We start from the raw sequence: 108,218 nt of genomic DNA on the forward strand, positions 1-108,218 counted from the left end.
CTCGCCTCCTGTGCACTGACCACTAAAGGCTACTCGATGGCCCAAATTACTCCACTGTGTGCTAAAAGATGTCATAACAGAAATTGAATGTAATTTTGCAGGGACACTGAACTGTTTCAAACTTGCTGGATATGGGGAGAGGGAGCTGTGAAGACAGAGATTGGAGGCAGGAGCAGATAGGGGGGTGGGGTGGAATGTACTAAACACTACTAATCCGAACAATTCTAATTATCTCTGCAATGTAACATTGAGGTGCTTGGCACACTTTTGTCCTACAGCGATAAGGTAACCTCATCAGTTGGATTCCTAAATAGTCCAGCACCGCCCAACCACCCAAGGCATCACCCTGGAGAGAAGCAGCAATTATAGATCTCCTAACTACAGTGGTTTCTTTTTCGATTTATAGAATACAGCTTGTTCAGTTAAGTATATTTGTTAGAACCAGCATTTTTTTTATTACTGCGCAACAGCCAGAACTCAACAGAAACATTTAGGGCAGAGACGGGGAACCTTCAGCTCTCCAGCTGTCATGGATCTACGCATCTCAACCTGCCCCGCTACAGTTTTGATATTTGGCCATGCTGGGATGTGTAATTCAACAACAGCTGGAGGGCTGGAGGGGGGGCTGAACTGTCTTATTATAATTGGGAATCAGAAATGTAAATTTGACATAAGCAACTAATAATGCAGATACAGTTCTGGTATAAAGAAGATAATGAAGTGTGGTGTAACAAACCCATATGAACACTTCCTTCACATAACCGGGAATCGCTGAATAAATCATTGACTCGCAGCGACACCCAATCACTGCAAACCTTTATTAAGAATAGGTGATATACAAATTATGGAAGCAATGGTATAAAAAGCTGACAATTTTAACTTTAAAGGTCGTGTGTTCATTGTAACCATCCACAAATAACTACACGAGGCACTTGTGGGATATTTTAGTATGAAAGGGGTGACATACCGGTAACGCACATGTAACAACTGAAAATAAATTATCCTTCTCATGTATAAGCTGTGACATGTGACCTATTACAGTTACCGTGCGCTCATTTGTCAGGACGCTGGCAATGTGACACAGTGTGCGTAACACTGGGTACAAGGTGGGCTGGGTTTGTGATCTCTAAAACAGAGGTGGCGACCCTGTCCTCAAGATCTTCCAACAGGTCATGTATCTCAGGCCATCTGTGGATCTATAGTAGGAATGAATGCAGTATGTTTGACAATGTGACAGTTAGTAATGGCTACAGCTGTGCACCAGCTAGGTGGTCTGGCAAATCTCGAGGACCTGTTGGGCCACCCCTGCTATGAAGTCCGGGCTGTGCAGAGGCCTGATTCAGAGATGGCGCAGTAGTGATCCGGGCTGTGTCTTCCGGCTTGCAGTAGATATGGGACAGTGTGTAAATGATGCTGGGGCTGCCTTTTGAAATGAGAAGCCCAACGCTGGCTTCTCCGATCCCCTGTCTGCATCTGAAGGCAGAGCATCGGATCATCAGCGGGAACATTGGATGTTTGAATAATGCCAGGGTCACACAATACAATACGTTCATGGCATCTAAGCTGCTGTGACCAGTCAATCTGCAGCAGAAGCCACAGTCAGTGGCTTTGGCATGCCTCAAAATTGGGGCAAGTGCCTTCATTTACTAAAACACTCCCCACCCCCAAAAAACATCTAAATAAACTCACTACAGATCAAACCAACCCAAACAGCTGACACCTCCCCCCCCAACACCTATTCCTACACAATGCAATAGTGACATCCTCATTCACGTGTACATTATATCCCACATTATAATCACAGATGGGCGAGAACCCGGGTACATAATGGAATAGATTATGATTTTTTGTCACATGACTCAGTTTGAAATGATTGCATTTCTGACATCCTATATAATAAAAGGCCAACACTGCTCCTCGTCTCTATGGGAGGATTTCAAATGTTGTGCGCTGACATTACTGTTATGTTCTGTCATTTTGACGGGCTGGTGACTAGTTGAGGTATAAAACTCCACGGCAGATGCATGGATGTTATCATCCTAGACCTAGTTTACTGTATTTGCAAAGACTCTGATAGCTGTGCGTGTGCGGTTGTCTGACCAAACAGGGCAGGGACTAGTATGTGCACCATGTTACTGGGTCTAACCATATTTTTGTCTCTGGGCAAAACCGCCTCCACATAGCATTCCTCACGACACTTCTGTATCCTGAGCTGCGCTACCTAGGTGGTCCATACATAAGATAAGAGCCCAGTAAGTATACAAGAGCTGGGGGTATGGGTAATTCCATAGCCTTTACAGGCCTGTAGGGGGCATCCTACTTACCTACACATGCCCTTTCCTTACCGCGTGCACCAATGGCAGATACTATACAGATCAGCGGTGTACAGGAGATTCCGCCTAACTTTCCGGTATGATCAGAACAACGCTGGTGTGGGTCAGAACCCTGATATTGGGACTGCCCAGCCTAAGTCAAAGCTGAAGTATCATGTCAAAGTATTTTAGGAGAAAGTATTGTAGTATAGTATGAGGTGGACATAGGATAAAATATATACTAGTTACCAGCCACCATAACAGTAATCTCAGCGCCATCGTCTGTGTGTGGCCTTGAATTGCTCCATTGGATGCTATTTAGTGGCCACCGACATGCACAACACTTGAATTCCCCCGTAGAGGTGAGGAACAGTGTTAGCCTTTATATATTATAATGAAAGTGACAAAAACTGGTGACAGATCATAATAAAACATCAATAAAATGACAAATATGAAAAATTAAAAAAGAAACATCTTCCAAGTAATAAGTCTTACACATTGACATGCCCAATTCAAGGACATCTCATCAATAATTAGATCACTGTTGTATCTCTACCAACATTCTAGGCCTGTCCGCGTCATGGCCATGAGCCCAAATTTAGATTTTTCTCTGCTCCTGAGATTTCCATGGAGGGACAAACCTGAGAAGACCATCCCCTCCATTCTGACCACAGCTTTGAATTGGAGACTGGTGCGATGTTGATATTCAAACAGCAGAGGACTGATAAAGTTTCTTGATGACTGAAGATACCGCTGTTTAATATTGGAACCTATGGTGACACAGATGTCTTCTCCGCGTGTCATGCAGTGCCTGGTACTCCCTATACTTACAGTACTACCAGGACAGCACTGTTCTGGAACAGGACCAAGTAGAACGTAGACAGAGAAAAGGTTCCATGTAAGATCTCAAACAAATCCATTATGAGACTGTTCTTTAGATCTTGAAACTCTTCAAAATTTCAGAAGATTCTACCCCCCTCCCCTCCTTGCTTATATTTTACAACAGCAGCAAACGTCTCCAGTGTTGCAAACCACGTGCTCCGATAATAGCTCACAAGAGTCTTTGTTTACGATGAACCTGGCCGCGTTGGTGACAAACCCCAAATTTCCAGGAGTGACGAGAGACTGTGCATATGTATCACGCCACCGTTAGGAATAAAATCTGCTGTTACTTACACGTTTTACTTCTAACCTTAAAAGAAAGGAAAAGAAATTATGAATGCAGATAAAACAACCCCCAAGAGAGAGCCTATAACCCCACTTTATGGTAGACCCAGAGTGTGACCTAGGACAGGAGAACACAGATTAGGCTGCGGCGTCCAGAATGTGGTGCAAATAAAATCTACATGGTGGTACTTCTACTGTAGAAATGGATTCTCCCTGGCAGAATGGGTACATACGGTGTATTCCGCATAGAACTCAACCAGAAGGACCTACAGTATGCCTGCTACAAGAACATACCTCCCAACATGGCCCTCTCCACGAGGGACACATTGCTCTGTTCCTGCACTTCCTGCTTCATTTATAATTGCCATCACCTGTGGTGAAACTCCTTAATTAGCAATTAGCAATCATACATGAAGAGGCAAGTGCAGGAGCAGAACATTGTGTCTCTCCTGGAGAGGGTCATGTTGGGAGGTATGCAAGAAGGTCTGAGCAATTGTCTGTGTGGAGCTTACATGGCACTGCGCATAGCTAATGCTTATTACCAAGGGATGTGCAATAACACATAACTATGAATATGACCCTAGGGACAGAAATACCCCAGGGGTATGGCCAAACTGATAAGGAATATTATAAAGTATAATATTCTTATGTCAGAGTACCCCAAACTCTGCCATTACAGCCCAGATTGTAAGGATATCCATGCCTGAATTCAGGTGGTTAAATCAGATTGACAGGTATGAATTAGGATTCAGTAAAGCAAAAATGCAAGTCATTTTGTGTCAGGAACAAACCACGCGGCCATGCTGGAAGAGCAAATACATTTATATTGTTTCTCTGCAGGGTAAATACTGGCTGCTTTTGCATGTAGCCCACATATATATTAGACAGCTTTATTTTTACTCTGCAATTTAGATTTCAGATTGAACACATCCACCCAAATTTACCTCTCTCTGTGCATGTTACATCGGCCCCCCTTCAGTGCAGCTTGGTTTTGCCCATTTATGTGCTTTTTTTGCTTTGATAACAAAGCTGAATCAGGCCCTAAGTCACCTGTGCAGGTGGAGTTTGGGAACCTGCCTTATGTTGTAGCCTGTGGCTGCAGGAACCAGAGGCGACAACATGAGAATACAGTGATTTAGCCCATAGACTGTAAGCAGCAAAAACTAAACTTACATAATGAAGAGTACCGGTCTCATATCAGATTTAATTAGGTTTTTACACATTCATTAGAGGAATGACATATGGTGCAGTGGTGTTAAACCATGTACATAAGGGAGAACCTTTATTAAAGAGATCGAGTTTGCATTGCACGGCTGAACTTGTACATATATAATAATAATTATTTAAAAAATGCACATAGCAAAAGGAAAGCAAAAAAGAGCAAGGGCTTAATATAACACAATGCGATAATCTTGTGTTTATTCCTGTTTGGTGCCCGAGGCTTCAGTTCTCAATAACTCAGAGGCATCTGCTTTAGAACTAATTAAGGTTGTTGTTTTATTTAACGTATAATATTCCCTTGGCTAATCATAGTTACAGTGATAGGGCTCCCAGGTTCTGAAACTATTTCTGCAATATTTCTATTCCTTCTTCCTCCATCCACTAATCCCAAGCATCGGCTTCCAGGGCTACACCCTATCCTAAACATGGGGCTTCCTGGGCTATACCCTATTCTAAACATCAGGCTTCCCGCACTATACCCGATCCAAGCATTGGTCTTCCTGTGCTTCCTGCCCTATCCCAAACATTGGGCTTCCTGGGCTATACCCTATCCCAAGCATCGGGCTTCCTGTGCTTCCTGCCCTATCCCAAACATTGGGCTTCCTGCGCTATACCCTATCCTAAACATGGGGCTTCCTGGGCTATACCCTATCCTTAACATGGGGCATCCTGGGCTATACCCTATCCTTAATATGGAGCTTCCTGGGCTATACCCTATAATAAACATAAGGCTTCCTGGGCTATATCCTATCCTAAACATTGGGCTTCCTGGGCTATACCCTATAATAAACAAACATCGGGCTTCCTGGGCTATACCCTATCCTTACCATTGGGCTTCCTGGGCGATACACTATCCTAAACATTGGGCTTCCTGCGCTATACCCTATCCCAAGCATCAGGCTTCCTGCGCTACACCCTATCCCAAGCATCGGGCTTCCTGCGCTATACCCTATTCTAAACATTGGGCTTCCCAGGCTACACCCTATCCTAAACATCGGGCTTCCCAGGCAACACCCTATCCTAAACATCGGGCTTCCCGGGCTACACCCTATCCTAAACATCGGACTTCCTGGGCTACACCCTACCCTAAACACCTGGCTTCCTTGGTTACACCCTATCCTAAACATCGGACTTCCTTTGCTACACCCTATCCTAAACATTGGGCGTCCTGGGCTACACCATATCCTAAACATTGGCTTCCTGGGCTACACCCTATCCTAAACACCTGGCTTCCTGGGCTACACCCTATCCTAAACATCGGGCTTCCTGGGCTACACCCTATCCTAAACATCGGCTTCCTGGCTACACCCTATCCTAACCATCAGGCTTCCTTGGCTACACCCTATCCTAAACCCCTGGCTTCCTCGGCTAGCCACTAATACCAAGCATTGCGCTTCCTAGGACTTTTATACATCATACATTTCCCACATGCGCCATCTACATTTTAATTATTGTGGTTACAGCTCAGATTTTACCAAAAATTCAATTTTTCCCGATATAATTACCATACAATGATATCGGAGGGCTTGTTAAGAAGAACTGATCTAGACCATCTCTTATCTTCACAGCTCATGTCCATACTGTTAGTTTTGTTCCCCACAATAAACCTTTGAAATTTGCACTTGGAACTCATAAGAAAGTAGCTGTCAGTCATGTTCTGCCTCTAATGCTCAGGTCCATAGGAACAACCCTCAACATCTACAAGTTACATGATGATCATCATATACGTTATGTCCTATCCCAAACATTGGGCTTCCTGGGCTATACCCTATCCCAAGCATCGGGCTTCCTGCGCTATACCCTATACCCTATCCCAAGCATCGGGCTTCCTGCGCTATACCCTATCCTAAACATGGGGCTTCCTGGGCTATACCCTATCCTTAACATGGGGCATCCTGGGCTATACCCTATCCTTAATATGGGGCTTCCTGGGCTATACCCTATAATAAACATAAGGCTTCCTGGGCTATATCCTATCCTAAACATTGGGCTTCCTGGGCTATACCCTATAATAAACAAACATCGGGCTTCCTGGGCTATACCCTATCTTTACCATTGGGCTTCCTGGGCGATACACTATCCTAAACATTGGGCTTCCTGCGCTATACCCTATCCCAGTGGTTCCCAAACTTTTTGAATCACGGCACCCTTAAGTATCAGAATATTTTTCACGGCACCCCTAGGCCAAAAGTTGGCTACTAATTTCACGAAAGAATAGTTGTGATTTAAATGTTTTCCTTGGGTCCAGTTATGCGGTGAGAAACATGATTCACTTTTGTTTACCCACATATTCTTAATTGGAAGCCACAAGCACTGATTTTGCCTATTTCATTGGCCATAAATAATTTGAATTGGTTCTAGACCACCAACCTGAGGCACCCCTGCAAGTGCTCCGAGGCACCCCAGGGAGCCTAGGCGCACAGTTTGGGAACCACTGCCCTATCCCAAGCATCAGGCTTCCTGCGCTACACCCTATCCCAAGCATCGGGCTTCCTGCGCTATACCCTATTCTAAACATTGGGCTTCCCAGGCTACACCCTATCCTAAACATCGGGTTTCACGGGCTACACCCTATCCTAAACATCGGGCTTCCCAGGCTACACCCTATCCTAAACATCGGGTTTCCCGGGCTACACCCTATCCTAAACATCGGGCTTCTCAGGCTACACCCTATCCTAAACATCGGGCTTCCCGGGCTACACCCTATCCTAAACATTGGGCGTCCTGGGCTACACCATATCCTAAACATCGGCTTCCTGGGCTACACCCTATCCTAAACACCTGGCTTCCTGGGCTACACCCTATCCTAAACACCTGGCTTCCTGGGCTACACCCTATCCTAAACATCGGGCTTCCTGGGCTACACCCTATCCTAAACATCGGGCTTCCTGGGCTACACCCTATCCTAAACATCGGCTTCCTGGCTACACCCTATCCTAACCATCGGGCTTCCTTGGCTACACCCTATCCTAAACCCCTGGCTTCCTCGGCTAGCCACTAATACCAAGCATTGCGCTTCCTAGGACTTTTATACATCATACATTTCCCACATGCGCCATCTACATTTTAATTATTGTGGTTACAGCTCAGATTTGACCAAAAATTCAATTTTTCCCGATATAATTACCATACAATGATATCGGAGGGCTTGTTAAGAAGAACCGATCTAGACCATCTCTTATCTTCACAGCTCATGTCCATACTGTTAGTTTTGTTCCCCACAATAAACCTTTGAAATTTGCACTTGGAACTCATAAGAAAGTAGCTGTCAGTCATGTTCTGCCTCTAATGCTCAGGTCCATAGGAACAACCCTCAACATCTACAAGTTACATGATGATCATCATATGCGTTTTGTTGTGGAATAGTCTACAACTTCATCTTATTATAGCTTCCCAAGGTCTAGACCTGCTAAGCAGCCTTGTGCCAGCAGCTCACAGTGGGGAATGCACTGACAGACTACTGCCACTAAGCTGCCCATATATGCAGACATTTGGGTGGCCCCAAGGTCTGCCAGATGTCTATTGGGACTGCCAGAAGACCAGGCGTTGCCTCATTGGCCAGCAGCGCTAATTCCCAACCAGAGATTACAGCCCATCAAAATATGTGCCAACTGGTTGGGTCTGTATGAATTGGCTGCACTCTTCCATGAAGAGCTTCAGTCGTAGAAATATAGCAGCATTCTGAATAATAAACCTGATCACTGTAAAAAAGATTATAACACAGTGAAGTGTATAATGCAGCAAACTAAAAAGAGTTTCATTAGGTTCTGGTGAAACTCTGGATTGCTTATGATATTTATCTACCAGAGCACAAATCTTTCTATAGGCATGTTACCTTAGAAATCAGGCTGACCTTGAGGACTGAACTTGCGGTGCCCTGGTCTGCTGTAATAAGAGAGAGATAAGGGATAATGCTGAGAAGTATTATTATATACCGAATGTATGGCGGTCTCTTCTAAACCGGTTTGTAGAAAACATCTAGTATATAAGTACAAATGGCTGAATAATGATACAGGATGTGGGGGATTGGCTGTCACCAGAGAAAGATCACAGTTTATGATATAATCACCCTATTTTTGCACATGCCATGAGTTCCGCAGGGGTGGGGCTTTTGGACGAGCCTGCCTATTTTGCAGCAATCATCTACAAGCTAAAAACAACCTGGTATTTGCCTTATAGATGATTTCTACTTTAACAAAATGGACAGGCTCGTCCAAAAGCCATGCACCTGCGGAACTCAGGAGATAACTACATTAAGCCCCACGTATCAAAATATTTAGCACTTGCCCAACAAGTGGCTCTTTGGCCAGGAACCCTGTTTGGGGAGACAGGGGCATGCTCTTCTTCACTACCACTCTTATTGTTATATATATATTGCTAGCACCTCCATCCATCAATATGAAGCAGTGGTCCACCCTGAAGATCACTGGATGGGGGACGAGAGGGGAGACATTTTATTTACGAGAGTTAGAGCATTGGTTCCCGAACTGGGTGCCTCAGGGCACTTGCAGGGTTACCCTGGTTTGGTGGTCTAGGACCAACTCAAATTATTGTATGGGGCGCAGTTATTCCAGAATGTTTTGCAACCACAGGTGTTAGACCTTCGCAGCTTTGGTGTACTATGGCTGGTCCCTGTAAAGGTGCCAACAGCCCAGAGCGGCCTAGCCTCTCATACTAATATGGAGATAAGAAGTAACTGTACGGGGATGGGGGTAAGGAAATAAAATGTACGGGTACCTGAATGACCTTGCATTATATATGACACAAGATAAAATAGTTTTCCTTAGTTATCTTTTCATTGAAATAACAATAAAATATTGAAATTAAAAACATATTAAACAAATGCATGTGAGGAAACATCCCACAGATCACAAAGGAGGCACAAATTCTTCTGAGTACCAAGTGCAAAAGGACAGCTGTTATACAGAGTGCCCGCCACCAAGAGGGGTATGCTGTCACTGGGCCCCATGGTGCATGTCACCAACCAGAGATGGTGTGATAGATCACCCCTCCACCCAGGCCTTTCTCTTTTCTAGACATGGCATGGGCCTAGGAGGGGAATAGATCAAGCACCTTAGAAGGGATAATTCCGGCATTGCTGGACCTCACCTCCGAGTCCCATCACATCATCACTCGTCTGTAGTACAGTCTCTGTACTACATCTACCTGTAGCTCTACTACCTGCCAAACACAAGGGACCATAAGGGACAGACACCAGCCCTTCTGAGTAGTAACCAGTGCAAGAGCACAGCTCTCAGACTGTGAATGAACTGCAAGTGTCAGCATGCACAAAGCAGCGTACCCAGTGCAACATACAATGTGGTACTGGACTCCTGTGGTCAGTTCTGAATGTTAAACAAAGTGGCAGTTTGAAAGATATCTATATCAAATGGATTTTAAACCTGACATCATCCCTGCCCCCACTTATCAGATCTCGCCACCACCTCCACCCCCAGCTAAGAGAAGAAATTCAATGATATGTCAGCGTCTCATGCTGGCGAGGACTGGGCAGAGCTGCAACCAATATACCTATAGCATCACACGCTCTAATGTGACATACAGTATATACAAAGGATGACAGCAGATGGCCCATCTGGTGTAGTGGTTAGCATTACTGCCTCACAGACCTGAGGTCTTGGATTCATTTCCCACCAGGGCACTATCTGTGTGGAGTTTGTGTATTCTCCCATACTTGCCTGGGTTAAGCTTGGTGCTCCACCCAGGGAAGTGAACCCCCAAAGTATTTCTGTTGGGGACTGAGATTATGTAGTAAAATGTGGGGGGGTTAGTTGGTGTAAGGGACAGAGGAAGAGGAGATAAATAAAAGAGATAGGCAGATGCACAGAGCAAGGAGGCACAAGGCACTAAGCACACCTCCTGGGATCCGATGCTGCAGCTCCCCTGCTGTCGCTCACAGGCTGTCTCACCATCGCTTCTCTGCTCGGAACTCTTACGTTGTCATGTGTGTCGTACAAGGACACCTCATTATTATGGCTTATGTGCCTCCGCAGGTTCCCCGATGACGAGTATATGTCTTCTCCATTACCCTTAACCAACAATAAAAACAAGTCATTTACTATTACAAGACAAATACTGAACGGTGATGAGCAGTAATCACACCAGCCTATACATATATATATATATATATATATATATAGAGAGCAGAACAGACAGGAGAGCACTCCACACCGACACAGCTTGCCCGGTGCCTTCCTAGATCCCCCAATCTGGAGGTCTACAATAATAGACTGAAGGGCGGCACTCTGAAAATAAACTTTAAAAGTTTATTTTCCGAGAGCTGCCCTTCTGTCTAATCAGGGCCGGTGCAAGGCACCGGAGCGCCCCAGGCTAGTCGGGGTGGGGGCGCCCCGGTGCCGGGGGGTGGAGGCGGGGGGTACCTGTTGCGCCATCTGGGGAGTCCGTGCTGGCGTCTGACAGGAGCCTGCAGTGGTGTCCTTGCCGCGCGGGTACCTGCGGCGCTGTGTATAAAGCTGGCGGCGGCGGGGGGGGTCCCTGCAGTGAATAAGAAATAACTAGCGCTATGCTGTGGTGCAGGAAGCGCTTCTGTTTTGAAAACACTGGCCGCACGCTGATTAGCTGAATCTCAGCCAATCAGCGTGCAGCCAGTGTTTTCAAACCCGGCAGCGCTTCCCGCACCGCTGCATAGCCCGGCGGATAGCGCTAGTTATATCTTATTCACTGCAGGGACCCCCCACCGCCACCAGCTTTATAAAGAGTGCCACAGGTACCCGCGCGGCAAGGACACCACTGCAGGCTCCTGTCAGAAGCCGGCATGGACCCCCCTGCCCGCTCCCCAGACGGCGCAGCAGGTACCCCCTTTGCACGTTGGGCGAGGGGCGAACTGCCGCCCTCCAGTGGCCGGCGCCCTAGGTAAATGCCTAGTGGTGGCTCCGGCCCTGTGGAGAGACCAGATGCCTCCTTGGAGTTCTTTTACCATATCCCGGATGATTGACCTACCATTCACATTATAGGTATAATTAATTTGTGGGAGAGGAGGCCAACTGGATTACTTTTATCCTTTAATCTTTTAGGCATCATATTGCCAAATTTTTAATTGCACAGTAAGAATTGGACACATTAATTAGGACATATCAAGCCTCAAACAGATAGAGGCACTGGAGAAAAATAAGGAGCTAATCACTTCACCCAGTCGCTTTAATCTTACTCAAAAAGATTTATGTTTTCCCTGATGAAGTCTCTATGAGACGAAACGCGTTGGAAACTGTCTACTCGTTGATTTTACTCAGATAATTCTCTGAAGACCAATAAATAAGTGCTGGAAGATTCCTCTTATGTGCTTCATTGGATACGATTGTGTTATTTGGACATTTGCATTCTAATTGTTGGCGCCATACCACTATTGGGTAAAAGTGTTGTGGTCTGTTTGTTCCCTACCCCTCAGGGAGCATAGTGGTGAGGCTGCCTAATATATATTAATAAGTGTGTTAAACAGGCTATTAGCGCGATTTAAAATCTTGGGGATACATATATCATATATATATATAGTGTTGGTTACTTGTCCCCAGTTGTTGCGTCCCCAGCAATGTACATATTCATGATTGTTTTATTTGAATTCACCATGTGCCACAGGATTTTGCTATTTAATTGAAGGAGAGTCATTTCTATAAAAATCTTTTTTTTTCTCACACCCCCAGAGCAAGTCTAAGTTATCCTAAAATCATTAATTTTAGGAAAAATCAGCAGGACTTGTTCTGGGACCCCTGCAGCAAAAAAGGACAGATTTAGCAATTGCTAGTTTCCAATTAGCTTAATTAGTCCTCAATTACTCTTCTTCGGTGTCTTCTTCCTTACGCCTGCCAGATCGAGTCTCATACATTAACGTGTTTGTGGTGGCAGCAGCAGAGAGAACTGCATTTCCCAGCAGCCACCTCAGCAGTGGAAAGATGGAGGGTAAAAGACCGGGAGCCGTGGAGACCATCAGACCGGTAAGTACCAGATTGTATTTTCCAATAGCGGGGTTCTTAAAGCAGAAAACTGGATACCGTGGGTATCGGGGACGCACTTTCCCACAGTAATCCAAAAACAGGAGCAACAGCCACAAGGTCTTACTGGTTGCCACGGGTAACATCACTACTTTTCATTTTTAGGAGCTTTAGTAAAAGCAGAAATGTTATCAGAATGCAAACAAGGGAGACATTCAGTAACAAAAATACCCAATTCTCTTAACTAGCGAGTTAATGAGAAGTGTCATTCAGACTTTGTCAGCGCCTTACGTGTCTTTCTGCGATCCGGACGCGGTATCCGAGCCATCTGCGTGCCTTTATGATGTGACATTTCCCAGCTAAGTGCCTGCAGATGTGCTTCTTATCACAGCAGACCTACTATTAAATTATAACGCTTTATTGAGGATTTTTCAAGTCACCGAACAGATGGATCGGGCCCCAACTCGTGTGTTCATTTCACATTCAGATTACATTGGCAGGGAGTCTGACTCCGTAATAATCGTAAAGAATCATCATTCACCGTGGATCCATCAAAATATTCCGAGACCCTCCTCCTGGTCTATATAACATCAAATTAAGGATGTTCATAAAATACTGAGGGGGACAAATGGCAACTTCAAATGGCCGCCCATAAGAAAGCCTGCAGTGTGAAGGAATCAGCTCCTACACGTGTCAGTAAATTGACTTCAGATTTTTCTATCTTTATACTACACACTATCTACACACTTTCTTTATACTACATGGTTTTCTTTCTGGTAGTGCTGCGCTTTGCTCCTTGGGGTTTGTGTGGGTGAAAATGAATGGATGATTGCTGAGTGGTTTATGCAATGCGTTTTATTTAAACAAGGTGCAGGTTTATACAAGGTGCATACAATGTGAATACAAAGTATCGGTAGCCCTGTTACATAACGTGCAGTTTGTAATTATATAATAAAAAAGGGGGGGTTTAATACAATAATGCGTTATTGATGCGAGAGTGGCAGTGGTGACCGTTGTTTTATGTCACCTGATGGTGGGACAGGTAGCGGCGTCCCGCTTGCCTGTTTCCTGGGTATCCTCGATATCCTTAAATCGGTGGTGGTAAGTGGCAAAAAAGTTCCTGAGTTCTTGGGTGCCCAGGTGTGCCTTATTCGGTGGGGGTATGGTTGTGGTGGGGGTACAGCCAGAGGGGAGCCGGCGATGTTCTTAGGTTTCCTTGTGTGTTTTCCTGACAGGTGTTTTCTGGTCAGCGCTTGCAGGTGATTGGAGCGTCCGGGCAGGGAGGTTTGTTATGGCCGGTCTGGACTCACCGTGTGTCGCTTCCCCGCGGGTGGGTCTCCCCGTTGAAGGCTGGATTGTGTCCTGCCTTCCCCGGTGTAACTCGCCGTGGGTACCGCTGACGTGGTGTGTCTGGCGGGGGTCGCGGGCGGGTGATGCTTGTGATCGCAGCCCGCCGCCCGTAGTTTCCCGCCGACGGACCTGTCAATACTCACCTTCCCTGGATCCGTCTTCTGGTTCGGCGTGTGTGGCTTGCTTCGTGCCGGACCGGCGGGTGTCCTGGTTCCTGGCTTGTCTGTGCTGTACGCTGCGATGTTCCTTCTGCTGTGCCGGTGGGATTGCACAGTGCAGTTGCGCAGGGGTCTGTGATGACGGATGGCGGAGGTGATGGGGATATCGGGGATGCCTCTCCTGGTTGCTGTCAATCTCGTGGGTGCTTGTCGCTGTGTGTGCTCCAACGCGTTTCGGCCTACTGGCCTTCTTCTTGGGAGTTTTGCAGTAGTTTGTGTGGCTGGGTTTATATCAGCTGTGGGCGGGTTCTCTGTGGTTCAGTGTCATCATCCGATTGGTGGATGTCGGCAGTGGGGGCGTTGGTGATTTCTTATTTGCTGGTTTTAGCTGTCAGTCATTTGTTCTGCACATTGTCATTAGTTTGATGATCAGCTAGCGGATGCTGGGTTTGTTTTCAAAGGTGTTGGGTATTTTTGCACATACAGTATTAGGTACAGTTGTTGCAGCTCAGCGTGTGGAAATGGTGTTGTGTGTGAATTTGGCTCTATATGTGAGTAGGGTGTTATATCAAGGAATGTGGTGGATGTATATGTTCTGGTCTGATGTTCTGGAGAGAAAAGCAGTGTTATCTGTGTTGAGTTTATACTGTTGGTATCCATGTGCTTTATTTGCGTTTTCCTATTATGGATTTGACTTCGTTGTCCAAGTTCAGGCCCCTTGGGTTTAAAGTTTTTAATTCATACATCCAACGAAGTTCTGCGGTGTTTATCAGGTGTGTGTAGTTGCCGCCTCTCCAGTTCGGGGTGACTTTTTCAATTCCTATGAAGTGTAGTGAGGTTGGGTCGTTATTGTGGTGGTCTTTGTAGTGCTTGGAGAGATTGTGGTCTTCCAGTCCTTTTTTGATGTTCCTGATGTGTTCGTTTATTCGTGTTTTTAGTGGTCTTGTTGTTCGTCCGACATATTGTTTTTTGCATGGGCATTGTAGAATGTATATTAGTCCTTTGCTTTCACATGTGATTTGGGATTTTATTGGGTATGTGGCTCCTGTGGTTGTTGACGAGAAGTTTGTGATTGGTTTTGTACTTCTGTTGTTTTGTGTGAACTTCGTTGGATGTATGAATTAAAAACTTTCGGTACTTGTTTCCTAGAACGGCCACAACGATTTAGATCGTTGTGGTCGTAAGATAAAAAATCGGATCGATCGCATCGCATGCGATTTGGTCGCATACGATGTGACCGATCCGATCGACCAATTTTTCACCCGATTTTTTTTTTTTTTCACCTCATTAATTTCAATTGCCCCCACAAATGTTACTAAGTGGGCTAGACCCCACGATAGACGTCAACCCGAAGCGTGGCGAGCACAGCGAGCCCGCGAGGGGCGGCGGTGCGCGTCCTCCGACCTTTTCATTCCCCTACTATCCACTAGGGCGTGGAGTGAGAATAGAATAGTGTGGCGAGCGCAGCGAGCCACCGAGCCCGAAGCGTGGCGAGCGCAGCGAGCCCCGCGAGGGGACGCGTCTAACTTCACAGGTATACGCGTCCCCTCGCGGGGCTCGCTGCGCTCGCCACGCTTCGGGCTCGGTGGCTCGCTGCGCTCGCCACACTATTCTATTCTCACTCCACGCCCTAGTGGATAGTAGGGGAATGAAAAGGTCGGAGGACGCGCACCGCCGCCCCTCGCGGGCTCGCTGCGCTCGCCACGCTTCGGGTTGACGTCTATCGTGGGGTCATGGCGGGCACATAAAAAATGTGAAATGGGTCATATTGGCCCATTTCACCTTTTTTAACATTTTTCCCTATGTGAGATGGACTTAATCAAGTCCATCTCATCTTGTGCCATTATAATGGCACAAGACCGACAAGATCCTCCCGATTTCAATGTTAAAAGATTTTTTAACATTGAAGTCTATGGAAAAATCGGGTCAATCGGTCGGTCGCATCGCGGCCGATTTTAATTGGTCGCGACCGACCGATTGACCCGATTTCTGTCAATCAAAGTGAAAAAAGTGTCAAAAATCGGCCACATCGTGAGGATCGTGTCCCTTAATTAAGAGCCACGATCACTCACGATTGTGGCCGTTCTAGGAAACAAGTACCAAACTTTCAACCCAAGGGGCCTGAACTTGGACCACGAAGTCAAATCCATAATAGGAAAACGCAAATAAAGCACATGGATACCAACAGTATAAACTCAACACAGATAACACTGCTTTTCTCTCCAGAACATCAGACCAGAACATATACATCCACCACATTCCTTGATATAACACCCTACTCACATATAGAGCCAAATTCACACACAACACCATTTCCACACGCTGAGCTGCAACAACTGTACCTAATACTGTATGTGCAAAAATACCCAACACCTTTGAAAACAAACCCAGCATCCGCTAGCTGATCATCAAACTAATGACAATGTGCAGAACAAATGACTGACAGCTAAAACCAGCAAATAAGAAATCACCAACGCCCCCACTGCCGACATCCACCAATCGGATGATGACACTGAACCACAGAGAACCCGCCCACAGCTGATATAAACCCAGCCACACAAACTACTGCAAAACTCCCAAGAAGAAGGCCAGGACACCCGCCGGTCCGGCACGAAGCAAGCCACACACGCCGAACCAGAAGACGGATCCAGGGAAGGTGAGTATTGACAGGTCCGTCGGCGGGAAACTACGGGCGGCGGGCTGCGATCACAAGCATCACCCGCCCGCGACCCCCGCCAGACACACCACGTCAGCGGTACCCACGGCGAGTTACACCGGGGAAGGCAGGACACAATCCAGCCTTCAACGGGGAGACCCACCCGCGGGGAAGCGACACACGGTGAGTCCAGACCGGCCATAACAAACCTCCCTGCCCGGACGCTCCAATCACCTGCAAGCGCTGACCAGAAAACACCTGTCAGGAAAACACACAAGGAAACCTAAGAACATCGCCGGCTCCCCTCTGGCTGTACCCCCACCACAACCATACCCCCACCGAATAAGGCACACTTGGGCACCCAAGAACTCAGGAACTTTTTTGCCACTTACCACCACCGATTTAAGGATATCGAGGATACCCAGGAAACAGGCAAGCGGGACGCCGCTACCTGTCCCACCATCAGGTGACATAAAACAACGGTCACCACTGCCACTCTCGCATCAATAACGCATTATTGTATTAAACCCCCCCTTTTTTATTATATAATTACAAACTGCACGTTATGTAACAGGGCTACCGATACTTTGTATTCACATTGTATGCACCTTGTATAAACCTGCACCTTGTTTAAATAAAACGCATTGCATAAACCACTCAGCAATCATCCATTCATTTTCACCCACACAAACCCCAAGGAGCAAAGCGCAGCACTACCAGAAAGAAAACCATTTGCCAAACTATCCGGATCGGTCACCGGACAAGTGCAGCAGCTAGCACCGCGCCACCCCAGTGCGCAGGACCCACCCTAAGAAAACCATTCTTTATACTACACACTTTCTTTATACTACACACTATCTACACACTTTCTTTATACTACACACTATCTACACACTTTCATTATACTACACACTATCTACACACTTTCTTTATACTACACACTATCTACACACTTTCTTTATACTACACACTATCTACACACTTTCTTTATACTACACACTATCTACACACTTTCTTTATACTACACACTATCTACACACTTTCATTATACTACACACTATCTACACACTTTCATTATACTACACACTATCTACACACTTTCTTTATACTACACACTTTCTTTATACTACACACTATCTACACACTTTCTTTATACTTCACACTATCTACACACTTTCTTTATACTACACACTATCTACACACTTTCTTTATACTACACACTATCTTGCCAGGAGCCCGACAGCTGGCCCAGATTTCATTTTTATTTTGCCCCATACACTGATTATTCTCTGCTGCATCTCCCGACGCCGACCTCCACCACAGCCCTCCAGTAGGGATGTGCTATATTATGTCGACACAAGCAATATGTCAACATAAGCAAAAGGCCAACGCGAAACTGGTTCACAGTCTTTTTTTCGTGTCAGTGTTGACACCCGAGGCACCCCCAATTCGTGTACCATATGAGTGCAGCGGAATGTGCCCCACCAGACAGTTTCGCTATTGCCCGGCCAAATAGGCGCTGCAGGCAAGAATATTTGGTACTTGTGTAATATCTGGGTGCCCGATTTTTTGATCCGGTCAGGAAAATCGCATCGCATCGCATGCAACCAAATCGCATGCGATGCGATGAATGCGATTTTCCATTGGATTCAATGTTAAATGGTCCCTGTACATACCCCCACTATCCAAGTGGGCATGGAGTTGACTCGGGCTTGGTGGCTCGCCACGCTATATAAAATCAACTCCATGCCCACTTGGATAGTGGGGGTATGAACAGGGACCATTTAACATGGAATCCAATAGAAAATAGCGTCGATTGCATTGCATCGCATGCAATTTGGTTGCATCTGATTGTATGCCTTGAGTTAAGGCATACAATCAAACACATCGGGCGCCCAGATATTACACAAGTACCGAATATTTTGTCTAGATGCTGCAGTGTCTGTTCAGCTGTACTCGCGGGCTGCTGGGGATTGCCACCAGCTTATCTACAGCTGTGACTGGGTGATCCTGCAGCCCATGTTTACACCCCTAAGTACTTATCAGCCTTCTCTGAGGAGACCCGGGCTAATTGATAGAGCCCTTTCTCAAATTGGGTACGCACAAAAATGTATCTGTCTAATCTGTATGGTGCAAAGAAAAAACCTGGTACTGTGTGGGAGAAAATGAAAAGCAACTATTTGCTCTCAAATGCTGAAAAATGGATAAAAACTATTTTTTAATACAGTTGTTACATCAAATGGTTTTAACAGTTTATTTAAATGACCATTGTCTGTTTTCCAGTGTTTAGGAGAAAATGTTGAATTGTCATACAGGTATGCTCCCAAATATTTCCATATTTTTGTTCCCACCAAATATATTGGACAGATAAATCTTTAGGTGTGTACCCAGCCTAACTCCCTAACCATAACCCCAGGAATCCTTATCCGGCTTTTACAGAAGCTGGAACAGCTCTAACCAAGCCATTTAACAACACATTCTTGGGGCTTTAAAGTCAAAGGACGGAAACATTTGGCATATACAGTATAACTGTCCTCTAAAACAACTCAACTGCTTTTATCAGAGTGTTGCTCTATACTAGTTAAATAAAGACTGAGCTTGGGGCAACATAGGTTTGGTGTGTGGTGCCCCTGTATTGATGTGAATGGATGGATTCCCCAGGTGGCACACTATTTCCTTTGATATAACACTTTTCTCTTACTGATCTCTTTACTAACACTATGGGGAAAATTTGCTAAGAATATGAATATGACAGTCATATTCGTATTCTTAATGTGAATGAATATGACTCATCGGTCGTATTCTTGCCGAAATGTGATTTGTAAATAGGGCAGATTTACTAAAATAGGCGTATTCGGCTTAGTATATTTCCCGCTATATCTTTAACATTTTAAATACATTCATTACTGTTGGATCACTTTTTGGATATAGCACTAACTTCTTAACACTAACATTTATGAACACATTAGTTCTCTCACTGGTGTGCTTTTTTGGGCTTTCTGGCTTCTGCTGATTTTTTCAGGTGCTGCCCCCCGCACCTATGCTACCCATACACTTGTGCCATTGCATTTGATGCGATATCGGGTTTGATTTCCCTTGAAGCTCACCTTTCGATAAATCACATCGAAAATGCTTTGTTTGGCATAAAATTGTGCATGCAATAAAAAAAAATCAATTACATCGAATGCCGTCAAAAACACACCAGATAATCGGACAGATCTTGTGCAGTCATGTGCACAGTGGGTGGAAGGCCAGGAATTGAGCAGAAATCTTCAGGAATCGAACGTCGCAGTTAGAAAAATCAAATGCGCACAAAACCGCATTCCACCGCACACACAATTCGATAAATATTATGTGCAGAACATAAGATCACGAGACGCGTTGCATGGTACACAAAATGTGCATACAATCATTCGATTTATCGAACAGATGTGGTTGAAATCGAATGATTGCATGCTATATCTCACAAGTGTATGGGCAGCATTAGATATAGCAATAGGAACCCCCAATACACAGAGAAGCCTTGACGATGGCTTGGGAGCTTATTCATATATGTGCACAAATATATGCAACATCGATGTCTGAATTCTATTATCATGTAGCATTTATATCTGGTTACTGGTGTCATTTAGTGTGCTGGGGAAACCATGTATTCCTCTCTCTATCAGAGTGTGTACTGCACTGCGACATACAACATTAATGCAATAATAATGGGCCTTATTTTGGTTCATTCTTTCTGACAAAATCCTTCTTAGATGGGCAAATCCATGTGCACTTCAGGTGGGGCAGGTGTTACTTGTGCAGAGAGAATTAGATTTGGGTGGGGTTTTACTTCAAAGTGAGATCTATATTGCAGTGTAAAAATAAAGCAGTCAGTATTTTCCCTGCACAGAAACAAAATTACTCACCCTAATCTAATTCTCTCTGCACATGTTACATCTGCCCACCCTGCAGTGCACATGGTTTTGTCCATCTAAGAAGGATTTTGTCAGAAAGAATGAACCAAAATAAGGCCCAATGTGTGGATACATTCTGTGAAGGTTTTATGTTATTTACTGTAGGTCATACAAGTATAAGAACAGGTGAGATTTGTTAAGGAAAGTGAGTGAATAGGTAACAAGATCATTGTGGAACTATATAGAGAGATGTATACAGCGCACCGATTACAGGTATGTTAATCAAATGTGGTGATTTGTGCACTTACCTGATATTTCTTTATCTGGCAGTATACCAGGAGAGAAGACAGTTCTATATTTTCGCCAAAACCGTTTTTGAGAGGAACCGATCGGTACCCTGAAATGCAGAATAGTCCTGATTTTCTCTTATTATATTACAGTGAGGTTCTAGGGTCAGAAGTTGGTTGTTGCTTAATTCCATGGGATCAGATTGGCAGCAGTTGCCCCTCTCCCCTGGCAGACCGGCACTGACTGACACCCTGGCAGATTTGGACCTAGCGACAGCAGAATTGTGAAAATCGATATTCAGCCATTTCCGCTATTCTCCGCAAACACCGGAGCATGTATGCATGACACTTTAATCTGCAGTTGCGACTCGTGCTGTGGGTGTGCAGTCCGGAGAATCCAGGCATGGCCGTGATATTGGGGAGGGTCGCGTGACGTCACACACTCAGTCGCTGTGACCCAAAAGATGGCGGCCCTGCTCTTGGCTGCATAGCCAGGGGGCTGCCGCAGTATAGTAAATCACTGCAATCACTAAATTGTGCATGCTCCCAAAAGGGTGTGGATCGTTTTCTCTACCACACTTAGGTCGACAGTCATTAGGTCGACACATTTGGGTGGACATGCAACTAGGTCACAGGGTTCTAGGCACAGGTTGGCTCAAAAAACAGTAAAAAAAACCATGTCGACCTCGCGACCTGTCGACCCCGCCCAAGTGTGGTCAATAATACGACCGTATACCCTCCCAATACTACAACTGAAGCTGAATTGTCCCATTTCATGCTGTGGGATGTACTGTATGGATACATTTGTGTACCCCAGAAAACATTTTATATATATACACTTGGGGCTATGACATGGGAGGTGCAACCCCCCCCCCCCGTGTTACTCGCAGCTGCACACACACACACACACACACCCCGCACTACCACGACACACAGTTGGGTCAGTCACAAATCTGTGCTCATGCAGACAGCCCTCGTTATATATACATATTATATATATTTGTACCTGTCTTTAGCCCTGCAATAGGAAATGTACTCTGGGCTAGGAAGTTGGGGTCACTGAACATATCCTCCTCGTATACTGTGAACCTCAGGAATGACAGGTTTGGCTCACAGATCTCAAACATGATCTGCTGGACGGTGGTCCACACCGGGTTCAGGCCGTTGTCACCTAGAACAGCAAAGTAGCATGATAATAAATAGTAATAATAATAATAATAAGTATGAACAGTTTCCTCTATTGCGCAGCAAGTTCCGTTGCGTTTTACAATAGGGAACAGTAATAAAACAAAGTAGGCAGTTACAGACAGACAGACAGACATAGAGGTTGGAGGGCCCTGCTTGTAGGCTTACACTCTATAGGGATACACATGGATGGGTGGGAGGAGATTCCACAGAGTAGGTGCAGCCAGAAGAAAGTCCTGCAGTCGTGAGTGAGAGCGAGTAATGCGTGTTGTCGCCAGGACCGGCGCCACCACTAGGCAGGACGAGGCATTTGCCTAGGGCGCCGGCCACTGGAGGGCGGTACCGAGATGCCGAGGTACCAGAAAGCATCATTCCTGCCCGGCGTCAATCAACGCTGCCCCCCGCACGCCGCCCGCTCCCGGGGATTTCAGCGAGGACGGAGAGGAGTCGCAGCACCAGGAAGCTGTACATCGCAGCAGGTACAGCGGTGCGCCCGCTCACCCACCCCCTCTCCCGCCGCCTCTCCCGCCGCAGCAGTAGTAACCCCCACCCCCCCCCCACCCCCGCCGTGCCGCAGTAAGTATTGTCCGCATCCTGCCCCCCCCTCCGGGCGGGCGTGCGGGTTTTGCGGGCGTGCGGGTTTTGCGGGCGGGCGGGGGGCTTGCACCGGCCCTGGTTGTCGCTATAATAATGAATCATCATTCTCCAGTCACCAGCTCTCTGCACCTGGTTACAGTTTGGAGGATGCTCCAGAATAAGTCACACTCCCACATTATGAGGGTCATTCAATGAGGATCTCAATGGGCAGAACCATGCTGCACTGCAGGTGGGGCAGATGTAACATTTGCAGAGAGAGTTAGGGGTAAATTTACTAAGATGAGAGTTGTACTAAAGATGGGATGTTTCCCATAGCAACCAATAAGATTCTACTTTTTATTTATTTAGCACCTTCTAGAAAATAATAGTATCTGATTGGTTGCTCGTAGCAACATCCCATCTGAAATAGAACTCCCATCTTAGTAAATTTCCCCCGACATGTTGAAAAAGTCATGTGACAGTGGTCATGCTTTTAATATCCAAGTGGGCATTTATTGGGAACAGTAATCTTGTCGGAAGCACGGCAAGCCAAGCAAGCTCACGTGAGTAGACGTATGTACTGATGACATCAAATATACAAGTTTTGGACCAAAAAAACATGTTGACCATTTTTGTGTGACGATGATTGCCACGTCAACCTTATGACCATGTCGACCTTAACCGCTGTTTGTACCTGTGGCCCTTTTGCACCTTTTAACCTGATGCATGTTGACCAGTTGGTGTGGACAATAACATTGTCAATCTATTATAGCAGTCACGGAGCAGGGTCATCGCTTCTGAATGTGTATTATGTAGAATGAGGTGTAGGCTTTGTTCCGTTGGTTGGAATTCCCATTGGCGACACAGAGACATCTCCTACTTACTCATAACACTGGTCTTGAACTTATTGAAGTCATACTCTCCTCCGCATATCTCAACCTCTACAAAAGGGCAGGCAATGCCACGACCTGGCTTAGGCAAATGGCGGGCACCAAGGACCTGGAAGTATATGAGGGTTTTTGAGTCAGGATCTCATCTCAGCTAAGTGGATTCCATTGCACACCGCACACTTACTCCTCTCATACCTTGATGGTCAAAATCATCTGCCACTGTCTCTTAGCATCGCTTGGGTCGTAGTGGTCTTGCCTCATGCACTCTGGCTGCAGGATGTAACCACATCGACCATTGGCTGAAAACATGGCGTGATTTATTTGCATGGATCGATCTGAAAAGACAGGGAAATCCAAAGTGTTATTACTTGTGAAGGAGGAAGCTTCATGATCCAGGTGGTGGTTAATCTAGTGGGCCATTCCACCATGCCATCAGTATTTCTGGGGCTTGGCAGATGTCCAGCTCAGCCATGAGTGTAGTATATAACATGAGGAATATTATAGAATAAATGGCGATGTGCTTACCTGGAGTCTGGTAGTTTAATGCCACCATCTGGGCTCCGCACAGCCAGAGGCGCAGGGGGTCATAGTTGGATGAGTCCACTCTTGGTGCTTTGGGGTAGACTCTGGTTAAAGCTTTGCGGTTATAAAGCAGGAGCTCATTGGGTTTCTGCCTGGCGATGCTTTCTGCCTTATTCTCCACAAACGATCGCACTTCTCGGAAATCTGGTCTCACTTTGTAAGAACAAGTAAAAGTCAGATGCAACACTGGCCAAAATGTACAGAAGCATCAGCATCCAAGAGTAGCATAACATGAATAAGGGCATTTCTATGGGGCATAACATGTGAATTAGGGCATTCTTATAGGACATAATATGATTTAGGGCACTACTATAGAGCATAACATGAATAGGGGCACTACTATAGAGCATAACATGAATAGGGGCACTACTATAGAGCATAACATGAATTAGGGCACTACTACTCTTGTGGGGCATACAATTAATTAGGGCACTACTAGAGGGCATAGCATGAACTAGGGCACTCCTATAGGACATAACACAAATTAGGGCACTACTATAGGGCATAGCATGAATTAGGGCACTACTATAAATTATATATAACACTATAAATAGGTGCCAATACAGAATAAAAAAATAAAAATAAAGTTCATATGAATACAATCATCCCTTGTATAAATGAAATGGAATATTATATATTCCTGTAGCGTAACGAGTACACGTCACACCTCAACCCAATGACACACTCGCCCTAACCCAATGACATGCATATCTTAAACTGGGTGTGGATCAGTTGGTCACCAGCAAGTTGTTAGACAGTCATTAGGTCGACATGCATTTAGGTCGACATATGTCTAGGTTGACATGCAGGAAGGTCGACATGAGTCTAGGTCTACATGGGTTAGGTTGACAGGATCATTAGGTCGACAGGGGTAAGGTTGACAGGATCATTAGGTCGACATGGGTAAGGTCGATGTGAAAAAGTCAACATGTTTTATTTATTTTTAACCCTTATGTCCTAGTGGATGGTAAGGCATGAAATACTGCATGTTGTGTCGACATGGACACCGAAACATACCACCACGTACCCTCGCATGGCCCCCTTGCTCGGCACACTCTTTTATTCTCCCACCTTGCCCTAGTGGATGGTAGGGCATGAAACGATCCCGAAGCGTGGCGAGCGCCGCAAGGGGACACTGACTACTTGACGTGTATTCCGCGTCCGCTCGCCACGCTTCGGGATTGTCTTCCGCGTACGCTTTATAAAATCAACTCCACGCCGACGTGGATAGTGGGGGTATGAACAGGTCGGGAGGATGCGTACCACGTCCCCTTGCAGGGCTCGCTGCGCTCGCCACGCTTTGGGCTGACTTGGATAGGCAGTGAATCGCAGCGAATCGGATGCAAAATCGCATCGCAGATCGAATCGGCTGCAAATCGTATACGATATCGTATGCGATTTATATAAAATCGTGCGCCTGTCGGCATATGTCGGCTCAAAAAAACTGTTAAAAATCCCCATGTCGACCTAATGACCCTGTCGAACTAACCCATGTCGACCTAAAGTCTTGTCGACCCAAACTCATGTCGACCTAATGCTTGTCGACCTACTTGATGGTGAGCCAATGACCCTATCCCCTCAAACCAATGATACGCGCACCTCAGACCAATGACACCTTCAGCTGTCAGAGAAGGGAAATATTCGCTTGCAACCTTCCTAAATTAACCTTATAATTACCATCCCCTAGATTACTCATTAGAAGACATTTAAAATAATTACATAATTAAACGAGTTATTTTAATTGGACCTGCTTGTGGCAAGATCAGGGAATCTATTTATGTCTGGAAATGAAGTTGTTGTGCTTAGGAAGCCGTCGCTATGTCGTAAAGCTGTCAGTGAATAAAGACCGAAACCATGAGCAGCGCTTTTCATCTCCCCTGATCTACACCTGGCCAGACGTGGCTTGTCATCTCTTGCTGAACTACAACTCTTAAGGTGCGTACACACAGCATTTATCTCTGGCAATATGGTTGCTGAACGACCATATTGCCAGCGATTGGAGTGTGCACCCAGCGATAAATCGCTGGGTGCACGCTCCCGTTTTTAGCCCCCTTATGATCGCTGTTGACCCCTGCGGCACCCCGGCAGAGGTTCCCTTTCATCAGTGACCATCTCTGGTTGCTGATGAAGAGGAGACACTGAGCAATATATCGCCCACGTGTGTGTACATATCCCGTCATTCTCTGATTACCTGCTGTGATCCCTCCATTCCTGCCAGCAGTCATATCCCCAAAGGGTACTTGTGTATTATCACGGCGCCCACGAAATCGGCCGCAAATCTCATGCAAAAATCGGATGCGATTTGCGTCCGATTTTCTGCGATTTTCGGCCGATTTGCATGCTATTCCATCCTTGCACACCCCCACTATCCAAGTGAGCCCGAAGCGTGGCGAGAGGACGCGGTACTCGTCCTCCCGACTTGTTCATACCCCCAATATCCACATTGGCGTGGAGTTGATTCTACAAAGCGTGGCGAGCGCAGCGAGCCACCGAGCCCGAAGTGTGGCGAGCGGACGCGGAAAACAATCCCGAAGCGTGGCGAGTGCCGCGAGGGGACACTGATTAATTGACTTGTATTCTGCGTCCACTTGCCACGCTTTGGGATAGTTTTCCACGTACGCTCGCCATGCTTTATAAAATCAACTCCATGCCGAGGGTATGAACAGGTCGGGAGGACGCTGCGCTCCCCACGCTTCAGGCTGGCTTGGATAGGAAGTAAATTGCAGCAAATCGGATGCAAAATCGCATCGAGGATCGAATTGGCTGCAAATCGTCCGCAAATCATATGCGATATCGTATACGATATCGTATGCGATTTATATAAAATCGGGCGCTGTAATAATACACAAGTACCCCCCAAAGTAATTCAATGTAGGACGCAATGCTGCCATATGTACCAGTATCTGGCCTGTGCAGCTACCTATCCTAGCCTATGGGTTACTCACTGCACTTGTAACTGGTGGAGGGATCCATCAGAACCCCCCGTGTATGTGCGGTCAGCGAGGACCAGGCATGTGCAGACCCCCATGTACTACGCTCTGCACATCTCCCAATCGGGCTCCCTGCTTAGCCGCTGTCCCTGCCTGTGCCGGATGATACATACAAATACCTATGTTTGCAAGGCACTCGCAGACTGATTGACATACGGTGATAGTGTAGGGTAGACCCCCGACGTTTCATGGGCATGCCTTCAAAAACGGTGGGTGCGCCCATAGAAACGCTGGCAGTGCCCGGCGAAATGCAGGTGTTCCTTTGCCTGCTAGGAAGCCCCTGAAATCCTCCCAGCCGCAGAGAGACTCCTGGGCAGAAGAGGAGAAATCATTCAATGGCAAGTTACCATCGCATGATTGTTCCTCTGAGCGAGCACTGGATGTGAACTCATACATATCTGTTCGTAGTCCTGCACAGGGGCACGGAAGGCTGGGGGGTGCGTTCGGCGGGACGGCGATAACCCACTTGCTGGGATCCAAACACTCGCAGCCCAGCAATCAGGCCTGAATTGGGCCCTATATTAACAATGACAGCCTATAAGGAAGCTAAACCCAACCGATAGTAACTATATATGAATGTACAGCACTGAACAGAGGAGCAAACAGGTGTGGGTCAGCTTACAGACAATGCCAGGTAGACAAGCACAAGGCTGGCATTGTACTGGATGCTGTACCTGTACAAATTGGGAAACCTAGTGATTGGCATCCCATAGGAATAAACCTCTGGGACCTGAGTGTGCTCGGAGCGGATGACACATGAATTCACAGCGAGGAAACGATCAGTATAATACACCAGAGAGTCCCCGCACAGCGATACCTAGATTGTCCTTGGCTTCAGTCGTCGGCTTGCAGTAAATCACCAGGTCTGATAACTCCCGGGCAATGGCCTGCTTCTTCTCCGAGTCCCTGATCAGGAAATCCTGCAGACAGAGAGGCTGGCGTGACAATGACATCTCAGATGAAGCCGCATTCAAAGAGGCTTCATATCTTAATTAACTTCAATACACTGACATACTGATCTATGTGTAACACATCAAAGAGAATATTGCAATGCTATGTGTCATCTCTAGGCAAAGATGTTTGTTATTTACACTTTTCATGCACATAAAGGGGTCCATGTACTAAGCCTCAGAGAGAGATAACGTGGTAAGAGGTAAAGTGGCAGCCCACATGCACCTGCCTGGCATGTTGCAGGCTGTATGTGATAAATGACAGTTAGGATCTTGGGATGTTGGCAGTCTGACGACCAACAGCAGCATCCCGATGTGCAAAATTCCCACATCTGCTAGGCATGTATTCCGTATGTAGTAAGATACTCTGATACCCCTTCATATCGCACAAATAACCTGGCTCCGACCCGGGTTGTTGCAGGGTTGGCGTGCGATGCAAATGAACCTTTTCAAATAAAATGGGTCCAGCAACCCGACATTCTGACCAGGGTTAAAGGAGGGGTTAATCCCAGTGCATCTGCTACAAAATGTTCTTTAAAAAACCCAAAACAATGTTTTATGCATTTCATATAGGCTTCAACTATTGTGGAACTACAAATCCTATTATGCGTGTGTGTGTGTGTGTGTGTGTGTGTGTGTATGTGTGTATACACACACACACAACACACATACTGTATATACTCTATCTAGCTTTGTAACACTTGATTTCGCTTACGCTACTTCAGCAAAAAAAGAAAAACTTCTCAGGCGGAATGTCACAGAGTACGTTGTGAATAAGGGGTTATTACCAGTGCGCTGCGAGGGCATAAATATGGATGTGGGTTGTTAAAGTCAATGGGAAAAGCAATTTAAAATGTATAATATGCCAATTGCGATTAAACATATTCATGTCACCAGCAATCAAGACAAATGGCTGATGTCAGAGTCACTTAGCGCCAGATGTTTGCATTAGGAGCTGACTACACCCCAACGCTGGTTATTAGAATGAATATCGTCTCATCGTCCTTAACTGTTTCACCTACAGAGGCCCCGGGATATGATGATATAAGTGAGGACACAGGATATGGTGATGTAAGCGAGGACCCTGGATATGGTGATGTGAGTGAGGACCCGGGAAATGGTGATGTGAGCGAGGACCCGGGATATGGTGATGTAAGCGAGGCCCCGGGATATGGTGATGTAAGCGAGGCCCCAGGATATGGTGATGTAAGGGAGGCCCCGGGTTATGGTGATGTAAGCGAGGCCCCGGGATATGGTGATGTAAGCGAGGCCCCGGGATATGGTGATGTAAGCTAGGCCCGGGATATGGTGATGTAAGCGAGGCCCCGGGATATGGTAATGTAAGCGAAGCCCCGGGATATAGTGATGTAAGCGAGGACCCAGGATATGGTGATGTAAGCGAGGCCCGGGATATGGTGATGTAAGCTAGGCCCGGGATATGGTGATGTAAGCGAGGCCCCGGGATATGGTAATGTAAGCGAAGCCCCGGGATATAGTGATGTAAGCGAGGACCCAGGATATGGTGATGTAAGCGAGGACCCGGGATATGGTGATGTAAGCTAGACCCGGGATATGGTAATGTAAGCGAGGCCCGGGATATGGTAATGTAAGCTAGGCCCGGGATATGGTGATGTAAGCGAGGACCCGGGATATGGTGATGTAAGCGAGGACCCAGGATATGGTGATGTAAGCTAGGCCCAGGATATGGTGATGTAAGCGAGGACCCGGGATATGGTGATGTAAGCGAGGACCCGGGATATGGTGATGTAAGCGAGGACCCGGGATATGGTGATGTAAGCGAGGACCCGGGATATGGTGCTGTAAGCGAGGACCCGGGATATGGTGATGTAAGCTAGGCCCAGGATATGGTGATGTAAGCGAGGACCCGGGATATGGTGATGTAAGCGAGGACCCGGGATATGGTGATGTAAGCGAGGACCCGGGATATGGTGATGAGAGCTAGGCCCCGGGATATGGTGATGTAAGGGAGGACCCGGGTTATGGTGATGTGAGCGAGGCCCAGGGATATGATGATGTAAGGGAGGCCCCGGGATATGGTGATGTAAGTGAGGACCCGGGTTATGGTGATGTAAGCGAGGACCTGGGTTATGGTGATGTAAGCGAGGCCCTGGGATATGGTGATGTAAGCGAGGACCCGGGATATGGTGACGTAAGCGAGGACCCGGGTTATGGTGATGTAAGCGAGGACCTGGGTTATGGTGATGTAAGCGAGGCCCTGGGATATGGTGATGTAAGTGAGGAGCCGGGATATGGTGATGTAAGCGAGGACCCGGGTTATGGTGATGTAAGGGAGGACCTGGGTTATGGTGATGTAAGCGAGGCCCTGGGATATGGTGATGTAAGCGAGGACCTGGGTTATGGTGATGTAAGCGAGGCCCTGGGATATGGTGATGTAAGGTCTGTGTGTGCATAAGTAATGAGGTCGACAGGCCTAGAAAGAACGTGTTCCAACCAATGTCATGTCAACCTTTTGTTCCTGTTAAACTTGGCCCTTATTCTGGTTCACTTGCAAAGGCAAATTTCTTCTCAGATGGACAAAACCATGTGCACTGCTGATGGGGCAGATGTAACTTGTGCAGATAGAGTTAGATTTAGTGGGGTTTTTCGGCATATTGAGATATATATTGCAGTGTAAAAATAAATCCCCCCTGCAGTGCACATGGTTCTGTCCATCTGATAAGGAATTTGCCTTTGCCAGTCAACCAGAATAAGGGCCCTTAAGTAACTGTCGATCTTTTGTCCCTGGTCAAAATTTCACCCTGTCGACTAATGCATGTCGACCATATGGGCTGGGCATTATGGGGGAAATTTACTAAAATGGGAGTTCTATTTCACATGGGATGTTGCTATGGGCAACCAATCAGAATCTACATTTATTTATTTATTTATTTATTTATTTAGCACCTTCTAGATCAGGCATGTCCAAACTATGGCCCTCCAGCTGTTGTGAAACTACAAGTCCCATCATGCCGTGCCTCAGTTTTGCTATTTGGGAATGCTAAAACTATTGCAAGGCTATTGCAAGGCATGCTGGAAGTTTCACAACAGCTGGTGGGCCAGAGTTTGGACATGCCTGTTCTAGATGATGATAATAGATAGTATCTGATTGGTTGCCGATAGCAACATCCCATGAGAAATAGAGAAATTAGTAAATTTTCCCCCGACATGTTCAAAAAGTTAACATGACAGTGGTCGACACCCAAATGGTTGACGTATTTGATTTTTCTTTTCAGCTTTTCCAAACATTTGCTTGCTTTTACTATCCACGTGGGAATTTAATGGGAACAGTAATCATATCCAAAGCGTGGCGAGCAAATCAAGCTCATGGGGGGTAGACGTACAGTATGTACTGATGGTGGTCACCAAACATAAAATATATTAGTTTTGGACCAAAAAAACATGTTGACCATTTTTTTTGTGACTATCATTGCCACGTCAACCTTATTACTGTACACCTCTCTTCCCATAGTCAATTTAGGTATATATAGACCTCCCGGCCCCCTGGAAAGGTGGGCAACCCTCTTGGAATCCTGGGCATCCACGCTCAGCCCGCTGCGGCTTCCTCCACCCTGACCTTGGCGTTTAAATAACCCAATCTGCCGATCTCCACGGAGGGGTCGGGGCTAAAGTGTCATAATCACGTCATTATAGTCCCGCCCCCTCCACAGAGAAAGGCAAAATTAGTTATTTCCCATCCTGGGGGTGGAGCTTAATGACGTCACGCTGAAGCACCATCCCCCAAAGTCATGCTGAAAGTCTCCTCTCTTGGCGGCATATATATATATACACACACACACACACACACTAGGAGGGCGCTCTTCACACCGTCGTAAGGGGCTATGCCCGCAACCCCCCCCTCCCCCGGAGCATCGGGTCTGGCCGCACACACCCCCCCCCCCCACCCCCCCACCCAGAGCAGCGGGTCTGCCCACACCCCCTCCCCCAGAGCGGCGGGTCTTCCCACAAACCACCCCAACCCCCCCCCCCGCGCAGCAGCGGGTATGCCCACCCTCCACCAGAGCGGTGGGTCTGCACGCACCCTCCCCCTCGCTGGAGCAGCGGGTATGCCTGCAACTCCCTGGAGCAGCGGGTATGCCCACACACCCCCCCCCCCCCCCCCCGCTGGACCAGCGGCATCGCCAGACCCTCCAATGCTGGCGGGGGGGGGTTGCGGGCCTACATGCTACAAACTTGCGAGTTATTTACATAGCGAGTACAACAACACAGTATACACAATACATATTTTTGGTTTCTTACCTGCGCCACTTTCTTTCCTACAATCTGATGGATGTTTTGGAACCACTCAAACAGCTCTTCCACTCTGTCAGTTGCTAAATCTACTGACGGCTCATCGGGATTATTGGGTTCCAGTGAGAAGACAAACATTTTTCCATTTTTCCCATGAGCCTCTTTCTCTGTTGAAAGATCATTTAGCTTTTAGTAATATATAAAGCGATACATCGGCACAATGGGCCTAATTCACTTTGCTGCGAGGCAGACTTCGCACACCATGCTGTGAGCCACACTGCATTTAATATCAGCACCCCTGTAGTGACGCAGAACCCAAAATCTAAACCCCCAGCACAAATTACTTACTGATGCTATATGTTCCTAAGTCCAGGATGCCTCTGCACAAGGAGCCTAAGGGACTGTCCTCGATCTGTGTATGAAAACATTTCAGTTACCATGCAATAGGAATGAGAATCGAGGGTCGGTCCCTCGTCGTGTCAGCCGCACACATTAGAAAACATCGGTTCACCTATTCCATCTTTTCCAGGCATGTTTTGAATCCCTTATAGAGACCACATTATGAAGTAATGGAAATTAGAATTAATAAAAATGTTAGAAGGAGAATAACTAAAATTACTTTGCTTTTCAATTTCAGCTTTTTGGCCTAGTTTCACCACATGGATATTTTTCCTGATTTTTAGACTTTTTAAAGTTTTAATTACTCCATATTGTGGTGACTGACGCGCTAGTAAGTAAAATGTAAGGTAAAAAAAATTGGGAATTTTTGCAGAAAGTCCAAGCCTCAGTTTCTGCCAAATCACCCTGGTTTATGGAGGACAATAGTGACCAGAACCAGCCCTGGGCATAGGCAGTATACACAAATGCCTACGTGCATCTGGGCAGACTGGACATCTAAGCTCCACTGCACAGACTCCACATTTCAGAAGTTCTTTCTTCCAAAGGGATGTTTCGGGCTTTACATTTCAAACACGGCTGGCCCATTGTCTGTACAGCCCTGCATCAATTTATTCTACAGCCTAGGATTCCCAAGTAACTGAACATGGGTTATTTTTGGCCCTTTCACACTGAGCCACAACACGGATTAACCAAGCAATGACCTAGGTCACCCTCTTGGTGTATATCAGTGTATTAGGATCTTAGTTATGGGAAGCACAACATGCACCATATACAGGAATGCTATGACTGCCTGCACAATGTTCAGTCCACAGGTATGACATTTCTGCTTTTATGGCAGCGGGAGAGGTTAATCCCCATCACGTAAACTCTCTGCTGGCTGTTTCCTACTGTGAATAAGTCTTTTTGATCATCCAGAGTATATGCACCACAGCGCAGTTCAGACTTCCCCAGCAGAGGACGGAGAAGTGGTCACAGAACAATGAGGTTGCATGCTCTGTGGTAGTTATGGTAATTAGTGCACCAGCGGCAGAACCGGACAGTGAAACATTGCACCTTTAAACCCTGTTTTAAACACTGTGATACAGTTGCTGTGTCCGGTTCTTATGTACAATAAATCGAGTAAAACAATATACAAGAACTCTATACCGGTACTTCTATAGAACGCTGCAGTGAGATATAGGGAGACTTAGGGGTAAGTGTATCAAATATTGTAATGAGTGGACAAGTGGAGGAGTTGCCCAATCAGCTCCTAGCTTGTCATTTAACAAGTACATTGTAGAAGATCATTGGTAGAAGGTAACTACTGGTGATACCTTTAACTAGTGAGGAATGCAAGTCATTTCTCTTTATTAAGAATTGGCACCATTATGTTTTAAGGAATGGAGGAGTCATTGAGAATACTAAAATGCTACTGAATACATTTGTACTTTTTAAATGATACTTGCAGACCGTCCCAGAATATCTGGGAGACTCCAGGATTTGGGGGGGGGGGGGTCCCCTACATCACAGGAGAGTGGGAAACCCTCCAGTGGGCAGACCAAAGAGAAAGCAATGACACGACTGGCGGAAATATGATGACATGTACCTGTTGGCCACGCCCCCTTGCGCTGACCAGGCTAGCACCAGAAATGTAGGCAACTATGGACCTTCCTTCCCATCAGCACTGTGGTGCCCTGTTTGACAGCTCATTTGAAAGGCACATAACAGGCATTGGGGCAGATGTATTAAGCCTTAACAAGAGACAAATGCAAGGGTGATTAGGAGAGATAAACCTCCAGCCAATCAGCTCCTTACTGACTTTTTTCAAACACAGCCTGTAACATGGCAGTTAGGATGTGATTGGCTGGACGTTTATCTCTCTTTATTATCCTCGGATTTATCTCTTGTTAAGGCTTGATACATCTGCCACAATGTTCTCTAATACACAGTGTCATAAAACTGGTGTGCCCACTGCAATCTCATCTGTGTAAAAATATGTTAGTGGGCTCAGGCAAAGACCAGGATCTTGACTTACAACTATGGTCCGGATTCTGATTTGGAAGCAAAGCACAAATAGCAAGTAACTTTGTATTTGGAACAAACCATGTTGCCAGACAAGGGGAGAAAATACATCTATATTGTTTCTGTGCAATGTAATTACTGTCTGCTTTTGCACGTAGCCCACACACACAAAAGAGGGGTTACTGTAGATGGCTGAGATCGAGATTCATTTAAAAACTTTATCATCCAGGCTCCATCATCACTAGCCCCTGGTCATGGTGGGATCTCCCTATTGCCCCTTACAGTGTACATCTATGGAATATTTAGATTAACCAACATTAGATAAAGCGAGGGCTGCCTAAGCCAGAGCGTACTTAAGAGGCTTAAATTTTTTGAGTTGGCAGGAAAGAGTTAATGACTGCTAGTGTGTTTAAAGTTGGTTTCAGTTTTGTTAGTTAGCCTTTGGGTGAACTGGGGGGGGGGCGTGAGCTTAGGGAGAGGGGTATATAGGCAAGTCCTTACAGGAAGTACTTCCTCTTGCAGAAGTTTCTTTAGCCCCACCCACCCACCCTCCCTTGCCTTTGGCATTTCAATTTATAGTCAAATCATTGGTACATTTACCATTATTACAACTTAGGCGGTAGAGCGTCACGGTCCAGCGGTCACTTGTGGCATGAGAGGGCGCTGGGAGGCACTGCCCCCTGGAAAGACGGCAGGGTGTCCTGCCTTTGCGGGGGGGGCGCGGTGGGCACTACGTCAGCGGAGTGTCCACACCGGCCAGAGCGGTGGTGAGACTTCCCAGCGTTAGATTGTGTGATCGCATGCGATGCAATGCCATTTTTCCCTGTACGATGCACATCGTGGGAGCCGTGATTGTACACAAGTACCAAATATACTTATGACCTTTAAATCTAATTGGTACGGTGTCCGTGTCTTTATTGTGTCAGCGTGAGTTATTTTTAGTTAAGCTAGCTTAAAGTGTGTGTTAGAATTGCAAGCCAAATAAATGTATAGGCGCCTTATGGAGCATCTACTAACGTGGACTCAGCAGTCATCTATGCACCAGATTTCATTGGAGCTCTGTAGGTCTGGTCTCTTACCTCATTGGCAATGCTGTTATCATTCGTTGATATGTCCTCCACATAGTTTGAGGGGAAGTAGTGCTGTATCTTATCTCCATAGTCCCCCTTCCACCTGCACATCGACCATGACATCATAGAACAGATTATTACTGATTATGACTCATCACATCTATAGAAAAGCTCTGAGATACCGTCTGTTACATGTATGGGCTCAGTAGTGTCACCACCGCTCTATGGTAGCCATGGCAGATTACATACTATCCGAAACACAAGGTTACATATTGCATAGGGGCAGCATTGCACCTCTACCTACAGTGTTAGCTCGGTGATGATCCATCCCCTATAAATTAGATTTTCCTGAGATGTTTTGTTCTCAATATACTCCCATTGGTCATAGCTTTGTAGAGTGCAACAACCTTGTCTCAACAAAGTAACTACTCTGCTGTCTGGATGTGTACCTAGTGCTATATAGCTATGGAAGGGGGATGTTCAACTTCTGTCTCTTGAAACTCTTGTCATACATATTTGGTCACAACTCCAGCTCACAACTAAAAAGGTTAGCAGCAATGTAAACAATAAATATTCATTAGCTTTAAAAAGAAAATCACTGTAATATAGGGGGTATTTGGGGTTTCCTTTTCAACATATCCTACATGTTTATCTTTATTAGAGCAGAAGTACCGGATATAGATGAATTGGACCGTTATGCAGATTATACTATAAAACCGCGGCCTGTTCCCTAGTGCAGGCGGCTCCCCCTCTAATCCCAGCATTACTGACGATGCATATGAGCAGCGGTAAATGACACTTACCATCCTTCAGAGACTTTCACCACGTTGTGAATAACGGCCCCTTTGCAGAAACTCATTTCGTCCTCCCTCCTCGCCGTGTAGCTGTATATAGCGGTAACCGTTCCTTGTGGCTTAAACATAAAATGTCAGGTAAGGATTACTATTATGTTATTCTGTGGAGATATAAATTGTATGCTTCACATCGTCAACGGCTGCACAGCAGACTTTCTATTCTCCCTGGCTAATCTCGCACCCTACACATAGTTCATTGCAGTCACTTACCCTATTCATTAATGTGTTCATTACCATTAAATCCTCGTTCCAAACAGTTTTGTATTTGTAAATTAAAAATGCCAACCGGCTCTTACCATCGCTGGAGATATTTCCACTGGATCCACATATAATTTGTTCTTAACGTCGTAAATGGAGTTAATATCTTTCTCCTGCAATATGAAAAACCAAAGTTATCATTATGGTCATGTGCATTCTCAACAAGGCGCATCGCTCTGTATCCCGTAACACCCGATTCAGCAGCCATAACTCGCTACACATTGCGTACATGCGCTCAATAAGGTAAAACTGATATGATAAGATATATACATTCGATACGCCCCTTTTAGTAAAACATTTCACAAGATCATTGCAGAACATGCGCGGTGCGACTGAAATACATTGCAGCGGCAGAAAACGGTTCCTGCCAAGTACAACATCGCCATTGCATCAACCTCAGATTTAGGCCCTATATAATCTTTCTTTATTTTGCAGTGTAGACATCTGTGTGCAGCAACTTGGCGTTGTCAGTAGGATGCACATCCCTTATAATAAAAGGTGAATGCTGATCCTCACCTCTTTGTGGGGACAGAACAATTAAAGTGTTTCTCGGTTCGTGTGCACACAGGCGAATACAAATATATATTGGAACAGAAAACGTACGGCATTAAATCTCTCCAACAGTTCCTCGGTCACCGGATACCGCAGCTTCATCTTCCGGTACAGTGTGTGCTTCTCATAGTAATTGACGAGTTCCACCAAGTTTTCAAAGTAGGCCGAAGTTCCGAGCACGAACAGGCGGCCATCTTTATTGATTCTGCAGTGCTTGACTTTTCCCTCTGCCCTGAGACACAAAAACACAGGGTCATTCTAACGTCATAAGTGGGCCATCTCCGAAACTTGCTAAATAACATGGTGAGGGTACATACGGTGCTTTCCACAGCTCGCAAGTCTTAATTAAAAGTAGGCAATAATATTATGTAGAACACATCCAGTATTTAATATTATCGCCCCTCCAGTGACCAGTGCGTCTCTGAGATATGTAAGAAGGGGCTGAGGAGATTGTAGTTTTGAAAAGTATGAATTATACGCCCAAAAATTATTTCACCGATATTGTTGGGATGATCCTCAGAGAGGTTGGAATATGTGATCCGAAGATGCAGCGACCAGTCCCAGTCTGTACAGCCTAATGATTGGAGCAGTCATGTGCAGGTAATCATGGGCAGCACGGATGGTGTAATGGTTAGCAATACTGCCTCACAGAGCTAAGGTCATGGGTTCGATTCCCACATGGCCCTAACTGTGCCGAGTTTGTATATTCTCCCCGTACTTGCGTGGGTTTCCTCCGGGTACTCTGGTTTCCTCCCACAATCCAAAAATATACTGGTAGGTTAATTGGCTCCCAACAAAAATTAACCCTAGAATGCCTGTGTGTGTATATGTTGTAGGGAATATAGATTGTAAGCTCTGCTGGGGCAGGGACTAATATGAATGTTCAACTATACTCTGTAAAGTGCTGTGGATTATTTATGCGCTATATAAGAAACGGTTAATAAATAATGCAGGACACATACCTGAAAGTGATGGCATAAGAATTTGGCCCCTCTCTCCTCCGTATGAGAAAAGCTCCATCCCGGGGAATTCTCATCAGCATATCTTCTGCCTCTCCGCGACTCAAGTTATCATAGTACCATCTGCATGACGCAAGCACAACGGCGGTTACTGCGTCATCTATGCAATATAGTCTGACAAACCAGCAGAGCCCTCCGGCCTTTAGTGCTTTCCTTCCCTGACCTGTGCCAGCATCTTCTCCACCATCACCTACAGCAGCACAGAATCTGATTATCGACAGACTGTGCATGTGAACATGCACCACGGTGATCCTGCTCGCAATAATGATTCATGGAGAAGTGATTGACATAAAGGGACCGTTTGCATCATGGCCGTTATCAGGTGGTTTAGCCGCTGTCAGCTGCAATGTTGTGCGTACAGGAACATGGTGCGTGGGCCGCTTATGCTGTGTCCAATGTGTGCACCAGCAGACCCACCCTTATACTCGATGTTCCTCATTTTTGCCTGCATATGTGTCCACAATCATGGATAAGATAGCAACAGCTCCGAGGGGCATCTCTGACACGTAACTTGCCAACATTAGCAGCTCCGTAGCCTAGAGTCGCACAGTGTACAAACACTAAATTAGGCCCAAAGTGCCTCAATCCTCAGTGGCCTGCCTTCTGCCATACATGTGACAAGTGGAACTATGTAGATACAGGAGGTTCTCATGCACAGTGACAGTAATTACGCAAAGCCCCCTCATCCGTCTGCACATTGGGCCTTATTCAGATCTGAGCTCAGTACAAATTTGTTTGGAAAATGGGCAAAACCATGTGCGCTGCAGGTGGGGCAGATTTAACATGTATAGAGAGAGTTAAATTTGGGTGGGGTGTGTTGAAACTGAAATCTAAATAGCAGTGTAAAAATAATGCAGCCAGTATTTATCCTTCACAGAAACAAAATAACTCACACAAATCTAACTCTCTCTCTTACATGTTACACCTGCCCCACCTGCACTGCACATGGTTTTGCCCATTTTCCAAACAAATTTGTACTGAGCTCAGATCTGAATAAGGCCCATTGTACGTAAGCAGAGATTGTCACTTACTCCTTAGATAAATGAGGGTTGGGGTTGGGAACAGCATCTGTCAATCGCAGCTCAAATTCTGCGCAGCGCAGCGAGGACTCCCGGTAGTGTTGTATCAGCTCATAAATACTATCGAACATTAATTGGTCAGTCAGGCAATACTTCACATGGTCTCCCTCAGTACAGGAACGGATCCGACAGTGCTGAACCCGACCAGACCGCCTGCAAGGGAACAGCACAGAGGAGAAGGTAGCAGCGGGAAACATCATGCACCCCAATAATATTATTATAATTATGTTCCCCATATGGTGTCGGCCTACTGACCTATCAGGATCCTGTGAAAAGCCAATATATAGAGTAAAGTTTTGTATGTAGTGTTCATTCTAGCACCCTAGGGTTTTAGATCCTTCCCAATGGCACTGAAAATGTGTGTGAGCCCTGCCATCGATGTTCGATGGTTCTAATCCATCAGATAAATTAAAACCATCAATTATTCAGCCATTGGCAGTTAACTTTGCAAAGACTATGCTTGTGCATTGGCCAATAGGAATCCTACTACCCAGGAAATGGTCAACAGGCTGTAAATTCTGAGGTGAAAATGTACCTACAATATACTGTACACGAACTAAAGTTGCCAGAGCCATGACTGAAACTTTACACCAATGGGGAAAGAAAAGAAAATTTGCATTATCCTGAGCCCGCCGGATGCATGATGCCCTGGGCAGATGCCTCTCTCTCCCCGCACTACAGGGGGTGTATTTTACCCAGACATTGCTGCACTGTTGCTCTATAATGGATAGTATTAGGGCCGGCAATTCATGTTAGGGGCAGAGGTAGCACAAGTCGTACCAGAAGGAAAGGGTGTAGTCGTCGCGGTATGATCCACTCTCTCTGACTAGGAAAGTCCCATCTTTGCCCCCCATCTCTGCGCAGTACTCTTGCAGCAGCCGTTCTGCCATGAAGCGTCCTTCCTTGATCCGCCCGTGGAACCATTTCTCCTGCAGATGTTGTTCTTTCATTGACTGGGTGGTGAGAAAAGTGCAGGAGACATCAGTTATACAGCAAAATAAATGTGCATACATTGCTGAATACATTATACACTGCTCCATTTATTGCACCGAGGGCTGATCGCGTGCGGACGCATGATGTAACTATCGTGGTAATAATTAGATTGATAGATTAAATGAATTAACTGATGAAAACATTGGGCCCGACGCAAATAAATCGAATGCATGTAATAAGCCTATTCTCTACATTCTACAAGTTACCCCTCTTTGGTAATAAACATTCACCAATGCTATCAATTTGTCTCTAAACCGCCCTTACTAGCGTTTGCTCAGTTACGGAGCATGTGCAGTGCACTGAAGAGATGCGTCTCAAACAGGTGCACGTTCAGCTCTGCAACAGCTGTATGTACTCAACAATTGCTCCATCATTATTGCCCAACTAACCTCAAGAAACTCTCAGTCTGATGTTCAGCATGAGGGCATTGGGTTGATGCGGCCATGTTGGAGCCAAACTTGCTAAACTGCCTAATGAATCTAGGCCCAAATGCACATACAGTACACTAGTATCCTATATATCACGATGGACACATTAGTATAATACTTTGTACATGTTATGAATGGAATATAAACAGCAAAGATAAATTGACCCCGTTTGCATTTTGGGGTAGAATTATTTTCACAGAAAACCTGACTGAATATACCTTCGGCGTAGAGTCTTCTGTGCTCTCAATTTCATCACCATAGGAGAGTTTTTCGCCATCTATTGCGCAGTAACGAATGTACCATTTCTATAAGGAAACATAGATTTTCAATTAGAAATGTACTTTTAGAATTAAGCTGCAGATATAACTTGCAGAACAGTATATCCTCACCATCCTCCAGCATTATTTTATTTCCTGAACATAGTCTGTACATGCATTACCCACGTACATACTGTATATGATCTACAGCAGAAGATATCAAAGAAGGGTTTAAAAGTTATAAGTGTAAAAAAAAAACCACAAAAACCTACTTGTAGCCTAAACGTAGCACAGTTTGGATGTTTTGAACATTTTTACAAATATTTTTGTCTGGACAAATCTGGCAATATACTTTACCCCATAAAGTGAAATATACCCCCATCTGATAGAACTGGTAGATGTGCTAACCGTTGCTTGGTAAGGTGTATACATATTAACTATGGCGGTGTTTTATTGCTCAGAAATAATTATAAAATCGATGACTACCGCCATCAACTAAATCCGATCTTACATACATATTTCCTCTTAGCGCAGTAGTTCCCAAACCCTGTTCCATGAGGCAATTATGGGGGTGCCACAGGGTGGCAATTATGGACCAAATCAAATATACTGTATGGTCAATATTACAGGCAAAATCAGTGCTGGCCGTTGCCAATCACCAAATATGTGGACAAACACAATCGCAACCCTGCGGCCTCACGGATGCACCAAGCTACCAGGAATCTTTCCAGTAAGGCCGATAACCATTCCCTCCCTGACATCACTGTAATGAGCGCTCCTGGTGCCCTGTGCTGGCCCCGCCTTCTTTGTGTGTGACGTCAAGCACAGGGGCCGGCATCTGGAAACTACAGCGGTGACCGGAACAGTGTAGGGGAGACTATTGCCATGCTTCTACCTGCAGGGCGCTGTTGCATGCATTCTGCAAGCTAGAAGCACAGGCATTGGTGCACCCACAGAGCCGCTGCTCGTCCACACCTACTGTAGATACAGCCCTGATCCCTGATTGCAGATAATGGCTACACCCTATTAAGTCTTGCTGCTGTTTATTATATGCATACATAACTCCATACTTGTTACTTTAATAGGCTGTTTGTTTGTTTGTTTTATTGCCCATAGCTACACATTTAAGGGGGAATTTACTAAAATGGGAGTTCTAATTTACATGGGATGTAGCTATGGATAACCCCCTAATAATAACACCAATTACACTAAGCTATTGCTATAGGACTTGTGAGATGTTACACTCACTGACTGAACAGTAATGATACCAGAATACTAGATACTATGGCTGAGACTCCAGCGTCAGCCCACTGTAACCTTGGACAAGGCAATTTGTCATGGTGTGTCTCAGCCACCGAAATTACATTGCAAAATCAATTGCTCAGGGAAATTGTGCTTTTACAAATCGTGTATACAGCATGGAATAAAAGTGTATGCAGTAAAATACACAATCCAGGAGTAACGCGCTACATCTGTAAGCATGCAGCATTTACAAACAAGCCGAGTCTGGGGAGATTAATGCACAATTCATCAGAGGGAGTCAGTCCTGCAAACGTTCTCGTCTCTCGCAGCGACGTTTAACCCTCATCATCATAAACGCTATCATACAGTATATACATATGAACTGCATACATAGTGTTACTTAGCATATGATGACTTTATTTACACACACACACATTGAATATTGTACAATAGCCCTTATTCAGATCTGATTGCAGTACAAATGTGTTCTCTAAAGGGGCAAAACCATGTGCAGTGCAGGTGGGGCAGAAGTAACATGTATAGAGAGAGTTAGATTTGTGAGTTATTTTGTTTTTGTGCAGGGTAAATACTGGCTGCATTATTTTTACACTGCAATTTAGATTTCAGTTTCAACACACCCCACACAAATGTAACTCTCTCTGCACCTGTTACATCTGCCCCACCTGCAGTGCAGCATGGTTTTGCCAATTTTGAGAACAATAATCTGAATAAGGGCCAATATACGTACGGAATCATTACAGGGCCATTACATAGGTATGCAGGCATCATGTCAATATTAAGGATGTCGACATTCCATACAGCAACCAATTCTGTGATGCATTGGCTGCAATTGGATGTCCGCCATATACAGGACACATGGCCTACATGGGAACTTTCTATTTTCTACCTGTAAGTTAATATGTCCGTTGAACTGTTAAGGCCGCCATCCACTAAAATGAGGTATCGCATGCCGTACCTCGCACGCGGCACAACGCCATGTGACCTGGCAACACCCAGGGTGGCAGCAGCGCATACAATATATTGTATGTGGTCCTTTTGCATACGATGTATCGTATGTCATCGCTTGCCTTGTTGTGGGATCCGATGTATGCTTGGTGCAGCAGTGACGATCTCCGGCTCTGATCCGATGCACACAGGGCCGCGCATCAGAACAGAAGCGGAGGTTAAACACATGCGATTTGGGCCCTTTTTATCTATTTCCTTGGCCTTGTATTTCTCAAGTAGGAATAATCAGAATAAAAGGCAAATAAATAAAATAAGAAAAATATTGACGAAAAAAATCCTGATCATTTATAAAACAAAATGCTTTATCAAACTCACTGCCAGGGTAATAGCTTATTGCATTAGCTTTGGTGCTTTCTGTTTTTGATGTGTTGCAGCGCCCCCTTGTGTCACTTAAACTTACTACCAAGCAGCAGGGGAAAGGAAGGGAACGGTAAAATATTCAATTTGATACTGTAATAATCTGTTTACATTGTCTGCATGTGATATTACAAATGTGCGCCGAGTCTCTTTTGGGTTTTGTTCTAATTTCATTGTCCTATTTTGGTTTTGCAAATACACCCTGGTGTTTTAGATTCAGAATTCAAATTTAAAATATGAACCATGAGTTTTTAATTTCCTGAGAATGGATAAAATCAGCTTAAATTAAATCGTGTAGTTTTTGAATTTTAAAAGTTTTCCCGAATCCGAATTCTAAACTGTGGGACTCGTTTTGGTTTAGATCACCTTAGGACTCGGTGCTATAGGTGTGTGTACATTGAGTGTTAGGTGTGCACAGGCACACCCTAATGCTATGCACACCCTAAGGAACACCTCCCTGCCACTACGACGCTTCTGCTACAGGGCCTCCGGTGGCCCTCGGCCATTTGAAATGTGGCACCGGCTCGTGAGCCAATCAGAGCTCGCATGTGTGTTTTGCATTGTTAATTGTACTAGACCATTGTCATATCACTACATACCTGCATCATCCATGTATGTTTTTGACTTTTTGGGCATATAATTTTACTAAGACTAAAGTGAAATAGGCAGGAGATTACAGTGTGGCTGAGAAATGTTTTATATTGTAGTGAGCACCAGTAGATGATGGTAGACACGCCTGATTGGCGGTATTATACACACCCAGTAGGTGGTGCTAGACACATCCGTTTGAAACTGCACCCCCTAATAAAATGTGCTGCATATGCCTATGCTTGGTGCAGATCTAGGGGTGGGACGGATCTGGATTCGCCGCCTCTCTCCACCGCACATCGCCGGTGACGCATAGATAATTATCTCATATGCACTAACATATGCAAAAATTATTGCAAATGACAGCTCTTGCATTAAGAGCTGCCCTTTGTGTTGCGGCGCCAATGCGCACCGGGTCCCCGGTGGCTTCCCCTCCCTCCCTTACGCGGCACTGGTGCTGCAGGGTGGGCTCTATTCCTCCCCCCTGTACCGGGCAGCACAGCACTGACACAGGTGAGGGGGGGTCAGCTGGGGACCGTGGGGGGTCGGTGTGGGGCAGCAGGGGTCCATGCGGGGTGGTGCTGGGTGGCGTTAAGAAGCCCATAGGTTTCTATGGGGTATCGCCAACTTTTGCACCTCCCATAGTGAAAACCCAGTGTGTGGATTTTCCTGCATATCAAAATGCAGTAAAAACCCTTATAACCGGGTTGTTACCGCATTTTTGCGTTAGAGCATCCTGCCCCGGCTCTGCAAAATGTGGGTCGGTTCGGAACTGAGCCACATATATCTCTATCTCCAGTTCTTAAGCGTATGAGCAAATTACCTGATCTATGGGGTCCCACATAAACAGCTCCCCCTGAAGTTTGGTTTCCTCCTTATGGTCCTCAGCCTTGGTGATATAATCTCCTTTCAGTCCCAGTTTTTTATGCTAAAGAAAGCAAGAAAAAGTTAAATATATTAAATGATATCGCTGTAATCATAATTTGCTTTTAATTGACAATTATTTTCTGGGAACACACAGTGTAGACAGACATTTCTGGGCTTGACTAATGTATATGAGACCGTACCCTATCCTATCAGTACAGCAGGGATTGCGGAACATAAATCAGGACTCATGAATATTAAGGTGCTTACACATTAGATAGTACGCAAGTGATGGAATGTCACCAAAATTTTCCTTAAACTCCCCGACAAGCAATTTTCTGAATGTGACCGCCGTTTCAGGGCTTGCTTGTGTGCGCATGTGTAGATTAATAGAATAGTGGGTTTGCAGGACGGCACTCCACAGTTATTGATACATGCCGGTGCCAGGTCTGTAATGAAGAAATGCAGTACACTTACACCCCCCCCCCCCTTGTTAGAAGCGACAAATGACCAGCATGAATGTCATAGTTGCCTATCATCCCGCATCCTGCAGGAGGCTCTCGTTTCAGTAATAAATCTCCTGCTGCACTGCATTGTACTCTTAATCTCCTGGATTATTCAGATTCTGACAGGGGTGCCACTGAGAAGTTTCTTTACAAGGGCAGTGACTTCACGAGGACAGTAAGGTTTAATGAATATTAGACAGGCTTCATGGTTATTTAATGACTTATATTTGCAAGGCTTGGATGAAATCGCTGCAGCACTGCATGAATAATATTCTTGAGGCCGAACATCCAGCCTCAGCCGAGCGTTGTGAACTGTATTCAGGCCTCATGAATATAAGCCAGGCCTCGTAATTATTAGTCAGGCCACATAAATATTAGTTAGGCCACATAAATATTAGTCAGGTCACATAAATATTAGTCAGGCCACATAAATATTAGTCAGGTCACATAAATATTAGTCAGGTCACATAAATATTAGTCAGGCCACATAAATATTAGTTAGGTCACATAAATATTAGTTAGACCAGATAAATATCACATAAATATTAGTCAGGCCACATAAATATCACATAAATATAAGTCAGGCAACAAAGATATTAGTCAGGCCACATAAATATTAGTCAGGCCACATTAGTATTAGTCAGGCCACATAAATATCACATAAATATTAGTCAGGCCACATATTGTCACATAAATATTAGTCAGGCCACATATTGTCACATAAATATTAGTCAGGCCACATAAATATCACATAAATATTAGTCAGGCCACAAAGATATTAGTCAGGCCACATAAATATTAGTCAGGTCACATAAATATCACAGAAATTTTAGTCAGGCCACATAAATGTCACATACATATTAGTCAGGCCACATAAATGTCACATAAATATTAGTCAGGCCACATAAATATTAGTCAGGTCACATAAATATTAAGGTGCGTACACACGGCAGTGATATATCGCAAAGCCTGGCAGTGGAAATCAGCTGGTTGCAGGAGCATGTTCCTGCGACCAGCGATCACTACAGGGGAAAAAACGGGAGCACGCACCTGGCAATTTATCGCTGGTGCACACTCCCATCGCTGGCAATATGGTCGCTCAGCGACCATATTGCGAGCGATATTAGCAATAATCGCCCCCGTGTGTACGCACCTTGAGTCAGGCCACATAAATATTAGTCAGGTCACATAAATATCACATAAATATTAGTCAGGCCACATAAATATTAGTCAGCCCACATAAATATCACATAAATATTAGTCAGGCCACAAAGATATTAGTCAGGCCACATAAATATTAGTCAGCCCACATAAATATCACATAAATATTAGTCAGGCCACATAAATATCACAAAAACATGTCAGGTCACATAAAATTTTGTCTATTGCTGCTTATATATAGCTACAAACACATAAAACATGAACATAAAATATACATATTTGTCCTTTAAGACTCATTGTTCCATTTTATTTTACACTCTGTGTGTGTTACTCATAGAGTCTGTGGGGGATACATGGGATTTTTGCTGTTTGTAACATAATTATGCGTATGTGAAGGCTGGCCTACATAGCACTCTTGGGTCACCGGTCTGAAAGAATTTATTAATTGCTTAAATTAATTTTTAACCAAGCAATTAATTGTGTATTCATTCCATTAGGGACTATACGCTGCCCTGGAAACCTGGCTTCTTGGTGCCCCTCAAGGACAAGAAAAGGGACAGAGATAAGCGCCTACCACTGGTGTCAGCCATTTTGTGCGATGAGCCTACAATAAGGAGGAAGAAGCGTAAAATGTAGTAGCTGGTTATACCCCTTCAGTCACATCATTAGCTCCTGCCTCCTAAGGATTTAATCGGATACATTTTCAGGCCACAAAATGTGTTGAATCCTAATTCATGGATAGAATGCCTTCCCAAAATGGCTGCCTCCATATGTTTCCTCACAGACATGCACAATATATATATCAATTTGTCTATTTAGTAAATATCAGGAAATAATCTGTGATTGCTCTCTGACATATGCCAGTAGGTATGTATTTCCGTAATTCAGTCATCAAAGGAACAAAGTGCATGAAAATTAATGAATAACTCAGTGACTAGCACTCAGAGATTACACACACACACATGGCTGTTAGATATGGGGATGAAGTGTATGGGTTCCAGTGACCCTGTACCCACATGGCAATAACGGTCCAGGGCTAATGAATGTAGAGCTTTGCGGGGACAGTCACCTATGACACGCATATACATCAGAGGTAGCTGGCAGGCTTTTTATTTCAGCTATTTAAAACAAATGATATATAAAAAAAAAATTTAAATAAACTTTATTTTGAAAAAAAATTTTTAAAACAATTTATCACCATTTAAGCAATTTTTGGTCAAATTTTCTTTTGTTATTATATAATGGCCCTTCATGACTCCCAGAACATGTGATGTCATAAGATCATGTAAAGAGGGGCAGGTCAGCAGCAGTCAGAGAGCTGTGCCCAGCATCTGTCCAGGATACCATTCTACTATTCTAGGCACCCCCTCACTGGGGCAGCTGCACTGTTGCCAACCCCTTGACCCTGTGCCCAGGTTGTACACCTCTACACGCGGCTGAATACAATAATTAATACTCAGGCTTCCTTTGCGTGTTTCTCTATGGATTATAGTGGCATTTGGGGTGCAGTGGGCAGAATTTTGCTGTGCCAGGGACGGGGAATATTTTGTCCTGTGTAAACGGTTACCCAAGTTTGCCCCCACGCTCCCCACCCATTAAAGGGCCGCTTAGCAAGTTTTGTTACAGAAAATGCTCCTAATTAGCATCTTATGCTGTTGTCACCTTGATGATGATCTTCTCCTTCAGTTGCGTTGGCGATGGCAACTGATCCGCGCTGGCCTCGGTGGGTTTCATCAGCAGCAGGTCTCCGAACACCTCCTTAAACACCTTGGCCATATACCTCTGCTGCTCCACGTTGCAGTGCTCCTCTATGGACAATATCACTGGGTATCTGGAGTGGAGAAGACACCATTGTTACCGAAATGTAGGCATATGGATGGGGCACTGATTACTGTATAAGCCAGGCAGGAAGTATATTCTGCTACATGAGCCCATCAATCATTTATAGTTGGCCCCACTACTATAGAATGTCATTTTATAATACTGTTCAGACATATACCAGGTAAGCCATCTGAGCTGAAAGGGTTCAACATCCCATAATAAATATATATATATACATATGAGAATCATTAGTAATTAGAAAAAAGATTTCTAAGCTCACATTCTCCCACCTCATGGTAAGGCTCCTGTCTCTTCTTCCTGGCAGCTGCTCTCTGGTCCAGTGCACTGATTGAGATCTCAGATCCACACACCCAGCAGACTGCTACCACTGGGCATGTACAGCAGCTTACTTCTAACTCCTATACCGCATGTACTGGCCACAGGTCTAGTAACATCGTATTATACACCACTGCTCTTCTGGCCATGATATATTTGTATGTGCACTCATGTACCATGCTTAGGGACATGTATAATGGATAGCATTACTGCCTCACAGCCTTATGGTCATGGGTTTCATTCCCACCATGGCTCTGTGTGGAGTTTGTATATGCTCACTGTGCTTGCATGGGTTATTTCTGATAACCCTGGATTGCTCCGACACTGCAAACATATACTAGTAGGTTAACGCTTTGTCCCAAGGAATTCGTCAGTTAGTTGGCATTCACTATGCTGATAGCAGAATGTTGACATGTTTATAATTCCGACATCTAACATGTTGACCCTGGAAGATGTCAACATAGGAACATAGTCGACAAATCACATGCTGACATTGTGAAAATGTCAACATTACTGTAACTGTCAGCTTTAGTATTAAATGATGACACAGTGAACATATCCAAATTATGGCAATGTCGACCCCTTGTAGGTCAAACTCGTGCATGCACATGAACATTTTAAATGCCGGCATAACCTATGTACCCCGGTTTATAGGTGCAGTGCATCTGTATTCATAATAACAGTAAGTGAGCAAGACAAAGAGAATAACTGCTAGCTGGCTCCGGCCTATGAGGGTGATTCTGGTTGACATGCAGCGATGCGGAGTTCGCAGCACTGCGTGTCTATTAAATCCCACCCTCTGCCCACAGAAATATCCACCCCCCTCACACGTAGGTCAGCACGCAGAAATGTCCACCCCCCTCATCCGCACTGTTGCGAATGTATTTTTTGCATAAACATCCATTCATAGCCAAACCCACATTATTCGATGGTCATCGACCATCGAATGATGTGGAAGGTACACGCAAAACTATCAGGTGTCTTAGCTTTGCGTGTGTTCTGGAGGGAAACATGGCGGGCAGCTGACACCCCGGCACCTGCATCACTGGGTCATTACCATGGGAATACATCATGAAACACTGGTTGTTCCCATGGCCGCATCCCCGGCCCACACACCCCGTCTGCAGTGTTGTGTGCAAGCGCCCGGCGAACACTCTGTTCACTGTGACCGCTCGCACACAGCGCATGCACAGAAATGCGCAGTTGTAAAACAATGCGCACCCGTGCGAATTCACACAGGTGTGCATGAACCAGAATAAGGTCCTATATGTATACGCCGCCATTACACACAGTCACTAAGGGGTTACAGTACAAACTCACTCGGAGGTGACAAATGCGTGCTCCTTAATAGCTTGCACCACGTCGTCAAATTTAATTTTCGTTGTTCTTGTCCATCCGTGATAAATAATTGGCTTTCCATCAGGTCCGTCCCAGCAGTCCACTATAGAGAGGTGAGAGACAGGGAACAATCACACCTCAGTGACCACAGCACAGCTTCCAGCAAAATCCGCTCCCTCATCTACATAGCTTGTGCGCCACCTCAGCAATCCGACGTGTCGGCAATACAGCAATGTTGGGACAAATGAACCGGATCGTTCCAAATTTGTTCTATCTAGATTCCCCAGCGAACACAGGAGGCAGAAATCAGCAAATTCTGTTCTATGGTTAAAAGCCTAAACAATGACCCAAGTGTTTACATATGCGACATCTGTAGACGTGTTCCTGTCCGTGTCCATGACTGACTCCGCTGTGTGTATATTTCCATTTGTATTCCTGATTTCTGCATACGTGTGTGCGTCCTAGGGTCGACAGTCTCTTCTAGGTCGACAGTCATTAGGGTGACTGTGAAAGGTCAACGTTGACAAAAGAAAGATGTCGATGTAGAAAAGGTCAACACATGAAAATATCAGCCTGAGTTTTTCACGTTTTCTTGTTGACAGCGTTGACATCTGTAGACATGGACCCCTAATTAGTGTATGGCACCCTTCACTTTACCAATCACAATTGTAGTCCACATGGATCTTAAAGCATGAAAAAGTCCAACGAAAGAAAACAAACTGTGAAAACGCATGTCGACCTTTTCATGTGTCAACCAATGCCATGTTGATCTACTGCTTGCGTCAACCTTTTGTCAATTTCAAAAGTGGGAGAGGTCGCTGGACATCTCCCAATTTGGCAGCCCAGATTCTGTGTATAATATCAGACTCTCTCTTTCTTCTCCTACTAGAACATTCCATGAGATAATCAATGTCATCAGTTATATTTTGGGGTTAATAAATAACAGCGGCATCATTATATTACTTCTATTACTCTGCTGTAATAGTGTGGTGGGGGCCAGGAATGGACTGTGAACATCTGTATGACCCCCGTAAGACAATAATGAGATGGATCTGTGCTTACACTCAATACACCTGCATCCCGCCCGCAGACAGCGCACGTAGGCTTCCGTGGAGGACTCGCTCCGCAGCTGGTCCCCGGTCAGGTACCTAGGGAGGAAGCAGGAGAGAATATTGGTGTAATTAGTACAGATGCTGCAGGGCTGCACCCCAACATGCTGGCCTGACTGCCATGCCAACACCCCTCTTATGCACTTCTTTTAACTCCTGATTGTAGGGGTTCAGTATTAAACGGTGGACAGCAGTGGCGGATCCAGGGCAGGGGCTGCAGCACAGTTCAAATAGGGAAGAAACACCAACTGCCAGTGAGACAGTTTGCAATGGCAGTGGGTGTGACTCACCTATTTGAATTTTAAATTGTGCCGCAGCCCCTTCCCTGGAGCCTTCAGTGGACAATGACTTGTAGAGAGTTAGACACCAGAAGGTCCACATGTACAAGGTTGACAGTGACAAATGGCTAACATGCTCAAGGTAGACATTGACAAAAGGTCAAGATGCAGAAGGTCAACTGTGACAAAAGGACGACACAAGCAAAAGCTCAACATAAGAATGGTTGACACATGAAAAGTTAGATATCCAGTTTTTACTTTTTTGGCTGTCAATGTCGACACCTGAGCACGTGGACCACCAATTAGTGTAGCACATACCCTCGCGTGGCTCGCTTAGCAAGCCACGCTTTACCGTACCCAATCAGAGTCCACGTGGATGTTAAAGTATGAAAGAGTAAAAAGAAAAATCATAAAAAATGTAATGTCGACTCTTTCCTGTTTTTAATCATTGCCATGCCAATTGTTTGCTTGTATTGACCTTTATTCAATGTCGACAGAGTGCACGTTGACCTTTTGCCAATGTCAACCTTGTGCATGTCGACCTTCTGTTGTCCACCTACTGGCTGTATATCTAGACACTTTCGACCGATGACCCAAATACCGACCAATCGGCAATGAATAGTGCAGGATCCAGTTTATGGGGCAGTAGCATAGAGCCCATCCTCATCTGCTACAGGACATCTCTGTTGGTACCACGGATACCTGCGGGCCTGGGTCCTATTTAGGTGACACATTGGTACCACGGATTCCTGCGGGTCCTATTTAGGTTGTACATTGATGCACAAGGCAGAAACCCTTCTGCTTTCAGCAAGGGGCACACAATGTGTAATAGGGCGTATCGCCTAGTACAGGGCTGGGCAACTTCAGTACTATAGGCGCGTCCTACTAGGCCAGGGCTGGGCAATTGCGGCCCTCCAGATGTTGAGGAACTACACATCCCAGGATGCTTTGCATTAGTTTTGCTATGTGGCCATGCTGAAACTGATGCAAGGCATGCTGGGATGTGTAGTTCCTCAACATCTGGAGGGCCGCAATTGCCCAGCCCTGGCCTAGTAGGACGCGCCTATAGTACTGAAGTATATGCAGGAGCTCATCTGGCCCAATCAGCTGCACATCGGATCAAGGCTCTGCAAATACAGTTTACATCTTTTGGAATATGGAGCGCAGTACTGAAGGATATGATCCTCCACCAAAATGGCCACCATGAACTAGTCTGCGCATGTGTTGCGTCACCTTTACACTTTGTTTGAGTGCCCCAGTGCTACACAGATGTGAAGGACCCTGCAATATCCTGCACATATTTCCTGTACATGACCAGCTGCTCATCTGTATGTTTTACTCCCTGTGTATGCAACAGTGAGTACAGCTATATGGCTGTAATACAACAAATCGAAACTCCTAGTTAAGTCTAGCTGGTGTGTGTGCAGCACATCTTTACCTTGGTGTCAGACTGTATTAAATAACTGTGTACAGCAGAATACGGTGCACACATCTCTAGATCCAGACCCCGGTGTAACATGAGTGTAGAATGCTGGTTTTATAATTAAACATGATTTTGGCACTTAAACTAGTTTTATATTTATATTTTTTGGTGTGACGGAATACAGTACATGAGCTCTCGTATTATTTGCACAGGGAAAAACGCGCATATTGGGCCCAATTCAGCTTGTAACTGAAGCCTGCACCAGCCCTGCTCTCAAGCGCATGACATTACACAAAAGGGTTGTGGCTCAATCATTACTCACGTATTGTGTGAGGACGCAATCCAGTAATGCGACAGAGGATTATTCAGATCTTGGACAGAGATCTCTTCGTGTTTGTTATCCCAGATGCTATTTTCTTTGGAAAACAAGTAGGTCAGGAACTGGAAGAGACACAGCAATGAGTATAAGGGTAAGCTACAGTATCAACACTTGGCTGGAAAGTGCCCTGTACAGTGCCAGCTACACGCAGTACAGAGAGACACATAGGACAGAAGTAATCACCACCACAACTCAGCCATTGGTCCTCATTAACAAAGAGAGCTGGATGTACGCAGGAAGACGCTGGCTCATTTGCGCAAATGCACCATAGAGGATGAGACCCAATTGCTGCCAGCTCTGAACTGATGCCAAATATAAGTTGCTTTTCAAAATTTTAAATGTCTGTGTACCCCTCTGAATAGCAATGACCCCTTAAAAAATATTCAGTCTATTCTTTTCCACAATGATATAACTGCTTGCGACAAGATGGAATCGCATTTTTTGACTGCTCTAAAAACTATGTGCGCCAGCATGCCTCTGCAACCATTAGCAGGCGAGCACTTGCTCCAGTCAATTGTTCCCATTGGACAAGGGGACAATGGTTTCCAGCCTGTGCAAGGTCTCCAGTCCATAAGGTCACCAGAGAGGGATTCGCAGTGGCGATGCTCAAGGAAGGCCCTGTGCAGGCACGCTGCTGGGAACAATGGACACCAACCCCCAGCCTGCTTACCTCATCCACATACAGAAAGGGTTCTGCCGTCTCCCTCATAGTGTCATCTATAAATTTGTTCATGATTTCACGGACTTTATTAAGATCTTGGGCCGAGGAATCCTTTAGGGATAATGAAGAAATACAAATATTACGCAAAGTACTGACATAAACAGCCCTAAAGCGCGTCTTTATCTATATAAATATACATAAGGCTAACTATGAGGGGAAGTACTGCCAGTGACCACTAGAGGCATCTCAACAGACTTAATTACTCCTTTGTGTGCTAGAAGATGTCATAACAGAAAGTAAAAGCAATTTTTGTAGGGACACTGAATGGTTTTAAACATGCTGGATATTGAGAGAGGGAGCTGCGAAGACAGAGATTGGAGGTTGGAGCACATGGGGACAGGGGGTGGGGTGGAGAGTTTGTGGGCTAAAACTGTCACAGCTCAAAGTGAAAGTAAAAACTGCCACAGATCAAAGTTGAAATAAAAGTTGTCGCAGCTCAAAGTGAAAGAACATTGCAGAAGCCATTATTTTGACAGGCTTTTAACTAGTCTTACAGTAAATAATACAACAGACAGCAAAGCTTAACGCAATACTGTTCTCTATGACAATTTCTTCTTTAGACACATTTATACAGTGTGATCCACTGACTGACCACCTTATATATATAGATATATATATATATATATATATATATATATATATATATACACACACACGTCAGAGACACCAGACATCATCATTAACTACAGTATTTATAGTGCGCAGTGGTTCTCAACCTCAGTCCTCAAGGACCCCCAACAGTGCAGGTTTACAGGGCGTTCGCACATAGGCTAAACTGAGTGGGAGCATGCTGTAAGCGTGTGCTGACTTGTGTGGCCGCAGATGCATCTATTATGCCCGATTAGAGCTGATACATTTTATTTATTTATTAACAGGTTCTTATGGTGTGTATATAGTTATAGTCAACATCGGAAGCCATATCGCATGCTGATTGTGTACTTTATCTGCACTATATAGTCTTTGTGCCTGATACACAGATAGCCCCGGCGGGCAGAGGGGCTTCTCCTGGGGCTGCAGGGCTGATGTGCAGTGACCTAGGGCAGAAGTTATCCGATGTATAGAGGGGGGTGTGGCCTCTGCTGTATGCATGGGGGGGGGGGGGCTGTCTCTGTACCTTGGGGAACTGTGCTCCCGCTGTGAGACACAGCACCCTGCCATCTGTGCCCCTGCCCGGCACCTGCAGTGGCGGCACTGCGTGTGTGAAGATGGTGACTTGCAGGTGTCTGTACTGTCCTCTCTCACTCCTGCATGCCATGCGATGAGAGTCCCGATGCGATCAGATTGCATCGGGACTCGCATCGCACGGCATCTTGACCGCGTGTACACACCATTGATATCACACAAAAAGACAGTTTAGGACAAGTATATGGTTAATATGGATAGTTGCATCAGGGGACAGGACACTGAAGCAATTATCTGGGTGGCAGACGTTTATATATTCTAAGCAAGGCACATGAGGAGAGAGGGCCCTGCTCGTAAGAGCTTACATTCTAAAGGGGAGGGTTAGAGGCAGGGGTGACACAGAAGAGGTAGACGTGAGTATAAACAGAAGGTTCGGATGAGAGATGGTCGGGTTTTATGCAGGAGGGTGGGAAGAGGTCAGCTTAGTCCTTGATATTTTTAGTCTAAAAAAGCGCTGGGTCATCCAAGAGTAGACAGCAGAGAGACAGTTGGAGATATGAGTGAGGATAGAGGGAGAGAGATCAGGAGAGGATCGGTAGATTTCAGTGTTATCAGCATAGATGTGATAGTGGGCAAAGTCGAGTGAGCAAATGAGCTCACCCAGAGAAGACATGTAGAGATAGAGAAGAAGAGGACCAAGAACAAAATGTTGGGGGACACCTACTATCAATGGAAGAGCAGGGGAGGTGAAGTCATTAGAGGTACAGCTGGGCATTTTCAAAACTGACAGTGCAATTACAAGCATTAACAGTGATAGTAAAAGTTGTTTGCAGATGAAAAAATTGGTGATATTATGGTTGAATCGCCAGATTAAGCAGCCAGGGGTAGTATGGCTGTGAGGATAGAGTGAACTCACTCAAAGCAGTCTTTGGTTTTCTGAGTAGTTGTTGTTTTCTGTCCTTCTGTTTCACTTCAGTGTAACGCCGGTATAACGCTGCAGTTATGTTTTAATTATGCCGCACTTTAAAAACTATGCACTTTAAAACTATTATGCGCACAGCTTCACCATGCACACAGCCTATACGGCCCACAGCCTATGTAGTGATCTTTAAATGCATGTGCACTCATGTGATACATGTGATACATGCAGAAGTGCTGAAGACTACAGGGTCACTCAGACCCGTACTGCTTGGCAATTGGGCAAATATCCGCATTTAAGGCCTGATTCAGCTGTGGCGCAGTGTCGACGCCTTACAGTGAGACTGATCCTTTCAATGGGAAGTAACAGTGGAGTGGCAAAACCGACGCAGGCGTGTCGCTGAAAGCAGCCCCTCGCATAGGACGCCATAGTCAGATGTAGAAACTGCCCTACCATCTCTCAACAGGAAAGGGTTAAGAGCGCCAGCGATTGCTCAGTGTATACACAGGGGCTGTATTGGAAGCGTACCCCCTGTGATGCACTGTCATAACAGATAAGAATGGGCTCTCTGTCTACGGGAGGTGCCAACCATAAAATGTGCCACGTTGGAGTTAATTACCCAATGCAAATACAAGGACAAAGAAAATCGCTGTCTGCCGCCCGCTGAGAACACATCTCATTTTCATATGCAAAAAAGCACCAGAGGTAATCATGGCCTATGGGATAATACTGACGGGCTCGGGGTGGCATTGTGGGTGAGAACCGATCATTCTCCCTGCAGTTTTTATTTTCACAGGAAATGTTAAATAGTGGCAGAGTCTGAATGGTGCACCCCGCTGCCCTTCACAGGGTGGCAGAGTAATCTCAGCTCCCGGTATATATCAGCCTGATAGCGGGCACAATGGCACATTCTTACATTATAGCTGAGGGTTTTATGTTTCAGGTGTAATAGAGGAAATGCACAATGACAGCAATGAAGGGTAATAAGCCCCCTGCTGCTCTGTAACGTCTGCTGGAGGGTGGTCCCCAAGGGAGCAAGGGGCTTTGCAGACATATACAGGTATATAGCAAAATATGTCAATTCAGTATTATACCCATGTCAGCTGTGTCGGTACTGTTCCGACGGTAGAGGGGTGCCTGGACTTGCAGAAGTGTTTATTGCTAATTTTTATAAACAGAGATCTGATCGGCCTACGTTTTATTAATTGATAAAAACATCTAATATCCTGTCATTTTTGCAATACAAATTCTTACATTTCAAGTGTATTCAGATTTCTGGAGAACCAAATCAGACTAACGGCCTATGTAAGCAAGAATCACATATGTGTCTCACAGCAGCTTATCATATCCAATGCTTAACCAATGCAAATACAGGAGGAGGTGTATACCAGCATACCACCTCCAGCCTGCATACCACCCCCTGCCTGCATACCGTCTCCTGCCAGCATAACACCCCTGCCTGCATATCACCCCCTGCCTGCATGCCACCTCCTGCCTACACCCCGCCCCCTGCCTGCATACCAATCCCTGCCTGCATACCGCTTCCTGCCTGCACACCGCCCCCTGCCTGCACACCGCCCCCTGCCTGCACACCGCCCCCTGCCTGCACACCACCCCCTGCCTGCATACCGCCCCCTGCCTACATACCGCCCCCTGCCTGCACACTACCTCCAGCCTGCATACCACCCCCTGTCTGCACACCACCTCCTGCCTGCACACAGTAAAATCCCAGCATGGGAAGTAATGATTAAACACATCATACTATGTGGTTATACTGTGGGCTGTAAGCATAGCTAATTACACAGGGCACAGACATACACACAATGCGTTTCACCTCCTCACCTGTTGTTCATGCTGTAGAAACCTTTGAAAATCATGTAAATGAATGGCGGACGCATCAGAGCGGTCAACATTACTGAAATACACAGCACAATTGTCAATTCACGAATCTGTCCTCTCTCCATATTACACATACACCTATACTATACACAGAGGAAAAGCTGCTACAGGGGGGAGAGAGGGGAATTGCTGCTACAGGGGGGAGAGTGGAGAATGTGCCACTGCAGGGGGGAGAGGGGGAATGTGCCACTACAGGGGGGAGAGAGGGGAATGTGCTGCTATAGAGGGAGAGGGGCGAATAAGCCACTACAGAGGGGGAGAGAGGGGAGAATGTAACGCTGCAGGGGGGAGAGGGGAGAATGTGCCACTACAGGTGGGAGGGGAGAATGTGCCACTACTGGGTAAGAAGGGAGAATGTGCCGCTACAGGTGGGAGGGGAGAATGTGCCGCTACAGGGTGAGAAGGGAGAATGTGCAACTACTGGGTAAGAAGGGAGAATGTGCCGCTACAGGGGGAGGGGAGAATGTGCCGCTACAGGGTGAGAAGGGAGAATATGCCACTACTGGGGGAGGGGGGAGAATGTGCCGCTACTGGGTAAGAAGGGAGAATGTGCTGCTACAGATCAGTTACTACCTTGCATGCCAGTACTCTTCCCTTGTGGTGCCCATTTACTAGGGATCGCATATAGAATGTGATCTGGGCGAGATCTCACTGGTGTTTTGGGGAAATTAGTGGTAAATGATAAATGGGACAGTGTGTTTTGCATTCACAGAATATGAAAGGGTTTCATATGCATTTTATCCATCCACCCTCTAAGGCCGTGGGGACCTGGAGGCTGGAAATAAGAATCCTTACCCCAAAATAAATACAGACGAATCTTTACGAAACTCATCCAGAATCTGAAGAGAGAAGAATATTCATTACATTGTCAGTTATTGTGGACGGACTATGGAGCTGGGAGTTGAGTTTTGGGCATAAATAAGGGGTGTGGGGGGAGATCCTAATGGTATTTGGACTGATCATAGACTGACTCATATTAGACAGTCATATTGTCGACCACTAATGGTCGACAGTCAAAATGTCGACAGGGTCAAAAAGTCGACAGTCAAAAGATCGACAGGCGTTAAAGGTGGACACACAATAGGTCGACGGGGTCTAAAGGTCGACATGGTCAAAAGGTTGGCATGGAAAAGGGCAACATGCATTTCTTTACTAAATTTTCAGCCGACATGTGCCGACAGGCGGTATTTCATTCCCTACCATCCAGTAGGGTATGGGGTGTGAATAAAATAGTGTGCCGAGCGCATCGTGGCACCGAGCACTAAGCATGGCAAGCGCAGCGAGCCATGCGAGGCGACGCGGTACACTTAGACAGTGTCCATGTTGACTTGTGTCGACATAGACACCCTAAAAACATTAAAAACACGTCAACCTTTTTCCATGCCGACCTTTTAGATGTCGACCTTTTGACCATGTCGATCTTGTGACTGTCGACCATATAACTGTCTACCATGAGACAGTCTATGATGCATACCATAACCGTCCTAATAACCGGGGTACAGGATAGCTGTGCAGAGGGGAGAATGCCCCTTCTCTGCCGCCTCCTTCAGCCAGCTAAAACCTCATATAAAACCATATTAAATGAAAAATAAGAATTGACTGTAATGTATGTGATTTATTTATCACTGTGTCACATTACAGATTATAGACCTTTATTTCACAGAGGAATCTGAGCACACAAAGGACATTACTATAAGCCAATAATGCATTGTAGCTGCGACTGAATTTATTTGTATCTCAACATTAATCTGACACTTTAATTACAGTTTACAGGTATATAGGGAACAGGGAACAATATTGGTTTCTGTGTACAGGACAGTGATCAGTTGGTGGAAACTTACAGATTTCTGATGATCGAACATGAGATTTTTGTAGAACAGATGTAAATGCTCGAAGCTGAGGTCGTCTTTGGGAATCCCAATTTCCTGCAGCCAAAGACAACACAAAGGAGCAACTGCTGGATAAGTCTGTGCTTATCAGGTGGTGTGTAATATAATGTATATATTAGGGAACAGCGGTGTGTAATATAATGTATATAATAGGGAACAGCGGTGTGTAATATAATGTATATAATAGGGAACAGAGGTTTGTATTATAATGTATATAATAGGGAACAGAGGTTTGTATTTTAATGTACATTATATAATAAGTAGAATCATTTACCATCAACTTGTCTTTCAGCCATTTAGTGCTGCCAACTTTAAAGTTGATCTGTGGAAGGATTGTCTTCAGCTCCCGAATACTTATACTGGAAAAGTGGCAAATTCAGCACAAATTATCATCAAACACTTATAAACTATTGTTATAAAATAACCCAATGAGCCGCTCTGTTACTCTTCAAGGAATGGAATCTGCACTATAGAATGTTTCTATGGAAATACCATTTCCATGTCCCCGTACCGTACTCCTGACATTTGGTGGCACCATATAAGTAATAACAATAATTTCAGGGCTGCGTGCCTTTCATGTGACAGTGACGCCGTATTAGTTTATTCTAGACCACATGTCATTCCTCTGAGAGTTTCAGTTGCATTAAATAAATTGGCATGACGCTTATTTCCTGCAGAATGCACAATACAATGTCATTCCCAGAGAACCCTCTGGGACAGACATAAAATAATCCCACGTCTTGTGATTCCTGAGTAATGCTCACTAGCGTCTATGGCGCCGGGACAAAGGAAGGAATCACGTGACCCACGCAGCCCTGTTTCATTTCATATAAGCAAAACATGTTCTTCCCTCTAGAGCAGCAATGGGTAACTGGTGGCTCTCTGGCAGCTGGTGAACTACAAGTCTCAGCATGCTCTGGCAGCATCTCAGAGTCACAATCAGGGCTGCTTTTAAGGCCGATCTAGTTGTGCAGGGTGACTCTGGGCCATGGTCACTGTCTGTGACATGTGGTCTGGCCACCTGCATAATTTTTTTTTTTAAATGTCCCACCTAAAATGGTCACCACCGCAGAGGAGTCACTTTTGAAGAATGCTAGAGGGAAAGGCAGGCTTTTTGGGAGGGACATTGGTGGCATAATGAACCCCTGATATTGAACAGGTAGTGTGGCATAATGTAAAGGAATATCACTGTGTGGGGAATAATATTGTGTAAGAGGCATTAATCTGTGTGGGGTATACAGTATTTGTTGTAAGGGGCATTACTGTGTAGGGTATAATATGGTGTAAGGGGCATTATTGTGTGGGGTATAATATGGTGTAAGGAGCCTTACTGTGTGGGGTATAAAATGGTGTAAGGAGCATTCCTGTGTGGGGCATAATATGGTGTAAGGGGCATTACTGTGAGGGGCCAGGGCTCAAAGTGGGCCGGTATACAACGTTATTTCATACCGTCACTTCCTTCGAGCACTAAATTTTTTTCTCAGTGGCCGTGGCACCTGACTCCCCTGCTCACCCTCCCGACAGAGCTGTCTCTCTAGCCACCCACCCTACTGTACAACTGCATTAGGCACAATGCCCCCCCACAACCCCCCTGCTCACACCCACTCAAACACCCAACAGCCATGTCCGGCTTCAACCTCAATCACACACACCCGGAGCAGCTGTCTGGGCTGCTCCCAAATCCATCCAGCCGTTCCTCCTCTTTCCTCCCCCCGCTTTCATGCTGCTGTGTCCTGCACTGAAGCCTCCTCCTCCACACCTGGCTGAGGTGTCTGGGCCCCTCAATCCATCCGGCGGTTGAATCCAGCAGCCTCTCCTCCTCTCGCCCCCATGGAGCTGGCTCTGGCGGCTGTGTCTGGCACCAAAGCTGGGTGCTTCACTGCTAGCTTCACTGCCCCCACACGGCGGCTGTTTGTGGCAGCAGCTCTTCCACTTAACCTACCCGATGGACATGTCTCTGGCCCCCCAGAACATGAACCCATTGGTTGTGCCTCGCAAAAACTTCACCACCACCCTTAGTTGTGTCTGGGGAAACCCCTGCTATCTTCTCACCTGCAAGCTGTATGTGTGTCCGTGTCTGTGAGTTAGTGTCTGTTTATGTGTTAGCATCTGTCAGTGTGGTGTCAGCATATATCTGTCAGTTCCAATGTGTTAGCATCTTTCTGTGTGTGTTTCAGCATCCGTGTGTCCACATAAAATGGCGCATGCCACTCTGGTAATGTCTGTGTGTCAGCCTCCTTGTATCTGAGTTTCAGCATCTGTCCATGTGTCAGTGGTTGTATCAGCATCTGTCTGCCTGTGTGTGTAAGCACCTGTGGGGGAAATTTTCTAAGGCAAATATGCCTAAAAAATTTGTATTTGTATAGTAAAATACAATTTTTTTTAGGCGTATTCGTATATTTGGCATTTACTATGCCAAAAATACACATATTCGTATTCCTATTTATGGCACATTAGTATTTATATTTACAAATACAAATGTATATGCCATCGGACAATATGAATAGGAATCACCATTCAAAAGAATGGTGATTCCTAATTTACTATTCAAAATACGGCCGCTAATTAGAGGTAAACGACCGTTATTTGCCGGGCCAAATACGCCAGGAATATACACTTCATTTTCCTGGCATATTCGGCAGAAGCCTGCACGGATCAGTCAGATCCGTGCAGGCTTCAGTGTGCAGAAAAATAAATAGAAAGTAAGTATAGCCCCCACGGCTATAACCAGCGCCAGGCTCAAAAGAGCGGGGGCTGGTTTTAAAACTCAAGGAAAATTTTGCGTAGGGCTCTGCAGATTTTTTAAAACCAGCCCCAGGCTCCAGGGCTGGGTATGGTTCCCAAAATGCGGGGGACAAAATGAATAGGGGTCCCCCGTATTTTAAGAACCAGGCCCAACGAGCCAGCAGGTAATATCACAGCCGGGGGACACTTATTATATAAGGTCCCGCGGCCAAAACATTAACCCTACTGACCAGTCAGCCTGGGCAGGGGTTCTAAGGGAGTGGGGACCTCCCTAACAAAGGGGTCCGCCCCCCCTCCAGAACTTACCTGCCCAGGCTGAAGCCCCGGTACCCTGGGCTGTGGGTACCAGGCTGATTAAAGTGTAAAAAATAGACAAAACCATTGGGTTTTTCTGTGGAACTATGAGTCCCAGCAAGCCTGGAACGCATACTGGGCGTGCTGGGACTCTTAGTTCCACAGCAAAACCAATAGTTAAATTAAAGCACACTGACACATAAGAAAAATAAAACTTTAATACACACAGAGCCAATACATACTTATACTTACCTATCTTAGGTAGGTCCCCGTTCATCGGTCCTGTGGTCCGTTGTCCTGGGGTCTGAAGAAATCCATAGGGGACCTGTGGAAGGAAATTATACTCATGGGGCTCCTCCGGCGTAGATCATGTCCTCTTCTTTCCTGCAGTAGTCCACGGTACTTGGCAAAATAAAAAAACAAACACCCGGCACCATCGGGGGCCCCAAGCTGTTTTTGTATTTATTTATTTATTTTTCTTTATTTTTTACACACTGCAGCCTGCACAGATCTGACTGATCCGTGCAGACTGCCTATACGAAGTTAAAGACATGCCCGTTTTGAGTGGCCACATCCCCTTTTCTAAAGCTCTTACTTTTTCCATACCCCCACTTCAGAATTTCCACTTTGACCACTGTGTAGGGCATAATATGGTGTGGGGTATAATATGGTGTAAGTGGTCTTCCTGTGTGGGGTATAATATCGTGTAAGGGGCATTACTGTGTGGGGCATACTATGGTGTAAGGGGCATTAATGTTTAGGGCATACTATGGTGTAAGGGGCATTACTGTGTGGGGCATACTATGGTGTAAGTGGCATTCCTGTGTTGGGCATACTATGGTGTAAGGGGCATTACTGTGTGGGGTATACATGATGTAAGTGGAATTCCTGTGTGGGGCATACATGATGTAAGTGGAATTCCTGTGTGGGGCATACTATGGTGTAAGGGGCATTACTGTGTTGGGTATAATATAGTGTAAGGGGCACTAATATGTCAGTGTTACCCATGGCCACACATCTGTTCGGGATACGGTCATATTGTCTACAGCATTTAGGTCTACAGGCATTAGGTCTACTGCATTAAGGTCGACCTGTATTTAGGTCGACATGACTGAAGGTTGACATGACTTAGGTTGACAGGGTCATTAGGTCGACAGGGTCATTAGGTCGACTTTTATAAGGTCGACAGGGTCCTTGGGTCGACATGGGAAGGTCGACAGTCAAAAGGTCGACATGGGGGTAATTTGACTGTTTTATGAGTCGACATGTGCCGACAGGCGGTATTTCATGCCCTACCATCCACTAGGGCATGGTGGGAGAATCAAATAGTGTGCCGAGCATAGCGAGGCACCGTGCCCGAAGCATGGCGAGCGCAGTGAGCCATGCGAGGGGACGCGGTGCTATGTTGACTGTGTCGACATTTGAAAAAATGGGGGCAAAAATAATTTGGGGGGGGGGGGAACCCCCCATGTCTACTTTTTCACTGTCGACCTAATGACCATGTCGACCTTTTACCTGTCGACCTAATGACCCTGTCGACCTAACACCTATCGACCTAACACATGTTGACCTAATGACCCTGTCGACCTAATGACCCTGTCGACCTTCAGTGAGGTCGACCTAAATTAAATTCGACATAATGGTGTAGACCTAATGCTTGTAGACCTAAATGCAGTCTGACGAATGATCCCATTCCATCTGTTCAGTGAATGGGTTAGCTGTTGGGAAAGGGGTGCATACAGGACCAACTGCCTGATGTAGCACAGATAATAACTATATGTGGTTGTTTCCCAGTAACAGATAACAATATGTTAATAATCTGAGGTATTCTCACCGACGTGGCCTCGAGGCTGACCCCCGGGCCTGGCTCTGACACATAAGAATGTCATCCTACCTGTTCCTTCTTGTCTGATCCACGGAGTAGATCTGCTTCCTCAGCCAACTGCGAACACAGAGAACGTGCAAGGTCAGCCGACGTTATCACTTACATGTGCTGTTACCAGCGTTAGGTCACGTCGGGGGAGATGTATCGAGCCCTAGAGACCCAGAAAGTGCAGACATTTCCCAGAGTAACCAATCAACTCCTAGCTGCCATTTAGAAGATTGTGCTAGAATAGATAAATGACAGCTAGAAGCTTTCTGATTGCTATGGGCAACTTGTTACAGGCTATGTTTAAAAAAATCACAGGAGCTGATTGGTTGGTACTTTATCTTTCTCCACTGTATCATTCTATGAGGCTTAGTACTCTCCCCATCAGCCTGAATCAGTTATCTGACCCTGATACAATTGGGTAAATTTACTAAGATGGGAATTCTATTGAAGATGTGATGTTGCTATGGGCAACCAATCAGATTATATCTATTATCTTCTAGAAGGTGCTAAATAAATAAGAAGTAGATTTGATTGGTTGCCTATAGCAACATCCCATCTTCAATAGAACTCTCATCTTAGTAAATTGACCCCTATGTATCTATACATACAGCCTGTGATATTACCTGGGTGTAAGATTATTCCGTGTGTCCGACTTTCTCCAACTAATACTTTACTTAATTCACTCCAAGTAAGGATTCATATAATAGACAGGAATATGTATGGCGGAACGTAGGCAGGGCGGTTCAGGTGTAGCGCGAGCACCTTGCAGGGCGCAGCCGGGACCCGTAACGACCACAACTCCCTTGTAGCCCTGCGCATGTTATATTCATGTTCGTGGCACCGTACATTAAGACCATTCTCAATACAAAGAAAGAACGCACCTCTCTGTGATGGCTGGGGTGGGGGCACAATTAACTTCATCAATTAAGATACTCAAACCGCAAATCCACTTCTCCGCATCTTCATAGGAATCCGCTGCAAAATGAAAGCAGGAAATATATATAACGTAATATATAGTGTAATGTAATATATAATTAATTCTTTGGTGGCTGTAAAATTCCAAAAACCACAAATAAATCATTTCTGGTGCTCCGTGATTTCTTCCTGCGTTACAGAGAGTAATCCTGCTGCTCAGGTAAGTAGTGGAACGTCAGGACAGCGCGGGACAGCCACACAGTGGTGGAACGATAATGGGAGCATTTTGGTTATACTTACCATAAGGAGTCCTGCTGCAGCGGCAGGAGCACAAACCCCATGCCCACTAGAGCACTCAGACCCTATTGCTCCTGACAGAGAGGAGGGGGCCCAGCCAAGGAGGATGTACATAGGACGTTGAATGTCTGGCTACCTCTGGTCTATGGCGTAATCAGTGGCAGGACTTGTGGGTTGTGGTCCCAGGTGCAAAAATAAAATTTAGGGCCCCCCCTCCATCTAAACCCAAGTTCACAATATATATATATGTAGCATGTACTCAGAGAAGCTGCCTCCTTTTCATTTCCATATTCTCTGGGCCAGGGGTGTCATTCAGAGGTATTTTATTTCTTACAACATAAGCATAAGCTGAGAGGATGATGATGATGACGATGATGATTGGGGCTTACCTTCCAAGCTCAATGTATTGAGCATAAACTGGTTTCCATAGAATATGGAGAAGCAGCAGTCTTCCTTCAGGCGAGACGGTTTCCCGCGCTCAAAATCCCGGCAGTTCTTCCCCTGGCGGATTTCCTTAATTTCTGAGAGATCCACTGCAAGAGAATAGATCACAAGTCAGGGATGGTGGATTACATAGGCCTCATCCTACAACAGGCCTGGCGCCTCGCCCTACAGTAAGATACACGCCTCACCCTACAGCAGGACGGACACCTCACCCTACAACAGGACAGATGCCTCACCCTACAGCAATGCCTCATCTTACAGAAGGACTGACATCTCACCCTACAGCAGGACGTACACCTCACCCCACAACAGGATAATCCACCCTACATCAATTCCTCATCCTACAACAGGACTGATGCCTCACTCTACAGCAGGATGGACATCTCACCCTACAGCAATGCCTCACCCTACAACAGGACAGACGCCTCACCCTACAGCAGGACACATGCCTCCCCCTACAGCATGATGGACATCTCACCCTACAGCAATGCCTCAGCCTACAACAGGACGGACACTTCACCCTACAGCAGGACAGACACCTCACCCTACAGCAGGATGGAAGTCCCCCCAGCCCCCTACAACAGGACAAACACCTCACCCTACAGCAGGACAGATGCCTTACCCTACAGCAACGACTCACTCCTAAAACAGGACAGACACCTCACCCTACAACAGGCTGAACACCTCACTCCACAACAGGACACATGCCTCACCCTACAGCAGGACAGATGCCTCATCCTACAACAGGACACATGCCTCAACCTACAGCACGACAGATGCCTCACCCTACAGCAGGACAGAGCCCTCACCCTACAGCAGGACAGATGCCTCACCCTATAGCAATGCCTCACCTGACAGCAGGACAGACACCTCACCATACAGCAGAATGGACGCCTCCCCCTACAGCAGGACACATGAATGGTATGTTGCCCTGTTGTCAGTGTCAAGTTTGTAGATGTCGACCTATTGGTGTTGAATTATTGACTGTCGACCTGTACATTGTTGACGTATCACCCGGACCCCCTTTATGTTTGATAAGGGTTCCAAAAAAGCATACTGGAAGGTGCATTGCGCTCTACCCATCTCTGGGAACACCCCCAAAGGGTGAGTTTGCTCCTGAAGCAGTGCACAGAAGAGAACCGGTAAGATCTGAACCAGGCAGCGCACCTGCTTCCAGTATAGCACACACACACACACACACACACACACACACACCCCCCATTCCACTCATCCATAATGCTTGGTACCATCATTACAGTTCTACATTAATTGCAAGAGGCGGGAAATTGCTTACATCACCAAACCGCATCTGGCAATGTGCCACTAATGAAATGCACCCTATAATAGTGCTGGGAGATGAGAGTTCAAGTCCTTTTGGCTGCTGGGACAGGTTCAATGCCTACCAATTATATAGCTAGAACCTAGAATCCTGCCAAATACAGTGTCCCTGCGCCCCCAGCTCACGTATAAACCCCACTCAGGAGCAGGGCCGTCTTTTCGTATGGGCTTAATGGGCACTTGCCCAGGGGCCCCAGGTGCATAAGGGCCCTATGCTGATAGCTGAGGATCCCCTTTTTCCAGGGATACCAGAATTTTGAAAAATCGGCACTGGGGAACTGGAGATATCCAACTTCAAAGCAGCAGTCCACATCCGACCTGTTAATTGCAATTCCCAGTCATATTTCTCAGGTTCTCTCTAGAGTTTTTCTGAGAGTATATTCCAAAGGCTGAGACTCTCCCCTTTCTGTTGACACTAGTGGCTTGTCTCTATCATGCCCAGAATTAGAGATATCAGCCTTCCAGCAGCCGGTCCCTGCTCCAGCTCCAAACGTCTGGTGTACAGTTTTATATTTTTGTCAATGGATTGCGCTGGCTCCTGATCTCTGATCCCCAAGTCTCCAGCACCTCCTGAAAGTTGGGACTCTTATAGGTTTTTATACTATTGAAGGCTAAGAAATCTATTTCCAGATAATGGCGATATCTGCAGTCAAACAAGCTGCACTTCCACCGGTAAATGACGAATATTAAGCCCACTCCATTATCTAATTCTCCCCTGCGTTACTGCTCCAGGTCCTACATGTTGAATGGAAGATAGAGCACCCATGGGACATCAAAGCTGCTGCTGATAGCACCCCCCACCCCTAGGAGGGGAGAACAGGTAAGGGCCCCAGTGCATTGCTTTGCCCAGGGGCCCACACTGCTGTTAAGATGGCCCTGCTCAGGAGAGATGCTCTCAATACGCAATAATGTAGTGTGTATGGGAATTAAGAATAAAGCAGACAGTATTTATCCTGCACCCACCCGAACCTAAAACCTGTTATATCTGCCCCATCTGCATGGCTTTGCCTATTTGTGTACTTTTTGCTTTGCTAACAAAGCTGAATCAGGTCCCATGTAAAATGATACACAGTGACTGTTGTGTTTGCTGGTCTTATCGGAGACATCATTGTGTTTTATGGTCAGTTGTGTTGTTGTGTGCGTGATTTTTATTTGTGCGTTTAGCAGTCACATTTTTAACCCAGTAATAGCGTATTGGGATGTAGCTTACGGGCCGCGTGAGGTGCACACACTTGGGTATTTATAGCAGGGCTTTCCCAGACAGTGTGGGTGTAAGTATAACCTTATGTTTCCTCCTGCACATCACACAGGCAACCACAGAATCCCGCTACTATCATTTCCGTCACGGTGAGCAATATACAGATAGTTGTGGAAGCGTTCCAGGGGTTGGAAGCCTGGAAATTTAGTGCACATTAGCTGCATTTAAATCATGTAATGCTAAATACTGTGAATCGCGTTACTACACCCTGCACCAGTGGCGAAACTTGTGGGTGGTGAGCCCAGGTGCAAAAATATAATTTAACCCCCCCCCCCACAACCCAAGTTCACAATATGCAACACGGCAGATGGTGACAGTGGGTGACAGGGAGAGGGAGAAGGAGAAGCAGAGGGGGGCAGAGTGTGACAGGGAGAGGCAGTGGGTGACAGGGAGAGGCAGTAGGCAGGGTGTGACAGGGAGACGCAGAGTGGGACAGGAAGCGGCCGGGGGAGGCAGAGTGTGTCAGTAAGAGGCAATAGGTGACAGGGAGAGGTAGAGTGTGACAGGGAGAGGCAGGGGGCAGGAGGAGGCAGAGTGTGACAGGGAGAGGCAGAGGGTGACAGGGAGAGGCAGAGGGGGGTAAAGTGTGACAGAGAGAGGCAGATGGTAAAAGGGAAATGCAGTAGGTGACAGGTAGAGGCAGAGGGTGACAGGGAGAGGCAGGAGGAGGCAGAGTGTGACAGGGAGAGGCAGAGTGAAAGGGAGAGGCAGGAGGAGACAGGGTGTGACAGGGAGCGGCAGGTGGAAGCAGAGTGTGACAGGGAGAGGCAAATGGTGATAGGGAAAGGTAGTGGATGACAGGGAGAGGCAGTGGGTGACAGGGAGAGGCAGAGTGCGACAGGTAGTGGCAGGCGGAAGCAGAGTGTGACAGGGAGAGGCAGAGATGGGGCAGAGTGTGACAGGGAGAGGCAGATGGTGACAGGGAAAGGTAGTGGGTGACAAGGAGAGGCAGTGGGTGACAGGGAGAGGCAGGAGGAGGCAGCATGTGACAGGGAGTTGCAGGGGGAGGCAGAGTGTGTCAGGGAGAGACAGAAGGTGACGGAGAGGCATGAGGAGACAGAGTGTGACATGGAGAGGCAGGAGGAGGCAGAGTGTGACAGGGAGAGGCAGATGGTGACAGGAGGAGGCAGTGTGACGGGGAGGCAGAGTGTGACATAGAGAGGCTGGAGGCAGAGTGTGACAGGGAGAGGCAGAGAGTGACAGGAGGAGGCAAAGTGTGACAGGGAGAGGCAGAGTGTGATGGGGGAGGCAGAGAGTGACAGGGAGAGGCAAAGTGTGACAGGGAGAGGCAGGGGGAGGCAGAATGTGACAGGGGGAGGCAGAGTGTGAAAGGGAGAGGCAGGGGAGGCAGAGTGTGACAGGGGTGACAGGGTCAACAGTGGCCCCCTTAGTCCTCAGAGGCCCGGTGCACTGCAGTTGCTGCACCAATGGTAGTTCCGCCTCTGCCCTGTGAACTTGCCACTTGGGCCTTCACTTTGGGATCTTCCACAGATGGCGGGTGGGTCCTGGACACCCTGCCATTGCCATTTAAAATGAAAATTTAAATATTTATAGGAATGTGCTGGTTGCTACACTGACAGAACAGCCAGGAATGTCCACCATGTTGCTCTGCCGCTCTGCAGGCTGGCATTATAGGCAATGCCATCAGGATAAGCTGCATCGGTGGTCAGGGAAGATGAGTAATGACTGGGGGAGCTCATCACATACTCTTCAGGCTGAGCCCCACTGGTGCACAACTGGGAGGTCAGTCAGCCACGACGGGGGCCAAGCGGTCAGAGTACAATGCTAGAATTGCCCCATTCACTAGCAGCAGCACCACAGGGTATTCTGAGTTTGAGGAGCTGGACATCTCGGTCTATACTGATATCCTGCCTAGGACCCTGTGAGGTTGTTACCCCGCTTTCTGCAGGTATGGCCATTTTGGTCCCCATGTTTTACTGAGGAGACAGCCATTTTCAGGTGCTTCAACAGGGGCGGGGGCAGTAAGAGGCGACTGAGCATCTACTCTGCAGCTTAATAAGGAATAGCTGCTGTGTTCCTGGCCGTCGGGCCTAGCGATGGGTTATATTATAGCCTTTTAGAGCGTGCTTCTTCCTGATAAGGCGTTTATGAGAAAGGTGGGGGAAGTGGTTTACCCCACATAGAATGGCCAGACACAAAGCTCTTCCTGTTCCTGACAGAACATGGGGGCTCTCACACACACGGAGGAAGTACACACAGAGAGCACTACATAACCCCTGCCTGCAGTTGGCAGAGACGCTCTCAGCAAAGAGTTACACATACAGTACCGCAACACCACACAAAGCAGCGCAGCCACCTGGTGCGTCTGTACGGGGGTGGAATAGAACATCTACTGCAAACAGGTAGACAGTGGGTAAGGTCGACAGATATGATTGTGTTGAAAATGGTCAACACAAAAATGGTCAACACAATAAAAAAAATTCAAGCCGATCTTTTGTACCTGCGGACCTCAACCTTTCTACCTTTTCCATGTCAACCTTTTGGACCTGTCGACCTTTTTGATCATGAGAGAGATAAATTAAAGAGAGATAAAGTAGACGCATATCAGCTCCGGACTGCCATGTTACAGGACGTGTTTGACAAATTACAGTTTCCATAGGAGCTGATTGGTTGGTAGTTAATCTCTCTCTACATTATCACTTTCCAATGCTTAGTAGAGCCCAACAGTGTCAAGAGCAGGATGTACTAACTGGAAAATGGCTCTCCGGATGGATGCATAAAGAATCCCATAGGCTTCTATAGAGTAATGGCAGAAATAGCTAGCATTACCCTACACACTGAAGACCAGGCTTAATACATATGGGAAATATGCACGGCGTTGGGCCTCATTTTCCCCAAAATACAGACTTTTGCGCTGTTTCCATTGAATAATACTGACTAAACTGACATAAAATATTCCAGATACAGATACAAATTGTAGCAGCCTTGTAAGCAGGTCTGAGTTATAGATCTGTTACATGACTCACTCAGAAGTTTATTATTATTGGAAGGGGACAATTGAAAAACTTTTTAGCGTTCAGACTGGTACCATCTAACGAGACCATATGTTACTGGCAGGGATAATATAGTCTCAGCTAACGCAGCTGCAGATCCCTTCCCCTGCTGCTCTCATACCATACATACTATCCTGTTACTAGCTGTCAGATCATCGATCATTGTTACCTATGAGCCTGTAAATCATAAATTCCAGAAGTCTCTATTTCTCACTAGCTGTACCAGTCTGGTTAAATGGAAAATAATTAAAAGAGAAAGTGCACGTTTGTTATATGTTTAATTTTACAATGCTTGTGGGTACACAGTATTTTTTGTTGTTCCACTGTTTGTGCAGATAGAGAGATTGTCTGGTTTGCAGACTCTAGAACACGGTGGGTTTTCGCTGCGGGGGGTGGGGTATCGCCAGCAAAAGCCGTCAATACCCCATAGAAGCCTATGAGCTTCTTAGCGTGACCCCGCCTACCTGCACGGACCCCCGACGCCCCGCTCCAACCCCCCCATACTTTTGTTCGGGCAGCACAATGCTGTGCTGGCCCGGACCAGTGGCCTCCTCTTCCCTAGCCCATATATCCCCTTCCGGGGTAATAAAGGAGGAGGCGGAGCCATGCCCGACAGCCAGCAGGCGCTAACAGCCAGTAGCCGGGTAAGGGAGGGAGGGGGAGGCCGATGGGGACCCACCGCACATCGCCAACCACATGCAAAGGACAGCTCTTAACACAAAAGCTGTCCTTTGCAATAATTATCACATATATACAGTATGTGCTTATGCGATAATTATGTGTGCGGTAGCCGGCGATATGCTTGTTGCACATTTGCAGCTGTGAAATAAACGCGTTGTCCATTTTGTAGATGTACTGCTAAGTGAACAACAGCTGGACTTCATTCATGTATGGGAAATGAAAGAACTCGCCACACAGCTTCATTGCTGCTTTTGTATCTTCCAGCCTGATCCTGTGCAATTTCAACATTTATATAATAGTATGTATATAAAAACGTGCTCATATACGAATGCAACGTTGTGTCCCAATTTCAAAGCAATCGGTGAAGAACTTTTCGAGATTTAAGATTTTGAACAAACGAACATTTTATTTATATAGATTTCACAAATTCAAATTGTTTCCCTTTCTCAAATATTTTGTGACTTGTAACTTGGTGTTTCTAACTGCATTCACAAATCCTGCCCCTACACGGGTATTATACCAGCCCACCTGCACCTACACAGGTATTACACCAGCCCCCCTGCCCCTACACGGGTATTATACCAGCCCCCCTGCCCCTACACAGGTATTACACCAGCCCCCCTGCCCATACACAGGTATTACACCAGCCCCCCTGCCCCTATACAGGTATTACACCAGCCCTCCTGCCCCTACACAGGTATTACACCAGCCCCCCTGCCCCTACACGGGTATTATACCAGCCCCCCTGCCCATACACAGGTATTACACCAGCCCCCCTGCCCATACACAGGTATTACACCAGCCCCCCTGCCCCTATACAGGTATTACACCAGCCCTCCTGCCCCTACACAGGTATTACACCAGCCCCCCTGCCCCTACACGGGTATTATACCAGCCCCCCTGCCCATACACAGGTATTACACCAGCCCCCCTGCCCCTATACAGGTATTACACCAGCCCTCCTGCCGCTACACAGGTATTACACCAGTCCCCCTTCCCCTACACGGGTATTATACCAGCCCACCTGCACCTACACTACACAGGTATTACACCAGCCCCCCTGCCCCTACACGGGTATTATACCAGCCCACCTGCACCTACACTACACAGGTATTACACCAGCCCCTCTGCCCCTACACAGGTATTACACCAGCCCCCCTGCCCCTACACGGGTATTACACCAGCCCCCCTGCCCATACACAGGTATTACACCAGCCCCCCTGCCCCTATACAGGTATTACACCAGCCCTCCTGCCCCTACACAGGTATTACACCAGCCCCCCTGCCCCTACACGGGTATTATACCAGCCCCCCTGCCCCTACACAGGTATTACACCAGCCCCCTGCCCATACACAGGTATTACACCAGCCCCCCTGCCCCTATACAGGTATTACACCAGCCCTCCTGCCCCTACACAGGTATTACACCAGCCCCCCTGCCCCTACACGGGTATTATACCAGCCCCCCTGCCCATACACAGGTATTACACCAGCCCCCCTGCCCCTATACAGGTATTACACCAGCCCTCCTGCCCCTACACAGGTATTACACCAGCCCCCCTGCCCCTACACGGGTATTACACCAGCCCCCCTGCCCCTACACGGGTATTATACCAGCCCACCTGCACCTACACTACACAGGTATTACACCAGCCCCCCTGCCCATACACAGGTATTACACCAGCCCCCCTGCCCCTACACGGGTATTATACCAGCCCCCCTGCCCATACACAGGTATTACACCAGCCCCCCTGCCGCTATACAGGTATTACACCAGCCCTCCTGCCCCTACACAGGTATTACACCAGCCCCCCTGCCGATATAACGGTAATACACCAGCCCACTTGCCCCTACACAGGTATTACACCAGCCCTCCTGCCCCTACACAGGTAATACACCAGCCCTTCTGCCCCTACACAGGTAATACACCAGCCCTTCTGCCTCTACACAGGTAATACACCAGCCCACTTGCCCCTACATAGGTAATACACCAGCCCCTACACAGGTAGGACATCACTACCCTGCTGAGGATGTCGAGCCATTGCAGTACCATTTGTTTAAGGTGTTTGAGATTATTTCCATGCCATCCACCACATTTTCCAGACAACCTAGCTGCTGCACAGGTGTACTGATTACTCACTAAGACATTTCAAAAGATCCACAGGAGGAGCTAATTACTTCAGTTGTGATTCTGTGAGGAGACCTAGAAAACATTAACTGTTGGTAGCTCTCTAGGACTGGAGTTGGCTACCCCAGCTCTAGTTCTTCACCAATCAGCATGCTGACAGACAGTCACTACCTGGCTGCAGGCTGATAGACAGGTAGATAATGCTACACTCTGATTGGTGGATAGTTCCAGTCCTTCACCAATCAGCATGCTGACAGACAGTCACTACCTGGCTGCAGGCTAGTAGAAAGGCAGATAATGCTACACTCTGATTGGCGGATAGCATCAGCCATCTACCAATCAGCATACTGACAGTCACTACCTGGCGCAGGCTGGTAGACAGGTAGATAATGCTACACTTTGATTGGCGGATAGCTCCAGCCCTTTATGTGGGATGACGGCACCATGTATGACAGCTCCTGACGCAGAGATGGTCGCAGCACACACATTCCCGATTATTGGATGGGCCTTGCAAAGATAAAGCTATACTCTGATTGGTGGATAGCTCCTGCCCTTCTCCAAACAGCATGCAGACCAGACAACAGCGGAGGGGGTCTGGTTGGCAGAGAGCAGCGTTCAATGGGATGGGGTATTGACCCATCATCTGGGAGGGGAGACTCCAGGGTGTGTGTGTGTCACCACCCAACTGTCCTAGAGTTGGGTCCCAGCTTGTGACGTCAGTCCCAAGGCTGGAATTGCAACTACATCGCAGATACATGCAGAGGCATCTCTTCTATTGAGAAATCCCCCACCGGCCCCTCAGGGCATCGGATGGAAACGCAAAACTTACATGCGATTTTGCATTTCCGTCCATCTCTGGACACGGCCTGAGTCATTTACATATGAAAAATATAAGGAGATAGTTTATCCTTTTTTTACATACTGTGTATATAACATTGTATCTATATATAACTGTCTATAGAGCATTGTATCTATTTATGTATAGATACATAGTGTGTCTTCATGACACTGTGTGTGGCCATTAGGGAGAACAATGGCCCATGTGTCACTTCCTTGTCACACTGGGTAAGATATTTGCCTATGTAAAATGTGCCCTCTGTGTCTTTGTGTAACAACACACTGAGCAGTGACAGTGTATTCTCTACACAGTATACACACAGCTTGGTGCCTCGTATGTCAATGACCAGCAGAGATGAGCTACTCTGATGTCTCGCAATGATTGAGACAGTGATGTGGCACAAAACTTCCTGCAGCGGGAGTTGTCCTTGTAACGTGGGAACGGGCGATAAAAGTACCGGTGCCAGTGATCCCCAATATCCACAATAAGCACTTGCATACCCACTTCCAATGGACCAATGGTGTGTCCATGAAGAATATGTTCTCCCGGTATTTTAGGGAAGGACGAATGCCGAAATACACAGTACGGCATAATGGGCAGAGGAGAACAAATTTGGAAAGGGCTATGAAAAGAATGTTCCCCGTTGTGCCTGCCCACAAGTAAAATGGCATCATAAGGATCATAAAAACCACAAGCAGGAACAACTAAAAACTCGGAAACCGGAAGTAAAGGTGCATACATACGTAGAGATCTTTGCTAAGCAATTTTGCTAAGCAATTTTGCTGGTGTCAAGATCTCCCATGGAGACCACATACACACGCAGAGATTTGTGCTCTAGTCAGATTGCTTAGAAAATAGCACAAATTTGCTCTGTGTGTACTCCCCTTAAGTCATACCGGAAGTGGTCAACATGCACGGTGGAACGTAAACAGAAGGTGCCGGGTGGAACACACATCACTTCCGGTGGAAGTACTCGCAGGAAACGCACTGTTTGACGCCTTTTCCCTGATTAAGAATGGTATTTAAATCTTGCCAATGTAGATAGTGTCCAACTAAACCTGAGGAAGGGGATACATTCCCCAAAACGTGTTGCTTGGAAGGACTCTATTGATGCACCACCAGCACTTTCCTGGTATCACTGTACCAGCATTCAGTAATTCCGGACAAGATTAAGCTTACTGCAGTGGGGCCGGGCAAATCACGCTCAGACCACATTGCTTTTGGAGCATAAAATCGTCTGCAGTCTTTTATCAGGGAGAGAAACATGTCTTTTGTTTTCACCTGGATCAGTGAACCCCACATGCTTAGCATCCAAAGCTTTTAACTGTATTTTATGTTATATATGTTTTTTTTTACCATTTATCTGCATGTATTGTGAAATAAAAATATCTTATCCATGCATTGGAACATGAAATGTTCCAATGCATGGATAAGATACAGAATAAGTGTATACTTTTTACCTTTATACTTGTGTGGCACCCCACTACAGTGGCGCCCCTAAGCTGCCCATGCGCCATAGCAGGGCTCAACAATTGTGGCTAATGCTGCTGAAGGGACGCCATTCTCATTGCCCAGTACTGAGGAGGGTTAACCTGGCCAGCAAGCGGCCCAGCTCCCTTTCACGTGCAAGGAGCATGTCTGGCTCCTGATTGGCCGGCTAGGAGAGCGGGAAAAAGAGGAGGTCAGAGGTGAAGGTGTTCTGCAGAGCTGAGCAGCGTGAAGGAGGACGCGTGCTGAGAAGGGAGAAGCGGAGCGCGACTAACCTATGTTGTTGCAGAGCGGTGCACAGCGGGCGTTTGAAGAGGAGCAGCGTGCAGCCGGAGACAACAGGGAGAGGAGCGGCCGCCATTGCGAAGTCCAGGCTGGTGATTGACAGCGGGCGGAGAGAGAGACGGGCCGCGCCGCTGAGCAGAAGCCGGGAGGAGAAGGAGATGCTGACCGCGCATGGATCCAGGAGGCAGTCACAGGCGGAGGAGCTGCAGGCCAGGATCCGGGCAGAGGAGAAGTGCCACGGCGGGAGTTAGGAACCGCGTGAGAGTCAGGGGAATCGTTACTGGCCGGAGCCGGCATCTGTAGCAGACGCAGCAGGTACACTGGGCCCCAATCCCCTTAAGTAGCCTCAAGGCCTTCCCGCATACCCATTCAAGCCGCTGACGCCCTTGTCCCCTGCATCCAGCCTTAAAAGCGGGACAGTGTGTTATACCCAGGGAAACAGGCCCCGGAGCAGGCCGCTACGCTTCCCCTCTATTAGGCAGAGACTGTCCTATAGCTGCCTCCGCATCAGCCATTTATTGAGGTGGGTCTTGCACCTTCAGTCGCAGTCCCACAGACCCGGGGAAGCAAGAAGGGGTTTCACACGTCTGGCCAATGAAAGGCCAGTGAGGAGCCACGGTAAGGTTAGGGAGTATCAGCAGGATACATGACCCCATCGCAAGGTTTATTATAGCGCAGCACTTCTTTATTAACATTCTAGCGCAGCACTTCTTTATTAACATTCTAGCGCATCCATTACAAGGAGCTGCCCCAGGTAACGGGAGCTTGCTTGTCCCTCATCAAAAGGTTGTTTTTTACTTCAAGTCTTTGCATCACCCGCAGGGAGTCACCCTAGGTAACGGGGACTCGCCTGTACCCCTTTAAACAGGGGACTGTTAATTCATTCTGACCAGATTCATAGTAGTGTGCACACGCAGACAGGGACTACCCTTCCCCTGAGGATTGATCTTTGTGGGACCTTTCTTTGAACTCAGTGACTACAGTGTTAAAATACACTTGTGTAAGGTATAGCGCCATCTGGCAAATATTCAGAGGTATTGCAATTGATTTACAGTATCGTGGCTGAATGCTAGTCCTATCTTTTTCCTGACGTCATTTTTCTTAGAGTGTCTTCTTTAATCACGTTCTTTGGTCATTTCTTAGTACTTGTTTCCTAGCATGGCGCCTGCGATTTTGATTGTATCCATCGGGTCCCAAAAAATCACGTCAATCGCATCGCATGCAACCAAATCGCATGCGATGCGATCAATGCGATCGATGCGATTTTTACATCGGAACCAATGTAAAATTTTCTCTGAGACCCAATTTTACATTGGGCCCAATGTTAAATGCCCCCCAGACCCCAATTTTCATTGTATACCCCCATTGTTAACTCCACCCCAAAGCGTGGCGAGCGCAGCGAGCCCGCGAGGGGTGGCGATACGCGTCCTCCGACCTTTTAATACCCCCACTATCCACGTCGGCGTGGAGTTGATTTTATATAGTGTGGCGAGCGCAGCGATCCACCGAGCCCAAGTCTGGTGAGGGGACGCGCATTAATTCACAGGTATTACGCGTCCGCTCGGCACGCTTCGGGCTTGGTGGCTCGCTGCACTCGCCACACTATATAACATCGACTCCACGCCGACGTGGATAGTGGGGGTATGAAAAGGTCGGAGGACGCGTACCGCCGCCCCACGCGGGCTCGCCGCGCTTCGGGTTGGCGTTCATCGTGGGGTGGCGTTAACAATGGGGGGGGGGGGCATTTCACATGTAAAATACCCATAAGGGTGGGTATACAATGAAAAATCGGGTCCATTGGCCCATTTAACATTGTTCCCTATGTAAAATCACATCCATCGCATTGGTCGCATCGCATGCCTTAACTTAAGGCATGCGATGGACGCGATTTTTTAATTGTCGGAGAAAAGGCTAAAAATAGCCCTGAAATTGCGTCGGTTGCGTCCATCGCATACCTTAAGTTAAGGTATGCGATCACCTGCGACGGGCGCCGTGCTAGGAAACAAGTACCCATTTCTTATTAAGGTCTTTATGGTATGTCATTATACATATAGAAGTGTGAAGGTTATTGTCTTTTTGGATGAGGAATCATAAATGAACAGTATTGACCTACCCTTGTCTTTTGTAGTGTTCATTGGCTGCTAAACTCAGACAGCAATGGTTAAATGTCTTTTTCCTTCATGTGTTGTTTGCATAAAGTCTTTGAAGGTATTGCAGCAATTGCATAACGTCTTTCTTTAATAAATACTCATTGCTGCTAACCGTGGTTGCCATCTTTCTTGGTGGGTTCTCCCCGGGGTGTCCCATCTCTTGCCTCCAGTGTCTACCATCTACTAACAAGGGCCGTGAAGAGAGCTGCATTCCCTGCCTTTGCCATACTCAGGTACGTGGTGGTACCGACCGCACTCACAGGGGCCACCTGTCACACTTACCCTGAGGAGTTGGTGTACTTCTTTATGCGCTGTGGGCTGCAATCTCCATAATTTATTGCCTAAATTATAGAACAAATCTTTCTATCACAAGTTGTGGTTGTGCAACTGTGTCTGCTGGATACCAACTGCACAATTCATTGGTGTCAAATCACGTCCCCCACTGTCAAGTACAAGCGTTAGCTCCCCATAACTGCAGTGGCCATGCAGGATTGGCTACCAGTGTTTTGTGATACTTTAAACAAAAGTTAAGAGTGACGCAGTTTAGAACGATGATACCCCAACTGTTATATCAGGGGGCATCCCTTGTGGATCCAGAGCCAAGTTCAGATGTCACTACAGCTAGAACAGGGTATAAGCTTGGGGCAAATTCAGCGAAGGTTGCGCAGAGGAAACCCTGGTTGCACAACTGCTAATTTTCAGAGCCCAGAGATCAGTTATACGCCTCCCTGCCACAGTGTAATCCCGCCCTGTGTAATCCGCTCACCATGTAATGATTCCCCAGTGTGTGCAGTCTCTGCGTAGCCCAGGACTTACTCAGCGGCTGCGATAGAATCAGGCTGCTCGGGGGCGGAGCTGACATCCCATGACTTCCCCTCATACACCTGGCCATGCCTGCATTTTCCCTGACACTCCTAGATAACAGTCGCTCACCATGGAATGATTCCCCAGTGTGTGCAGTCTGTGCATAGCCCAGGACTTACTCAGCAGCTGCGATAGAATCAGGCTGCTTGGGGCGGAGCTGATGTCACATGACTTCCCCTCATATGCCTAGACACGCTACATTTTCCCAGACACTCCCAGAAAACAGACGGTTACCTCCCCAAACACAGGCTTCCTGTCAATCACCTTGTGAACTGACAGCAATTAAAAAAGTAGCAGGCTATCATCACAGGCAGGCCTTGCACATGCGTACTACACCGGGCCATACACATGTGCAGACTATCATCACCCGGCCTGTGAATTTGCAGCTGTGCGATCAGGTCTGAATCAGGCCAATATTGCTAACAGATGAACTTTGTACTTATGTAGTGATGCAGAGCAGGGAGATAATCACCTGGAAACAACAGATAACAAGTCCTGCTGGTGATTATAGAAGCCGGCAGACACAATGATACAGTAGCAGCACGGTTTGTACTACCGTGTTTCTCCGATAATAAGACACTGTCTTATTTTTTTTTTTTCACTCAAAAAAGACCATAGGTCTTATTTTCGGGGGAGGGCTTATTTTAATAGACCTTTAAAAAAATGCCCCACTGCTCCTTTAAAAAAATGCCCCAGTCCACAATTCCCATCCCAGTCATCCATATTCTACCGTACATGCCCCCACCTGTTTGTGTAACGGATCTCTGTACCGGTATTACCGTACTGTACCAGTAACGGTATTGATGGCCCCGCCGGCGCTGTGTGTACTGAGCAGCAGCCGTGTGATGTGCGCGGCGTGGCGTCACGCCACGCCTACCGCAATGCATCCCTGGGAACGGGAGCCGCGGTATTGCAGGCGAGGTGAGCGGACGTGAGAGGAGGTGAGCGGAGGTGAGAGGAGGTGAGCGGACGTGAGCGGACGTGAGAGGAGGTCAGCGGAGGTCAGCGGGGCTGAGCGGGGGCTACACTTACAAAATGCCCAAAAATACATGGGAAATTTGATAGGTCTTAATTTCGGGGGAGGGCTTATTTTGGACCAGCGTCCAAAATCTGGGGTAGGGCTTATTATCGGGGTAGGTCTAATTATCGGGGAAACACGGTAGTAACGCTGTCACTTTGTCTGCACACAGATTCTGTCATTAATGGAACAGTAATGCTTTAACGTCTCGCTTGTGTGATGTTGGGGGGGGGGGGGGGAGGTGGCTTGTGCTGGCCAGGGGGGTCCCGTGACCTGGACTTTAGTGTTAGATGAGGTAACCTGGTGGGCCCTACTTCCAGAAGACCACCACTGAGGTCCCCAAGGGCTGTCCTACATGCAGACGATTTGCAGGTAGGACCAAGGCCATTCATCTTCCAGTTGCATTTTCCACCTTCAGAAATAATCATCCTATTGATAAGACTTCCAATTGTACAGTACTCCAACCATAAAGCCTTCCAACTGTACAGTACTCCAACCATTCAGCCTCCCACCTGTATAGTACTCCAACCATACGGCCTTCCAACTGTACAGTACTCCAACCACACAGCTGTCCAACTGTAGAGTACTCCAACCACACAGCTGCCCAACTGTACAATATTCTAACCATAAAGCCTTCCAACTGTACCGTACTCCAACCATACAACTCAGAATCAGAATCTCTTTATTGCCAAGTATACAGTGCAACTATACACAATACACGAGGAATTTGTTTCCGACAGCTACTGCTACTAGACATACATGACAATTAATAACCAGTAATAACAAGTACTAACAAGTAATTTGACAGCGACAATATGAGTGGGGGCATCACACTGGTACATAGGTAGTGTTTAATAGTGTGGTTGCTTGGGGAAAGGAACTGTTTCTGTGCCTGACTGTCTTCACTGGTTGTGAGCTGTACCTCCTACTGGACGGCAACCTTTTGAACAAGTCATGAGCAGGATGTAGATCAGGGCTGGGCAATACCGGCCCTCCAGATGTTAATGAACTATACATCCCAGGATGCTTTGCATTAGTTTTGCTATGTGGCCATGCGGAAACTGATGCAAGGCATGCTGGGATGTGTAGTTCATCAACATCTGGAGGGCCGGTGTTGCCCAGCCCTGATGTAGATGGTCACTGATAATCATCTCTGCCCGCTTAGTGACTCTTGACCTGTAGACTGTACAGTACATACAGACTTCTAACTGTACAGTACTCCAACCATACAACTGAACAATACTCTAATATACAACTGTACGGTACTCCAATCATACAACTGTGTAGTACTCCAACCATATAGCCTTCCAACTGTACAGTACTTCAACCATACAGCCTTCCAACTGTACAATACTCAAACTACAAAGCCTCTCAACTGTACAGTACTCCAAAAATACAACTGTACAGTACTCCAACCATAAAGCCTTCCTTACTGTACAGTACTCCAACCATAAAGCCTTCCAACTGTACAGTACTCCAACCATTCAGCCTCCCAACTGTACAGTACTCCAACCATTCAGCCTCCCAACTGTATAGTACTCCAACCATACAACCTTCCAACTGTATAGTACTCCAACCACACAGCTGCCCAACTGTACAATATTCTAACCATAAAGCCTTCCAACTGTACCGTACTCCAACCATACAACTCAGAATCAGAATCTCTTTATTGCCAAGTATACAGTGCAACTATACACAATACACAAGGAATTTGTTTCCGACAGCTACTGCTACTAGACATACATGACAATTAATAACCAGTAATAACAAGTACTAACAAGTAATTTGACAGCGACAATATGAGTGGGGGCATCACGCTGGTACATAGGTAGCGTTTAATAGTGTGGTTGCTTGGGGAAAGGAACTGTTTCTGTGCCTGACTGTCTTCACTGGTTGCGAGCTGTACCTCCTACTGGACTGCAACCTTTTGAACAAGTCATGAGCAGGATGTAGATGGTCACTGATAATCACCTCTGCCCGCTTAGTGACTCTTGACCTGTAGACTGTACAGTACACACAGACTTCTAACTGTACAGTACTCCAACCATACAACTGTGCAATACTCTAACCATACAACTGTACAGTACTCCAACCATACAACTGTGCAGTACTCCAACCATACAACTGTGCAGTACTCCAACCATATAGCCTTCCAACTGTACAGTACTTCAACCATACAGCCTTCCAACTGTACAATACTCAAACTACAAAGCCTCCCAACTGTATAGTACTCCAAAATACAACTGTACAGTACTCCAACCATAAAGCCTTCCTTACTGTGCAGTACTCAAACCATACAACTGTACAGTACTCTAACCATACTGCCTTCCAACTGTACAGTATCCAACCATACAAATGTACAGTATTCCAACCACACCACTGTACAGTACTCCAACAATACATCCTTACAACTGTAGAGTACTCCAACCATACAACTGTACAGTACTCCAACCATACAGCTGCACAGTACTCCAACCATACAACTATACAGTACTACAACCATACAGCCTCCTAACTGTACAGTACTCCAACCCTACAACTGTACAGTACTCCAACCATATAACTGTACAGTACTTCAACCCATACAGCCTTCCAACTGTACAATACTCAAACTACAAAGCCTCCCAACTGTACAGTACTCCAAAAATACAAATGTACAGTACTCCAAACATAAAGCCTTCCTTACTGTACAGTACTCAAACCATACAACTGTACAGTACTCTAACCATACAGCCTTCCAACTGTGCAGTACTCCAACCATACAACTGTACAGTATTCCAACCACACCACTGTACAGTACTAAAACAATACATCCTTACAATTGTAGAGTACTTCAACCATACAACTGTACAGTACTCCAACCATACAGATGCACAGTACTCCAACCATACAACTATACAGTACTACAACCATGAGCCTCCTAACTGTACAGTACTCCAACCCTACAACTGTACAGTACTTCAACCATACAGCCTTCCAACTGTACAGTACTCCAACCATACAGCCTTCCAACTGTGCAGTACTCCAACCATACAACTGTACAATACTTCAACCACAACGCCACCCCACTGTACAGTGCGCCAAAAATACAACTGTATAGTACTCCAAACATAAAGCCTTCCAACTGTGCAGTACTCCAACCATACAACTGTACAGTTTTCCCACCACACCACTGTACAGTACTCCAACCATACATCCTTACAATTGTACAGTACTCCAAGCATACAAACTGTACAGTACTCCAACCATACAGCTGCACATTACTCCAACCATACAACTGTACAGTACTACAGCCTTACAACTGTACAGTACTCCATCCATACAACTCTACAGTGCTCCAACCATACAGCCTTACATCTGTACAGTACTCCAACCATACAACTGTACAGTACTCCAACCGTACAACCTCCCAAATGTACAGTACTCCAACCATACAACTCTATAATACTCCAAACCATACAACTCTACAGTACTCCAACCTCCCAGTGTTACAACTGTACAGTACTCCAACCATACAACTCTACAGTACTCCAACCATACAGCCTCCCTACTGTACAGTACTCCATCCATACAACTGTACAGTATTCCAACCATATAGCCTTCTAGCTGTACAGTACTCCAAACATACAGCCTTCCAGCTGTACAGTTCTCCAACAATACATCCTTCCAGCTGTACATTACTCCAACCATACAGCCTTCCAACTGTACAGTACTCCAAACATACAGCCTTCCAGCTGTACAGTACTGCAACCATACAGCCTTCCAACTGTACAGTATGCCAACCATACAACTGTACAGTATTCCAACCATACAATGGTACAGTACTCCAACCATACAACTGTACAGTATTTCAACCATACAACTTTACTGTACTCCAACTATACAGCCTTACAACTATACAGTACTCCAACCTTACAGACTTACAACTGTACAGTAATCCAACCATACAACTGCACAATATTCCAACCATACAACTGTACAATACTCCAACCATATAGCCTTCCAACTGTACAGTACTCCAACCATACAACTGTACAGTACTCCAACCACACAGCCGTCCATCTGTACAATACTCCAACCACAAAGCCTTCCAACTGTACAGTACTCCAACCATACAACCTTCCAGCTGTACAGTACTCCAACCATACAGCCTTCCAGCTGTACAGTACTTCACCCATACAGCCTTTCAACTGTACAGTACTCCAACCATACATCCTTCCAGCTGTACAGTACTCCAACCATACATCCTTACAACTGTACAGTACTCCAACCATACAGCCTTCCAGCTGTACAGTACTCCAACCATACATCCTTACAACTGTACAGTACTCCAAGCATACAACTGTACAGTATTTCAACCATACAACCTTCCAACTGTACAGAACTTCACCCATACAGCCTTCCAACTGTGCAGTACTCCAACCATACATCCTTACAACTGTACAGTACTCCAACCATATAACTGTACAGTACTCCAATCATACAACCTTCCAGCTGTACAGCACTCCAATCATATAGCCGACCAACTGTACAGTACTCCAACCATACATCCATCCAACTGTACAGTACTCCAATCATACAACCTTCCAGCTGTACAGTATTCCAACCATACAGCCTTCCAGCTGTACAGTACTCCAACCATACATCCTTACAACTGTATAGTACTTCACCCATACAGCCTTTCAACTGTACAGTACTCCAACCATACATCCTTCCAGCTGTACAGTACTCCAACCATACATCCTTAAAACTGTACAGTACTCCAACCATACAGCCTTCCAGCTGTACAGTACTCCAACCATACATCCTTACAACTGTACAGTACTCCAAGCATACAACTGTACAGTATTCCAACCATACAACCTTCCAACTGTACAGTACTTCACCCATACAGCCTTCCAACTTTGCAGTACTCCAACCATACATCCTTACAACTGTACAGTACTCCAACCATATAACTGTACAGTACTCCAATCATACAACCTTCCAGCTGTACAGCACTCCAACCATATAGCCGACCAACTGTACAGTACTCCAACCATACATATATCCAACTGTACAGTACTCCAATCATACAACCTTCCAGCTGTACAGTACTCCAACCATACAGCATTCCAACTGTACAGTACTCCAACCATACAGCCTCCCATCTGTATAGTACTCCAACCATACAGCCTCCCAACTGTACAGCTTTGCAATCATATCACTGACGGAACAATTTAAAAAATGAATGCATCTTTTGAGATAGCTGGGACCTTCCTTTAGCTGCTGCGTGACAGTATCCCTTAGGAAATAGTTAATTGTTAAAAAAAATAGGGAGCCATTTTCCTCTTTATGAAGCAGACAAGCAGATCTTTACAGACTCAAAGTCAGGGGTCATTGGATTTAAGTAACTTGTCTCAGTTCAGGCATCATCTCGTCAATAAATGAAAATGTTTAGTTCTTTCATGTGAGATAGGGAAAAGCAATTTAAAGTGTTGACCTCTTGCTCAGCGGTGAAATTGTATTCTGGCTGCAAAATCCAGAGAGCGCTGGCAGATTCTGCAAGTGATTTGTGGTCAGTACCAGGAGGTGGGACAGGTTCAGCGGGATTAAATGAAACGCTTCTCTGTGCTTGGAAATTAATAGAATATTTATCTTCCAAAAAAAATAATATATATATATATATACTGTACTTTATACATCAAGCAGCTATCAATGTCTTGCACTGCCTGAGTTATAAATCCTGATGGACCTGATATCTCGGACGTCAGCCGTGGTCATCAAGTCTGGCTCAAACAGATAACTCTGACACATGAACTATATAATCATATTAATCCACAAGACAGCGGTTGGGTCTGGGAACCATTTCCTATGGCACTGTGCGTGGCGTAACACTAGGTTATATTGTCTTCTGCCTCCTGAGACATGGAATGGCTTTTATATCTGGGGAGTTTTTGCTTTCATATCTGGGCAGATGAAGTAGTCAGGAACCAGATTGTCGCTGCGATAAATCATGTACAGAGATTAGTTACCCTTATCGCATATCAAAAGCTGCAGCACACAGTGACGTCCATTGTGTACTCATCTTAAGAGAGGAGGGGGCCCCATGTGCAGTCTCAATGCAGGTCTCGCTGGAGGTGCCTGCAATGTGTCGTGTCCCCCAAAACCCCCGCCCCCGGGGCCCGTGTATACTACATACTGTACACTGCATCCATTATAAATATGCCACTGCCATGTGATAAACTACTATAATTATTAGTAAGTACTGTACCAACGCAGAAATACATGGTGATATTAATTCACAGTAGGATGACATTTCCTATTAATATTATTATTTATTACCAGTTACTTACATAGTGCACACGTATACCGCAGCGCTGTACAGAGAATATTTGAACACTCACATCAGTCTCTGCCCCAGTGGAGTTTACAATCTATATTCTCTACCACATGTAATCGAACACACACATTCATTCTAGGGTTCATTTTGTTAGGAGCCAATTACCCTACCAGTATATTTTTGGATTGTGGGAGGAAACCGGAGTACCCAGAGGAAACCCACACCACGCAAGTACGGGGAGAATATACAAACTCCGTACAGTTAGGGCCATGGCGGGAATTGAACCCATGACCTCAGCGCTGTGCGGCAGTAATGCTAACCATTACACCGTCCGTGCTGCATGCCCCTGATGAAGTCTGACAATGTTGAAATGCGGTGGATGTGTTTGAAGGCCAGAGAAACATGCTCTGTGCACTGATATCCAAGGCGAGGCCTGTAACAGGAAAGCTACTAAAGTACGCAAGATCGGACAGGAACAGTCGTGATATATTTCAGTCATTACAAATAAATTGGGATTATATTCCCCTATATTCATCTACACACTGGCATCTGAGATTGCTGATAGCCAGGATTACCTACTTGCCAGGTATTCCAATAAAGAGGAAATACTTCCAGGTTCATGACCCATGTCCACGTGCGGCCATTGCTCAGTGTGTCCAGAACCGTGACATTAATTGTGTCACATGCTGACCCATCACCACAAGTGCCTTAATATATGACAATTAGCTGCTATTCGTATTTTAGATGACGGTAATAGATCATACAAATCACAATGTATTTTTCTACATGTTTCTATAAACTTGCCCCATAGATTGTTTGCTTAATTGTATTCCTTCTGTTAACTCTCCAAGGAAAAAGAAGAACCAGTGTGGTGGGGCGACTAACACCAGCGACCCCGGTGATTGCATTACATCTCACACACTGAGCAGGGTGTTACAAATCTAATCTAAATTCTATTTGTGGTAGGAGAAATTTAAGGTAGGAGAAAGGTAGGACCATCAAATGATTTGTCCTGCAGCAGAGGCATGCGAGGGGATGTGTCGTATGGTACAGAGGGGAATCAGTGGGTACTAGGCGGGCGGCGTCTCTGATGCTCGGTAAGCTGCGATGCAAACCAGAATCAGGGCCTTGGTTATATTCATTTTAACACGTTTGCAGTGTGAGAACATGCGTGTATCAAACCTACATGTGATCTAACAGCAATTATACAGAGGATATAGGCAAAAACAACAGAAATCAATATTTGTTTCCCTTGTAATATATATTTCAATATTTGTATTTTTGTTAACCATATGGATTCTTTAAGAACCTAGGCAGCCTAGCAAACAGGTCTGAATCGGTCCTATAGGCAATATGTATTCTACTATAAATGATCCAGTAGCTCATACAGAAGGTGACGCGTACTTACAGAACCCTTCCAGTCTATCTGCTGTCTTGCTCCAAGCCACCTGGAAGGTTTCCATGATCACTTGGATGGTCCTCCGGTCTGGGTGGGACTTGCGGGAGTTAAATACAGTCATCACCGTCCCCAGCTCCAGGGTCCTCTTGATCTGGCTCTTTTCATACTCTGGCAGCGCCCGGCAATCCGAGCTCCTCCTTCGCGCCATTCCAAACACGCTCCTCAAGGAGGCCGTACGCCGGTCAGACGTTCTGCGGAACGTAATATATAACAGTATAAACGTCACTTCTATATTACTATATACATACCAGCGCATATAATACCTAATTTATAGAGGCAGATTCAATTAGGCATGGGTTGGCTCAAAGTACAAGCCAAACAGCCCACAACTGCATTTTTTATATACAGCCTGTAACATGGCAGTTAGGGGCTGATTGGATGATACTTTACCTCTCCCCAAGGCTTAGTACATAGACCGCAACAAGCCTGGAGCCACTGTTCTATATGTAATGGGTGCAGTGGTGGATTTCCTGCTAGACAGATGAGGCACATGCCGAGGGGTGACACTTGCTGGGGGTGGGACATGCTCACCTGCATGAGAGTCCTGCTAGGCCGATGGGCAGAGGATACCTTGGAATTCTGTAATTACCGGTGAGGCAGGAGGAGGTATATTGCGGAGTCGGAGTCAGGAGGCCCCAATATAAAGGGGCAGTGACGTAATGGGGGGGTGGGGGGGGGGGTGGCGGAGTTGGAGTCAGGAGGCCCCAACATGAAGGGGCAGTGACATGATGGGTGGGCAACCGATAATATAGGGGCATCTGTGCACCAGGCCCCCAATCTGCAGAAATGTAAAAAAAATGTTCTGAAGTTAGCACCATGTGGAAATTGTGCAATGATACGAGTGCTGGCCAATTTGGGATTTGAGTGCAAAGCGTGGTAACACAGTGATACGACGTTGGGTTTTTGCGCAGTGCGCATCTAAATATTGTCCAACGTCTGCTGCAATCCCCACTCTGCAGGGTGCTGGGACCATGTGACAAACAGATAGGGCCCAGCCACCATGCATTAACATCTACCCCGCCCCGTACTACACCGACAGCCCGTGCTACACGCTGGGGGATCCAAATTGTCCTCAAGTGTTTGTGGATGCCCCTGCGGCCATCATTTGAACCATCTGTCCATACCCTTGGAGGTCATTTATCCATTTCCACAGTATATTAAGGGGCTAGTCCCAGGTGACTCGATGTTGAATATTGGCCGGTGCTCCACCTCCTGGATGACAAAGACTTTATATGTTTCATATATTGTAATTTGATTTACATATATTATTTTATTCATTTGTTTCATTATTCTGTTATTTTTTGTGTGTTTATTCTTATTATTTACAGTTTCCTATATAGTGCAGCAGCTTCTGTTGCGCTGTTTAGCTAGTTTTTGACAATAAATTGGTTTTATTATTATCATCATTGCATTCTGTTGTACAATTAAGCGTCCCACATTCTTCCTAATTCTCCTGGGGCCATGTGCACCTTATTTGTGGAGAATCAGAGCTCACCGGCCTCTACTTATGTGCGTCGAATGCGCATCATAAATGACCTCCAGCGATTTTCATACAATAAAAATAAAGTAATAGTGACTGTATTGTATCCCAGAAAACGGACGATTACCACCCACAAACGCCAGCTAATTTACAGTCTGAATCGGGCCAATATTTGTGTCATTAAAGGGAACCGTTCTGGAAGGGGAAAATAAACATGAGAAGATCTGTATATAAGTTATGTGCAATGACAATTACTCAGGTCTGATACATGTCACAGCTGTGATTGGCAGTGTATCCCGGATAAGTTACGTAGGACTTTGCTTCAGTGCTCCGCTGAGTGTCTGCTGAGTGCTCCGCTGAGTGTCTGCTGAGTGTCTGCTGAGTGTCTGCTGAGTGCTCCGCTGAGTGTCTGCTGAGTGCTCCGCTGAGTGTCCACTGAGTGTCTGCTGAGTGTCCAAATCTGCCTCACGCATGAATGTAAGTCAGTACAAGATTCTATCCAAGGAAACATAGTTTTATGTTATTCTATAAGAGTATTTTATTTAGTAATGTATCTCCAAGAGTCCATAGAAGCAGAGAACTGGTGTCCAGGACAACTAAGGCTGCAGTCAGGTGAGCTGCTGTGGCATCACTAGACGTGGATACAAATCTACCAATCCACACAGTCACACACTGCCTGCTCAGAGAGGCACATTCTACAGATAGGGGTAACACTATATTATATTAGGACATCTTTCATCACTCTGGGGGTCCCGGAGATATGGGCTGCCCCTCGGGGACCAGTCAGCATGCAGAGAGCAGCGTTACAGTGCAGCACTCGGCTCTTGTCATTGATGTAGTGTCACCCCTTGACAGATGACAACCAGGTGCAGCCCCCTATTCCCCTTGTTCATTCTCTTGGGCCTGAGTCCCAATCTTATTGGGTACCCGGACATAGCACTTTCAAGGACAGTAGGATCTGTAGCGGGGCACACTGTACATTTATACCCATACCCCCCATAATGGCAGCATCCCGCACTGACCAGTCACATGATTATGCTGTGCTATAGGCTGTGCATATGTAACTTGGGGACATTATAGTAAGTATATTATTATTATAATGGTCATTTTCTAGCTTTCATATCCTCTATGATTCAGACTCACCGTGTTGATCTCACAATGAAGAATGTCTTGCTTCAGTGCAAGTCCTGTACAGTCTTTGATAAATACATACGTCTATGCTAGGTTGTGTAACGCAGATGTATAGGAGCTGTCCCCCCAACAGTTGTGGAACTATGAGGCCCAGCATGCCCGCCTCCCTGCCTTTCATGTCAAACCTGAGCTGTAGGTCGGCTAGCTTGGCCGCCGTCGCTGTAAATGCTGGTAATGTGGTTGGTGTGCCCCTGATCCCCACCTGCACTCACCGCCATCGCCTAGGATAACAGGTGGACCCTGATAAGGCTTTCCTGGCCGCCGGCTACGTTACCAGACTCATCATGATGGAGAAAGCTCTAAGCTCCTTCCCCATAGTCTCAGAGCTTCTGCTTTTGTGTCTGTCTGATTGTACACTACCCCCACCCTGCGGCCCATGCTCTGCTCTGGTGCACACACTTCCTTCCTCCTGCAGCTGATCAGCACCGACATCCCTTCCCCGTGATGAAACGCACTATATATGACACAGAAGCAACAATGTCGGAGCCATACGGCAACGGATAGTAATTGCAAGCTCCGCAGCCCAGGAATTCCGCCTTTCGTTGACTTGCTGCAATCTTATCTGCCAACTTTTTCTATAGAGTTGTTTAAAAATGCAGCGTTGGTCGACGGGCTATAGGTCAGCCCCATTAGGTCAACAAGTATTACATTTACAGGTGTCGACAAAAACGTTGACATGGTCAATAGGTCAATATGGCAATATTTTGTGTGTCATTGTCACTGCATCCGCATACCAAATAATGTTAAAATGTTTGGCTGGGAAACAGTAACATTTACATATAGAATATAGGCATGCTGTATATCATTTCAATCAGCAGAAGCTGCTTGTGTGTCTGATTAGCAAAGCATTGCACAAAAGATGTATTTAACAGGGAAAATGACATGCACATGAGCTATTTAAGTATATTTAGAATTTGTTGGGTAAGAAATCATTTTAAAATTATTTATTTGATTCAAATGTGATGTCCTTTTGTACTTCAAAGTGAATGTAAAAATTGCGGAATAGAACTCACCCAAATAAACCGTCTCTAATTATCGGCCTTATTCTGGTTGACACGCAAAGCTGCGAAATTCGCTGCCTTGCGTGTCATTTTAACGCTGCCTGCCGCCCACACAAACGGCCACCCCCCCCCCCACACACACACACGGTGAGTCTCCCCGCATGCATGCAAATGGATGTTTTGCATAAACATCCATTGGCAGCTTATGTGCGGGGAGGAAATCATTCGATGTATGCTGTCTATCGAATGATGTCTACAGTGCACGCAGATGTAAGACACCTCTCTGGTGACCCTGTGCAGGAAGTGGGTGGGCAACTGACATCCGCTGACGTCAGCTGCCCACTCACTGCATCATCGGGAAATCACCATGGGAACGCCCAGCGTTTTCATGAGAAGGCCCATGAAACGCTGGGAGTTCCCATGGGTGCAGCTAATACGTAGGGGAGCGAATGGACCAAAATAAGGCCCTATGTCCGACATTATTGAGCTGTTTTGTGTCCAACTTACAAATTTGGCTCCCAATACATCGTTGTATGTTTAACATGGGCACAGCATCTGGATCCGTATTTTTAGAGTATTTTCAGAGCCGATCACTACACTACACTGGCCAACTTTGCAGAAAAATTGGACATTTCCCAAATTCACCTCCCATTACATCACGGCAATGGTACGAATGAAGGAGCTCAGCACCGCCACCTAGATGTGACAAGTGGTACTTTCTGTAACAAATCAATATATAGGGGCAGATGAACTAAGCCTTGCAAAGAGATTAAGGAGCCGATTAAAACCTTGTCGACCATTGTCTGTGACAACCATTTCCATGTTGACCTATTGCATGCGTCGACCTTTGGTCAATGTCAATTTAATGTATGTTGACCATTTTTAGCTGTCCATCTAATCACTGTCGACCAATAGTGGTCAACCTAGTGACTGTCAACCTGTGCCAACCCAATGACCAAAAACTATTCCCCCCATTTCTCAGTAAGCAGCAGATACGGTATACAGTATATAAATATCAGGGTTCAGTGTCAGGGGAAAAGTTGCATGTGCTGTACAGTGGGGGGAACAGGTGTATGTATTGTAAAATGAGGGGACAGGTGCATGTGCTGTACAGTGGGGGGAACAGGTGTATGTATTGTAAAATGAGGGGACAGGTGCATGTACTGTACAGTGGATGAAACAGGTCCATGTACTGTACAGTGGGGGGCACAGGTGCATGTAGTGTACAATGGGGGGGAACAGGTGCATGTACTGTACAATGGGGGAACAGATGCATTTAATGTACAGTGAGGGGGAACAGGGGCTTGTACTGTACAGTGAAGGAAACAGGTGAATGTACTTTACAGTGGGGGGCACAGGTGCATGTAGTGTACAGTGGGGGGAACAGGGGCTTATACTGTACTGAGAGGAGACCAGGTGTATGTACTATACAGGGGGGAACAGGGGCATGTACTGTACAGTGGGGGGGGACCAGGTGCATGTACTGTACAGGGAGGGAAGATGGGCTTTTAATGTACAGTGTAGGGGCACAGGTGCATGTATTGTACAGGGGAGAAAAGGGTCATGTACCCTACGACAGGGGGCACAGGGGCATGTACTGTACAGTGGGGAGTACAGGTGCATGTACTGTACAGTGGAGGGATTAGGTGCATGTACTATACAGTGGAGGGACGGGGACAGGTGTATGTACTGTACAATGGGGGGAACATGTGCATGTACTGTACAGTGGGGGGGTCACAGGGGCATGTACTGTACAGTGGGGGGGCAGAGGCTTGTATAGTACAGTGGGGGAGACCAGGTGCATGTACTGTACAGGGGGAGGGGCAATTACTGTACAGTGGGGAGAACAGGTGCATGTACTGCACAGTAGAGGAGAACAGGTGCATGTACTGTACAGTGGGGGGGTCACAGGGGCATGTACTGTACAGTGGGGGGGGGCAGAGGCTTGTACAGTACAGTGGGGGAGACCAGGTGCATGTACTGTACAGGGGGGAGGGTCAATTACTGTACAGTGGGGAGAACAGGTGCATGTACTGCACAGTAGAGGAGAACAGGTGCATGTACTGTACAGGGGGTAATGGGGTCACGTACTGTACAGTGGGGGCACGGAGGCATGTACTGTACAGTGGGGGGACCAGGTACATGTACTGTATAGTGGGAGAACAGGTGCATGTACTTATAATGGGGAGAACAGGGGCTTGTACGGTATAGTGGGGGGAACAGGGGATTGTACTGTATAGTGGGGGGGGGGCAGGGGCATGTACTGTACAGTAGGGGGAACCAGGTGCATGTATTGTGCTGGGAGGGAACATGGGCTTTTAATGTACGTTGTGGGGGCACAGGTGCATGTACTGTAACAGTGGGAGGGGGGCCAGGGGCATGTACTGTATAGTGGGGAGAACAAATACATGTACTGTTCAGTGGGGGGAACAGGTGCATGTACTGTACAGTGTGGGTTACATGGGCTTGTACTGTACAGTGGGGGAACAGTGGCGTGTACTGTACAGTGGGGGGGAACAGGTGCTTGTACTGTACAGTGGGGGGCACAGGTGCATGTACTGTACAGTGGGGGGAACAGGGGCATGTCTTGTACAGTGGGGGGAACAGGGGCATGCTCTGTACATGGGGGGGCATTGGCTTGTACTGTAAAGTGTGGGGGGGGGCACAGGTGCATGTACTGTACAGTTGAAAGGGGGAACAGGTGCATGTACTGTACAGTTGCTGACACTTAGCTAAACACTAAGACAAGGGGAGGAAATTGGGTAATGAGCCCATTGCTGTACAGTTACTGTTACTGGCGCCTGTGAGACTGGGAGCGTCTGCCTATGGGGAATACGATACACGGCTCTTGGTGTTGGAAGGATGCAGCCATCACAATACATAGAAGAAAAACCAGGCTCAGTCATATGTTCAGGAACAATTAGAGGAATGCTGTATATTTTGCGACATTGCGCTGAAAATATAGCCACGTCTCCCTGAACTAACTAGGCATATTCCTGTACAGTTCTACCAATTGTACAATCACACCCTAAATTCTGTCCATCACAACGCACAAGCAGCGCCGCTCAGCCTAGTGGCCACCGCAATCCTCTAGGACCATCTATCACCCAATGGGGGGTGATAGGGTTGAGTGGTGTAGCATAGACCAGTGCCTACCCTCTCTCTGATTGATTGGTTTTTGACTAAAACCATCCACCAATCAGTATGCCATGGCCATTTGATTGTTCTCTGTATTGTATGGTGGTCACTGATGCTGTCTGGATAGTATGACATCACTGATTCAGACCTGTTCGTAGCTTAGCAAAGAGGTAAACTCAGCCTGAACACCTGCCCCCCACCCAACCTCGCGCACACAGCGCGAATCCCCGTATTTGCATGTCAGGGGATGTGAAAAATAATTTCATGGTACCCGACCATCTAATTATTTTATTTGCCCGTTCGCAAATAAAATTCAGGCTAGGATGACTTTTATTTCCAACGGAGATGGTGGGAGATGGTGGGAGATGAGGTGGGAGAAGGGGGCATTGGGCTGAATGAAGGGGTCCTGGTACATAATTTCCAGGGTGGTAGAGGATGTTTAAAAGCAGAGGAGGGGTGTATAGTGGAGTGGGCTTATTATTCATATTTTTCTGGTGGGAGGACAGCTTGCTTGACTGCAGATATCTCCAGTTCCCGGAACTAGATTTCTTAGCTTTTAATGGAATTTAAAACTAGAGAATTCCACCTACCAAATGGTATTGGGGACTAGGGGATCAGAGTTCAGGAGGCAGAGCAATCTTCCAAGTATATAAATCTACATACCAGGTGTGTGGAGCTGGAGCAGTAACCAGCTGCTGGAAGGCTGATATCTCTGGTTCTGGGCACAGTAGAGACAAGCTCTAGTGCCCATCAAAGGGGAGAGTCCCAGCTTTTGGAATATACCCTCAGAAAAATCTAAGTCAGACAGAACCTAAAATATCTGCCTGGGAAGAGCAATTAACAGGTTTGGATTAGGGACCACTGCTTTGAAGTCAGATATCTCCGGTTCCCAGGGCCGATTTTATTAATTCTTGTACCCATGGAAAGAGGGGATCCTTAGCTTTCAGTCTAGGGCCCTAAAGGTGGCCATACACACGCAGATTTATCTTCAGATCTGTCTGGTTGGAACAAAAACATGGTTATGGATTAGAGCAAATGACAGTTGACCATTTGCTTGGAAATGTTTTTGTTCCAACCAGCCAGATCTGAAGATAAATATTACTAGTGTATGGGCACCTTTAGATTCCTGAACCCCCCCCTTCCTGCGTGCGTCACTGCATTAATAGGCCTACACTGAGTCACACTGCATATTAAGCACTTTGGAAATAAAGGAAAAATCGATAATTGCCAATGGAATTAAGCTTTTGTTTGATCGAAGAATAGAATAAATTCTGAATACAATATTCTGGTTGTTATAGAATTAAATAGAAAGTCACTGATAACTAATACCCCCCCCCTCCCCCTCCTTCCCCCCAATATACACCCAATTACTCCCTACTAACGCGCACTTCATTGCATCTTGCTGTGTATTAGGGCACTTCTGTCTGATGGGAACATTTTTGTTATCGGTCTGATATTCAAGTAAATCAGGAAAAACCAGATTCATGTGACTTATCACCCAAAGACCTGGGCTAAAAGCTCATTTATACGCCAGGTTTCTGCCGTTATTATGTCACGTGATCAGTCATTAACCTTTTCTCTAACGGGGGGAACTCTGCTGCAGATTAGAGTGTCTGCGAGGATATTAGGTGTCCAGTGAACAGGAATTTACTAATGAGATTTTAACATCGCTCACAGGAATCATCTGCTGCTCAGCAATAACACTGATGCTGGATTCCTGGTATCACAGAGTGACTGAACGTTACATAGAGATGGGTAATCACTACACCTGTACACTGCACTACGCCAGTACACTGCTCTGCAACTGCACACTGTGCTACACCTGCACACTTTGTACACTGCCCTACGCCTGTACACTGTGCTACGCCTGTACACTGCACTACACCCATACACTGCGCTACTCCTGTACACTGTCCTACTCCTGTATACTACCCTACACCCGTACACTGCACTACACCAGTACACTGCGCTACACCCATACACTGCGCTACTCCTGTACATCGTGCTACACCTGTACACTGTCCTACTCCTGTATACTACCCTACAACCGTACACTGCCCTACACCCGTACACTGCACTACGCCAGTACACTCCGCTACATCCATACACTGTGCTACTCCTGTACATTGCACTACACCTGTACATTGCACTATATATATGTACCATGCCCTACACCTGTACACTGCCCTACACCTGTACACTGCCTTATACATGTACACTGCCCTACACCTGTACAGTGCCCTGTACCTTTACACTGAACACCTGTACATTGGGTGCACACATTCAGACAATACAATACATTCATTGACAGCTGATGTCATTTACTTACCAATGACTCCTCTATGTCATCTCTGCCCCATGAGCACTGCCAGCATTTCCTGCAAAACTTTAGTCTGTTGATTCCACATCTGTCCACAACGCTATGGATCAAAAAAAATAATAATAATAGAAAACCCCCAATAAATAGTACAAGGGAGCGACAATAAAAGTGGGATAAGTCTGCAGTCTGGGTGACAAAGTGCAGTGTTCTAGGATGGAGTACGAGGAAGTGTCAGAGTTCTGCAATGGTCGCACTGAGCCGCTTACCGTCCTTCCTGTTCTTACACATGTGTGCTGTGATGAAACTACTGAATATGGAATGAGCCTTAAAGGCACAGGCAGACCTCAGTACCCATATGAATGAATGATAGTGAAATATATTAATATATACTTTACAATAGTAAGTAAGACACAAAAACAAATGAAAAGATTTTCACAGGTCAGAACTTTTGTCGTACAAAAGTTTCCAGATGCACAAAAAGTATCATTTTACAAACTAAACATAATACTTTTTATGGGGACAATGTCAGCACAAGCAAAAGGTCAACACATGAAAAGGTTGACATGAATGTTTCCCCTTTTTTGTGTCAATATCGTCACGTGAGCGCATGGACCCCCAATTATCTCACTTCCCGCCATGCTTCACGGCAGGTTCCTCACTCAGCTAACACTGCGCTCACCGCACTTTACCGCTCCCAGTCTAAGTGGATGATAACGTATCAATAAGTAATAAAAACTAATGTCGACTTTTCATGTGTTGACCACAGCCATGTTGTCCTTTGCTTGCGTCGACCTTTTGACCATGTTGACCATGTGTATGTCAACTAAATGGTGTTAATCTATTGACTGTCTACCTTTTGGCCCTTATTTTGGTTGACTCGCAAGACCGTGAATTCGCAGCCTTGCAAGTCCATCAAGCCCTGCCCAGCGAATGGCCGGTTTTAGCATAAACATCCATTTGCATGCTGGGGGGAACATGCTGCGGGGAAATGGGCGGTCAGCTGACATCCGTGTCATGGCCTCATTACCATGAGAACGCCCAGCATTCTCATGGGAAAGCCCATGAAACTCTGGGCATTCCCATATGGTAATGGGGTTGCCCGGCGCCCCCTGCCCTTCTCCGCCTCCCGCTCGCCATGTAGGGTGCATGCACCCGGAAAACAGAATGTGTCAGAAATGCGCATGGGCATGCGCACAACCTCCGTCCTCCATTCGAATTCCCCCACAGACTGAATAGACCAAAAATAACCCCCATTGTCAGATATCCGGACACCGGTCTTTGCAAAGTTGCGGGCACTCAAACCTCTTGGTGAAGCGGCAGGACCAGTCCGCAGCATGAAGGTCTTCTACAAGCTGGATGTTGGTCTCTACTGAAGCTTCCGCTGACTCGGAAGGAACCTACACATCTAAGAAGCTGCAGGAGGCCAGGTCCAGACTGTACGGTGGGTGACAAAGCTTCTTGAGGCCTACATTGGCCTGGATATGCACCACTTTCCTAGACTTGTGGGCAGGTGCATTTTTATGATGGAGAAGTGCTGATTTTGTGCCGATTGTCATTTGGGCCCTTATTCTGGTCGGTGCGGATATATCCGCGTGCGTTCGTGCCGCCGATGTTTTGTGTCTGCGCATGTGCAGAGGCGTCTCTGCGCATGTGCGAGCGGGGCGTACGGCCAAATCCCGCATGAAATGTGAACACTCCGAACAGGGGGTGGAGAGGGGCGTGAAGGGCTACTTGGGCTCATTACCATATGCATACGCCCCGCGTTTCATGGGCGTTCCCATGCAAACGCTGGGCGTACGTATGGTAATGCGGCCATGACGCACGTGTAGGGGGCGGACATATGACATCGCCGGATGTCAACTGCCCGCCCAGATCCCTGCTTTTGCACGGAAAAATGTCCGTGTGGTCTGAGGTTGCGGGAGCTGGTGGACCACTCGGTCCTGCATTCGATGGTCTGCGACCATCGAATGATGGGGGAGGTTCCCTGAGATGGAGGCGGCGTATTCCGTGAAAAATACACGTGCGGTCCGTTCGGCCAGCTTCTTACCGCGTACGGACGGAGTTGGCGATCCGTATGGAAGGCGGGGTTTCGCACGCACGGTCCTGCCCGCATATTCGGATCCGGCCGCACCGATCAGAATAAGGGCCTTGGTCTTTGTGTCAAAACTGTAGATCTAAGATTTCATTGCCACTGATAAATTCCAAGAACGAGTTTGAGCGAGCTCCATCAAACTTGCCTAGCATGTGGTGGTACCAAGTCTCCTGCTCTCTAGTCCACTGATGGGGCAACCAGGGTGCAGAAACCCTGCTTTGCGTGTGTGGTACCCCTAAACAGAGCCCTCTGTAAATTAACTATCTGCTGCTGACCCCTGAACAAAGAGAGGGTAAGGTGATGAAATGTGTGTTTGTGCTAGATTCAAATTCCCGGGCTTTGATGAATGAGCTATAGAGAGGAGTGTACACTTTATAAATACAGAAGCAGCAGTCATCTAACTCTGCCACCTGGTGGATGTTAGAGATACTACCGGGACATTGAGACTAATGCATGGTCTGCTACTAAGCATAAAATGAACTGCTGTAGGCATTATGCTTATTTATTCCGCTGGAATTTATTCTATCAAGATAAACAGTGCAGTGTACTCCAACATTATAAGATGTTCTGTCAATCTATGGAATTGAGAGACATTGGAGCATACATCCCATTTGTCCTGATTACATGTCTCACTTCCAGGAGGATCAAAGTTGGGAGGAATGTTAGTGTTACTAAACGCTATTGCATGTATTGCATATACTGCTATGGCATAGTTCCCTCCCCTCCTGTATTCTGCAGGAGACTCCCTGAAATAGTAGCAATCTCCCCTACTCCCTGCAGAGTCAGCAATCTCCCTGAAGGCCCCTGACCCATATTATGTTACATTATTTGGGGGGGGGGGATGATCAGAGATATTATTTGGGGGAGTATAAGGCACAGTGATTCCTATGGCTACAGGTATTATAAATAAGGTTTATTGTGGCCACTTATATGGAGCCACATGTAAAACTGACACGTATCAGTGTCTTATATATCAGCTCTTACTAATTGCATTTGGGGCTCATCTACATTTGGATGAAAGTCATTTTATGAAGCACCCTTTATAGATGTAGAAGAGCACGCCCACTGCGCTTTTAGGTGCCACTGTCACAATCTCCCTGATATGCTGTTTCTGAAGTAAGTATGCACTATGGGGTTAAGTGTGCACGCCTGATACCTGTCAATGCTAAATGCTAACATTTTGTTGGTTTGTGCTTGCTATGTTTAGTAAAAGCTAACGCTAAAGGTCAGTGATTAACCTTACTGTCAGGCGTAAGCAGCCATAACTGCTAGTGCAGGATTTTCCCTATTGGCTCTATTAATAATAACGATTTGCATTTCACACCAGTGACTCTGAATTCCTGTATAATAAATATTTAGTCACATCCTAATGAATAGTGACTTGTTTTGAGGTTGTCCTGGGGTCTTTATCCTTTTATGTAGGTGGTATAGCGACTTCAGGGAAATCAGGCCGATAATTACTGCAGGGACAGGTACAATACACTCAGCTGCACACAACTATTAGTGGTTTCTGAACGTGGAGTATACACGCAGATGAATCCCGATGAGATGTCTATCTTTTCTAACGGTGAGGGTGCATCGATAACGATATTTAGTGTACACACTAGACAATTTACACTGGGTTGGGATCATTTGGTCTACAGCATGATGGTCGACATGGGTCTAGGTCGACATGGGAAAAGGTCATTAGTTCAACAGGTCGTTAGTTCGACAATGTCTAGGTCGACAGTCAAAAGGTCGACATGGGGTTTTTCGCCGTTTTTTTACCTGAATGTCAACAGTCGACATGGACACAGTTTAAAGTGCACCGCATCCCCTCACATCACTCGCTGCAATGCGCTGGGCACGGTACCTCGCTATGCTTGGCACACTATTTATTCTCCCACCATGCCCTAGTGCAGTCATGTCCAACGTTGGCCCTCCAGATGTTTTGAAACTACACATCCCAGCATGCTTTGCAATAGTTTTAGCATTCTCTAATAGCAAAACTGTGGCAATGCATGCTGGGATGTGTAGTTTCATAACATCTGGAGGGCCAACGTTGGACATGCCTGCTCTAGTGGATGGTAGGGCATGAAATACCGCCTCCCAGCACATGTCGGCTCAAAAACAGTGAAAAACCCCATGTCGACCTAGACAAGGTCAAACTATTGACCTGTCGAACTAACGACCTTTCGACCTAGACCCATGTCGACCTAATGACTGTGGACCACCATAATGTAGACCAAATTACCACATCCCTTTGCACTATATATCGTTAACAATATTGTCCATTTCGTCAACGATATATGTCGCCCAGTTTGTACCCAGAATTAGATTCAATGATTCTGATCAATAAATTTCAGGTTCAGTGATGGATTATCGATTATCGATGTCTGATGACTTTGATCTGCAGGTTGGTGTGGGGAAATTGCTGTGCTGACGTACAGTATTAGTTTCTAAATGAATTAGCTCCTGTGGTCCCTTGCACCTGTGTAAGGGAATTTGCATTGTACAGTAATTTGTGTATCAGCACCATGTGTACTGTGTCTCATACGACAGAGACGTCTGGAGTAATGGGGAAAGTACCGCAATGCACCAGGGGGCGCTGTACACTATTTCTGTGAATGCTGATTGTTCTTCTCTATAAATAATTTTGCTTGCCTGCCATAGACATGGGTTGTATAATCAGCCATATAAATGGTCTATCGGCTAATGTCAATGGATGTGCTCACTGTAGGACCCAAGTCCCTGTCTGAAGTTTGTTACAAGCATTGTAAATATGGATTCCTGCAGTGTCGTCGGAAGAAGAAAATAATCACTAACGCACATACTGTAGCGGATCAGGGAAGGATGATTGTTACTTTATCGGACTTATATTTACGGGCAAATATAATATTCCATCAAGTCTGTTGTCTACACAGTAGCAGACTCTTGATTTCAATAGCAATATACAGTATGTTATACCATTACTTTCTGTGCTCCTTCCCAATTCCCCACATAGTTTTTGGTGTAACTGGGGGCTATATTTCTGCCCATCGCTGTCCCATGTGTTTGGAGATAAAATTGATTGTCAAACATACAAACAGTATAAAGGTAAATACGTATGTTTTCAAATCTGCTCATTACATTTTACAATGAATTAGCTCGTACAGTATCTGATGTTACATTTTTGTCCCTTGTATGAATGTCATTACTGCTTTCTTAAAGTATATGGAACTTTGCACAACCTCAATTATCCATAAAGCTGATGGCAAGGTCAACCTACATTATCCATGATACACCCAGACATCACATATAGAATAATTATATGCTGAACAGTCCATAATGATGTTGGTACAGGTGTTGTAGAGACTTCATTAATAAACACTGTGCACCTGGAGATTTAATCCCAAATGTATCAAATGAATAGAGCATTAATATATTGAGATGGTGGCATACAGGGTAGAGGGTGACCAAACGGGTCCCCGAAATCTACCAACAGGTCACATATCCCAGACAACATAGCTGGAGCACAGGTGTAGTCATTACTGTCATGTTTCCCAGGCCACCTAGCTGGTGCACAGGTGTAGTCATTACTGTCATGTTTCCCGGGCCACCAAGCTGGTGCACAGGTGTTGTCATTACTGTCATGTTTCCCGGGCCACCTAGCTGGTCACAGTGCAGTCATTACCAGTTATGGCTCCAAAGAAGGGGGACTGCAGCACAGTTACAAATTCAAATAGGGGAGCCTTACCCACTGCCACCAACTGCCATTCCAAAGTGACTCACTTGCAGTTGCTGTTTCTCCCCTATTTGAGTTTTGAACTGTGCTGCCGCCCCTCCTCTGGAACCGCTGCTGGCCATTACTAACGGTTACATTTCTCAGATCACCTAGCTGGTGCACAGGTGTAACCATTACTAACTATCACATTTCCCAGACCCCTTAGCTGGTGCACAGGTGTAGTAATTACTAAATTTCACCGTTCCCAGACCACTTAGCTGGTGCACAGGTGTAGTCATTACTGTCACATTTCTCAGACCACTTAGCTGGTGCACATGTGCAGTCATTACTATCTGTCACATTTCTGAGACCAACTAGCTGGTGCACAGGTGTAACCATTACTAACTGTCACATTTCCCAGACCCCCTAGCTGGTGCACAGGTGTAGTCATTACTAACTGTCAAATTTCCCAGACCATCTAGCTGGTGCACACATGCAGTCATTACACTATCACATTTCCCAAACCACCTAGTTGGTGCACAGGTGCAGTCATTTCTAACTCTCATGTTTCCCAGACCACCTAGTTATGATGGTCAGATGTACTTTGGCTGGACCTGTCTTACCATAAAATAGGGCATTTACAGGTTACTAAGTGTAACCCATTGCCTGTCATCTGCTCCTTGGCACATAATTGCCAACATTTTGGCTTCCTCATGCAGGAGGCACAACAATGTAAGATGGGGGCGTGACTTGTAGTGGGTGGGGACTGGGGAAGGGCTTCAGATGGCAGGGAAAGTCTGTGGTTGGGGGCGTAACTTTTTGATTGTGTCATGGTAGCCACGCCATCCCGCTATACAATGCCAAGAGAATGGCGTGGTACAGTAGTGGGTACCGCTACAATGACACGATTCAGCACAACTTGCATCATCGGCCAGCCCACTTTGCTTGAAAAATGGGTATCGGGTGAAGCCCTAAGGCTTGCCCACTTCCCTGGGAGGGGGGGGGGGGCAGCACCATACGATGTCCGGGAGCCTCCTGAATGGAGACTAGGAAAAGGTCCATAAGGAATGAAGTTTCCCTAGATGAGCCATTTTGTTGGTGACTGCACAGTCCTGCACTCCACTTCTAACATTTCCCATTTCTGCCCCCACATACCCAGCTCTATGCATTTGTGTCATAATCACAAACCTACATAAGGACGTGTTCACGTGGCAGTGCCAATCTACGCATTTTACACTATGCAGCAGGAGAAAGTCCTACTCTGCGCCATTCTATGGGATGTCTGCAGAGGAAACAGGCGCCAACAATCAGCAAAACACTCAGCAGGCACAGGATGCCGTAATGCTGTTCAGTGCAACCTTGTTCTGAGATTCGCTCTTCTCAGCTGCACATCTTGTGATATAGAGATAATCGTGCACAGGCATTGTGGCCAGTTACTGTACATCTGCCCCATGTACAGGAGCCATCACTACTAATAGGCAGAATACTGATGACTGTGAATATTCCCCTGCACCCGGACATTGCAACCTCACCTGTGGGCACGCACACGTTGCATTATAGAGATGATCGTGCACAGGCGTTGTGGCCAGTTACTGTACTGTACATCTGCCCCATGTACAGGAACCATCACTACTCATGGGCAGAATACTGATGATTGTGAATATTCCCCTGCACCCGGACATTGCAGCCTCGCTTGTGGGCACGCACACGTCACACTATAGAGATAATCATGCACAGGCGTTGTGGCTGGTTACTGTACATCTGCCCCATGTACAGGAGCCATCACTACTCATAGGCAGAATACTGATGATTGTGAATATTCCCCTGCACCCAGACATTGCAGCCTCGCCTGTGGGCACGCACACGTCACACTATAGAGATAATCATGCACAGGCGTTGTGGCTGGTTACTGTACATCTGCCCCATGTACAGGAGCCATCACTACACATGGGCAGAATACTGAAGATTGTGAATATTCCCCTGCACCCAGACATTGCAGCCTCGCCTGTGGGCACGCACACGTCACACTATAGAGATAATCGTGCACAGGCGTTAAGGCCAGTTACTGTACATCTGCCCCATGTACAGGAGCCAACACTACCCATGGGCAGAATACTGATGACTGTGAATATTCCCCTGCACCCGGACATTGCAACCTCGGCGGTGGGCACGCACACGTTACACTATAGAGATAATCGTGCACAGGCGTTGTGGCTGGTTACTGTACATCTGCCCCATGTACAGGAGCCATCACTACTCATAGGCAGAATACTGATGATTGTGAATATTCCCCTGCACCCGGACATTGCAGCCTCGCCTGTGGGCACGCACACGTCACACTATAGAGATAATCGTGCACAGGCGTTGTGGCTGGTTACTGTACATCTGCCCCATGTACAGGAGCCATCACTACCCATGGGCAGAATACTGATGATTGTGAATATTCCCCTGCACCCAGACATTGCAACCTCGCCTGTGGGCACGCACACATCACACTATAGAGATAATCGTGCACAGGCGTTGTGGCCAGTTACTGTACATCTGCACCATGTACAGGAGCCATCACTACCCATGGGCAGAATACTGATGATTGTGAATATTCCCCTGCACCCGGACATTGCAGCCTCGCCTGTGGGCACGCACACATCACACTATAGAGATAATCGTGCACAGGCGTTGTGGCTGGTTACTGTACATCTGCCCCATGTACAGGAGCCATCACTACTCATAGGCAGAATACTGATGATTGTGAATATTCCCCTGCACGCAGTCATTGCAGCCTCGCCTGTGGGCACGCACACGTCACACTATAGAGATAATCGTGCACAGGCGTTGTGGACAGTTACTGTACATCTGCCCCATGTACAGGAGCCATCACTACCCAAGGGCAGAATAGTACAGATTAGTACCTGTTAATAGGCTTTCCTCTACTCCACCATGGCAGCATACTTCTGGGTTACGCCCTCTTGGGTAGATATCTGGAAAGGAACACAAAAAAGACACTGCCCCTATATAAGGACCTCCTCCCCTGGGCTCTGTGTCTTAAATTATAAAGCTCCATACACATAATAATACATAAAGGGCAAGGGAAAACGGCTGCCATGGTGGAGTAGAGGAAAGCCTATTAACAGGTACTAATCTGTACTTTCCTCTACCTCCCCATGGCAGCATACTTCTGGGTATACCCAAGCAGTTTTATTTCACTGGGTGGGACAAAACCTCATTTTACAACAGAAAGAAAAAAGAAAAAGGATACAGTTACTTCACCATCTCCATCCATAGTATGTGCAACCTAGCCAGCCTAAATTTCTGCTGTCACACTACTGCGCTTATATTTTGCGCCCCATACTAGCATCCTGAGATGCCGTAACGTCTACTCTGTAATGCTTGGTAAACGTATGTGCAGACGACCAACATGCTGCTCTGCATACTACCTCTATTGACGTAGATTCTTTTTCAGCCCAGGACGCTGCCAGGGACCTGGTCGAGTGGGCCTTCAGCCCCACAGGAACTTCCAATTTCCTAATTTTGTACGCCTCTCTGATACACATCTTGATCCACC

General features: G+C 46.3%; 1 protein-coding gene across 4 annotated transcripts; it reads right to left on the bottom strand.

Annotated features, from left to right (window-relative positions):
* Positions 1-803: 803 nt before the first annotated feature.
* On the bottom strand, positions 804-99,139 carry PLCG2 (phospholipase C gamma 2). Of its 4 annotated transcripts, none has more exons than XM_083165534.1 (34): positions 98,892-99,139; positions 89,702-89,943; positions 66,855-66,998; positions 66,135-66,228; positions 65,275-65,322; positions 60,616-60,700; positions 60,294-60,377; positions 59,248-59,291; positions 58,396-58,468; positions 54,462-54,563; positions 53,735-53,853; positions 51,665-51,750; positions 50,585-50,705; positions 48,770-48,938; positions 45,400-45,504; positions 41,325-41,411; positions 40,466-40,638; positions 39,638-39,838; positions 38,550-38,669; positions 37,639-37,819; positions 37,074-37,148; positions 36,727-36,836; positions 35,933-36,026; positions 32,802-32,865; positions 32,463-32,620; positions 28,052-28,154; positions 24,188-24,397; positions 23,858-23,997; positions 23,657-23,771; positions 22,018-22,182; positions 21,033-21,121; positions 10,575-10,747; positions 8,536-8,585; positions 804-3,504 (listed from the first exon to the last, which is right to left on the bottom strand). In XM_083165534.1, exons 2-33 carry the CDS (start codon positions 89,898-89,900, stop codon positions 8,537-8,539), a joined length of 3,780 nt encoding a protein of 1,259 aa, XP_083021660.1. In that variant the 5' UTR covers positions 89,901-89,943; positions 98,892-99,139; the 3' UTR covers positions 804-3,504; position 8,536. The 4 variants fall into 4 exon arrangements, with proteins under 4 accessions (XP_083021660.1, XP_083021661.1, XP_083021663.1 ...); XM_083165535.1 differs by lacking the exon at positions 98,892-99,139 and adding an exon at positions 92,636-92,726; XM_083165537.1 differs by lacking the exon at positions 8,536-8,585 and having other exon boundaries at positions 804-3,499.
* Positions 99,140-108,218: the final 9,079 nt, after the last annotated feature.

The sequence above is a fragment of the Crinia signifera genome, chromosome 11 (genome assembly GCF_055691185.1).
Source record: "Crinia signifera chromosome 11, ASM5569118v1, whole genome shotgun sequence".
NCBI lineage: Eukaryota > Metazoa > Chordata > Amphibia > Anura > Myobatrachidae > Crinia > Crinia signifera.

Bases quoted from the DNA above. Each gene is read 5' to 3' on its own strand.
- PLCG2 (XM_083165534.1), bottom strand. From the start codon at position 89,900: ATGGCGCGAAGGAGGAGCTCGGATTGCCGGGCGCTGCCAGAGTATGAA. The intron at 54,564-58,395 runs GTGAGGAGGTGA...TTATCCCTAAAG, and splicing joins TTCTACAGCATGAACAACAG to GATTCCTCGGCCCAAGATCT. The intron at 51,751-53,734 runs GTGAGTAATGAT...CTTCCTCCCTAG, and splicing joins ATTGCGTCCTCACACAATAC to GTACCTGACCGGGGACCAGC.